Source organism: Capricornis sumatraensis, chromosome 2, assembly GCF_032405125.1.
Source record: "Capricornis sumatraensis isolate serow.1 chromosome 2, serow.2, whole genome shotgun sequence".
NCBI classification, from domain to species: domain Eukaryota; kingdom Metazoa; phylum Chordata; class Mammalia; order Artiodactyla; family Bovidae; genus Capricornis; species Capricornis sumatraensis.
This window is the reverse complement of record NC_091070.1, coordinates 67,077,685-67,192,575: the sequence shown is the minus strand read 5'-3', so window position 1 is coordinate 67,192,575 and position 114,891 is coordinate 67,077,685. Positions and strand designations below refer to the sequence as shown.

At 41.3% G+C, this 114,891-nt stretch overlaps 1 protein-coding gene across 2 annotated transcripts; it reads right to left on the bottom strand.

Moving 5' to 3' along the window:
- Positions 1–868: 868 nt before the first annotated feature.
- GPR176 (G protein-coupled receptor 176) lies at positions 869–114,432 on the bottom strand. Of its 2 annotated transcripts, XM_068966510.1 has the most exons (6): positions 114,266–114,432; positions 48,062–48,087; positions 35,337–35,348; positions 29,265–29,289; positions 6,649–6,840; positions 869–1,991 (listed from the first exon to the last, which is right to left on the bottom strand). In XM_068966510.1, exons 1-6 carry the CDS (start codon positions 114,430–114,432, stop codon positions 869–871), a joined length of 1,545 nt encoding a protein of 514 aa, XP_068822611.1. The 2 variants fall into 2 exon arrangements, with proteins under 2 accessions (XP_068822611.1, XP_068822608.1); XM_068966507.1 differs by lacking the exons at positions 29,265–29,289; positions 35,337–35,348; positions 48,062–48,087 and having other exon boundaries at positions 6,649–6,901; positions 114,261–114,432.
- Positions 114,433–114,891: the final 459 nt, after the last annotated feature.

The window sequence follows — 114,891 nt, the reverse complement described above, 5'->3', positions numbered from 1 at the left end:
AGGTGTTGCCTTGGCATTTCACAATGATGAATTCCTTCTGTTTTGTTCCTCCTTTATGCCCAAAATGAAGGGAGTCATACAAACAGACTGAAAATGAAACTGGCAACACCTGGGATCTGGAGTCTTCCTTGGAAGAGAACCAAACTGTCCCCACTCTTTTGGGCAGAATCACCTCTCCTAATCAGGTATTTTTAGTTTGACATTTCCAGAGGCCCCCATATATACTAACTTTGCCTTTTGAAATGATTTTTAATTCCAGAAGTTGGCACAAGATCATAATTTTCAATATCCTTTACCCCTGCTGATTGCTGCATAGAATCTTTCTCATGAGATCATCTGGGAAGATTAAAGCCTACAGAGTGTGGGTACTTCTCAGTCTTTCTTCTCCACTTCTTTCACATTTTAAAATCAGTCTAATAGGCATTTTCTTTATGGTCACATGGCTCCATAATTATCTTGGGCTTCTCTTAGAGTACTTGCTCCCTTTGGCACTCCATAGACACTCTCCTCTACGTGTACCCTCTGCAAGGCCCCAAAACTGAGATATCCTCAGAAAATGCCCACGAAGTTCCCACCCAAGACCCATTCCCCACTACCCAGCTTTTGTCTCCACAGTGAGGAACATGGACTTTACTAAGGACTTGGATCACTGAGATAAACATATAGATAGATAGATAGATATACACATCCTCAATAAAGAGGACATTCGATTTTATGTATAGATTTCCCTCTCATTCATAAGCACTTGGCCCACAGAGCAGGAGTCAACCCATGCTGAGTTGCAATGAGATCATACAAATCACAGGCCCAGTGAAAGAAGAGCAGGAATGTGGAAAGACCTGTGGCTTCCAAGGATTCACAAGCCATGCTAGGAATCCACCTTTGGGAAGATGCTCACTTTATTGTTTCTGCTCATCTTCCGCTCTACCCTGCCTACCTTGGGCATCTTTGTCTGGATCAGCTCTTCTGGGGTGTTACCCAAGGGAGGAAGCAGTCTCTTCTTGCTGTTTCGGGTCTCTGAGAGCCACTGGGGAGGCAACTCAAAAGGCCCAAAGCCAAACTGCAGGGAATACTTGTCGGGAAATGTCTCAGATTCCACAGACACTGCTGGTGCTACCTGGGAGATAGAGTCCACGGTGCCCGGGGGTGGTGCGGGAGCTGCAAACTGTGGCCCCAGCTCTGCCTCCAGGCAGGTGGGAAGTAGCTCCTTGGCCTGGAGAGCCCCTGAGCCTGGGTACTTGGCTTCGCTCTCTTCCTCATCCTCCGTGGGCTTGAAGATCTGCTGCTGCCCAATGTGGAACATCTCCAGGAGTTGGCTGCCTGAGCGCATGCTGGGCTCCAGGCTGGCATCAGCCATCCCACTCCCTGTGCCCACCACATTTCGGCGGCTGTAGCGGTGGTGCAGTTGGACCAAGGTCCCTACCAAGCACTTGCGGACAGATTTGTTCACAGTAAGAAAAAGCACAGGGTTCGCCAGCAGAGAGACTTTGGGCAGCCAAATGGCCGTGAGCAGCAAGAAGACAGAAGTGTCGGGGACATTAAGCACTGTCTGGTAGATGACCAGTGTGGCGTAGGGCACGCTGCATAAGATGAAGACCATCACCATGGACAGCAGCGTGGCATGCAGCTCAGCCTCCCGCTGGGAGGCATAGGGGATAGAGATGGTGTTCTGTGGGGTCCGCAGTGCTGCTATGATGACCTTCTTCTTCTGGCTGGCACTCAGGGCCCGGCGTATCAGTATTAAGAAGAAGAACACTACAGCCACTGGCACGATGACCGTGGTGATGTTGTAGACCAGAACGTAAACCAGGTGGCCCAAAGAGTTGCTCCAGACTTCCGTGCAGGTTGACATGGCGTAGATGTCGGCCACATTGGTCACTGCAAAAACAGGGACACTGGCCACCACTGCATGGGCCCAAATGTATATCACTAGTTCTCGGGACTTGGCATCAGATATTTTTCTCTCCAGCGGATAGAGGACTGAGTAGTACCTGCCAAATGCACAAGCAAAATTCATTTCACAGAAGAAGATACACTTTAAATTAGGGGAATTTATATTACTAAAAGTAGGAGAGAGGAAAGAAAGGGTCGAGTTCTTTCTTTCTGCCTAAGACAGAGGAGATCACTAGGGGAATTTGGAAGCTAGACCCTAAGTTTTGAGGACTTTGCCGTACAATTCATTGTTTGCTTTAAAATTATTGCCACCAGCACTAAATCCCAAAGAGTGCCCTCGATATAAAGGATATCTCCATCTGCTGTGAGGGCACTCTTTTTCAATTTAAGGGTAAAGGGTAGTTTGTAAATAATTTTACATGGGCTAGAGGAGCTTAAGGGCAATTTTCAAAGCTATGAAGAGAGAGAAATTTGCACACAAATCCAAAGCAAACTCATGCTGCAGTATATATGCATGGGTATCATTAGCATTTACAGCTGCTGGGGCAGAAGAACCCAATGTGAGGGACAGACTCTGACAAAGTCCTTCAAAATCAATTCCACTGAAAAAATTTTGTGGGCTCAGCAGCCATTTTTTACATGATAATCACTCAGGACCCCTAAGATCAATCAGTAGGTCTAAAACACCTGCACAGTTATATCTTTGTTAAAATCAGAGATTTTTTTCCTTCAAGCTTGACTTGATTATTCTATAACCACCTAATCAGAATTCCCAAAGCACCTTGTTTCAATATCACCTATGACTTGGGGAAACTGAGTAATTTGTTTTGTTTTGGGGTTGTTTTCTTTTTTTGAGTAATTTGTTAAACCCCTAGAACCACATCTGTCTTGAATGGGCAGTCAGTAGCCCAGTCCTCAGAGATAACAGCAAGTTTTCTCACCCTTAGCCCCCGTCTGTGCAGTCAGCTTACGCTGGAGTCGGCCTTCCAACCCTAATAACATGTATTCCCTCACGGGCCACCTGAGCCTGTGTGCTTTCCTGCCACTAGGATTTCTGAGCACCACCCTTGTGCTACATATTGTGCCAGGCACTGGGCTGCAAAGATGAAAGGGTACACAAGAATGTTTCTAAACTACATGGGGGAAAATGGCATGTAAGCAAACAACTGTAACTGAGGAGAAGATGGCCCTACTGGAGGCATGCACAGAGGAGGCAGGGGAAGGGGAGCACCTGGGAAAGTGTCAAGAGAAAGTGGTGCTGTGGTGGAGTCTGTCAGGGGACAAGCTGGGGAAGAGACGATGCAAACACACATGACCATGGATGACCAGAGATGGATGGAGCGCGGTAAAATGTATTCTAGACCGCTTTCTGGGAGGGGAAGAGAAGAGAAAGAAATGTGTAAGTTACGCACACTCTCAATTGTTTCTCTCTGAATATAGATAAACTTTTCTATTCATCATTTAACAAATCCAACATGATGGTCCCACACCCACACATGAATACATGTCCACTCTCTCTGATTCCCATTTGCTAAAAGACATGTAATGAACCCCAGTTTCATCTCTGATTCCATTATATGTCAGGAAATAGATGCAACACGAGCGCACAGGTTCACTATACATCATTTTGTTGGAGTGTACGTGTCTAGAGAATGATGCAGAAGTGCACATGGCCTCCCAATTAACTTGCTGACTTGGTGTCATGAAACCAATATCTGAGAAAGAAGTGAGGGAAAGGACTGTTCTCCCTTTGTCTTCATGTACACCACACTTATGCTTTTGAGTAATCACTAAATAATGAAATAGGGACTACCAACCTTCCTTTTCTACTAAAAGAACTTGCTTACCTTTTTTAAAAAATAGGAATTTGATATTAACAGATGTGCTAAGCCGTTTCAGTCATGCCTAATTTTTTGCGACCCTATGGACTGTAGCCTGCCAGGCTCCTCTGTCCATGGGATTCTCCAGGCAAGAATACTAGAGTTGGTTGCCATTTCAGGGGATCCTCCTGCCCCAGGGATCAAACCCAAGTCTTGTATGTCCCTGCACTGGTAGGCAGGTTCCTTACTACTAGCACTACCTGGGAAGCCCATTAATAGATGCACAATACTATATATAAAATAGATAAACAATACAAATAAAGACCTACTATACAGCACAGGGAACTATATTCAATATTTTGTAATAACCTAAAATGGAAAAGAATCTGGCAAGATTATATATATATATGAATCACTTTGTTGTACACCTGAAACATTGTAAATCAACTATAGTTCAATAAAAAAAATAAAGTAAAAGATACACTGGAAAAAAACTTTAAAATGATGGCAAAAATACAGTAGATTATATGGATTTCTTATTATTTATGTATTTTCTTGCCTAAAACCAGAGGCTCAAAAATAACCCACAGGGATTATTGTTCTAGGTGGAATAGCAATCTGTCCTGAATGATGTGTTTCCACTCTTGTTGCATCCTATTCTTAAAAAACCTTCAGGATTCATAGCAGCATTATTCACAAGATCCAAAAAGTGGCAACAACCCAAATGTCCCTTAACTAGTAAACAGATAAATAAACTGTGGTATATGCATGCAATGGAAAATTATTCAGCAATAAAAAGGAATGAAGTAAGTCGTTAAAGAGTAGGTCAAGGGGCTTCCCTCGTTGCTCAGTGGTAAAAATCTGCCTGCCAGTGCAGAAGGCATGGGTTCAATCCCTGTTCCGGAAAGATCCCACAGGCTGTGGAGCAACCAAGCTTGTGTGCCACAGCTACTGAGCCTATGCTCTACAGACCGGGAACTGCAACGAGAGAAGCCACAGCCATGAGGAGCCCACACACGGCAAGTGGCGAGCAGCCCCTGCGCTCCACAGCTAGAGAAAAGCCTGAACAGCAATGAAGACCCAACACAGCCAAAGATAAAGAAAACTGTTTTTAAGAGACAAGAGTAGATTGTAACAGTTCTCATCATCAGGAAAATGATATGTTTCTATATGAGATGATGGATGTTATCTCATTCTTTTAGAATTTTTTTTATGTGGACCATTTTTAAAGTCTTTATTGAGTTTGTTACAGTACCACCTCTGTTTTATGTTTTGACTTTTCAGCCATGAGGCATGTGGGATCTTAGCCCCCTGATTAGGGATCAGGACCCACACCCCCTACATTGGAAGGTGAAGTCTTAACCACTTGACCTGTCAGAGAAGTCTCCAGCTAAATTTTTAGTGAGCCATTTCACAATATGTGTAAGAAAATCCATTATGCCATATACCCTAAATTTATACAGTGCTGTAGTAAAGGGCCTGTTGAGTGATGACCCCCATGTAAAAGAAGGCAGACACACAACTCCGAACTGGTCCATGTCACTTGGTTTTGTCACCTGCCTCGTCTGCTCCTGTGGATGGTGAGTTTCTAAGGAGAAACTGTCGAAGAGCTACAGTGGCTATCTAGTGGTAAAAGGATTGCAGACAATTTATCTGAGAAAGAATGTGCCAAACAGAAGAGAAGACTAGAAAAAAAAAACAAACATATATATATCGGTGCAGCCTATCTAAACACAGGCCTCAAATGGTTCATTTAGTTCTTTTTACCCCTGAGGAAACTGAGGCTCAGAGAGGTTTGCCCAAAGCCACCAGCAAGGAAACAGCACAGGTAGGACTTAAAATCAGACTTCTGGCTCCAAGATCCCTCTTTTAAGTACAAAGTCAATGATTTCTGCTAGTATGCAGCAGGCTTTGTATGACTTTGTGTCCCGTCATGCAGCTGACACTGGGCAGCTAATGAAATCTGGGTTCCAAGTCAGATAGGGTGAAGTGACTCCAGAGATGGATTTTGCAGTCTATACCCTCAATAGGTCATTAAGGTTTAAGCATGTTTAAAATAGACAAAGAGTATTAAAATTCTAAATTCACCTAAAACATAGTTAAATTTATCACAGGATATAAAGTCAGAAGAATCAGCACATTTCACATAGCAACTTCTCCTTTTTGTAAATCTTGAAATCAAACATTCTTGTGGACACAAAATATTTTTCAATTCTTGTGTGCTTATTTAATTCTGTTCTCTAAAATGTATTATCATCTCAACTGTATTCATGAAATGCTAGCAACAACAACAACAACAACAACAAAGGCAGGAAGTTGTTGATTACTGAGATCTTTACACTTCACTGTGATAAATTTGATCAAATTATGTATAATAGCAATAGCTAGGATGTAAGATGTAAGATTTATTTCAAATGGACATCCATTAAAAAGTGATGGGAAGAGAAAGCAATCACCATCACAGTATAAAACCTTGGAAATAAATCCTCCAAAGGAATTTCTGGTGCTATCTGGACAGGTCCAACTGGACTGTCTAATCACTTGTTAAATAACTACTGAATTGTTTGTTCTCTTGTTCTTCCAGAAATGTTTTCATCCATCATCAAAAGGCCCTAATTGCAGAGTTAGCAATCTGATGAACAATCTACTGCAAACTGCAAAGCAAATATGGCCAATTCCAACCAGAATGAAACTATATCATGCCCCAGCTCTGCCCCAGAACCCTCATGATGTAGCCTCCTCAACACCACATCTTTTCTCAACAGCCCCATTTTTCGGGGCTGCTGGCTTTTGTGAGGCATCTGTTTCAGCAATTGATTCTCTTTCTCTTGACCACAAGCAATATTTGGAACATCAGCTATTCACCATTTGCTTCACAATGCTAATTTTTCAGTACACTTAAAAAAAAGCTACGCCCCCGGCTCCTTAATCTTACCTGTCCAAGGCAATGGCAGGGAAGCTGAGGATAGTCACAGAGCAGAAGACTTTGTGCAAAAACTTGACGACCCTGCAGAAGAGCATGGTGTAGATCCACCAGCAACAGTGAGGACTGGTGCTGAGGATGATGTCGAAGGGCACGCAGACCAGGCTGGCACAAATCCCCGAGCAGGCCAGGTTTTTAATGAACCTGTTGGTGACAGATTTGAACACGGTTGTGCAGCAAGTCGACCATAACACCATGAAGTTTCCTGGCCAGATAGGCAAAAATAAAAACAAAAGAATTTTTAGATAAAAAGAAAGAAGACAGAAAGGAAAGAAGGAGAATGCAGGTTAAAAAAAAAAAGATTGAAAAACCACATTTGGGAGTTCATTTCAAAGAACTTAAAGGCCATATTATATTATCAATTTATGTGAAATTATTAAATCACTTTCAGACATATCAAAAAGTCTAGAAGAATTTTTAGTGGTGAGTTTTGTGATTTAATTTCAGGCATAATAAGTATCATCATGATGATCCTGTCTCACCTGAGTATAAACAATTGGCTGCTGCTGCTGCTAAGTCGCTTCAGTCGTGTCTGACTCTGTGTGACCCCATGGACGGCAGCCCACCAGGCTCCCCCGTCCCTGGGATTCTCCAGGCAAGAACACCGGAGTGGGTTGCCATGTCCTTCTCCAATGCATGAAAGTGAAGAGTGAAAATGAAGTCGCTCAGTTGTGTCCAACTCTTAGCAACCCCATGGACTGCAGCCTACCAGGCTCCTCCACCCATGGGATTTTCCAGGCAAAAGTACTCGAGTGGGTCGCCATTGCCTTCTCCAAAACAATTGGCTAGGTATTGCTAAATCTCAGCCAGTCTACTCTGTTAAAGCTTGCAAATGACCTCCAGTAACCAAACTCTGACACAGAAACAGGTCAAAAGACACACACACGTGGCTTACAATTTTCTATTAGCCATGTTTTTTAAAACTAAAAAGAAGCAGGCAAAATTCTAGTAGAGTATTTTATTGACCCCAATCTATGCTAAACAATATCATCTCAACATGTCATTGCTACTTTAAAAAGTACTAATGAAATATTTCCATTCTTATTTTTGTATCACATCTTTGAAATTTGGCATGCATTTTTAAATTGAAATATAATTAATACATAACATTATATTCATTTTAGGTGTGCATGCTGTACATTTTATTTTACACTTAAACATATTTTCAGTTCACATTAGTCACATTTCAAATGCTCCATAGCCACACGCAGCTGGTGGCCACTGAAGAGGCCTGCACTGCTCTAGGTCTTTAGCATCTATAACATACTTGCCTCTCTCTAAGCATTCTCCTCCTGTGGCTTCCACAGGCCCACAGTCTCCTGTGTTTCTCCCACCCTCCCACCTCTCCCAGTTCCTAGAGGCTCCTAGTCTTCTTCACCAGGCCCTTTCCCATCTTCTCTCTGCAGCCTCTTACTAGGTTAAATTATCCATTGAGATGTCTTGCTTTTGAAACACTAATGACCCTCACATTCACGCCCCAGACTAGACCTCTCCTCTCAGTCTGTTCTGTCTAACCACTGTCCTCCAGAGCCTACACAATCTGGGACCAACCTGCCTAATCTCACACCATGCTGCCCCTGGCTTGCTGGGCACAGTCACACTGCTCTTTTTTTCTGTTCTTGAAGCACATCAAGGCTGATTCAGTCTCAGTACCTGAGTACAAGCTTTTATACTGCCCAGCAAGGTTCTTGTATGTCTGATTGATTCCTTTTAATCAGGTCTTAGTACAATTGCTGCCTCCTCAGAGAAGCCTTCTCTAACCATATTTTTATTTTAAACATTCACTGTTCCTCCCTCCACTATACTCTGTTATAACACTGTGGCCTTCTTAGCTTTCATAATTATTAATTTGTTTATTCATTTTCCCTTGATTTCATGAGGACAAAAAAAAAAAATGTCAATCTTGTTCACTATGATAATTCCACTGCCTAGTTCAATACCTAGCACAGAATAGGCGTTCAACATATATTTAGATGAATGAATTTGTAAAAGGACAAATAACCACTAAAAGTCCCTGCAATAAAATAACCCTTCTGTATTTGGAATATCACAAGAGGCTGTTCTAAGTCAGTAGTTCCCAAACCTTACTATGCATAAGGATTACTATATCAGACATCCTGTCTCACAGTTACAGGTATAGAATTGGAAACTTGCATTTGTAACAAGCTGGCCCCAGACTGAAGCTTCAGAACTAACTGCCATGTCTAGCCCTTATCCCCAGGGCCTCAAAGGGCCCACGTGCTCAGGTATACCAGGCAGCCTATTCTACTAGGGAGGCTTTCACCTGGTGAGAGAGCCCGGTCCACATGGCCAATCAGTCATGACCCAAGAATAATGCTGCCTCTTGAGTACAGGCACAGAGAATGCCCTCTAATGACCTGAGCTGGCAGCTCAGCCTCACACAGGAGAGCCATGGTGCCAGGGGAGGGGATAGCAGAGTTCAGGGCTGCAGCCAAAGTCACCCCAGGAGACGCCTCAGTGCCTCAGATGTTGACATAACTTTCTGTCAAGAGTCTCTCTTCAAATACAATATTCTACAGCTACTTCTTATTTGCCAGAAAAAAAAAAAAAAGGCACTGTGTTTAGGTAAGTAGGCCAGATGCTTCCAGGAAATTCTCTAACAAACTTTGGTTACATAAGTATGCTGCCTCAGTGAGATGAAATTTGCAGTGGGAATATATACACACGTGTTCAATACAAGAGCTGTTTATACTAATACCACTACCTCAGGCCCATCAAGCTCTGTCACCAAGGTTATAAGCGGAGCAATAATGATGTATTTGAAGCTCCATCTACATGGAGGTTTTTTTCCTGGCCTTTTCCCACTGAAACACAGAATAGGATCTTGCTGAAACATCTTTCCTCACTTAAGTTTTACAGACAGGACTTAAAATCTGCTAACAATCTAATAACAAAACTGTCCACTTAAAGAAATCTGACATGAAGAGAGTGTCATAATATCATCAGTTGTCAATACTGAGGCTGTCTCCAGTCCACCGGGGGACTTTCTATAAAGACATAAATGAAGACCCTTAGCATTCTCTTTTTCTCTATCACTATTAATCTTTGTCACTTCGTAGGTTACGCTGGAAAGCCTTTTTATAGGAAAAGGTCAGTTTTCATTCCAATCCCAAAGAAAGGCAATGCCAAAAAATATTCAAACTACTGCACAATTGCACTCATCTCACATGCGAGCAAAGTAGCGCTCAAAATTCTCCAAGTGAGGCTTCAACCATATGTGAACCAAGAACTTCCAGATGTTCAAGCTGGACTTAGGAAAGGCAAAGGAACCAGAGGTCAAATTGCCAACATCCACTGGATCATCGAAAAAGCCAGAAAGTTCCAGAAAAACATCTACTTTTGCTTTATTAACTACACCAAAGCCTTTGACTGTGTGGATCACAACAAACTATGGAAAATTCTTAAAGAGATGGGAATACCAGACCACCTTACCTGCCTCCTGAGAAATCTGTATGCAGATCAAGAAGCAACTGTGAGAATGGGACATGGAACTATGGACTGGTTCCAAATTGGGAAAGTACATCAAGGCTGTATATTGTCACCCTGCTTATTTAACTTATGTGCAGAATACATCATGCAAAATGCTGGGCTGGCTGAAGCACTAAAATCAAGATTGCTGGGAGAAATATTAATAACCTCAGATATGCAGATGAAGCCACCCTTATGGCAGAAAGTGAAGAAGAACTAAAGAGCCTCTTGATGAAAGTGAAAGAGGAGAGTGAAAAAGTTGGCTTAAAACTCAACATTTAGAAAACTAAGATCATGGCATCTGGTCCCATCACTTCATGGCCAATAGATGGGGAAACAATGGAAACAGTGAGAGACTTCATTTTCTTGGGCTCCAAAATCACTTCAGATGGTGACTGCAGCCATGAAATTATAAGACACTTGCTCCTGGGAAGAAAAGCTATGACCAACCTAGACAACATATTAAAAAGCAGAAACATTACTTTGCTAACAAACATCTGTCTAGTCAAAGGTATGGTTTTTCCAGTGTTCATGTATGGATGTGAGAGTTGGACTGTGAAGAAAGCCGAGCACAGAAGAATTGATGCTTTTGAACTGTGGTGTTGGAGAAGACTCTTGAGAGTCCCTTGGACTGCAAGGAGATCCAACCAGTCCATCCTAAAGGAGATTAGTCCTGGGTATTCATTGGAAGGACTGATGCTAAAGCTGAAACTCCAATACTTTGGCCACCTGATGCAAAGAATTGACTCTTTGAAAAAGCCCCTGATGCTGGGAAGGATTGAGGCAGGAGGAGAAGGGGACGACAGATGATGAGATGGTTGGATGGCATCACTGACTTAATGGACATGAGTTTGAGCAAGCTCTGGGAATTGGTGATGGACAGGGAAGCCTAGCATACTGCAGTCTATGGGGTCGCAAAGAGTCGGACATGACTGAGTGACTGAACTGAACTGAACTGAGGCTACGCTGAATAAAATATTTTATGTAACAAACAAGAAAATTCATTGTAAAGGAGAGAAGAGGGTGTGTGCCAGCGTCTCTCATGTACACAGTAAATTGTTTTGCAACTTAACTGAAACTAATCTCAGATATCATTTCCTTCATTTCTAACTCTCTTATCTTTCTCTCTCCCAATTATGAAAGGCACACTTTTTATTGTTTTCTTTTAATCACACATCTTATTAGTATGTCTACACTTATGAATGAGAAAACTTGTTTTCATCAAGTTACTATTGAAAAACCTGAGATGGCTGTAGTCACATTTTATCTTCACTTATTTACAAAACTTTAGGGCCATTCCCGTGTTCTTGCCTGGAGAATCCCAGGGACGGGGGAGCCTGGTGGGCTGCCGTCTATGGGGCCGCACAGAGTCAGACAAAACTGAAGCGACTTAGCAGCAGCAGCAGCAGGTAGCATCTGAAATCTAACCCCTTTTCCTATTAAGAACTACAGCTAAACCTCTACGTTTTGTTCCTTCTCTAAACTACTTCTCTCTCTCCTCACTTAAAAACTGATGCATTTGGCTCTAAGAACCTGAATTAGAAGAAAGGATCAGGTGAGGGACACCCATACTCAAGTTTGATTGGCCACACATTTTATAAAAAAGTGTGTGTGTGCACATGAGTACACACATACATGCACACAAATACATACACAACAACAAAGCAAGAAAATTACATATTTCATCATTTAATCTCCTGAGCACTTAGATTCCTCTTAGCTTTACAAGGTACTGCTGCTGCTGCTATGTCGCTTCAGTCGTGTCCAACTCTGTAAAACCCCATAGACGGCAGCGCACCAGGCTCCCCCGTCTCTGGGATTCTCCAGGCAAGAACACTGGAGTGGGTTGCCATTTCCTTCTCCAATGCAGGAAAGTGAAAAGTGAAAGTGAAGTCGCTCAATCATGTCTGACCCTCAGCAACCCCATGGACTGCAGCCTACCAGGCTCCTCCATCCATGGGATTTTCCAGGCAAGAGTACTGGAGTGGGGTGCCATTGCCTTCTGCATTACAAGGTACACCAAGGGATAATTCAATATTTATTTTAAACAGAATATTCAACCTTGAGATATATTTTTATTTTAGACATCTTGTGTTTTAAATCACCCAATCCCTTTTAGAGATGACTCAAGTTTCTGTATCCATTCTTTCTCCCTACACATTCACATTATATTTTCTAATGCTGGAGTCCATGACAACATTCAGTGCCAGGGTTGTGGGCACAGTACCAGTTAGTACACACTCATAACACACATAACCAAAAGGGAAATGAGAGGTAGAACATGATGGCATTGGTTCAAATCTACTCTCCCTGGGACTGCTATTACTCTGTCATTCCTCCTCATCTAAATTACAAATCAAGATTTCCCTTTACAAAGTGTAACTTGATATCAGACAATGCGTAAAATGACAAAAAACGAAAGTAAAAATTATCGACGCAGTGATAACTATCTGTAAACTTTAAAGTATTTATCTTTCCAAACTCCTGTTTAGATATACAGATATTTTTATTATGCCAGTTGGACCAACTATTTACATGGCTTTTTAGATCTTTTTCCATATCAACCATCTTTCTATGACAATAAATAAAAATAGATTGATATCATCATTTTAACAACTCCATAAAAGCAACAATGCTTCTGTCGTTATACACTAACACTAGTGTATTTTGTCTATTCCATACTGATGAGCTTTTTAAAGCTGCTTTCAATACATCTCTAGTATACAATGTTGAGTTCAACATCCTTATATATTTAAATTTGGAGGAATTTGACTGATTATTTACTGAAGATAAATTTCTAGAAACAATTTCCGGGTCAAAGAATTTGCACATTATATACATACATACATACATACATATATATATATATATATATATATATATATATATATATATATATATAATATATTGCAAAATGACCCTCCACAAAAGGCATATAAGAGCGTTGTTTCTACCACATGCTCATAAAAATTCTGTGGTCTCACTGAAATATTTGGAATTTTGCATGCTTCCTCAATCCTAAGATTCATGTTTTCCTTACTTCTAGAAAATTTTCATCCATGGCCTCTTTGAATTTTTGCCCTACCCGTTTTCTCCCTATTATCTTCTTCTGAAATTAACAGACTTACATTAAACTTCATTCTAGTCTCTTAACCTCTCCTTCATGTTCTCCACTTTCCATCAATTTATTGTCTTCTACAAACTGAAAGCTATTTCTCAGGTATTTCCATTTTATCAATTCTCATTTCATCTAGAAGTAGTAAAACTATCTTTCTTGTAGCTTATTGGGCATTAAACTTTTTGAAATTTATATTTGGGTCTACTGCAAACTGCCTACTCTTTATTTCTAGTGTCTAGTCATCTTACTATGGCTCTGTTCCTTCTTTAGTCTATAACCATGCTTTTAAAGTGCTAATAATTTTCTTTTAGATTATTATATTGTTTTTAGTTCTCAACATGTTCATTTTGCCATTTGTTTGCTATATTGGCTCTCTTTTTATGGCTTTCCTCACATGGTTTTTAATATTCAGTTATGAGCTCATAGTATATGGGGGTTGCTTTTCTGGGGCAGGCTATAGACCTGGTCATGGAAATGTTTCAAGTGGCTAGCCAAGCACACATTAGTATGTTGCTGCACTTTCATGTGCAAATCAAAGAAAAGGTAGTTGAAGGACCATTCTGAGAAAAGTTTAGTGTCGGGGGGAATTTTTAACCCTAGGGAGATGCAGGATACTTTAATGACTAAGAACACAAACCCTGAAGACTTCCTCTCGTATTCACATCCCAGTTCTACCTTTTACTATGTGATCATGGGTGAATCAACTTCCCTGTGCCTCAATTTCACTGTCTGTAAAGTGGACATGATAACAATGCCTATGACTCAGAGCCATTACAAGGATTAAATGAGCCCATACAAGTAACATATGTACAGCACTTAGAACAGCTTCTTATGCCTAATAACGTGCTATGTAAGGAGATGCGTCACTGTTACTCTTAGTTGCACAGCGGTTCCCAAGAAAGGTCTGACAGAGAGAGAAAGAGAGGCTGGGCCAGAGGAAAGAAACCTGGAGCAGTATAGAGAGACAATAGAAGAGCACAGCACCCTGGAGGGACTAATAAGCAATCAGATATGGGAGACAAGATAGGACTGACTGGCCTGCAGATTTCAAATGGAACACTAGGGTCCACCAAAGAAAAAAAATCCTTGGATGGTGCTGGCAAAATCACAGCAGACATCTCGTGGGTTCACAATACTTCCTGGGACTATGTGTTTGGGTATTTGTGTCAACTTTAGAGCTTTGTTCTCAGGTGTGCGGGACACACACTGCCTGTCTCTCCTCTTTACTGTCTTCTGGATTCAGTGACTTCACTAAGCCCCTGTCTCCCTGGCAGGGCGGGCAGGGGCCACTGCAAGACCTGCTCCCTCCTAGGCTGTCCAGCCTCCATTTGAATCACAAATGACAGGTCTCAGATCGAGGACATCTCTTCTCCAGATGCAGTCTTGCTCCTAGAATCCATCAAGTCTATTATAAGACATTTCAAACAGCCTACAGAAATCTTGCAGGAGCACACAGACATGATATATCTTAAGAAAGCCCCACAGTAAATTAAAAATCATAAAGGGTCAACGAAACTGAAAACAGAATCAATGATCTTGACATGGTTTCATAAAGAAAAATGAAAAATCTCAACGTAATGATGACTTCCTCATCATGCTTTCAATTCAACTATGTAAACAGTGGAAAACCATCAAGAGAGTATTTGTATCATTATGGGGAAAGTTTTTTAAATGCTATCTGGCCAATAATGATGGTACAAGTAATAAAACAATGATTATAACTATACTTCATTATTTGTTTAAAAACTTTTAAAAACAATAATTACCTACCATCTTCCCAATTAAGTGGACACTACTCATGTGCATTTAGACACACAGGTTGAGCAATTAAGAATTTTATCAGAATTTAAATTTTGGAAAAATTTTATTCAAAATTATTTGGGAAAAAAAAAAACTACAGTTGGCTGTTGAATAAGGCAGAGGTTGATCTGCACGTCACTTATAGTCAGCCCTCCATACCCACAGTTCCTCCACATCCGTGGATTCAACCAACTGCAGATTATGTAGCACTCTAGTAATTACCACTGAAAAATATCCACATTTAAGTGGACCCATGCAGTTGAAACCCATGTTGTTCAAGGGTCAACTGTATTCAGTTTCTTACCACTTTATTAGAAAGTAAAGGTGTCTCTGAATATCTAAGGGCATTGCTACATTTTATTTAGGTATGATTCAGATGTAGTTTCATTATGAAACTGATTTTTGCAATGAGTTAGTTTTAAAAGAATGTAGCATGTGGTGAGGGGAGGGATGCAAACTTCTCAACATCATATAACCCTTTAAGACCCCTGGCTGCTCCCAGAATTACTATTCAAAGTTGCAGCATCATGATAGAATGAAATTAGCCTAGATATCTAAAGGGCAAATCCATGTTTTTCTCTCAACCCTTTAACCTGCTGTCCAACCAAAACCCTCAAAGGGACCTCCTTTTCATTAGAAAGAGTGAGAGAGAGTGACGGTAAGACAAGATAGGAATAAACAATTCCTCAGAATAAAGAAGGCAAATGGTACCTGGAAAGTTAAAAAAAAAAAAAAAGACACTGTTAAGCTCTGTGAACCTGGAAACACAAACATTAAAATTGAGTTACAATGTTCACACTTCCAAAGGAAAGCTTAAATAGTTCACGAAAAGGATTCTAATTTATTCTGATTTTTAAAATATATCTCCATTTAACCTACATGGGTAAATTTTCCAGTACTGGCAAGGTGATAAGTAGCTAATGGTATTTTTAAGAATTATGGCTGCAGCAAGAACGTGGAAGAAACAAGCTTGTAGCCAGAGCTCTGTAACTGGTGGTTTTCAATACAATTTGCTCTTCTTCTGAGTCTAAAAGTTTGAGCCTCTCCCTCACTAATGAAGTGTCAATTTGCTATAACTTGTGATTAAACTCTCTGGTATCTGCCCAACTCTTTAAACTGATTATTATTAGCATGAGAAAACTGTTACTTTAATTATCATTAATTTGATTTCAGAAGTTGCTCTAAAATGATACAGAAGGTTCAAATTAAGCATAAATTGGATTAGCAGGAAGAAGCTATGAAATTAGTTTATTAGAATTCATGGTGAATTTTAAATAATTGCTTTGAATGAAAAGGCTCTTCAGTTCAGTTCTGTTCAGTCCCTCAGTCATGTCTGACTCTTTGCAACCCCATGGACTGCAGCATGCCAGGCTTCCCTGTACATCACCAACTCCCAGAGTTTATACAAACTCATGTCCATTAGATGTCCATTAGAATTAGATGTTTTTCTGGAACTCTCTTGCTTTTTCTATGACCCAGGGGATGTTGGCAATTTGATCTCTGGTTCCTCTGCCTTTTCTAAATCCAGCTTGAATATCTGGAGGTTCATGGTTCATGTATGGTTGAAGCCTGGCTTGGAGAATTTTGAGCATTACTTTGCTAGCATGTGAGATGAGTGCAATTGTGCAATAGTTTGAATATTCTTTGGCATTGCCTTTCTTTGGGATTGGAATGAAAACTGACCTTTTCCAGTCCTGTGGCCACTGCTGAGTGTTCCAGATTTGCTGGCATATTGAGTGCAGCACTTTCACAACATCATCTTTCAGGATTTGAAATAGCTCAATTGGAATTCCATCACCTCCACTAGCTTTGTTTGTAGTGATGCTTCCTAGAAACTCCATACAGTCAGCAAAAACAAGACCGGGACCTGACTGTGGCTCAGATCCTTATTGCCAAATTCAGACTTAAATTGAAGAAAGTAGGGAAAACCACTAGACCATTGAGGTATGACCTAAATCAAATCCCTCATGATTATACAGTGGAAGTAAGAAATAGATTCAAGGGATTAGACCTGATAGACAGAGTGCCTGAAGAACTATGGACAGAGGTTCGTGACATTGTATAGGAGGCAGGGATCAAGACCATCCCCAAGAAAAGGAAATGCAAAAAGGCAAAATGGTCCTGATGAGGCCTTAGAAATAGTTGAGAAAAGAAGAGAAGCAAAAGGCAAAGAAAAAAAGGAAAGATATACCCATTTGAATGCAGAGTTCCAAAGAATAGCAAGAAGAGATAAGAAATTCTTCCTCAGTGATCAATGCAAAGAAATAGAGGAAAACAATAGAATGAGAGAGACCAGAGATCTCTTCAAGGAAATTAGAGATACCAAGGGAACATTTCATGCAAAGATGGGCACAATAAAGGACAAAAATGGTATGGACCTAAAAGAAGCAGAAGATAGTAAGAAGAGGTGGTAAGAATACACAGAAGAACTATACAAAAAGGATCTTCATGACTCGGATAACCATGATGTTGTGATCACTCACCTAGACTCAGATGTCCTGGAATGAGAAGTCAAGTGGGTCTTAGGAAACATTAGCCTAGAGGGATTATTTCTCCAATAAAACAATGCAAGATTATGAAGCCTGAGAGGAACTTTATCTGGAAATTTTATTAACCCTCATGAGCACCAACAATGGTTTTATACCTAGATAAATACCCAGATAAATGAATGAATAAAAGCTTGAAGTTCTATATGTCTCTATCAGAATTTTTTTCTGTGTACTCAGTTTTATAGGTACATCTATTGATGGCAACTGCCTTTAATCAACAAGCTGAATGCTTACTATCTCCCCAAGCACACAGTGTCAGAGCAGTTTGAGGGAGACGCATTCAAGGATACATCACGCAATACGGTAATTAGTCTAGCAAACGTACACAGAATACTCATGCATTCTATTCTCCTACTCCCTCTCTTCCAGGACTACAATTGTGCGGTCTCAAAGGGAAAATTATGTTGGAAATATTTCCAAAGAACACAAGCGTAAGATAATTAGAGTGCTAAGAAAGGGAAGTGAGCCAAATCCTGCTTTAGTCCATGGGGACCCAGCATGACTGATAAGAAGTACAGGAGTGAGATTCTGGAAATGAGTCTCTTACTCCTCATGAACTGGCACAATCTATGACACTAATGCAGAGTTGAAAATTCCATCCTTTTTTCTTTAGCTAAGTTTGGAAGGAGAGGCAGGAGAAGGGGAAAGCCTGGAAGATGAGGAGCAAGAAATGACATTCTAAAATTCTCATAACAGATTTCAGACCACTTCCTCATTGCTGAGGAGGTTCCTTTTGCTCTAGAGTAGACTCTCCTTCACCGCTTTCTCCAGTTCCTTCAGGAAAGGAGGAGGCCAGCAGCAGAGGGGTGTTTGTAGAGTGAGGAGCTGGGACTGGGAGAGCCAGAGCAGTAGATGGTACAGAAGGTGGAGGCAGCCAGATCCAGTCCAGGGCCAGAGAAACATGGTCAAGGTAGGGAAGGTTCTGGAAGGAAGTGGTGGATCTGAAAGTCAGAGCAAGGTGGAGAATAGAACACACACAAGAGACAATGAAAAGATGAGTTACAGCACACAGCCCATCAAGGCCAACCAACATGAGAAAATGGGATAAATGGTCAGATAAAATACTAGGAATCAAGAGCTCTGTAGGAAGCGGGGAAGTGCCATGTGGGTAACAAAGGAGGAACTTAATAGTTGAGACAGCCTCAATCTGGACTCTGAACTTGGATACGACTCCTTGTGAGACAAGAACTGAACCAACAAGATGTATTTAGGTGCAGTGCAGGTGTAATATGATTTTGGAAATACTTCTAATGAATATGCAGGAATAAAACCTTTCCAAAAGCATATTCTTAACATTTCTCTTTGTCTCTTTTCCTCTTTTGTCTCCTTCAAGTAATATCAGAAGATGGAGAAAGAGAAGAGGACAAAATCTGAGAGCAAAATAATAAGGAGAATGATTTCAATTCTATTTATCTCCATGCCAAGTCCTGTTTTTATATGTGCATTTCCCAGTAACTATTTAAAGGAACCTAGGCCTTCTCTTCAGAGAAGGCGATGGCACCCCACTCCAGTATCTTGCCTGGAAAATCCCATGGATGCAGGAGCCTGGTGGGCTGCAGTCCATGGGGTCGCGAAGAGTCGGACACGACTGAGCGACTTCACTTTCACATTTCACTTTCATTCATTGGAGAAGGAAATGGTAACCCACTCCAGTGTTCTTGCCTAGAGAATCCCAGGGACGGGGGAGCCTGGTGGGCTGCAGTCTCGGGTCGCACAGAGTTGGACACGACTGAAGCGACTTAGCAGCAGCAGCAGCAGGCCTTCTCTTCCTGAATCTTTATTAGTCTCATTGCTGAAAACTGCCAAAAGGATTCTTTTCTCTGTATCATGTTCTAAGAATCCAGGATTCATGATTATGGTAATCACAGTGGTACAGATAAACAGAGAAGGAGAATTCTAATATTTTAGCATTTCATGAATAATCAGCTAGCTTCCAATTCCTGTTTTTTCCTCTCATATTAGTTGATTTGAATAATACTGAGTTATTTACCATGTAATTTTCCTGCTGGTTCAAAATAAAATCAGCATGAAATACTATTACCTTGTTTAAAGCACTAAAATCAATGAAGAGATGTGACCTCTTATTTTCCCACTCTAAAACAAAAGGCAGGGGGAAGAATTTTTTATCTTGTGAGACATTGATTTTCCACTTTCTGGGTTAGTAAATTACTGGCTTTCAGAGCGCAGTCAGTGTCACCGATTCAATGTGATTGAAGTAAATAAGATAAAATATAAAATCTGTTCACTTTCAATAATCCCCAGTTTCCATTAGTCTTGCTCCTAACATTTTTCTTATAAAGGTTTAAGCATGCAAACACCATGGATGAAGGCAGAACATTGGCTAGTAAGTATTAGCCAACAAAATTTAATATTACCCCAAGTAAGGAAATAAAAGCGAGCATATATACAATGTCCAGGGAAATAGTGACATGCTACATTTGTTTATTTAATTTTTTTTACCTCACCACGTAGCATGCAAGATCTTAGTTCCTCTACCAGGGATCAAACCCGTGCTGCCTGCACTGGGAGCACAGAGTCTTGACCACTGGACTGCCAGGGAAATTTCTACATTTTTAAATTGTCAGTTTTCCAATTAGAAGCTCTATAATTCTTTAGCAGGAATAAGAAGGTAATCCACAACACTAAACTGACTTTATATACTCACATGAATGGAAGGAACCTGGAAAAGTCATCTACACTTCTTTGCTTCCACACAAGACTGTGTAAGTCTTATGCAGAGAAAAGCTATTTTTGCTAACTGTTAAGACTTCTGGAAAAAGCAACACCTTCAGACTCCCTATGGTAATCAGCTTCCAAGATGGCCAGTGATCCCCACCTCCTGGTTTTCACAGCCCTCTGTAGGCTTCTCCTACAACTGAATAGGTAAATAATGGGACACAGCAAAATAATAGTGAGACTCCCAAGGTTAGGTCATAAAAGACATCATCACTCTTGTCTTAATCTCTTGAATCATGTGCCTTGGGAAAAACCAGAAGAGTCTGGCCACGCATCACAAGTTTGGCATTTCCCTCCTCTGCTGCTGCTGCTAAGTCGCTTCAGTCCTGTCCGACTCTGTGCGACCCCACAGACAGCAGCCCACTAGGCTCCTCTGTCCCTGAGATTCTCCAGGCAAGAATACTGGAGTGGGTTGCCATTTCCTTCTCCAATGAATGAAAGTGAAATGTGAAAGTGAAGTCGCTCAGTCATGCCAGACTCTTAGCGACCCCATGGACTGCAGCCTACTAGGCTCCTCCGTCCATGGGATTTTCCAGGCAAAAGTACTGGAGTGGGTTGCCATTGCCTTCTCCATTCCTTCCTCTACCCCTCAGCTGTTTCACAATGAAAACAGCTTCAGTTTATTTCTGAGTGTTTTTTTTTAAACTAGTACATGGTCACTGTTATAAATTCAAATGGTTCAGAAAAGTATAAGAAGAAAGAAAAATTACCTGGAATCCCACCATCTTATAAACATGATTAATATTCTGGTCATCATCTCTTAATATCTCTCTTTATGTGTATAAACATAGTTTTAAGTAAATGGTATATCACTTGTACATGCTGTCCTTTATGGATACCAGCATGATTTTCTCACTATATAATCATAAGTAAATATATATACTATATTTACAGGCATATATGACTATATCACAATTTATTATTTACCCTTTGTGCTCCAAATGGGCATTCACTTGGTTTATAGGTCTTGGCCATTATAAATAATATCACAATAAATATTGAACATATATGCTATTTTCTGGTGTTTTTTTTCTGTGACTTTGATTTCTCATTTCCACCAGCAATGTGTACAGAAACTTCCTCCAAAATTTTTGCCTGTGGCAGGTACCATCACTTGCCGGGAGCCAGTGTGAGGAATCCCGCCCGTGACAAGGTCATGAGGAAGGAAGCTGACATACGCAAGACGTGCTCAGACTTCAGGGACCCCTCTGGAAATTCCTAAGCATGTACCCCAACAAAAATCTGCCGGTTTTTGTGCTCTGCTTTTCCACTCTTCTGACATTTTCTGGAAAAAGTCAATTCAGGGCTTTAGTCTTCTGCATTTGAAAGAGTGTTTCAATCCAAAAACTGCTCTGATGGCTTTCTAGCCTGCCTGCAGGACTCGTACAGCTGCGCATGTGATTGTTTGAGGCCTCCTGACCGCAGGAGGCACAGGAAGCTTAAAACATCCTAGGAATGTAGGAGCTTCCGAGGAGTCAAAATCTTTAGAATAGGACTGATTAAAAGTTTCATTTGTTGAGTCAATGCTTGCTGCTAAATTTTCATATCCTTTTATTTTTAGATATAGTTGGTATATAGAAAAACAAGTAGTAGACCTTGTATTAGCAACATTAGATCTTTGAGTTAAGTACCTTCTTTGTTATAACCCACTGCACCTTTGTTCTATAGAGATGTAACTTTAATGCTTTAAGGAGATGCAGATTAAAGAAAAACACTTCAGGAGAAACAAAATTAACATTCACTAAGGAAGACAGCCAAAAAGTGTTAACAAGCCTCTTGGCCAGAAGATAATGTAAATCACCTGAGACCTTTTGTATACAAAATTATATACAGAAAGAGTCTGGGTTGCGAACGCTACATAATTTTGTGTTACCCATTGATCTCCGTGTTTTATCAAAAGTATAAAAGGCCTTCTGAACAATAAAGGATGGGACCAGCTTCTCGGACCAGCTTCTCAGACCAGTTTCTCGAACCAGTTTCACGAACTAGTCTCTCGGCCTGGTTTCTTGGGAATCTGGCTCCCCCCGTGTCTCTCTCTATCTTCTTCTCTCCCTTTCCCTCTCTCTGCTCTTTACTTTAATTTCAGGCTGAATCTCCACCTGGGGCGCGGAGGCTCGCCAGGTCTACTTACTTGCCCTGGCTGTTAAGACCCGCGTGAAAGGGAGCTTAAGGCGAGGCACCCTTAGATATTCAAGCGGGCGCCGGTGGCCCAACGTAGATGGTGCAAATTCCTTGTCTGGAATTTTATTGGTCTTCCGCGTAAACCAAGCTATTCAGCCCTCTTCCTCCACTACTACACTATAGTTTCTTAATCTAATCTTATATCAATCAATAAACAAGTCTTTCCATGCCAACGCCGTCCACCCTTCGAATTCCCTGGATCCACCGGGGCTGGACCCCGGCAATCACTTCTCATTGATCTTTGCTAATCAATGGCTGAGAAGTTATATAAAGACTCAGAAGGGGTAGTCCCTAAGAGCAGTGCCCTAGGCTTTGCGGATAAGACATCTTTGTAGGGCATATACTTTTCAGAATGGATCACTGTAACATTTCTGGAAACCCATCCAGCCAGTTTGGGATTGAACACTGCTCTAATCCACCGTAAGCTCAGTAACAGATCTACTTGAGTCAAGCAGGCCCTCCTACATCATGCTCTGTCTCCCAGATCATATACACTTCTTCTGTGGGGGTTAGCACCCACAAGAATGTTAGCATGCATTACACTTGGGTGCCTACTCCACTGCATGCCAGATGAGGAAGACAGAGTGTCAGGAGAGGAAAACAGAAAGAAATCGTGTGCACCAGAGGAAAGCTACAATCCGCAACAAGCCAGTCCCCAGAATTGTAGTATAACTCCAATGCAAAAAACATTCATTCTGAGAAAGTCAGAGTAGGATGAGAAATTAGGTAATTGGGGGTGCCAGCTAGAAGCAGAAATGGAAAATCACTTCTACAAAATTTTACTGGGAGGTGGGGCGGGGGGGACGGGTGTGCCTGAAGAAGTCATGGAAATCCTGCTTCCATTCCCCAGGCCTTGCCCTCAGCTTCCCTTTCATCTGGCTGTGCCTGAGTTATATCATTTTATGATCAGCTGAGGATCTCGGACTCCAGTAAGCATCCTCTGAGCTTGAAGACTGATCTAGAGGCAGAAAAGCCCATGACTGAGCCACCGGGAGCGTCATTCCAGATGGACTTGGTGGGCAGACCAGGAAGCTAGCTCAGTTGCCATCATAAAGGCTTTCCTTCCAGCCAATCAGTGTTTTCAGGCAGTCCTGGCACCTCGAACTAACCCTAGGGAGTATCAAATATTGAGAACTCACACAAAGGAAATCACTTGACTATAAGACCCAGCATCACCAAACCACCAGTAACCACCCTTAGATGAGTGCAGGACGCCTCATCTAAACAACAAACAAAACAAAAATACAAACCCAGTCATTAGCAGACAGGATTACCACCTCACTCAGCCTTGCCCATCAGAGGAGAAACACACAAACAAAAACTCAGCACAAATCTCACCCTATATGAAGTTTACACAAACCACTGGACCAACCTTAGGAGGGCAGAAACCAAAAGGAAGAAAGAATTCAACCTTGAAGCCTGGGAAAAGGAGACCTCAAACACAATAAGCTAAAAAAAATAATGAAAAGGCAGAGAAATACTATACAAATGAAGGAACAAATTGGAAACACAGAAGTCCAAATAAATGAAGAGGAAATAGGCAAACTAATTGAAAAAGAATTCAGAATAGTGATAGTAAAGATGATCAAAAACCTTGAAAAATTTACTATTCAGCAAAGGACATTGAGAGGGCGTACACTTCTGAAAAGTATCTACAGCTGAAATAAAGACAGGACCCAGGGATGCTTGAGAGCTAAAAAATATTTCCAGAAAGGGGGACCACACAGGAAGATGGACCTAGTTTTAGCAGGGAATGTGGGAAAAAGGCTCAGAAGCTGATGGGCTCTGGGAGTCCTTACCTCTTCATGTTCTCCTCTCTCTAAGCCCAACATGCTAGCCACTGGAAGGTCCTCCCATAGTGCAAGGGGCTCCTCCAGGATCTGCAGAGAGCAGGGTAGAGCAAGGCATGACCACTGCAGACCTGGGGCAAAGCCAGAACACCCATAACATCAGTGCACACACATGACCTGTTTCCTTTTTGTTCCTATAACCTTTCCAAATGGCATTTACACAAAATTCATCTTGTCAATGGTTTTTAAATCATACAGAACACATCAGCATCTATGATCAAAATCCATCATTCTCGTAAAAGCTGCTTCTTCAAAGCTCTTTTTGGAGAAACTGAAGCCAATGGAGGTCTAAAAGCAGCTGCAAATGTGCCAGAAAGGTCATCTCCAAGAAAGAACCTTGATTTACTGAAACAGTGTACCCCCAGGGAATAGCAAACGTGAGAATTCAAATAAAAAGGAGAAAACATTTCTTACCATTAATTAGCAAAAATAAAAATTTATAAGAGCAAGTATAAAAGAGTATGGGGATATGAACATCTTTATATGTTTTTGGCGGACAAGTAGATTGCTATAGTGATGGAAAGTAACCTAACAGTATCTACTAAGTGCATGTATCTTCAGCAGTCCTACTTTTGTGAAACTACTGTACAAACAAAACAATCAATATTTATTGATTCTTTCAGCTATATTTTATTCAGATATATTTGCTGAAGGATTGTTAACCATGATCCCCAAATTTGAAAACAATCTGAATGCCCATCATTAGGATAAACTGTGGCATGTCCCTATAGGAAGATACAGAAATATATAGAAAGATACATCTCAGGCTGTCAACAGTGATTACTTCAAGCAAAGTGGTATGCGGGGATGACATAATAAAAAAAAACTGGTAAAGAAACTGCCTGCCAATGCAGGAGATGCAAGAGACACAAGTTTGATCCCTGGGTTGGGAAGACCCCCTGGAGAAGGGGATGGCAACCCACTCCAATATTTTTGCCTGGAGAATCGCATGAAAAAAGGAGCCTGGCAGGCTGCAGTCCATAGGATTACAAAGAGTTGGACACAACTGAAGTGACTTAGCAAGCATACATACATAATACATGGGTGTAACAATTTGTTTCTAAACTAAAAAAAAAAAGTGAAATATGTTTAAATACACACACACAACTTTTATTTCTAGCCAGCTTTAGTATGATGCTGAAAATGTCAGCTTTAGAGGTTAATTTTTTTATTTCCAAAAGTCCATTGTTGAAATACAGATATTTCTCAAGTTGTTTGTTGGCCCTTACCACCTGGAAAGATGATGTTTTGCTCACTTTCCAGCAGTGACAGCAGCCCGGGGGAACTTCCTTACCTAGGACAGGTAGGAGCCTACGTGGGGAAGAAAGGGGCGAAGGTGCCCCACAGCTCCTGGCTGATGGGCCCACATCTTGCTGACCCTGAGGGAGAGACATTGAATGGAGAGGTTGATAAGCCTGGTGTTTCCCACTTTTGCTTGAGGCCAGTATGATGCTGCTCAGGCTCCCTTCCTGGTTCACTGGGGGTGAGCATCAGTATGGAGTTGGCCCCTGCCAGCTAAAAGGGCAGTCCACAGGGACCTCAAGGGAGTCACAGACTTAGCACTGGCTGAGACAACAGCAGTGATCAAAGGTGCCAGACATGGTTTCTTGTAATCAACTTGGGAAACAGGACAAGTAATCACAAAAGTGTGATTTTCCTCAGCTCCAATAAAATGGAAATGCCTGTCCTTGTTATAGAGAATCAGAAGAATCAATAAGGAGTTTGAGGAGACATCAACATGTCCTATGGGCATATAAACCACTGCTTTCACGCTGATGTGAACCTGAGGGCTGAGGCTCTTCAGCCTGGACAAGTACAGACAAAAATGCCCTCCTCCCACATTGCCTGCGGGCCTGTTGCTTCAGGCTGGAGTAACTAGAATGGAGGCAGAAGTGCAAATGTTGGAAAGAACGACTGCTCACCAACTTCAGCGAGCACTTACTGCCTAAGGCTTTACAAAGGTCATGTGCACTTTACAAGTACCCTTTGAGATTGGTTCTATTTAACCCACTCCAGTATTCTTGGGCTTGCTTGGTGGCTCAGAGGGTAAAGAATCCGCCTGCAGTGCAGGAGACCTAGGTTCGATCCCTGGGTTGGGAAGATCCCCTGGAGAAGGGAAAGGCTACCCACTCCAGTATTCTGGCCTGGAAAATCCCATGGACAGAGGAGCCTGGCAGGCTACAGTCCATGGGGTCACAAAGATTCGGACACATCTGAGCGACCTTCACTTTCATTTTCACAGATGAAGAAACTAAGGCACTAGCAGTTAAGTCATGGTTCAAGTTTATAGAAATAGGAAGTAGGGGAGCTGGAATTCAATCCCAAGCAGTCAGCTTGCAAAGTCTAGGATAAAACCACCACATCACATTGCCTTTGTAGGATGAAACAACACCTGAATGCAACCCTGGATACTGAGAACAAGGACCAAAGATGTGTTCTGGAAATGATCTTAACTCTGGTGGGATGGATCTTTGAAAAACCTTGGCTTGAATATGGAAGCCATGAGATGAGAAACAATGCCAAAGTTCCAGGTGAGGTGTAGATATAGAAAACAAGAAGTTTACAGCATTACCAATACTCTGGGGCAGAATCTATCAAAGCCCTGTAGAGTGAGGTTGCAGGTGCCTGCAGGGAAAGGTAACTCACTCTGGGGCGTCAGGGTGAGCTTAGGACACACTCAGAGGACTTGAGAATATAACCGCTTGATAGCCTCTGGTCAAAAATTAAAATAAGAAAAGCTACTTAAGCCAAACCTATATAGTGGAATTTGTTAGACTACTTTCCCTGTTGTATGTATTCACTTATTACTTTGAATTTATCAGCACTGTTCCTACCTCACCTGAAAACTTGGCCATCTGGCTTTACAGAGAGTTTAAACATCTCCCTCGAACAAAGTTGGCCCAGAGAGAAGTCCCCCTCTCTTCTCTTTGAGCAGGAACCACTCTGCTGCCCACTATATCAAACAACTCTAATCCTAAGCCAAGAGAAATGAAAACACAGGTCCACAGAAGAACTTGTAAACAAGTATTCATAGCAGCACCATTCATAATAGCCAAAAAGTTAAAACAACCCAAATATTAATCAACTGATAAAGATAATATATTATATCCACATAGGAGTATTATTCAGTCATAAATAGGAATGAGGTTCTGATACATGCTATAACATGCATGAACTCAAAAACATATACTAAGTGAAAAAGCCACTCACAAAATATGACATATTATTTGAGTCCATTTGTATGATACACCAGAATAGGCAAGTTCTTAGGGACAGAGAGTAGATTAGCAGTTGCCTAGGGCTAGAGGGCCTGGAGGAGGGCATGGGAGCCCACTCCTGTATTCTTGCCTGGAGAATCCCATGGACAGAGGAGCCTGGCGGGCTACAGTCCATAGAGTCACAGAGTCAGACACGACTGAAGCAACTTAGCACACAGGCACGCTCAGGGCTGGGGGGTAAGGAGGAAATGGGGACTGACTGCTAATGGGTTCACTTTTGGAGTGAAGAAAATGTTCGAAAACTGATTGTGGTGCTGGTCGTACAACTCTGTGAATATGCTAAAAACCCATTGACTTGTACACTCTAAAAAGGTGAACTATCCAGTTAAGTGAAGTTTATCTCAATAAGGCTGTTATTGAAAAAGATTAAAAAAAGTTTCAGTGAGTGCCTGAAGGTTTGGGGCACAGAAAAGAGAGAAGCCTTAATATGCATTTCATTACATTTCCCTTAGACATTGCTTTTAGTGACTATTACAGGGAATGTGGTCTCCTGAATCAGACAGAATATAAAGACAGCTGGTACAGAAGCATGTCTAGCATCTCACACAGGGTCCCCCATTTCATGCACCAGAGGAATTTGGCCTTGCTCCCCCAGTGGGGTGAGCCTCCTGCTCCCCAGGAAGCCACAGAACAGGGCAGCAAATAGACATACAATGTTTTGCTTTGAAGACATTCTCTCTCTTTTTCTCTGACTCACCCACTCACATGCACACACCAAAAACCCATTTTCTAATACTTCCCCCCAGTGTTACAGTACCTCCTCTGTCTCTCTGTTTTCTTCTTTCATAGTTCAGCAAACAGCTTACTCATTTCAGAAGAGCAAGTTTGTTGCAACCCACTAATAATAAATCACAGGCATAATTAGAACCACAAGCCTAGCATAGCTAGTTCTCTTAGTGAAAAAGTCTGGTTATGAATATTTTTCATAAAATTAAAGAATAACTGCTTAAGAGTTCTAAATCCACTGATGGGCAAAAAGCTATACAATTAAGGTAAAAACAAAAATCTTACATTCCACAAAGATTTATTACAAGAAAGAAGTCAATCAATCATTCTGCTTTTTTAGAGATTTGAACAAGAGAAAACAGGAATTGATTGCATCAGAGAAACTTTTTTAAAAATAAAAAAGGAATATTTTGTCCTTAAGGATGATTAAGCCCTTTAATAAACTTCCTGGAAAGGCTATGAAATCTCCTTCCCTTAAGGGTCGTATCATTGTTATCACTTGAGATCAGATTTGGCTAAACATGAAATAGTAGCTTAAGCAAGGCGAAAAAAAAAGTGTTTGTCTCATCTAAGAATCTGGCGACTGTTCAGGGCTGCTTACAGTGGCTCTGCTCAACAAAATTCTCAACATCTTTCCAGCTCACCATTCCATCATCCCAAATAGGGAACCCCCATCCTCATAGTACAAGGGGACAACTAAAGCTCATGAAACACAGCAGTATTTCAGGCAGCAGGGTGAGAGAAGGGATGAGCTGGGAGAAGGGCAGCATGTGTCAACTGTTCTTAAGAAAAATTCCAGGAATCTATCATGTGATGTTTTGCATTGGTTACAGGACCACACTGGTTGCCATGGAGCCTGTCTTTATCTAAGCAGCCATGTGTCCACGCTCACTGGCTTCAGTCATGTCTGACTCTTTGTGACCCGATGGGCTATAACCCGCCAGACTCCTCTGTCCATGGGATTCTCGAGGCAAGAATACTGGAGTGGGTTGCCAGTCCCTCCTCCAAGAGATCTTCCCGACCCCAGGATTGAACCTACTTCTCCTGTATTACAGGCGAATTCTTTACCCACTGAGCAACCTGGGAAGCCCCTAAGCAGCCATGTGCCCACCTAAAAATCAGGGTTTCTATTATGATGGAAAGAGCAGGAAAAGCTACTGGAGACCATCCCACAGTCTCTGCCACTGTCTTCAATGCTCATTTCTTTTACTTGGACAGACACTTCAAAGGCATTTCTTTTTACAAAAAGTGCACAGAAGCTGAAAGACAAAGAGAAAGGAGTTTTTCACACTTTGGGTACTCAGAGATATTTGAGTACCTCCCTATTATCCACAATTTGGGACAAATTTTTACCTTTGTTCTGCTTTAGGTTTGAGAAAGGATGCAATTATCCTAACCCCAAATAGCCAGAATATTATCAAGTACAGGATAAATAATCAATAAATAAAACTATAAATTAAATAAATAAGAAAAAAGATGAATAAGCCCCCCCCCAAAAAAATCCTTATTGTCAAGCTCTTGCACTTAATGCATCACCTGAGGCAGTCCACATGTGATATCAAACAATCACTTAAATGGGCTACACTGCTGAATCTGGTAGATTCCACCTAAACTCCTACAGCAGAACCAGCTCTTGGAGAGGATATTTTTACCTGCAGTAACTCATATAGTCCAAACTATCAGACTCCAGTACAGTGGAGAACAGTGGACAGTTCATGACCTCCATAGATTTCAGATGAATAAACTCTGGTTTAAATTATGCTGCTTTAAATAATGTATAAAGTGCTTTTTATATATAATAAATAATCATAAATACAGATATATAATTATTTTTCAGATTTTATTAATAAAATTACTAATAACAATAATAAGGATGTAATAAATACTTGATCCTAGAGACAAATACAGATTTTCTTTTTGAAAAGTGAAAATTGGAATATTTCTTGCCGTATTAATAAACAAGAATGACATAGTCATCCAGGATTCCAGCACTCCAATGTGAGTTCCTGAGCCAAAGGGCACTCAATGGGCTTCCCAGGTGGCTCAGTGGGTAAAGAATCTGCCTACAGTGCAGGAAATACAGGCAGAGGCTGCTTCAATCCCAGTCAGGAAGATCCCCTGGAGCAGGGCAGGCAACCCACTCCAATATTCTTGTCTGAAGAATCCCAGGGACAGAGAAGCCTGGAGGGCTACAGTCCAGAGGGTTACAAAGAGTCAGACACTACTGAAGTGGCTGAGCATACACTCAAGGGCACTTAGGAAGGGGTCAAAAACTGCTATCTAACAGCCATCAGGACTGCAGCTACTCCCTATTGTAAGCCCCAGGGGAGCTCAGGATGTGAAAAAACACAGAATGCTGATTTAGGATAGCTGAGACGCATATGCAAGGAATGATTTCAGTGAGCCCAGACTATTGCATCCTCCTATACATAAAAAAGCACTAAATTCATTAGCTTGAGATATCTGGTTCTCTTTAATTAACAATAATCTTTTGATGTTCAGACTACCTGCCCTTATTGCAAAACTTCTTTATTACCTGGCTCCTCCCCTCACCTCCTTACAGCAGTTCTCTCAGGGTTACTTGACATGCTGTCTCCAGGGCTTGAAGTCCTAAAAATTCCCACTGAATAAAATATAATTCTTAACTTTCAAGTTGTGACTATTTTTTAAGTGAAAGACAGGTGAAGGACAGGGAAACCTGATGTGCTCCAGTTCATGGGGTTGCAGAGTCAGACATAACTGAGCAACTGAATAACAACAGCATATTTTAAGTTGACAAAAGTACACAATTTTTTTTGTGTGTGTGTATAATTTTTTGTATACACACACACAAAAAAAGTATATACATAATGATTTATGTATACAAAAAATTGTATACATAAAAAAGTATACAATAACAGAAGTATACAATTAAGTTGACAAAAGTAATTTAAAAATTAATTTAAACAATGATATACCGTCTAGTCAAGGCTATGGTTTTTCCAGTGGTGATGTATCGATGTGAGTTGGACTGTGAAGAGGGTTGAGCGCTGAAGAATTGATGCTTTTAAACTGTGGTGCTGGAGAAGACTCTTGAGAGTCCCTTGGACTGCAAGGAGATCCAACCAGTCCAGCCTAAAGGAGATCAGTCCTGGGTGTTCATTTGAAGGACTGATGTTGAAGCTGAAACTCCAATACTTTGGCCCCCTGATGGAAAGAATTGACTCATTGGAAAAGCCCCTGATGCTGGGAAAGATTGAGGGCAGGAGGAGAGGGGACGACAGAGGATGAGATGGTTGGATGGCATCAGTGGCTCAATGGACATGGGTTTGGGTGGACTCTGGGAGTTGGTGATGGACAAGGAGGGCTGGCGTGCTGCGGTTCATGGGGTCGCAAAGAGTCAGACACGACTGAGCGACTGAACTGAACTGAACTGAACATGATACCTAGACAGTCATTGTGGAATTATTTTTATATAAGAAGACTGTCATTTCATTTCCTACTAAAGCCAATTAAAACAAATATCTGTGGAGTTATCCTAATTGCCTAGGCTAATTATGACAATGTATGCATGTGTGCATACTCAGCCACTTTAGTTGTGTCTGACCCTTTGCGACCCTATGGACTGGGCCTGCCAGGCTCCTCTGTCCATGGGATTCTCAAGAATACTGGAGTGGGTTGCCATGCCCTTCTCCAGGGGATCTTCCTGATTGCCAGATCAATCAGGCAGGCATCTGCCTGTGTCTCCTCGGTCTCCTGAACTACAGGTGGACCCTTAATCCACTGAACCACCTGGGAAGCCCATGACAATGTATACATGTCTGTCATTCTGTGCTGAAAGGGTGATAATCACAGCCATCAGTTCCCCACAGATTACAATGCCTCCACAACATTTTAAGCTCTCCATGTTATCTCTTTCTTTGCTATGTGTAAATCTGCACTGTCATCATCTGAATGAAATGTGGTACTCCTAACTCACCATGTAATATAGAATCTTGAACCACTGTGTATCAGGAGACTCTAGTCCCATAGCCCTTTCCCAACCCCCTTTGTACAAGAAAGAGAAATTCAGAGACTTTATAAGAAACTTTAGCCAGTGCTTTGAACACAGGGATATAAAAAGAGACAAATTTCTGGGAGTTTGGGAGAAGGAGATAATCTCAGCTTAGCAGAAAGAATAGAGAAGATGCAATTTAAATGAAGAAGACACAAGAAGACAATGTAGAATCAGAACCTGATGGTTGAAATGGAAAAGGAAATCAGTGTGACTGATACCCTGATGTCACAGGGCATTCAGACTTTGAAGAACATGTGTGAAATGTGCCATTTGAATCTGAAGAGGGTTGGTGCCCTGGAAGTAGCACAAACCAGCACAAAATGGCCTCACTTGTATATATGTATAAGGGAAATTATAAACAAAAAAAATTATACTTCTAAATCATTATTCTTATTATCCTTAGTTTAGTCCATCATTAGAATAACCTAGGCATTAAATACAAATGAAAACTACAGTGAGGTACTACTTCACACTAGCCAGAATGTCCATCTTCAAAAAATCTACAAACAATAAATGCTAGAGAGGGTGTAGAGAAAAGGGAACCCTCTTACACTGTTGGTGGGAATGTAAATTGATATAGTCACAATGGAGAACAATAGAAGGTTGCTTCAAAAAAACTAAAAATAGAACTATCATGTGACCCAACAATCCCACTCCTGGAGATTTATCCAGTTCAGTTCAGTTCAGTCCCTCAGCCATGTCTGACTTTGCGACCCCATGGACTGCAGCACACCAGGCTTCCCTGTCCTTCACCAACTCCCGGAGTTTACTCAAACTCATGTCCATTTAGTCGGTGTGTTGCAGGCACACGTTCCGGGAAACAAACTCACTCAGACGGACAATGCAGATAGTGGAGTGCAGTTTATTACACTGGCGGGCCCAAGGCAGAGTCTCCTCTTAGCCTAGGACCCCAACCAGTTTTTGTGGAAACTTTATATATCTTAAGTGGACGTGCCCAAACCACCTCCCTAAATTCCCCGAAACTAGTCTGAACAAAGGAAAAGAAAGATACAATCAAAGTTAACCCGTGATTCATATGCCTTAAGCCTAGGTAGTTAACAGTGGACAATTATCAATAGGCCTGTGGTCATACCCCAATAAGCATAATAGAATGTATGATTCTATTTGGTTACACAGATAATTAGGGTATTGCCAGGGTCCAGCCCTGGTGGATCCAGGGTAATTTGAAGGGGAGACGGAATCAGCGTCCTAGGAAAAAGCTATTTAATTAGAAATACAAAGAGAGATTAGAAAGGAATAGTGTAGTAGGAAAATTAGTGGAGGAAAAAGAGGCTGAATAACTTGGTTTACGTGGGATACCAATAAAGCTTCGAGACAAGAAGCTTGCACCACCTACGTAGGCCATCAATGCCCACTTGAATAGTGGAGGGTGTCCCTCCTTGGGCTCCCTCTCACGTGGATCTTAAAAGCCAGGGCAAAATTAGCAGGCTTGGCAAGCACCCATGCTCCAGATGGGAATTCAGCCAGAGAAACGGAGAACAAAAATGAAACGACACGAGGGAATCAGTCTTTCTAGAAACTGATCCATTTTCTTTATTTTTAGGTTTGCTTATATATTTTTTGTTATACATAGGGATGAATTCAGAGTCACGTGGGGTCAGCAGACCTGACCCTTGTCAAAATCAGGTGCTTCATATAAAATTATACAAAGGTCTTAGGGGTTTTACATCATCTTCTGGCCATGGGGCCTCCTGACATTTTATGGCCCTTTCTGATAATGGTCAGTCAACCAGAAAACTTATTTTTTCCAGAGGTGATTTTTTTCTTAAAGTAGACGCCACCCTCCAAATAAAGTTGCATTCCTATAGGGTGAGGGTGTAGTGGGTTACAATCAAGAAAGGAATTTACTTAGCCTAAGGTTTAACATGATTAATCTTAAAGGTTAATACTTATTTTTCCTATATGCTAGTTATATTCATTATAAGGGCAGGGAATATGGAGATTTAGCAGCAAATATTGGCTCAACAAATGAAAAACCCTTCACCAATACAATTTTTAATCAACCCACTAATACTATACTAATAATTTTGTAACTTCTCAAAAGAATCTGTATATAGAAAGTTTAAAGCATCTCGTGCCTCTCACGGTTGGGAGGCTGTAAACAATCACATGCGGCTGGACGAACCTGCTCAGGCAGGCTAGAGAACCTCAGAGGAGTTTGTAAGTTGAAACACTCTTGTCACGCCCAGGAATTTTTATTAACTTGGAGCTGTAAGTTAACTCCTTCTCCAAAAGAGGTGGTGGGGAGTCAGCCCCCCATAAAGTCAGAGGTATAGGTGAGAGCATAAAACAGTAAAGTAGGCACTCTGATTTGGGGGTAGATGCTCGGGAACAGGGGGTCTACTGAGACTCGATCTCACCTTTGCGTAATGCCGAGCCTCCTTCCTCATGACCTTTGCCACGGCGGAGTTCCCCACGCTGGCTCCCAGCAGGGTATTCTTTTAGGCAATGGAGGGGATCTTCCTTCCGGGGGCTCGTTTTCCAGTTGGTATGTAGTTTCCATCGATACTGGACATATAGCTCAAAGTCCACAGTCTGGCCCAAGATGGAGTCCTGCTTTCAAGATAGAGCCTGTTCTGTTTTCTCCTTCAGATGATGCCATCCAACTATCTCATCCTCTGTCGTCCCCTTCTCCTCCTGCCCTCAATCTTTCCCAGCATCAGGGGCTTTTCCAATGAGTCAGCTTTTCGCATCAGGTGGCCAAACTATCGGAGTTTCAGCTTCAACATCAGTCCTTCCAATGAACACCCAGAACTGATCTCCTTTAGGCTGGACTGGTTGGATCTCCTTGCAGTCCAAGGGACTCTCAAGAGTCTTCTCCAACACCACAGTTCAAAAGCATCAATTATTGGGCACCCAGCTTTCTTCCTAGTCCGGCTCTCAAATCCATACATGACTACTGTATGGATTTGACTATGGTCCAGTCAAACCATAGCCTTGTCTAGACAGACCTTTGTTGGCAAAGTAATGTCTCTGCTTTTTAATATGCTAAGTTGGTCATAACTTTCCTTCCAAGGAGTAAGTGTCTTTTAATTTCATGGCTGCAATCGCCATCTGCAGTGATTTTGGAGCCCAAAAAAATAAAGTCTGCCACTGTTTCCACTGTTTTCCCATCTATTTGCCCATAGAAAAATGTAATTCCAAAAGATACATGCACTCCAATCTTCATTTCAGCATTATTTACAATATCCAAGACATGGAAACAACCTAAACGTCCATCAACAGAGGAATGGATAAAGAAGATATGGTATGTATATGCAACGGAATATTGTGTGTATTCAGTTGCTCAGTTGTGTCTGACTCTTTGCTACCCTATGGACTATAGCCCACCAGGCTCCTCTGCTCATGATATTTACCAGACAAGAACACTAGAGTGTATTGCCATTTCCTACTCCAGGGGATATTCCCAACTCAGGAACTGAACCCATGTCTCTTGTGTCTCCTGCATTGGGAGGAAGATTCTTTACCACTAGTGCTTCCCAGGTGGAATATTACTCAACCATAAAAATGGACAAAATTGTGCCATCTGCAGAGATACGCCTGGACCTGGAGACTTTCATACAGAGTGAAGTAAGTCAGAAAGAGAAAAATAAATTTCATATATTAACACATATATGTAGAATCTAGAATATGGTACAGACGAACCTATTTGCAAAGCAAATAGGAGACACAGACACAGAGAACACATGTATGGACACTAAGAGGGGAAGAGGGTTGGGATAAATTGGGAGATTGGGATTGACATACGTATGTGCATGCATGTAGGCCTAGTTCACTTCAGTGTATCTGACTCTTTAAACCCTCTGGACTATAGCCCGCCAGACTCCTCTGTTCATGGAATTCTCCAAACAAGAATACTGGAGTGGTTTGTCATGCCCTCCTCCAGGGGATCTTCCCAACCCAAGGATTGAACTCACATCTCCTGCGGCTCCTGCACGGCAGGCAGATTCTTTACTGCTGAGCCACCAGGTAAGCCCTGACATATATATACTACTTATATATAAGGTGGATAACTAACAAGAACCTACTATATAGCACAGGAGGAGAAAAAAGAAGATACAATCTGTTTGTAAGACATATATAAGTTAACCTTAAAAACAGATTCCAATATATATTAGGTACAGACAAATACTGCTTGATTCCACTTATACGAGGTACCTAGAATAGTCAAATTCGTATAGCCAGAAAGTACACTGGTAGATGTCAGGGGCCAAGGAGTGGTGGTGGAGGGGAATAAAGAGTTAGTGTTTAATGGGGACAGAGTTTCAGTTTAGGAGGGTAAAAAATTGAGGAGATGGATGATGGTGAGAGTCATAAAACAATGTGAATGTATTTAGTGTCACTGAACTGTATAGTTAAATATGGTTAAAAAGGTATGTTCTATATTATGTGACTTTTACCATAATAAAAAAAAAATTTTTTAAGAGATTTACTATCTAGCCACTCCCACCCCACATACCACCACCACCATGATAGTTGCCATCAACTGAAGCAGAACTCCAGGTCAGCCCCAGTGACAGTGAATCAAACAGCCACTCTCAGAAATATATTTTGCGAGTTAGCCTACATCTGGTGTTTGAACTTACCAGTTGATTGACAAAGCAATAACACACTCTGCTTGTGCAAACGATTATTATATAAGCATAGCTCTGCTGGAGGAGGGGAAAAAAGCCAAATTCCCAGCTAAGATGTCATCAGGATTCAAAATGCAATAAATCTCTTTCTAGAGTAGGTATGATTTTTAAAATACCACACATCCGATGGCAGCAGATGCAGTTAACAAGGAAGAAAATGCTGACTTCAACAACAACAAAAAATAGTTTAAAGATCTGGGAATTTAGCTCAGTTTCAGAACACAGGGTAGCAAGTACTCTTTTTCTATGTGATTTTGACTCACTTCCCTCATTTAATTTTCCCTTCAGCTCCAGGGGAGGCCTGTAAAGCTGAGAGCAAAAGCTATTAAACTGCTATGAAGATATTACTCGGTCACTTTCCACTCAAGTTCTCTTTCCACTGCTGAAAGTAGAAAGAATAGTTAATAAAGTGTCAGAGGGATTACTACCATTGCTCATCAAGTTTTACCCAAACCTTAATGCCACACAATTAACAGAATGATAATATATAATAAAGCCCTGCAAAATCCCCAGTATTTTTTTCATGGCCCTTCCAACAAGGAGTAAAATCAAGGGCAGATTTCCCCAATATCCTCTGGACATAATCTAAATAGTACAGAACAACAGAAAAGTGGTCCTCTAATGTCAGGACTCGTGAATATGACATGGGGTGCTTATAAAAATGTAGTTTTCTGCTGCTTTCCCCAAACCTGCTGATTCACAGTCTATGGCATTGGGTCAAGGAATCTGTATTTAATAAGCCCCTACATGATCTTGAAAAGGTAATTTCATATCACACTTTGGAAAACACTGCTATAGAAAGTACATTTCACCTCAACCCACATCACATGCCTGGCAATTTAGCTTTTCACCTATCCCAGTATCCAAATCACAACTAGACAGTGTTAATGGTTCTACCAGAGACACAGGTCAGATGGAAGTGGGGGGAGGGAGAATGGTGAGTAATGAACAGAGATCAAGAAATCTTCTTTGAAACTGGTCTTAGTCACCCAATAGGAGCCCCTCCACATCACCAACCTCTGACTGATGGAAAATAAAAGATTAGGAGAGAATTTGGAGCAAGAACCAATAGGACACATAGATCTTGGCCCAGGAAGTACCCATCTTTTCCCTTGGTTTGCTGCCTTAAGGAGAACATATATTCAGGTCACTTCAGTTCAGTCGCTGAGTCATGTCCGACTCTTCGCAGCACACCAGGCCTCCCTATCCATCACCAACTCCCGGAGGTCACTCAGACTCACGTCCATCGAGTCAGTGATGCCATCTAGCCATCTCATCCTCTGTTGTCCCCTTCTCCTCCTGCCCCTAATCCCTCCCAGCATCAGAGTCTTTTCCAATGAGTCAACCCTTCGGATTAGGTGGCCAAAGTACTGGAGTTTCAGCTTTAGCATCATTCCTTCCAAAGAAATCCCAGGGCTGATCTCCTTCAGAATGGACTGGTTGGATCTCCTTGCAGTCCAAGGGACTCTCAAGAGTCTTCTCCAACACCACAGTTCAAAAGCATCAATTCTTCAGGGCTCAGCCCTCTTCACAGTCCAACTCTCACATCCATACATGACCACAGGAAAAACCATAGCCTTGACTAGACGGACCTTAGTCGGCAAAGTAATGTCTCTGCTTTTGAATATGCTATTTAGGTTGGTCATAACTTTTCTTCCAAGGAGTAAGCATCTTTTAATTTCATGGCTGCAATCACCATCTGCAGTGATTTTGGAGCCCCAAAAAATAAAGTCTGACACTGTTTCCACTGTTTCCCTATCTATTTCCCATGAAGTGATGGGACCTGATGCCATGATCTTCGTTTTCTGAATGTTGAGCTTTAAGCCAACTTTTCCACTCTCCTCTTTCACTTTCATCAAGAGCCTTTTTAGTTCTTCTTCACTTTCTGCCATAAGGGTGGTGTCATCTGCATATCTTACGTTATTGATATTTCCCCCAGCAATCTTGATTCCAGCTTGTGTTTCTTCCAGTCTAGCGTTTCTCATGATGTACTCTGCATAGAAGTTAAATAAGCAGGGTGACAATATACAGCCTTGACGTCCTCCTTTTCCTATTTGAAATCAGTCTGTTGTTCCATGTCCAGTTCTAACTGTTGCTTCCTGACCTGCATACAGATTTCTCAAGAGGCAGGTCAGGTGGTCTGGTAGTCCCATCTCTCTCAGAATTTTCCACAGTTTATCATGATCCACACAGTCAAAGGCTTTGGCATAGTCAATAAAGCAGAAATAGATGTTTTTCTGGAACTCTCTTGCTTTTTCCATGATCCAGCAGATGCTGGCAATTTGATCTCTGGTTCCTCTGCCTCTTCTAAAACCAGCTTGAACATCAGGAAGTTCACGGTTCACATACTGTTGAAGCCTGGCTTGGAGAATTTTGAGCATTACTTTACTAGCATGTGAGTTAAGTGCAATTGTGCGGTAGTTTGAGCATTCTTTGGCATTGCCTTTCTTTGGGATTGGAATGAAAACTGACCTTTTCCAGTCCTGTGGCCACTGCTGAGTTTTCCAAATTTGCTGGCATATTGAGTGCAGCAGCACTTTCACAGTGTCATCTTTCAGGATTTGAAATAGCTCCACTGGAATTCCATCACCTCCACTAGCTTTGTTCGTAGTGATGCTTTCTAAGGCCCACTTGACTTCACATTCCAAGATGTCTGGCTCTAGATGAGTGATCACACCATCATGATTATCTGGGTCATGAAGATCTTTTTTGTACAGTTCTTCTGTGTATTCTTGCCACGTCTTCTTAATATCTTCTGCTTCTGTTAGGTCCAGACCATTTCTGTCCTTTATCAAGCCCATCTTTGCATGAAATGTTCCCTTGGTATCTCTAGACCTAAACTGTACAAGGCTTTGAAAAATTGAACTGGACAGCCCAGCAATGATCTCAAACCACTCCAATGCCCTCTCAACCTGTTCCCTCCGCAGATCCAACCATAAAACGTGCTGAGATAACTCTCAGACTCTCTTAGGGTGACCGCCCATCCTAGTTTTCTCAGAACAAAGGGATTTTGTGAGATGCAGGACTTCCACTGATGAAACTAAGAGAATTCAAGGCAAACTGAGATGAACTATCTGACTTCAGTAATAAACAGGGGTCACAACTTGTCACCAGTCATGCTGACTGGCTCCTACTAGACACAGATAACCTCTCCATCCTCACCTGGTTTGGAACTACTTTAAACATTCCCCAAGGTCTAGTCCTCAAATCATGTGAGTCACCAGCACCAGGGAGCAACTCCACCAGGATCTCAGACAGAAGGAGGCAGAGTCCGGTAGAATTCTACTTGAGAGGCCATTTCTAGACTAGGCCTATGATTTTTCCAGTAGTCATGTACAGATGTGAGAGTTGGACCATAAAGAAGGCTGAGCACCAAAGAACTGATACTTCCAAATTGTGGTGCTGGTGAAGACTGTTGAGAGTCCCTTGGATAACAAGGCGATCAAATCAGTCAATCCTAAAGAAAACCAACCCTGAATATTCACTGGAAGGACTGAGGCTGAAGATGAAGCTCCAATAATTTGGCCACCTGATGCAAAGAGCCAACTCATTGGAAAAGACCCTGATGCTGGGAAAAATTGATGGCAGAAGGAGAAGAGGGCATCAGAAGATGAGATGGTTGGATGGCATCACTGACTCAATGGATATGAGTTTCAGCAAACTCCAGGAAATAGTATAGCACAGGGAAGTCTGGCATGCTGCAGTTCATGGGGTCACAAAGAGTTGCATACAACTGAGGAACTAAACAACACCCAAAAGTTCTGGTTCAAAAGTAGAAACCTCATAACTCTGAAGTCTTACCAGAGCACTCAGAGAGATTAAGTCATATTTAGTCCTTGCTCTCATATCCAGAATCTGCATGGAGTCTCAGCATCCAGAATCTTCAGCAGAAACCCAGTAATTACAAGTAAGAAAGTTTCCCATTCACCAGACTTTAAATTTACTTTTCCTACTAGATAAGACCTAAGTTAGAGAAAAACTAACAAGTTAACAAAAGATAAATTTCAGACAGTACCTAGTAGTGATAAAGTAAAGAAGGGAGGTACTTACTAGATAATCTTCAGTGATTTCAACCTTGGCTACAACCAGGAACCCCCTGAATGCTCTGGAAACTGATACCTGGGCCACCCGCAGAGGTCTGGATTTAATCAGTCTGTGATGAATTCACCTGGGCTTAGAGATGTTCTTTAACATTACCCTGCTGTTTCCAACATGCAGCCAAAATAGAAAACCCCTGCTTAAAGTTGAAATGGAGGGTCTCTCTGAGAAAGAGACCTGCGCATGGAGACCTTAATGAACAGGAGGGAGCTGAGGAAAGAACACTTGAGAAAGTGCAAGGCTTTTGAGCAGGAATGATAGAAACAATGCAAGCCCTAGGAGGCAGGAGCTTTGTGCCTAGACACTATGCCCACCCAGTGCCTGGAATATTAAAAAAAAAGGCTTCACGTATATTTGTTGAGAAAATTAATTTTAAAAAGGCCAAAATGCCTGAAGTGAAGTGACCAACATGGAGGGAGGCATATGGCAGAGGAAGGAAAAGCAGGCACAGCAGGATTGTGTCCTTCTGAGGGTCATAGGGGAGCTGCTATTGTGTGTACAGTGGAAGACAATGGAGGATTTAAACAGGAAAGTGATGTGGATTACTTTTTTTTTTAAGATCATTCTGGACTTCTACTTCTGGGAAGATGAAACAGATGTACTTTTCCTTATTCTTCCCACCGAGTACAATTTAAAACCTTGGACATGATATGGAAAAAAAGAGAAGAAGACTATGGGAGAGAAGTCAGAAGTTTGGGACCCAGGAACCAATAAGGTGATGAATTCTCTGGGTTTTCATTGTGCCTTCTGTTTCTCAGAGCTGAACGTGTCAGTAAACTGGAAACACCAATGGACCAAGATAAAAACAAAACAATCAAAAAGCCTGCTCCATTCTAGCAAAAGACTAGAAAAGGGGCAGCCTAACAAGATGGAAAACTTTTAGACAATTACTATCCTGGTGGCTCAAAAGGTAAATAATCTGCCTACAATGTGGAAGATCCAGGTTCCATCCCTAGGTTGGGAGGATCCTCTGGAGAAGGGCATGGCAACCCACTCCAGTATTCCTGTTTGGTGAATTCTATGGACCGAGGAGCCCGGTGGGCTCCAGTCCATGGGGTTGCAGAGAGTCAGACACAACTGAGTGACTAACACTTTCACTTTCCAGCCAAATAGCACAGAAAACACTGTCACTCCAGCCATATGTGCCAAGAGAGGCCAAGTGAGGAGCCCAGACTTCCAGCCTTGCCAGGTTGTAAGGGGACCCCATCACCCCCACTAGAATGGTGTCAGAGAAAGCAGAGGAGAGAGTAGGAGCTTTCACCACTGAGCAGTGGTGATCAGGCCAATAAGGTCTATGAAGGCCATAAGGAGGACAGTGACGTGATGCTTCTGCCCTCACACCCAGGGAGGAATCGGCAGGAGCCCAGTAGGGAGCCAGAGCTAAAAACCTACTCAGCTTCCTTGTTGTGCATCAGTGGGACAGAAAGGGGAACCTGGGCCTCTATCCTCATTTTACACTAACAAAGCAGTACTCTTACTTCCCCCGTCATAGTGGAATCAGAGAGCACCAACTAAAATAGGAGGGTAAATAAGATCCTCAACCTCATGACATAATTCCAAAAATGCCCAGGTTTCAACTGAAAAATCGATCATCATGTCAAGAACCATGAAAATCTCAAACTAAATGAAAAAAGATAATCAACAGATGCTAATACCAAAATGACATATGTTACAATTATTTAACAAGCATTTTAAAGCAAAGGCAGGAGGAGTAGGGGATGACAGAGGATGAGGTGGTTGGATGGCATCACCGACTCAAAGGATATGAGTTTGAGCAAGCTCTGGAAGCTTTTGATGGACAGGGAGGCCTGGCATGCTGCAGTCCATGGGGTCACAAAGAGTCGTACACAACCAAGTGACTGGACTGAACTGATGATATATATGTATATAAAATCATCCTGTCAACTGTGGGGAGGATGAACAGTAAAAAAACAGGGGTAGTGAGGGAGAGACCAGTTAGGAGAACATGAAATCACCCAGGTAAGAGATGACTGTCCTACAACTACCACAGTGGGAAGTGAAGCAGAGAAGTGGGTAGATTGGGGATGCACTGTGCAGGTATAAGCAGCAGCATTTGCTGACAGGTTATCTGCAGAGAGTGAAAGAAAGAGAAAAGTGAAAAGTGACTGCGAGGTTCCTTACCTGAACAACTAACTAGATAATGATGCCATTAACTGAAGTGAGGAACAGTCTGTTCTCCACAAATATTTGGGATTTAAGGTTATTGTTCAGTTAGCTTATCCTCTTCTTGAACAACAGTCACAATTTGGATGTCAGTTGTTGCCCCTGCACATTTAGAGCTGCCAAAGTTCCACACAGGTGACGTTGCTTTCAAGAAAAGCAATAAAGAAAACATAAGCCTGAAACGACCAGAAGCAAGGAAGTACTGCTGAGTCAGAAACCCCTGTTTCCACCATTTCTTCAAGAATTGGAATATCAAGAGTAAGAGAAAGCAGGACTTTGTTGCTTACTCTGAATTTGTAAATCAACTATTTCAGGTGAGTTTGCTACTGAAAAAATTTTCCCATTCAAACTGATGTTCTAGTTGAGGGGTTTTCTTCCTGATGCAATTAAAGATAATTGGAGGCGCCTAACCCAAAAAACAGATGACCATACAGCATCACAGAACTTATCCCCTCTGAGGTACAAGTTGAAGGCCCAGGTTCACTCTTCCTCTAAGGCGGTGCTGGATTCTCAACCATAAACATCAACTCTTATTTTCCTTAGGAACACAAGTCAGTGGGCTGCAGCCTCTGGTTGTCATAGCAACTGAAATTTCACACATGAAATGTTTTGCTCAGAACATAGACTTAGCGTAGCACTTTTTTTTTTTTGAGCATGTATTTTATTTTAGCACATGAAGGATTTTGTGCCATTTTCAGTCATTTCTTCCATCTCAAACATATTCTTTTCTAAAATGCCACAGTGACTGAAGACTAAGACCAAAAAAGGATTGCCAGATTTCTCTCTTAATTAGACTTTTGACTGTAATTGCTCCCTTGGTTGCTATCTACCCTTGAACAATCTCCTTTTGGTATTGTGGTTCCAAGGTAACATAAGGCCACATAATCAGATTCAGCCCACCAGGCCACCATAATCTACTGATACATTCTGAAAGAAAGGACCTACTTATTCCTTTATATCATGCTGTCCTTACTCTTTTGGTCTATTATTTCCTGCTAGCCCAAAAAAGAAAAAAGAATGATGCACTGGCTCAACTTTAATATTATGGGAAATAGGGAAAAGAATTCTGAAGGCAATGGTTTCTTGTTCAAGAACAGTTTCCCAGTGGCCCCAGAGCACATATAAAGCACACGTATTAATACTACCACTCCCAACTAGAGAAGGAAATGGCAACCTACTCCAGTTTTCTTGCCTGGGAAATCCCATGGACAGAGGAGCCTGGGGGCTACAGTCCACAGGGTTGCAAAGAGTCACACAAGACTTAGCAACTAAACAACCCCAACTTTCAACATAGCAAACACTAAAAAACTGCCACAGTTCTCTTTGCCTCAGAGCCCAGTACAAGACCTCAGAATCTTTCTCAACACTGCACTACATGCAGCTGCTACCAATCAACTGGAGATGTAGGAATGCTGAAACCTATGTGCTATCTGGGACTAGAATCTTACCCAATGTTTCAATAATCAAGTACAGCACACTGTTTGACTATAGCAGTCAAAAAATAATCCTAAAATTTTTTAAAACAAGCTTAAAACTAGTCTGTTACTTGCTGGGTCACTCACTTGCAAAGTCAGTCAGTTGTCAACTATCAAACATATTCTTTGATTTACCTTGAGACTCCCATCTTTGCTCTATGGGTTATTTAGAAATGTGTTAGCTAATGCAAACAAGATCATAGGGGAATCCCAGAGAGCCTGTTAGCTTTTCCTGCTGCCCAGAGATTGTGTCCTTAACTCTAAGTAGCTATGCTACAAGTAAGTACATAACAGGAGAGTTAGATGGCCTCTTTGAAACACACACACAGGGTCAAGTACTCCCAATGTGGTGTGTTTTCCTACAGATTTCATCCTCTTTGTGATCTGTAATTTTGGAATGTCTGTTAGGAAATGACTTAATTTGCCATCATTTTCTAGTCATTGGCTACACCTCCTGTAGTTGGTTAAAGCTGGGCAATAAAGAAGAAAGATCATAAGATCTGAGTACTCAGAATGCAGGCTGGCCCTAGCATGGATGAGCGAAGCCAATTTCAACCTGCATGCTCACAGGGATTTTAGGATGATGGTCCACCGTATCAGGAGAACCCTCACTGACTCTGCTCTTTTGTATATATTTACATTGCATGCATGCATGCTAAGTTGCTTCAGTCGTGGCCAACTCTGAGACCCTATGGACTGTAGCCTGCCAGCCTCCTCTGTCCATGGGATTCTCCAGGGAAGAATACTGGAGTGGGTTGCCATGCCCTCCTCATGTATTTACATTACCCAATGCTAAAGGCCCACCTGAAAATGAAACATAAATTCTGTTCTTAATTATTACAATGCTTTGGAATGTCCAGAAACTGGCTCCATTTAGAAAGCAGGAACCAGGTGGACCAACTAAGGAATTAGCATCAGTTAAGTAACTGAAGAAGAGAACCTCTGAGATAGTCCTGATTGTGAACATTCTGTTCATCATGGCCTCAATAAATCTCTGAAATGTCCCAGAATTTCAGTGTTTCAGTGAACTATGACAGACTGAAGTCAATAACCTCTAGATGGAAAGCCTCCAAATATTCTCCTTATGTAAGAAAAAAAAAAATTCACACAATTGTAAGAGCTTGCAAAGCTTATCAACTATGATGTAATGTAGTTCACTTCAGTTGCTCAGTCATGTCTGACTCATTGAGACCCCATGGACCTCAGGCTTCCCTGTCCTTCACCGTCTCCTGGAGCTTGCTGAAACTCATGTCCATCGAGTCGGTGATGCCATCCAACCATCTCATCCTCGAGTCGGTGATGCCATCCAACCATCTCATCCTCTGTCGTCCCCTTCTCCTCCTGCCTTCAATCTTTCCCAGCATCAGCGTCTTTTCCAATGAGTCAGCTCTTCTCATCAGGTGGTCAAAGTATTGGAGTTTCAGCTTTAGTAGCAGTCCTTCCAATGAATATTCAGGGTTGATTTCCTTTAGGATTGATATATTAGTCATGGCAGCAAATATTTTCAGGAATTATTAATATATAGTATAAGTTATTTTACCTATAGTATGAAAAGTGTTTGAATAATTATAAAACTGTACTTTAGTATCAACATGACTAAGAAACTGTATCTTTATCAAGGCTTTGAAAAAGAAATCATGTTTTAAAGATGTGACAATCCCCATTTAACATTCTACACCCTTTATGAGTGGGATAAACCGTGCCACAGCAGGAAACCTGAGATCAGTTCCCATCACAGAAACATCAGTTATCAGTCAGCTGGAGAGCTTTTAGTATTTCAATTCAAATTTTTTTCATATAAAATGTTGAGTCGTGTTTCACGAAAGAAGCAGTGACTTGATGTCAAATCTTAACAAGATGCCTGTTCCAGACCTTCATACTCAGTGGTGAACTATCAACCCAAACCCTGTGCATTTTACCATGTTTACTCAAGTACCCTTGGGGGTTTGAGATGGGGCCCTTGGGCATGCTCCCTCTGTTCCAAGCAACTGTTTAGGACTCTTCTCCCTTGGGGCCCTTTAGGAACTTCCATTCCAGTGGCAGTTCTATGGAATGAATGTTTGTGACCCTACCAAAATTGACATGTTGAAACCTAATCCCTATTGTGATGGTAACTGAAGGTGGAGCAGTTTGGAGGATGATTAGGTTAATAGGATGAAGTGAAGTGAAAGTCACTCCATCATGTCTGAATCTTTGCAACCTTGGACTGTAGCCTGCCAAGCTCCTCTGTCCATGGAATTCTCCAGGCAAGCATACTTGAGTGGGTAGCCATTCCCTTCTCCAGGGGATCTTCCCAACCCAGGTCTCCCGAATTGCAGGCAGATTTTTACCATCTGAGTCACCAGGGAGGCCCACATGAACGGGATTAGGGCCCTTATAGAAGAGACTAGGAGAGCTACCTGGGCCCTTCAACCCTGTGCGAACACAGGAAGAAGATGTCCATCTGTGAACCAGGAAGTGGGCTCTGAGCAGACACCACATCTGCCAGTCCTTCCTAGCCTCCAGAACTGTAAGAAATACATTTCTGTTGTTTAGAAATTCAGTGGTAAAGCATCTGCCTGCAGTGCAGGAGACCTGGCTTTGATCCCTGGGTCAGGAAGATACCCTGGAGAAAGGAATGGCAGCCCACTCCAGTATTCTTGCCTGGAGAATTCCATGGATAGAGGAGCCTAGCAGGCTATAGTCCATGGAATCACAAAGAGTCAAACACGATTGAGCAACTAACACTTTCACTTTTTTCACATCTATGGTATTCTGTTATAGTGGCCTGCTGCTGCTGCTGCTAAGTCGCTTCAGTCGTGTCCAACTCTGTGTGACCCCATAGACAGCAGCCCACCAGGCTCCCCCATCCCTGGGATTATCCAGGCAAGAACACTGGAGTGGGTTGCCATTTCCTTTTCCAATGCGTGAAAGTGAAGTCGCTCAGTCGTGTCCGACTCTTTGAAACCCCATGCACTGCAGCCCACCTAAACAGACTAAAAGAGGCTATTTGCTTGACTTCTGATCCTTTCGGTTAGTCTGCCCTTGGAGTGAGAATTTATTTCTCCTGGTTTGACCTTCAGTGTCTGCACTGTCCTTGTCCCCAGGCTCCAGCATATGTTGTCCCTAGTTCTTCGGCTAATACATCCTCATTCTTAGAAGCAGAGTAGCTAACCTACTCCAAACACACACATACTATTTGAAACTAAACCAATTTCCAAATTTCCATACTGTTTTCTCTGTTTGGTTAGGAAGTTTTGTTCCAAATTGTTTGAACATAAATTTTCATCAGCACAATCTAAAACTAGAGCTCAAAATAATAAAAATAAAAATTCAGAAATGGTCAAAATGTCATGTTTTATGAGTCATTTCACTAAAATGTAAAAAGCTTTCCTATAGAAACAAAAGGCAAGAACTTTTAAACATGATATTCTACCTGATGAAATAAGAAAAGCAGCCTCACTGATGAGTTTGCTGGCATGTGATCTGGTTCATATAAATAAATTTTTTAAAAAACAGAGCTGAAATTCATACACATTTTAAGATTCTTTCCAAAAGTCAGTGGCTCACTACAATTAGTTGCAAGTCACATATCTGCAACAATATTCTATAAATAACATATCTGATGCTCAACTAGATGTAGCAGCTCATGTTAGAAAATCATTCACACTTGTTTATGTTTATTCAATTCAAATGAAGGATCTGAAATCATTTAGTGGTCATCAAATGAGAAATGATGTCTTGCCATATTTTAATAAGATTTCTGATATCTATGTCTACTCTTGAAATAATATGAATAAAGTCTCAACTGCCAAAATGTATTTTTAACCATTGAAAATGTTGCTACTATGTTTAAATTTCCAACAATCCCTGGAAAATTTAAGCCAAAACTTGATCAAATGAAGAGATACTACTTGATCTTACCTAACACTGTTCAACATTATAAAGATATCAACTACCTCACATTAACATATAATTTTAACATGAATCCAGTAATGAAAACCAGTAAGTTTATTTTACTCTGGAATTTGATACATCGATTTTAAATTTCATATGAAAAAAATGATCAATCCAAAAAAATTAGGAAAACTGAAAAAGAAGATAAATTTGGAGGAAATAGTTCTATTGCTTTAACAACCCAAGAAGCTTCTTTGATTAAGTAGAACAGATGGGGAAAAAACAGAACAGAATAGAAAAAATACACAAATTACATTTGGAAATTTGGATTATGATAAAGATGGCAACACAACTCACTGAGCAAAAAATGAAGAGAGTTTATAATAATAGGGCTGTGTCAATTAGATAACATTTAGAAAAAAAAATCATTTTAGTTCCACACTTCATAACATACACTAGAATAATTCTAAATGGATCAGATTTAAATGGAAAAAATGAAAGCATGCAAGTACTAGAAGAAAAGATAGTGAGTTCTTTTATAATCTAGAAGTAGGAAACAGGGCAGCAGGCTCAAGCTGGGGTTCAGGCTCCAGATTTTGAGGATGAGAATGAAGCAGAGAAAGATACCTCAAAGACAGCACATGCCCAGACATGGAGGTATGGAAATGCATGAACTTCAGGAAACTGCTGATAATGAGCGTGGCAAGGGGGTGGGCCATATGTGAAAGGAGCTGAGGAGTTTGAACTTCACTCTGAGGCTATGGAAGGCCATGGAAGGATTTCATACAGCTGAGTGAAATAAGCAGATATAGATTTTAGAACAATCAGAGGAGAAGATGATGGCACCCCACTCCAGTACTCTTGCCTGGAAAATCCCATGGATGGAGGAGCCTGGTAGGCTGCAGTCCATGGGGTCGCTAAGAGTCGGACACGACTGAGCGACTAAGCGACTTCACTTTCCACTTTCATGCATTGGAGAAGGAAATGGCAACCCACTCCAGTGTTCTTGCCTGGAGAACCCCAGGGACAGGGGAGCCTGGTGGGCTGCCATCTCTGGGGTCACATAGAGTCGGACACGACTGAAGCAACTTAGCAGCAGCAGCAGCAGAGGAGAGTGAGACAGACAGGAGGCACAGAAACATAGTTGGCAGCAGAGGAAGAAAAGATTATAGAGGAGTGAGCATGAGTCAGACAGACAGAGGGTCAGGATAGAGTGGAGGCAGGGCTGAGGCGGAGGGAGAAGCCTGAAGTGTCCTGACCACCCTTTACAATGAGTGACGAGAACTGTAGCATCTTTGCTCAAGTAGTTCTGGAATAAGAGACAACCTGGGTACCTGGGAAACAAGACTTTATATAAGCTTTGAAGTCTCTTCCAGTCTTAACTGGATTCTACCTATTTGCTCAGGCTGATCCAACCAAGATGGAGGTCATGATGCCACCCTCAGCGTCAATAAATGACATCTCACTAGAAAAGTGGGTTGGGGCTGTAAGGACCTTTCACCATCACCTAGAAACTGCTAGGGGAGAAAGGAAGCAAACATGAATTAATTAAGGTTTATGCTGGCCCAAGAAGAAAGCAGAAGTCAGAAGATACAAACAGAAAATAAGTCTAGGAGCATGAGCAGCCATCCACCAACTGATTTCTTCCGACTCTTGGAGTCTTTATTACTTTTTTGACAAACCTGGCAGTTGGTTCAGAGTAAGTAATCGGTAAGGTGATCAGAGCACAGTCTGCAGGAAAACACAGGATTTACTCAGCAAAACCAATCTGTAAATCTGGCTAAGAATAGACCCCAGTGCCAACTGTGGATTTAGAGGAGCTTCTAAACAAAAGCAATGCAGCAGGCAGAGTCAGAGGATTTTAACAAAACATACAGTGAGACACAAAATAGGAACTAACAACTTGAGCACTTCTTCACCAGGACATGCACATTTAAGTATCACCTAAATCAAATCCCTTACGATTATACAGTGGAAGTGACAAATAGATTCAAGGGATAGATCTGATAGACAGAGTGCCTGAAGAACTATGGACAGATGTTCGTGACATTGTACAGGAGGCAGGGATCAAGACCATCCCCAAGAAAAAGAAATGCAAAAAGGCAAAATGGTTCTCTGAAGAGGCCTTACAAATAACTGTGAAAAGAAGAGAAGTGAAAAGCAAAGGAGAAAAGCAAAGATATACCCATCTGAATGCAGAGTTCCAAAGAATAGCAAGGCGAGATAAGAAAGCTTTCCTCAGTGATCAGTGCAAAGAAATAGAGGAAAACAATAGAATGGGAAAGGCTAGAAATCTCTTCAAGAAAATTAGAGAAACCAACGGAACATTTCATGTAAAGATAGGCACAATAAAGGACAGAAATGGTAGGGACCTAACAGAAAAAAAAGATATTAAAAAGAGGTGGCAAGAATATATTGAAGAACTGTACAAAAAAGATCTTCATGACCCAGATAATCACAATGGTGTGATCACTCACCTAGAGCCAGACATCCTGGAATGTGAAGTCAAGTGGGCCTTAGGAAGCATCACTACGAACAAAGCTAGAGGAGGTGATGGAATTTCAGTTGACCTATTTGAAATCCTGAAAGATGATGCTGTGAAAGTGCTGGACTCAATATGCCAGCGAATTTGGAAAACTCAGCAGTGGCCACAGGACTTGAAAAGGTCAGTTTTCATTCCAATCCCAAAGAAAGGCAATGCCAAAGAATGCTCAAACAACTGTGCAATTGCACTCATCTCACACGCTAGCAAAGTAATGCTCAAAATTCTTCAAGCCAGGCTTCAGCAGTACATGAACCATGAACTTCCAGATGTTCAAGCTGGTTTTAAAAAAGGCAGAGGAACTAGAGATCAAATTGCCAACATCCCCTGGATCATCAAAAAAGCAAGAGAGTTCCAGAAAAACATCTATTTCTGCTTTATTGACTATACCAAAGCCTTTGACCATGTGGGTCACAATAAACTGTGAAAAATTCTGAAAAAGATGGGAATAGCAGATCACCTTACCTCCCTCCTGAGAAATCTGTATGCAGGTCAAGAAGCAATAGTTAGAATTGGACATGGAACAACAGATTGGTTCCAAATCAGGAAAGGAGTACATCAAGGCTGTATATTGTCACCCTGCTTATTTACTTTATATGCAGAGTACACCATGAGAAATGCTGGTCTGGATGAAGCACAAGCTGGAATCAAGATTGCCAGGAGAAATATCAATAACCTTAGATATGCAGATGATACCACACTTATGGCAGAAAGTGAAAAAGAACTAAAGAGCCTCATGATGAAAGTGAAAGAGGAGATTGACAAAGATGGCTTAAAACTCAACATTCAGAAAACTAAGATAATGGCATCTGGTCCTATCTCTTCATGGCAAATTGATGGAGAAACAATGGAAACAGTGACAGACTTTATTTTGGGGCACTCCAAAATCACTGCAGATGGTGATTTCAGCCATGAAATTAAAAGAAGCTTGCTCCTTGGAAGAAAAGTTATGATTAATCCAAACAGAGTATTAAAAAGCAGAAACATTACTTTGCCAACAAAGGTCTGTCTAGTCAAAGCTATGGTTTTTCCAGTGGTCATGTATGGATGTGAGAGTTGGACTATAAAGAAAGCTGAGCACAGAAGAATTGATGCTTTTGAACTGTGGTGTTGGAGAAGACTGTTGAGAGTCCCTTGGACTGCAAGTAGATCCAACCAGTCCAGCCTAAAGGAAATCAGTCCTGAATATTCATTGGAAGGACTACTGCTAAAGCTGAAACTCCAATACTTTGGCCACCTGAGGCAAAGAATTGACTCATTGGAAAAGCCCCTGATGCTGGGAAATTTTGAAGGTGGAAGGAGAAGGGGACGACAGAGGATGAGATGGTTGGATGGCATCACCGACTCAATGTACACGGGTCTGAGTAAGCTTCGGGAGTAGGTGATGGACAGGGAAGCCTGGCATCCTGCAGTCCATGTGGTCACAGACAGCTGGACGTGACTGAGCAACTAAACTGAACTCAACTGAAAGTGCCATGGACTGAATGTTTGTGTCCCCCCCCCCAAATTCATGTGTTGAACTTCTAATGGCTATGTGGTGCTATTAAGAGGTGGGGCCTTTGGGAGGAATTAGGTTTAGATCAGATCATGAGGGTGGCTTCCCAGGTGGTGTAGTGCTTAAGAATCCACCTGCCAATACAGGAGACACAGGAGACATGGGTTCAATCCTTGGGTTGGGAAGATCCCCTGAAGAAAGAAATGGCAACCCACTGCAGTATTGTTCATGGAAAATACCATGGACACAGGAGCCTGGAGGGCTACAGTCCATAGGATCTCAAAAAGTTTAACACTACTCAGCACACACACACACACACACACACACACACACACACACACACGGGTAGGACCCTCATGATGGGATTAGTGCTCTTATAAGAAGAAGAGAAAGAGGTCTGTTTGCATGTGCACACATTGAGGAAAGGCCATGTGAGCACACAGCAGGAAAGTGGCCGTCTGCAAGCCAGGAAGAAGGTCTTCACAGAGAACTGCTGGCAGGCACCTTGATCTTGGAATTCTCAGTCTCCATAACTGGAAAGTATTTGTTGTTTAAGACACCCAGTATGTGGCATTTTGTTATTACAAACAAAAGGTGACAAAGTAAGCATCTTATGTAGAGCAGTCAAAGAGGTCACCCCAAGACAGAGCAATGCTTTATGCTTACAGTCAGTTTTAAAAACTACTTTTCCAAAATGCTTGCTGTGCTTTTATGGGCTCTCAAGACAGAGGCTTTATTAGGACACATATCTTTAATTAAGTGCTGATATGAGTCCATTAATCATGTGATTACAATTACAGGTGGGACTAGACCAAAACTTCAGTAATGAGTTTGATCATTCACTTCCTGAACAATGTTTGTGCCTACAGGAAGGAGCAAAGGGGCCAGCCCAGAGTCTCTCCCTCTTTGGACACTTGACCTTCACCTGAGTGACCTGTCTTCAGCAAGGTAGCAGGTTCAGTTTCATAACAGGGTCTGACTACAGAGAAGAAGGAATGGGCTTGCTACTGAAATAAGTGTTTCTCAAGTCAGCACCTTAGCCCTATAGAATGTTCTCTGAGACATTTATGATTCCAAAAACACTGTTCATACACTCCCCTCTTCATTTCATTCAAGTAGCAGCACTCCCCTTCACATCATACATGTTTGTTTTTGCAAGTTAAAGGGTAGAGAACCCTTTGGTGAGCTTTCTGTTTTGCATTTTTAGGGCCTATAATTTTAATTTACTTAGGATTCTGTTATGGGTATTTCAAAAATTCTTAGGCTTGGTGAAATTAAATAAAAGTACTCAATACCTTTTCCTCCATAAATCTGTTTAAAGGGTAAGTAGAGATTCTTAGATCCGGAGCCCCCGGCACTCAGCAGGAGAAGCCATGGGAGGCTGGCAGGTCTCTTGGCTCCCAGAGGTCCAACCTTGAGCCACCAACCCTCCAGATGGAGGCTACTTATCACAAGCTATTTACAGAGCGAGTCTGCACAGCCAAACTGTACTTCTCAGTGGCTTCTTTCCTCTCTTCTCTCCTCCCCTATAAGCCCTCCTTGCTTTCATTTTCTTTTTTAAAAATATTTATTTGTTTGTTTATTTGGCTGTGCCAGGTCTTAGTGGCAGCATGCAGGATCTCTTAGTTGCAGATGTAGGACCTAGTTACCTGACCTAGGGAAAAAATTAAAATTTCTAATTTATTTATTTTTAATTGAAGGATAATTGCTTTACAGTACTGTGTTGATTTCTGCCAAACATCAACATGAATCAGCCATAGGTATACATATGTCCCCTCCCTCCTGAACCTCCCTCTGACCTCCTACCCCATCCTACCCCTCTAGGTTGTTACAGAACCCAGGTTTGAGTTCCCTGAGTCATACAGCAAATTCCCACTGGCTGTGGTAATGCATGTTTCCATGTTACTCTCTCGACGAGTTCTTGTTCAAAGGCTAACTGCCTCCCAGCAATAGCACAATATTAATCCTTCACCCCAATCACATTTTATTCTTAGAGATATGCCCCATCAACTCTTCCAGCTTTGTCTCCAATTAATCTCACTACATTCAGTGAAAAAGAAATGTAGACATCATAGCTGTCTCATTAACAAATATGTGGGGTGGTGACATATCTAGAATTTTATGGAATTAATAGCGGGTGTGTTGGTATCTTAGGACTGCTATAACAAATCACCACAAATTGAGTGGCTTACAACAATATGAATTATTTTCTCACAGTTTGGAGGTCAGAGGTCCAAAATCAGTTTCCCTGGGCTAGAGTTAAGGGGATGGGTCCTGCAGAAGCTTGAGGTGAGGATCTGGGGCCCTGCCTTTCCAGCTTCTGGAGGCTGCCTTTGTTCCATGGCTCATGACCCGTACCTCTGATCCCTCCAACCACCTGCTTGTCACATCTCCTCTGTCGTTAAACCTCCCTCTGCCTTTCTACATTGTGATTACACACTTAAATCCCACTCAGATGATCTCAGATAATCTCATCTTAAAATCCTAAACTTAATCACATCTGCCTAACACAACACTATAAAGCAACTATGTCTGCTCAGTTGCTCACTCATGTCCAACACTTTTCAACCCCGTGGACTATAACTATAGCCCATCAGGCTGCTCTTTCCACAGGATTTTTTCAGGCAAGAGTATCAGAGTGGCTTGCCATTTCCTCCTCCAGCGGATCTTCAACTATACTCCCCCCAAAAAAATAATTCAAAAAGAAAAAAATTTCACATCTGGAAAATCCCTTCTATTATATTAGGCAGTAGTCATAGGCTCCAAGGATTAGGAGGTGGATATTTTGAGGGGTCATTATTCAGTGTAGCACAGAGGACTTAAGAAACTCCATCCATTTTTGTTCCTTACAAGCGAGCCAGTGAAAGGGAGTGACCTCATTCGGGGATAACCATGAATCTGCTCTCTTTGGGAGAAAATGGTAAATTCTAGTACTTTATCAATAGCGTATAATCTGTAACATCTTACAACTTATCATGTGTCCTAACACCATCATTAGAAAACTAATAAAATGGAGAATTGGTGTGGTAGGAAGAACTCTAAAATGACCCCCACTCCCCACCTTGGTATATGGACCTTATATTATCTTCTGCCCTTGAGTATGGGTGGCACCTGTGAATGAGGAAATGTCAGTCTCTTGATTGCATTATATGATACATGAGACTTCATCACAGCTAACTAGATTGAGATTCTCCAGACAACCTTGAAGAAGCAACTTGCTGTTTTGAAAGGGCCAAGTCACTATGACCTGAGAGTGACCCCCAGTAATATCAACAAGAAAATGGCTCTGAGCACTGTCCTAGAACTGCAAGAAGATAAAATTTTCCAATAACCTGAATGGGTTTGGATGAGGACTGCCACTTCAGAGGAGATCACAGCTGCAGTTGAACATCTTGATTTCAGCCTGTGAGACTCTGAGCAGAGGACCCTAATAACCTGTGCCCAGACTCCTGACTCAGAGAAAAACTGAGATAAAATAATTGTGCTGTTTTAAGCCACTATTTGCCTGCCAATACAGGAGATGCAGGTTCAATCCTTGGGTCAAGAAGATCCTCTGGAGGAGGAAACAGCAACTCACCCCAGTGTTCTTGCCTGAAAAATCCTATGGACAGAGGTGCCTGGAGGGTTACAGTCCATGGGGTCACAAAGAGTTGGACATGACTGAGTGATTGAACATACACACAAGCCACTAAGTTTGTGGCTATCTGTTATGTAGTAATGGAAAATTAATACAGTTGGCAAATATGAAATTTGAACAGGGAGTTACATGGATAGACTTTGGGTGGGTCAACGAGCTATCTGAAATCACATTAAAATTTTAGAGGGTTCATACACGTGTATTTAAGGAATGGATCCACAACTTCCATTAGATTCTCAACAAACCAGTGACCCATACAAATGGAGAACAGTAAATTACGGATCAAGTGGAGCAGTCAAAAAATACTTTTTTGAGATATTTCTTTTGAGATCTCCATCCAGCATGTATCAGAGAGTAGAGAGATTCTATAAAGAAAAAGTGGAGACTAATAAACCATTCTTTGTTAATATCCTTCCATCTCTTACCACACAAAATGAAAGTGGAGAGTGGAGACGCAGGAGTATATTTCATTACAAAGTATTTCTGTAGAAAGACATGTATAATCTCCCTCCCTCAAGGCAGGTCTCATGGGCTTTAAAGTACCTAGCAGTACCCAGTAGAGTGAAAAAGTTGCCTTAAAACTCAACATTCAGAAAACTAAAATCATGGCATCTGGTTCCATCAGTTCAGTTCAGTTCAGTTCAGTTCAGTCGCTCAGTCGTGTCTGACTCTGCGACCCCATGAATCGCAGCACGCCAGGCCTCCCTGTCCATCACCAACTCCCGAAGTTCACTCAGACTCACATCCATCAAGTCCGTGATGCCATCCAGCCATCTCATCCTCTGTCGTCCCCTTCTCCTCCTGCCCCCAACCCCTCCCAGCATCAGAGTCTTTTCCAATGAGTCAACTCTTCACATGAGGTGGCCAAAGTACTGGAGTTTCAGCTTCAGCATCATTCCTTCCAAAGGAATTCCAGGGCTGATCTCCTTCAGAATGGATTGGTTGGATCTCCTTGCAGTTCAAGGGACTCTCAAGAGTCTTCTCCAACAGCACAGTTCAAAAGCATCAATTCTTCGGCACTCAGCCCTCTTCACAGTCCAATTCTCACATCCATACATGACCACAGGAAAAACCATAGCCTTGACTAGACAGACCTTAGTCGCCAAAGTAATGTCTCTGCTTTTGAATATGCTGTCTAGGTTGGTTATAACTTTTCTCCCAAGGAGTAAGCATCTTTTAATTTCATGGCTACAATCACCATCTGCAGTGATTTTGGAGCCCCAAAAAATAAAGTCTGACACTGTTTCTACTGTTTCCCCATCTATTTCCCATGAAGTGATGGGACCGGCAAATAGATGAGGAAACAGTGGAAACAGTGGCTGACTGTATTTTTCTGGGCTCCAAAATCATTGCAGATGGTGATTGCAGCCATGAAATTAAAAGATGTTTACTCCTTGGAAGGAAAGTTATGACCAACCTAGACAGCATATTCAAAAGCAGAGACATTACTTTGTCCACAAAGATCCATCTAGTCAAGGCTATGGTTTTTCCAGTGGTCATGTATGGATGTGAGAGTTGGACTATGAAGAAAACTGAGCGCCGAAGAATTGATGCTTTTGAACTGTGGTGTTGGAGAAGACTCTTGAGAGTCCCTTGGACTGCAAGGAGATCCAACCAGTCCAGCCTAAAAGAGATCAGTCCTGGGTGTTCATTGGAAGAACTGATGTTGAAGCTGAAACTCCAATACTTTGGCCCCCTGATGCAAAGAGCTGACTCATTGGAAAAGCCCCTGATGCTGGGAAAGATTGAGGTCAGGAGGAGAAGGGGACAACAGAGGATGAGATAGTTGGATGGCATCAGTGACTCAATGGACATGGGTTTGGGTGGACTCCAGGAGTTGGTGATGGACAGGGAGGCCTGGCGTGCTGCAGTTCATGGGGTCGCAAAGAGTCAGACACGACTGACCAACTCAACTCAACTGAATCCAGTACATGCTAAAGTTGCTGTTATTTTGTTATTCCAAAACCAACACCACATCTGTTGGTGGCAGGCATAGTTGATTCCCTTTTGTTAGGGAAGGTTGCTTTCTTTCTAACTGTCCAAGTTGTTGGGTTTTTTTTAAATTACTAAATATAAGAGGTGCTATCTTATTTTTTGAGCACAGTAAAAGTAAAAGCAACCATTTCTGAAAACATCTTAGATTATTAATGACAATAAGCATGTCAATGTCTATTTGTTTATTTAACTACAAAGGTATCATAATTTGGTAAGATTTGGTTTCAGAGGAATATTTGTCTTTGCAGAATTCACACTAGTTGCACAAACAGTGACATTTAAAAGGCATCCCTGGATAAATGCATATGTTTGTATACAAGAAGAGTTGACTCATTCATAAATACTGAGATTTTCAATGCTATGTTTGTAGATGGTGATAATGGTTTAGTTGCTAAGTTGTGTCCAACTTTTTGACTCCATGGACTGTAGCCCACCAGGCTCCTCTGTCCACGGGATTTCCCAGGCAAGAATACTAGAGTGGACTGCCATTTCCTTCTCCAGGGAATCTTCCCAACACAGGGACTGAACCCAGGTCCCCTGCATTGGATGCTGTCTCCTGCATTGCAGGTGGATTCATTAACAACAGTACTACCAGGGAAGCCCCAAGATAGTAGAGTATTAGAAAGATCACTAGACTGACAGTCAAGAACCAGACACCCATCCAATCTGCCACTCTAAGAGCTTGGTCAAATCTTTGAGATTGGTTTTAGGAAGTTGCTCAAATCCTTTTTTTCTTCACATATAAAATGGGGATTATAATGCCAATCCTCTTTACCTAATGGGTCTGTCAAAAAATGAAATAAAATATGTGAAAATGTTTTGAAAACTGCAAAATATGATAAACATTTAAAATAGCTTCATTATCATTTTGCTTAACTCAAAGAAGTTTCTCATATGCACACATATGCTCATCAGCTGTCATCAACTGATTTATCTGGTGTGTACTTTTTGCAGATATATGAATCTATTCTAAATTCCTCCCTAAATTTGCTGTTTTTAAAAGAAGAATAATATTGGGCAGTATTATTTTAAAAACTGCTTCAACATTCATACACCTGTAACCCCTTTCAAGGTACTGCTGCTGCTGCTAAGTCGCTTCAGTCGTGTCCGACTCTGTGCGACCCCATAGACGGCAGCCTACCAGGCTCCCCCGTCCCTGGGATTCTCCAGGCAAGAATACTGGAGTGGGTTGCCATTTCCTTCTCCAATGCATGAAAGTGAGAAGTGAAAGTGAAGTCGCTCAGTCATGTCCAACTCTTCCTGACCCCATGGACTGCAGCATTCCAGGCTCCTCCGTCCATGGGATTTTCCAGGCAAGAATACTGGAGTGGGGTGCCATCGCCTTCTCTGTTCAAGGTCCTAGTAACATGCACTTAAATTTGATGTTAAACAAACGAAATAAGTAACAGATGCAATACCCATTAAGGGGAAATTTCAGGAATCTCTTTTCCTTTGCACTTGGGAAATCTCATTGCTAGCATCCAAGTGTACACAGGGAATTCAGGCCCAATAAGACTGGATTTCCCATACCTTCTCTCTCATCCTCTAGAATCCTAGATCTGTATAGGCTGCAATTCTCAAACTGGTCTCCTCTACCAGTTTGCATATTCCAATATAGGACATATAATATTAACGGTTTTTGTTGTTGTTGTTTAGTTGCTAAGTTGTGTCGGACTCTTTTGCAGCCCCATGCACTGTAGCCAGTAAGGCTCCTCTGTCCATGGGATTTCCCAGGCAAGAATACTGGAGTGCACTGCCATTTCCTTCTCCATGGGAGCTTCTCAACCCAGGGACTGAAGCCATGTCTCCTGAATTGGGAGGAGGATTCTTTATCACTGAGCCACCAGGGAAGCTCATTAACAATTTTAGGTTTATATTAAAGATTTTTATACTTTAATTACTATTGCTGTTATTAGGGGATGCCCTATTCAATACCTCATGGAAACTAACATTTTTCTTAGCTTATATTCTGGTGGGAAATTTTCACAAAGGCCAAGTAGGTGATCCAAGAATACATGGTCTACAATATCTTTTGTTCCTTCAAAGTGGTCTTGGAATCAAAGGGGAAAAAATGGTTGCTTATTCAACTTACAAATAGTGTCACCTCTCCATTTCCAGAGCTTGGCTGCTTTATCTATTTTATCCTATTTTTCTTAATAATTCAATTAAAAGTCTCTCTCTCTCTCTCTCTCTCACACACACACACACACACACACACACAAACCCAACCAATTACTGAGTCTAGCAGCTCTGAAAACATCTAACAGAAATCCATGTTGGTCCCCAGTGTTTTTTATATTCTCTCTTCTTTCAGTCTTTGGGTTGTTGTCTCATTAGCCTTGGGGAGATCTTTTTTAACAAAGTTACTGCTGCCAGGAAACATAAGAACCAGATGGAGAACAAAAGCTACGAGCAGAATACGTTCATCTCCCCTCAGAATCCACACAGATATGTTCAAGTAAACACCCCTGAACACATAACCCTCTATAATCACATTCACTCAGACCCATCCACACCCAAATGCAGGCTGTAAACACAACAGATGCCCCATCAAATCCGAGCAAATGCTGTTCTAGACATCATTGCCCTTTATCCAGCGAGTATCCACTTCTGGGACTTCCCTGGCAGCTCAGTGGTTAAGACTTCAAGCTTCCACTGCAGGGGTCACAGGATTGATCCCTGGTTGGGGAACTAAGATTGCACATGCTGTGCAGCCAAAAATAAAACAGCATCCACTTCTGAACTAGTAACAGGTATATTAAACCCAGGTCTCCTGGTTCCTGACCCCCTGCTTTTTTTTACTATAGATGCAGTATTTCCTGATAGGAGTGTTCTAAAAACTGAGGCATATGCCTGTGACATTCAGGAAGGACTGTGCATTTTCCTTCACCACAAATATTTCTTGCCATTCGTTATGAAACCAATTTAAAGCTCTTTGGAAAATAAAGCTCATCGTTATACCAAAGAAGAAAAAGAGACCAAAAAAAAAAAAAAAGAACAGAATGAAGGTGAGGGAGGGCTGGCTGGCTGAAGGTCTATCCTTTGCAGTCAGGTGAATGGAACACTCAAGAAACCCCTACGTGTTTAGGCTCTGAGGACACAGTCCTTCCTGAATGTCACAGGCAAAGTAAAATGAGAGTAGGCAGTACCTGACTTGCATGTGTGTCTATGCCTGGAAGGTGGGGATTACAGTGAAAGGTCAATGAGTGCTATAATGGTTTCAAAAACACCACATCTAGCAGAAGAACACCAAAGGACAGATGGGATCAACATACCATTCCATAGATTATCTGGTTTACCCCTTCACTTTAAATATGAAGACACTAAAACGGTAAGTAATTTGCCCAAGACCATAAACAAGGTCAGAGGAAGAGCTCGGACTAAAACCCAGTTTTTATCTGTCCAGTGCTGAATGTCGACCAAGTATGGACATTCTTGGTTAGCTAACCAAGAATTCTTAGCCCAGCTAACCTCATTCTGTGATGTTGGAAGAATGTGGTAACAGGAGCTAAACATTCCTGACTAGAACTAGTCAGTGGTCATCAGCTGACTTTTAGATGCCTGTGGAACACCTAAAGCAACTTTATCCCAAAGATCTACTGAAATGTTAAGGCCAGTGAATTCTTCCACACTTGACATCCTTGTCATATATCCAAAATTGTACTCCGTTTTGTACTCGCATCACCACATTGCTCAGGGGTGCCTCTCTCTACCCTGGCTCTCCTCTGCTCCTTCTCTTACCTCTCACTGTACCCTCTGGATCTTTTATTCCAAGATTAAGACCAACACTTGACATGATCAAGTGCCTGCTTCACAGACTATTCCCTGTAGCCTTGGGCCTTAACTGAAATCCAAGCGCCCTGCTTCCCCACTGGGTACTACTATTGACTCTCCTATGCACTCCACCTCAGGGCTGGGCATTGGATCATCAGATTCCTCACTCCCCATTCCACATCTAGAACACTGTCCTTCCATATTCTTGTAAACCATGGGTCCTTTATGGCTCATGTCCTCTGACTATATTTCCCTCTGCTTCCTCTTCATTTCTGTAATCTGCAGTTCTAGGTTGTTCATTACTTGCTGAAGATTTTAGTGCCTAACTCATAGCCTCTGTCGTCTCCAGGCCTTACCATTATCTAGAATAATTTCAAAGTCCCATGTAAGTGACCAGACCCACAATTTCTGTACCTGTCAACTCCAGTGAACTTCTCTTTCCTTCACTCACTCACATAGCGAATACCCTCAAAACCTTGTTATTGCTGAACTTCTCTGGCTAGGAAAACTAACATTGACCACAATGGATTAAAATGAAAGTGAAGTTGCTCAGTTATGTCCGACTCTTTGCGACCCCATGGACTGTAGCCTACCAGGCTCCTCTGTCCATGGAATTTTCCAGTCAAGATTCCTGGAGTGGGTTACCATTTCCTTCTCCAGTGGATCTTCCTGACCCAGGGATCGAACCCAGGTCCCCTCATTGCAGGCAGACATTTTACCACCTGAGCCCAGGTGGCTTAAGGGAGAAGCTTACTCTCCCTCCACTTTTCCCACTTTCACTTATTCCTTGAACCACAGTAATCTACGCCCACCACTCTTTTGAAACTATTCTGTCTCAAGGTCATCATGCGTTCCTCCTTGTCAATCAAATAGACATCACCTAGTCTTTCTCAACTGGGTTTGATGCCATTTGTCATTCTCCTCTGGAAACTCTCTGCTCCCTTCGTTTCTGGGACACTTCATAACCATGGTCCTCCTCCCACTTCTGTGACCATCCCGTCACCATCTCCTTCACAGGATTCCTTTTAACTTGCTTTTTAAAATGCCTCCCCGATATCCTCTCCTTAGGTGAACTCATCCACACTCTCGTGGTTTGGTCATCTACTATGATGACTTCTACATTTTTACCCTCAAGCTTTAGATTCTTCTAACTCACTAGGTATTCCACAGGGACCTCAAACTCTTCTTGTACCAAACTTGAAATCTTTTCCCTTCACACCCTACTTTATCCCACCTGCTTCTCCCCTTGAACTCAATCTCTCTCTTTATTAATAGCACCACCACAAATATCCTATCTAGAAAACTAATCAACACCTTCAACTCTGCCTTAACCCAACCTTCACCCCCACATCTACTCAATCATCAAGACTTGACAATCTTATCTCCTATAATTTTTTTTTATTGAAGGATAATTGCTTTACAGAATTTTGTTGTTTTCTGTCAAACCTCAACCTGAATCAGTCATAGGTATACATATATTCCCTCTATTTTGAACTTCCCTCCCAGTTCCCTCCCCATCCCACCCCTTTAGGTTGATACAGAACCCCTGTTTGACTTTCTTAGCCACACAGCAAATTCCCATTGGCTATCTATTTTACATAGATAATGTAAAAGATAAGGTAATGTAAGTTTCTAAGTTACTCTCTCCATACATCTCACCCTCTCCTCCCCTCTCCCCATGGCCACAAGTCTATTCTCTATGCCTGTTTCTCCACTGCTGCCCTGGAAGTAAATTCTTCAGTACCATTTTTCTAGATTCTGTATACATGTGTTAGAATACGATATTTATCTTTCTCTTTCTGACTCACTTCACTCTGTATAATAGATTCTAGGTTCATCCACCTCATTAGAACTGACTCAAAGGTGTTCCTTTTTATTGCTGAGTAATATTCCATTGTGTATATGTACCACAACTTCTTTATCCTTTCATCTGTCAGTGGACATCTAGGTTGCTTCCATGTTCTAGCTATTGTAAATAGTGCTGCAATGAATAATGGGATACATGTGTCTTTTTCAATTTTCCTCAGGGTATACGCCTATGAGTGGGATTTCTGGGTCATATGCTGGTTTTATTCCTAGTTTTTTAAGGAATCTCCATACCATCTTCCATAGTGGCTGTAACAATTTACATTCCCACCAACAGTGCAAGAGCATTCCCTTTTCTCCACACCCTCTCCAGCATTTATTGTTCGTAGACTTTTTGATGATGGCCATTCTGACCAGTGTGAGGTGGTATCTAATTGCCGTTTTGATTTGCATTTCTCTAATAATGAGTGATGTTGAGCAGCTTTTCATGTTGTTTGTTAGCCATCTGTAGGTCTTCTTTGGAGAAATGTCTGTTTAGGTCTTTTTCCCACTTTTTTATTGGGTTGCTTGTTTTTCTGGTATTGAGTTGTATGAACTGCTTGTATATTTTGGAAATTAATCCTTTGTCAGTTGTTTCACTTGCTATTATTTTCTCCCATTCTGAAGGCTGCCTTTTCACCTTGCTTAGAGTTTCCTTTGCTGTGCAGAAGCTTTTAAGTTTAATCAGGTCCCACTTGTTTACTTTTGTCTTTATTTCCATTACTCTAGGAGGTTGGTCATAGAGGATCTTGCTTTGATTTATGTCATTGAGTGTTCTGCCTATGTTTTCCTCTAGGAGTTTTATAGTTTCTGGTCTTACAGTTGGGTCTTTAATCCATTTTGAGTTTATCTTTGTGTATGGTGTTAGGAAGTGTTCTAATTTCATTCTTTTACATGTAGCTGTCCAGTTTTTTCAGCACCATCTATTGAAGAGGCTGTGTTTGCCCCATTATATATTCTTGCCTCCTTTGTCAAATATAAGGTACCCATAGGTGCATGGGTTTATTTCTGGGCTTTCTTTTTCCATTGGTTTATGTTTATGTTTTTGTGCCAGTACCATAGTGTCTTGATGACTGTAGCTTTGTAGTATAATCTGAAGTCAGGAAGGTTGATTCCTCCAGCTCCATTCTTCTTTCTCAAGACTGCTTTGGCTATTTGGGGTCTTTTGCATTTCCATACGAATTATGAAATTTTTTGTTCTAGTTCTGTGAAAAATGTCATTGGTAATTGGATAGGGATTGCATTGAATCTGTAGATTACATTTGGTAGTATAGTTATTTTCACAGTATTGATTCTTCCTACCCAGGAATATGGAATGTCTTTCCATCTGTTTATGTCATCTTTGATTTCTTTCATTAGTGTCTTATAATTTTCTCTGTACAGGTCTTTTGTCTTCTTAGGTAAGTTTATTCCTAGATATTGTTTTGCTGCAATGGTGAATGGGATTGATTCCTTAATTTCTCTTTCTGATTTTTCATTGTTACTACATAGAAATGCAAGTGATTTCTGTGTATTGATTTTGTATCCTGCAACTTTGCTAAATTCACTGATTCAGTTCAGTTCAGTTCAGTTCAGTCACTCAGTCATGTCTGACTCTTTGCAACCCCATGAACCACAGCATGCCAGGCCTCCCGGTCCATTACCAACTCCCAGAGTCCACCCAAACCCATATCCATCGAGTTGGTGATGCCATCCAACCATCTCATCCTCTGTCATTCCCTTCTCCTCCTGCCCTCAATCTTTCCCAGCATCAGGGTCTTTTCCAATGATTCAGCTCTTTGCATCAGGTGACAAAAGTATTGGAATTTTAGCTTCAACATCAGTCCCTCCAATGAACACCTAGGACTGATCTCCTTTAGGATTGACTGGTTGGATCTCCCTGCAGTCCACGGGACTCTCAAGAGTCTCCTCCAACACCACAGTTCAAAAGCATCAGTTCTTCGGTGCTCAGCTTTCTTTTTAGTCCAACTCTCACATCCATACATGACCACTGGAAAAACCATAGCTTTGACTAAATGGATCTTTGTTGGCAAAGTAATGACTCTGCTTTTTAACATACTGTCTTAAGTTGGTCATAACTTTCTTTACAAGGAGTAAGCATCTTTTAATTTCATGGCTGCAGTCACCATCTGCAGTGATTTTGGAACCCACAAAAATAAAGTCAGCCACTGTTTCCAATGTTTCCCCATCTATTTGTCATGAAGTGATAGGACTGGATGCCATGATCTTCATTTTCTGAATGTTGAGCTTTAAGCCAATTTTTTCACTCTCCTCTTTCACATTCATCAAGAAGCTCTTTAGTTCTTTACTTACCAAGAGAAGACTCTACATGTGGAGATCACCAGATGGTCGACACCGAAACCAGATTGATTATATTCTTTGCAGCCAAAGATGGAGAAGCTCTATACAGTCAGCAAAAACAAGACTGGGACCTGACTGTGGCTTGGATCATGAACTCCTTATTGCCAAATTCAGACTGAAATTGAAGAAAATGGAGAAAACCACTAGACCATTCAGGTGTGACCTAAATCAAATCCCTTATGATTATACAGTGGAAGTGAGAAATAGATTTAAGGGACTAGATAGATCTGATAGACAGAGCGCCTGATGAACTATGGATGGAGGTTCATGACATTGTACAGGAGACAGGAGTCAAGACCATCCCCAAGAAAAATAAATGCAAAAAAGCAAAATGGCTGTCTGAGGAGGCCTTACAAATAGCTGTGAAAAGAAGGGAAGCAAAAAGCAAAGGAGAAAAGGAGAGATATACCCATCTGAATGCAGAGTTCCAAAGAATAGCAAGGAGAGAGAAGAAAGTCTTCCTCAATGATCAATGCAAAGATATAGAGGAAAACAATAGAATGGGAAAGACTAAAGATCTCTTCAAGAAAATTAGAGATACCAAGGGAACATTTCATACAAAGATTCACTGATTAGCTCTAGCAATTTTCTGATACTATCTTTTGAGTTTTCTATGTACAGTATCATGTCATCTGCAAACAGTGAGAACTTTACTTCTTTTTTTCTGATCTGGATTCTTTTTCTTTCTTTTTCTTCTCTGATTGTTGTAACTAAGACTTCCAGAATTATGTTGAATAATAGTGGGGACTTTGGCCAGATTCATCAAGAAAAAAAGAGAGAAGAATCAAATCAACAAATTAGAAATGAAAAAGAGGTTACAACAGACAATGAAGAAATAGAAAGACTATTATGAACAACTACATGGCAATAAAATGGATAACCTGGACGAAATGGACAGATTCTTTAAAAAGTTCAATCTTCCAAGACTGAACCAGGAAGAAATAGAAATTATGAATAACCCAATTACAAGAACTGAAATTGAAGCTGTCATCAAAAATCTCCCAAAAAACAAAAACCCAAGACCAGATGGCTTCACAGGAGAATTCTATCAAACATTTAGAGAAGAGCTAATGCCTTTCCTTGTAAAACTCTTTCAAAAAATTGCAGAGGAAGGAATACTTCCAAACTCATTCTATGAGGCCACCATCACCCTGATACCAAAACCAGACAAAGACAACACACAAAAAAGAAAACTACACACCAATATCACTGATGAGCATAGACCCAAAAATCCACAACAAAATTTTAGCAAACAGAATTCAGCAACCCATCAAAGAGCTCAGACACCATGATCAAGTTGGATTTATTCCAGGGATGCAAGGATTCTTCAATATATGCAAATCAATCAATGTGATATACCATATTAACAAACTGAAAGATAAAAACCATATTATAATCTCAATAGATGCAGAAAATGCCTGACAAAATTCAGCACCCATTTATGATTAAAACTCTTCCAAAAATGGGCATATCAGGAACCTACCTCAACATAGTAAAGTCCATATATGATAAGCCTACAATAAACATTATTCTCACTGGTGAAAAACTGAAAGCATTTCCCCTAAGATCAGGAACAAGACAAGGGTATCCTATGTTTCTTAATATATCACCAGTTCTTCATCCCTATTGCCATGCCTTGGTCTAAGTCCTCATCATATCTTAACCAGAATTCAACAACACCCTCTAATTGGTTTTACTGCTTCTAAACCTGTCTCCATCAAATCTATCCTTAATACAACTAACAGAGTAATCTGACTAAAATATAAACCTGGCCTTGTCCTGCCCTATTGAAAACCACACTGTGGCTCCCTGGAAAACACCATGATGCTGGGAAAGATTGAAGGCAGGAGGAGAAGGGGATGACAGAATATGAGATGGTTGGATGGCATCACTGACTTGATGGACATGAGTTTGAGCAAGATCTGGGAGTTGGTGATGGACAGGGAAGTCTGGCATGCTGCAGTCCATGGGGTCGCAAAGAGTTGGACATGACTAAGCAACTGAACTCAGGCTTCCTGAGGCTCAAAGAATAATTTCTAAGCTTCCTCACAGTCAGGTTCAGCCTTGTGAGATCCAGTTGCTGCTCACTCTGAGTAGAACAGTAGAGACCTAGTAGACAGTGCCGAAATCAAGAGGAAATGGGAACAATATATGGAAGAAATATACAAAAAAAGATCTTAATGAACTGGATTGCTGTGATGGTGTAGTCAGTCACCCAGAGCCAGATATTCTGGAGTGTGAAGTCAAGTGGCCCTTAGGAAGCACTGCTGTTAACAAAGCTAGTGGGTGTGATGGAATTCCAGTAGAGCTATTCAAAACCCTAAAGGATGATGCCATCAAGGTGTTCCATTCAACATATCAGCATATCTAGAAGATCCAGCAGTGGACACAGGACTGAAAAGGTCAATCCTCATCCCAATTTTGAAGAAAGGTAGTACTAAAAATGTTTTAAACATCAGACAATTGCACTCATCTCCAATGTTAGTAAGGTCATACTTAAAATCTTGCATGCTAGGCTTCAACATTATGCAAACCAAGAACTTCCAGATGTCCAAGCTGGGTTTAGAAAAAGGAAGAGGAACCAGAGATAAAATTGTCAACATTCACTGGATCATAGAGAAATCAAGGTAATTCCAGAAAAACATCTACCTCCATTTCATCAACTATGCTAAAGCCTTTGACTCTGTGAATCATAACAAACTGTGGAAAGCTCTTAAAGAGATGGGAATACCAACCCATCTTACCTGTCTCCTGGGAAATCTGTATGCGGGTCAAGAAGCAACAGTTAGAACTCAGAATGGAACAACTGATTGGTTCAAGACTGAGAAAGGAGTATAACAAGGCTGTCTACTGTCATCCTGTTTAACTTATATGCTGAGCACATAATGAGAAATGCCAGGCTGGATGAGTCACAAGCTGGAATCAACATAGGCAAGAGAAACATCAACAACTTCAGATATGCAGATGGTACCACTCTAATGGCAGAAAGGGAAGAACTAAAGAACCTCTTGATGAGGGTGAAAGAGGAGAGTGAAGGAGCCAACTTAAAACTGAATATTAAAAAAAACTAAGATCATGGCATCAAGCCCCATTCAGTTCAGGTCAATTCAGTCACTCAGTCATGTCTGACTCTTTGAGACCCCATGGACTGCAGCACGCCAGGCCTCCCTGTCCATCACCAACTCCCTGAGTTTACTCAAACTCATGTCCATTGAGTCGGTGATACCATCCAACCATCTCATCCTCTGTCGCCCCCTTTTCCTCCTGCCTTCAATTTTGCCAGCATCAGGGTCTTTTCAAATGAGTCAGTTCTTTACATCAGGTGGCCAAAGTATTAGAGTTTCAGTATCAGTCCTTCCAATGACTATTCAGGACTGAATTCCTTTAGGATGGACTGGTTGGATCTCCTTGCAGTCCAAGGGACTCTCAACAGTCTTCTCCAACACCACAGTTCAAAAGCATCAGTTCTTTGGTGCTCAGCTTTCTTTATAGTCCAACTCTCACATCCATACATGACTACTGGAAAACCCATAGCTTTGACTAGACGGACCTTTGTTGACAAAGTTATGTCTCTGCTTTTGAATATGCTGTCTAGGTTGGTCATAACTCTTCTTCCAAGGAGCAAGCATCTTTTAATTTCATGGCTGCAGTCACCATATGCAGTGATTTTGGAATCCCCAAAAATAAAGTTTGTCACTGTTTACACTGTTTCCCCATCTATTTGCTATGATCTTAGTTTTCTGAATGTAGAATTTTAAGCCAATTTTTTCACTCTCCTCTTTTACTTTCATCAAGAGGCTCTTTAGTTCTTCACTTTTGCCATAAGGGTGGTGTCATCTGCATATCTGAGGTTATTGATATTTCTCCCAGCAATCTTGATATGGAGAACAGTGTGGAGATTCCTTAAAAAACTGGAAATAGAACTGCTATATGATCCAGCAATCCCACTGCTGGGCATACACACTGAGGAATTGAAAGAGACACATGGGATTGCTGGGTCATACGGCAGTTCTATTTCCAGTTTTTTAAGGAATCTCCACACTGTTCCCCATAGTGGCTGTACTAGTTTTCATTTCCACCAACAGTGTAACAGAGTTCCCTTTTCTCCACATCCTCTCCAGCATTTGTTTTTTGTAGACTTTTTGATGGCAGCCATTCTGACCGGTGTGAGATGGGATTGCATTTCTCTGATAATGAGTGATGTTGAGCATCTTTGCATGTGTTTATTAGCCATCTGTATGTCTTCTTTGGAAAAATGTCTGTTTAGTTCTTTGGCCCACTTTTTGATTGTGTTGGTTATTTTTCTGGCATTGAACTGCATGAGCTGCTTGTATATTTTGGAGATTAATTCTTTGTCTGTTGTTTCATTTGCTATTATTTTCTCCCATTCTGAAGGCTGCCTTTTCACCTTGCTTACAGTGTCCTTTGTTATGCAAAAGCTCTTAAGCTTAGTTAGGTCCCATTTGTTTATTTTTGTTTGTATCTCCATTACTCTGGGAGTGGGTCATAGAGGATCTTGCTGTGATTTAAGTCAGAGTGTCCTGCCTATGTTTCCCTCTAAGAGTTTAATAGTTTCTGGTCTTATATTTAGATCTTTAATCTATTTTGAGTTTATTTTTGTGTATGGTGTTAGAAAGTGTTCTAGTTTTATTCTTTGGCAGATGGTTGACCAGTTTTCCCAGCACCACTTGTTAAAAATATAGTCTTTTCTCCATTGTATATTTTTGCCTTCTTTGTCAAAGAAAAGGTGTTCATAGCTGCATGGATTTATCTCTGGGCTTTCTATTTTGTTCTATTGATCTATATTTCTGTCTTTGTGCCAGTACCACACTGATGCTGGGAAAGACTGAGGGAAGAAGGAGAAGAGGGCATCAGAAGATGAGATGGCTGGATGGCATCACCAATGCAATGGACATGAACTTGGGCAAACTTCGGGAGATGGTGAGGGACAGGGAGGCCTGGTGTGCTGCAGTCCATGGCGTCACAAAGAGTCTGGCACAACTGGGCAGCTGAACAACAACAGTACATATTTGAGGGAGAAGCACTTTAAAACTCTTGCTTCTGTCTCTCACCAAAAAAACTCATCAATAAAAGGCATTTTTCATTGGAAAAGGTACCTTAGGATCAACAGTGATGGAATAACCCAGCTATGTTTCCAGGGAGAGAGGAAAGTGCTACACAAATAAAATAAGCTTTATCTTTATGCAAAACACCCACCGCTTTATTCACTACAATGGATAACACACAACAATATGCCTCCTGATCTTAACCTGGGGGTGTAGGAAATAGTTTAAAACATGAGTATAATCAAATGACAGCCACTGTGCATTTGTCTTCTCAGCATGCTCTGCAAGAAAATGGACAGAGAGTCCTAGATTGGTTGTTCCTGCCAGAAGTGCTCTGTCCAGAGCACTGATGCCACCTTTTGAACCAAGGGATGAGGCTAAAGCATTCCTGTTCTACACAGATAGCATCAGGAAGAAGCAGCTCCGTGGTTTCAGGTGGCAAATGTCAGCAGTACAGTTGGTCTTTTGATTTTCCCGATCCTCTCATTCAGGAATACAACATGTTTATTTTGAATATTGAGAACAAACTATAAAGGTTCTTTGAGAAGACTGAAGGGCAAGTTTGAGGAAGATGTTCTTGCAGACTTACAGATTTATCATCTGATGAAACACTGACTACTCTTCATGTGAAAAATCACACTATCATTTCTGGACACAAGTTCAATTTGAATCATCCAATTTCTTAAACTGACAGAGTTATCATATGCTTGCTGCCACTCCTGACAAAAATTATGAAGTATTTTCTATTTTAGTAAAATAAGGAGAAAGAAAAAAATCACTGGGTATGAAATCGATCATCTTGCTAAACATTAGGTATTAAATTGCAAATAATAGCTTTCACTTGTATAAGGGAAGCATTTACTATTAATTTTTCAAGCTTTTCTGCCAACTTAATAGACATTTATTACCAATCTGCTGATAAACATGGGATTTTTTAATTGTTGCTCTTTTTTCTTTTTTTTATTTGAAAGGGATTTCTTTTTTTTAATTGAAATACAGTTGATGTACAATATTATATGTTACAGGTGTATAAAATAGTGGTTCACAATTTTTAAAGATTATACTGTTTTAGTTATTATAAAATATTGTTTATATTCCCTGTGTTGTACAATATACCCCCATAGCATATCTGTTTTCTACAGGACAGTTTGTACTTTTTAATCCCCTACTCTGCCTTGCCCCTCCTCCCTTTGCTCTCCCCACTGGCAACCTCTAGTTTGTTCTTTAAATCTGTGAGCCTGTATCTCTTTTGTTATGTACCTGTTGGTCATCTGAATGTCCTCTTTAGAAAATGTCTCTTCAGGTCTTCTGATCATTTTTTAATGGTCAAGGGGACTTATATGCTAGGTAGAAATCAGAAAAGGCCTAGGCTAAAGACAAAGGCATGTCCCAGCTTGACTTGTCCCTTATCACCATTAAAAAAAAAAAAAAAAAGATATTTCCAGAGCTCCATCCAGTAAACTTCCACTTACTAACTGGCCAGACGCACCCCTATCTGCAAAGGAATCTGGAAGGTACTTCTATCTAGGCACTCTGTTACCCTAAACAAAATCAGAATCTTTTAAGAAAGGAATAAATAATAAGAGGATAGACACTGAATGGGGAACAAGCTGTGACAGCCACATGATAAAGAACACTGGGTTTTGCAGGTTTAACAGGTCAAAAGTCATTGACTCAGACCTTTACTAACTACAGAGGATTTTCCCCCTAAGAAATAGTTCTTGATCATTTTCTATCAAACTTACCGTGCATGACTGATTTATGTTACCCTGCTCTCTGAAAAAGATTGACCAGACTCTAGAAAACATCATGTTAGTAACCAAGATTCACTGGCTCATCAGCACTACCTGAGGGAACTAAGCCAAACTCTCTAGCTTTGCTTTGCTTGTTGAATGTTTATTCTTGCTGATTCCACCTTCAGATGTGTCTGTGCCCCTCTGTAAAGCCAGAATGGTCTCCAAAGTAAGTCAGGTAAAGAAGCAGGAATGTGAAATACAAAACAAAAGAAAGCTTCCCCCACTTTCGTGCTCCAAGCAGCCTCTCCTGCCCATTTTCCGAATCACCCATCAGTCTCCAAAGTAAATTAGAGACAAGGCTTCCAATTCATTAACTATGGCACAACTATCAGCAGACTTGGTAATCACAACATACTTGCCCTCCTAGGCACTGAAGACAGTCCCCTGGCCCATATAATCAGCCAAGCACTGTTCCTCCCTTCCAGAAAGCCAGTGCTCAGTGATGCAGAACAAGACACGGAGAGAAAGACACAATTTGTCCAAATCTTAGAATAAATCTATAATTCAACACAATGTCCCTGCTTTCACAGGGGAATGCTAAATAATGTATCTTTAGAAATGGGAATCTTGGATGTGTCTGCCAAGAACTGTGAGACTCAGCAGAGAACTTGTTAGGAACACTTCCCTCTTGCTGGGAAGCAGCCCAAGGAAGGGAAGAACACTCACCTAGAAGAGGCGAGACCTGGGCCTACTACACCCCTGCACACCCAGATAAGTCACCTCCTCTCCCCCAACCTTGATTTTCACATCTATAAAATGATGGCGTCAGACACAACTAAAGATATCTGTGCTGTTTCGCCTCAGCAGCAGGCCAAAGGGTCAGAGGCATCAAAGTGTGGGACTGAATGATTTTTAAAATATTACTGATTTGAAAGAAGCAACACTTGGTACATGAATACTAAAATGTCAGAGAACAGGTAAAGGGCACAAAATGTATTTACTCACACTGATTTCCTTTTTGTCAACCATCATGCAAATGTGCATAATATGATAATAGCAGAATTAAATTTTAGCAGCTAAAAACAAAATAATTGATTATGTTCACCTTCAGCTGTAATGGTTAATTGACCTGGGCCTGTTAGCATCAGTGTGTCACATAATAGCGATCTTTGGGAAGGGGACTTGTCCCTACTGGCCTAACAAATGGTGTGGGTATTCTAGTTTAAACAGTAAAATAAGGCTCCAACCCTTTCCTAGGCTTACCTGCAGGGACAGGTAAGCAGCTTTTGTTCCAATGGGATTCAGGTTGGACCCCCAGGGAAACTCTGAGGCTATTTCCTAACAGTCTCTGAGTCTAAACCAGTGGTTGTCAAATTTTAGTGTACCCATGAATCACCTGAGATAAAAATGCAGATTTCTAAAGCCCACTCTAGAGACGCTGGTTCAGTAGGTTTGGGACACATCACCACAGGAATGGGTATTTTAGAGATGTACCAGAAGGCAACTGTGATATAGGTAATCCAAAACCCATAGCTGAAGACACACACTCTACATGGGTACTCAGTCAAGTCCAACTTTGTGACCTCATGCACTGTATCCCACCAGGCTCCTCTGTCCATGGGATTTCCCAGGTAAGAATACTGGAGTGGGTTGCCATTTCCTCCTCCAGGGGATATTCCTGACCCAGGGATCGAACCCTCATCTCCTGAGTCTCTTGCTTTCCAGGCAGATTCTTTTACTGCTGAGTCATCCAGGAAGACACATTGGTCCTTCCAAAATAGTTGAAAGGGGCCCTTGTACTAGAAAAGGGCCTGAGTTTCCTTTGTTTGGCTAAAAATCTCATAGTCAAGCATTACATTCCAAGCCAGCATGAAGAACCTTGCTTCTAAAGAAGATGGAGATGGCCTGGGCATGAATGAGCAATGCATATTCCAGATGAACAGAAATGAACGGTCTACAATCTACATTCGCTGGAATGATGACACTGAGTAAGGCAGCAGTATCATTAGACACTATGTATGAATGAATCATTCATTTGACAGGTGAAAAGCAGCATGGGCAGAGGTCCTGGAGAGCCCTGCAACCCAAGCAGGACTTACAAAGCATCAGACAGTTAATTTCCAGCAAAGTTTGTTGCTGGAAATTAACTGTTTCTGCTTTTGCTTATCTATAGCTTTTGAGTTTCCTAACGACCTACCTTCCTAGACAAAAATTTCACTTGATTTGAGGTTCTTCACCAAGAATCCTAACTTCTCTTCCAAAGAAGCATGTATTGTTATCCTTCTCCCTGAGCTCTGCCAGTAGCTTCTCCAATGCCTTTCTTACCCTTCTTGAAGATGTAGACCTTTGCAATTCTTTGATAAGATTTCAGTTGCCAGAATCTTGTCCACTTTATAAGCTTCCAGCTCATTAACTTTTAATGAGGGAGACTAATGGCTTGCAATTAAGTCACCTCCTCTGGATTAGTTAGGGAACTAAAACTCCAAGCAAGACCCTTATCTTCTCTGCCATTGTAATTCCCACCCCTTGTGGCAACTGCTAATGCTTCACATGTTGCAAGGTTTGGGATCTCTGCCACTTCAAGGTAGGGACAATTCAGAAAGCAATGCTACCTTCTCCCTCACAATCCCTGCTTTAAGCCCAGGAAAAATTAAATGAGCCCATTCTATTTTCCTCACTGAATAAAGTGTTATGGGACCTTGACTCAAATTGTCCCCAAATATGAGAATGCTAGCATCTCAAAAACTTGAAATTGGAAATTTCTGAAACCTCTTGCTGGGATATAAATGCCACAAAGGCAGTGACTTCAGTTTGTTCATTCTTACACCCCTAGTACCTAGAGCAGTGCACGACATACAGCAGGTGGACAAATAACACTAGGAAGGGCCACACTCAGCATCGCCACAGACCTTCCATGGCTGGACCTAAGGCACATCCCCTCAGTCCTGTATTTACAGTGGCAAGCAGGAACCTGCTCCCAGCTCAAGAGAGCTAAACATACATATCTCTTCCCAGCTCCACTTCAGCGAGGTCACATCGGTAGCTTGAAATTCACGGTGGGAATATCTACACCATCAAAACTGGCAAACACATCAAATCAAGGCTTTTTTCCAAGAGAAAGCTAATTGTTTAACATTTACCAACATACCACTGTCCTTAAGACCTACAACATCTCTTTTCGGTGAATACAAAGGCTGGAAAAAATGAAGTTCAGTTTTTGGCAGCTCCAATCTAGAAAACAAAGCAGTATTATGTAAAAGAATCTCTTATTTACTTTTTAAAAGAATCAATTCACCCCAGTCCATGATTCGGGTTCCCTGCACAACTCTATACAAGAAACTGCAATGAAATCTGAATGGGCTCCACTGTGAGGATGTTTCCCATCTGCAGGTTATAGTTAATAAGAGGTAACTGAGCAAAGACAAAAACCTGATAACAAGGATGAAGGAGAGCCTGGGGAGATGAGCCTCAGACCCGGGCCACTAAGAGCCTAGGGAGCCGCCAAATGTAAAGCTCTTCTGAGCTGGGCAGTATGGAATCATAGACAATGATTTTAACTATAAATTACACTTTCTATTGTATTTTCAAACATGTTTATAGCATTTACTATGTGACAAGCAATAGTCAATTTGCTTAGCAAATGTTTACTCATTATTTTAGCTGCAAGTACCATACAAGTGTCCAAACTAAAGAAACCTTTTACCCTTTGGCTCACAAAAAAGCAGAAACACAAATCTGCTCATCACCCACTTAATGACTCTGGACTTGGTGAGAAAACTGAAGCTGAGGTCCACCTGACTATGGATGAGCTGGACTTGACTAGATCTGCTTAGGGGACACAGACTAAATATAGCACCATGGTATATGTCTTCTGTGGAGTTTAGTGGAAAAAGACAGAAGCCAAGGAGAAGGAACCAGTCAGTGTTGCCAGAGGCCTTCTCCTTTTTGAAAAGGTAGAAGACTAGATTAGGAAGCCTTTTAAATCTTTTCCAGCTATGTAACAATGATGATAATAAAGACAAACTATAAAGCTGGTCCTATTTGCCTGTTCAGATATTACACCGCAATATGAAATCATCTCTCAGACCCAGAACAGTATTGACAATAACAAAATCTCCTTAAAGAGTAAATGATATGCCAGGAGAATCTGCTTATGCTATTTTTGAGCCTAAATGGACTAGAACCCCAGAATGAGACTAAAATACAATACTGATACTCTAAATAGAAATTTTAAATCAAAGAGAAAACAATAGTCTACCTGAATAATTTAAGCTATCAAGATGGACCCATTCTCAAACTAGAATTTTGGAAATCAGATATGAGGATTCATTATTTCCTGATTCATTTATTTTCAGTTCAGTTCAGCCGCTCAGTCATGTCCGACTCTTTGCGACCCCACGAACTGCAGCACGTCAGGCCTCCCTGTCCATAAACGATTTCTGGAATCCACCCAAACCCATGTCCATTGAGTCGGTGATGCCATCCAACTATCTCATCCTCTGTCGTCCCCTTCTCCTCCTGCCCTCAATCTTTCCCACCATCAGGGTCTTTTCCAATGAGTCAGCTCTTCGCATAAGGTGGCCAGAGTATTGGAGTTTCAGCTTCAACATCAGTCCTTCCAATGAACACCCAGGACTGATCTCCTTTAGGATGGACTGGTTGGATCTCCTTGCAGTCCAAGGGACTCTCAAGAGTCTTCTCCAACACCACAGTTCAAAAGCATCAATTCTTCGGCGCTCAGCCTTCTTCACAGTCCAACTCTCACATCCATACATGACCACTGGAAAAACCATAGCCTTGACTAGATGGACCTTTGTTGGCAAAGTAATGTCTCTGCTTTTTAATATGCTGTCTAGGTTGGTCATAACTTTCCTTCCAAGGAGTAAGCATCTTTTAATTTCATGGCTGCAATCAACATCTGCAGTGATTTTGGAGCACAGAAAAAAAAAGTCAGCCACCATTTCCGCTGTTTCCCCGTCTATTTGCCATGAAGTGATGGGACCGGATGCCATGATCTTCGTTTTCTGAATGTTGAGTTTTAAGCCAACTTTTTCACTCTCCTCTTTCACTTTCATCAAGAGGCTCTTTAGTTCCTCTTCACTTTCTGCCATAAGGGTGGTGTCATCTGCATAACTGAGGCTATTGATATTTCTCCTGGCAATCTTGATTCCAGCTTGTGCTTCCTCCAGCTCAGTGTTTCTCATGATGTACTCTGCATATAAGTTAAACAAGCAGGGTGACAATATACAGCCTTGATGTACTCCTTTTCCTATTTAGAATCAGTGTGTTGTTCCATGTCCAGTTCTAACTGTTGCTTCCTGACCTGCATATAGGTTTCTCAAGAGGCAGGTCAGGTGGTCTGGTATTCCCATCTCTTTCAGAATTTTCCACAGTTTATTGTGATCCACACAGTCAAAGGCTTTGGCATAGTCAATAAAGCAGAAATTGATGTTTTTCTGGAACTCTTGCTTTTTCCATGATCCAGCAAATGTTGGCAAATTTGATCTCTGGTTCCTCTGCCTATTCTAAAACCAGCTTGAACATCTGGAAGTTCATGGTTCACGTACTGCTAAAGCCTGGCTTGGAGAATTTTAAGCATTACTTTAGCGTGTGAGATGAGTGCAATTGTGTGGTTGTTTGAGCATTCTTTGGCATTGCCTTTCTTTGGGATTGGAACGAAAATTGACCTTTCCCAGTCCTGCGGCCACTGCTGAGTTTTCCAAATTTGCTGGCATATTAAGTGCAGCACTTTCACAGCATCATCTTGCAGGATTTCAAATAGCTCAAGTGGAATTCCATCACCTCCACTAGCTTTGTTCGTAGTGATGCTTCTTAAGGCCCACTTGACTTCACATTCCAGGATGTCTGGCTCTAGGTGAGTGATCACACCATCATGATTATCTGGGTCATGAAGATCTTTTTTGTACATTTCTTCTGTGTATTTTTGCCACCTCTTCTTAATATCTTCTGCTTCTGTTAGGTTCATATCATTTCTGTCCTTTATTGAGCCCATCTTTGCATGAAATGTTCCCTTGGTATCTCTAATTTTCTTGACGAGATCTCTAGTCTTTCCCATTCTATCGTTTTCCTCTATTTCTTTGCATTGATCATTGAGGAAGACTTTCTTCTCTCTCCTTGCTATTCTTTGGAACTCTGCATTCAGATGGGTATATCTCTCCTTTTCTCCTTTGCTTTTTGCTTCCCTTCTTTTCACAGCTATTTGTAAGGCCTCCTCAGACAGCCATTTTGCTTTTTAGCATTTCTTTTTCTTGGGGATGGTCTTGATTCCTGTCTCCTGTACAATGTCATGAACCTCCATCCATAGTTCATCAGGCACTCTGTCTATCAGATCTAGTCCCTTAAATCTATTTCTCACTTCCACTGTATAATCATAAGGGATTTGATTTAGGTCATACCTGAATGGTCTAGTGGTTTTCTCCACTTTCTTCAATTTCAGTCTGAATTTGGCAATAAGGAGTTCATGATCCAAGCCACAGTCAGGTCCTGGTCTTGTTTTTGCTGACTGTATAGAGTTTCTCCATCTTTGGCTGCAAAGAATATAATCAATCTGATTTCGGTGTCGACCATCATTTATTATAATTACCATTTTATGACATCTTTTAAAGTGACTCACGGCTCTCAAATTATATTAACTTACACTGACAACTTGGGGTTTCAAGAACATTGATTCCCCTCTCTTGCTTTTCCCACTAGCCAACACACATAACTGAAATGCATATTAAATTCACATAGTTGTGAACTACAAGCTTTGACATTATATTAAAACCAAGATAGATATAGAAGCCAGTTGTGCCAATCTTTCAATGGACTGCAACAATTTTCTGTTTGTTTTTTAACTCAAAAGAAATATTTCAAATATACCCAATACTGTCTTTCCCCTCAACCTTCCACCTTCACACACATTTTCAAAGGCAGTTTCCAAAAAAGAGCACTGGGATAGACTTTCACACAACAAATTCTCTATCACAACAAAGACATACAATTCAGTTAGAGTTTATTTTCTTTTTTAAACAACAGATAATTGTGGTGGTTAAGCACTTACTGATTTGGTACGGTGGAATTAAAGAAATCTCAACTAAAACTGGAGTGAGAATAGGCCTGTAGGGGGAGCTCTCACGCCTCACGGAGATAGTCAACTGCTCGGAAAAGGAGATGTACACCTACATCTGTAACAGAAAGGTGATGCCTACTTTACTATCCAGGCTTCCCTACTACCCTACTTCCCTTCCCAGGTGGCTCAGCGGTAAAAAAAAAAAAAAAAAAAACACCTGCGTGCCAATGCAGGAGACACCGGTTCAATTCCTGGGTCAGGAAGATCTGGAGAAAGAAACTGGCAACCCACTCCAGTATTCCTGCCTGGGAAATCCCATTGGCAGAGAAGCCAAGTGGGCTTCAGTATACGGGGTTGAAAAGAATCCAACTCAACTTAGAGTCTAAACAACAATAACTTTACTATCCAGCAGGAAGAAACACAAGCTGGAATCAAGATTGCTGGGAGAAATATCAATAACCTCAGATAAGTAGATGACACCACCATTATGGCAGAAAGATGAACTAAAAAGCCTCTTGATGAAAGTGAAAGTGGGGAGTGAAAAAGTTGGCTTAAAGCTCAACATTCAGAAAACGAAGATCATGGCATCTGGTCCCATCACTTCATGGGAAATAGATGGGGAAACAGTGGAAACAGTGTCAGACTTTATTTTTTTGGGCTCCAAAATCACTGCAGATGGTGACTGCAGCCATGAAATTAAAAGACGCTTACTCCTTAGAAGGAAAGTTATGACCAACCTAGATAGCATATTCAAAAGCAGAGACATTACTTTGCCAACAAAGGTCTGTCTAGTCAAGGCTATGGTTTTCCCAGTGGACATGTATGGATGTGAGAGTGGGACTGTGAAGAAAGCCGAGCACAGAAGAATTGATGCTTTTGAACTGTGGTGTTGGAGAAGACTCTTGAGAGTCCCTTGGACTGCAAGGAGATCCAACCAGTCCATTCTGAAGGAGATCAGCCCTGGGATTTCTTTGGAGGGAATGATGCTAAAGCTGAAACTCCAGTACTTTGGCCACCTCATGTGAAGAGTTGACTCATTGGAAAAGACTCTGATGCTGGGAGGGATTGGGGGCAGGAGGAGAAGGGGACGACTGAGGATGAGATGGCTGGATGGCATCACTGACTTGATGGATGTGTGTCTGAGTGAACTCCGGGAGTTGGTGATGGACAGGGAGGCCTGGCGTGCTGCGGTTCATGGGGTCGCAGAGTCGGACACAACTAAGCGACTGAACTGAACTGAACTGAGGACGAAGAAAATCCTGCCTCCCACCTCCCACACACACAGACACTCTGATTGGAGACGGTGGCAATCCAACCAACGAACTGGTTGATTCTTCTATGGGGAGACTCTCCATACTTTGGACTCACAGCTTCCTCCAGTGGACTCTTTGGCTATTACAGCCCCTGCCCTGTTCCCTCCTCTTCCCTATAATAGCAAGTTCCCCTGCCTTGTCTCTGGATTTGCCTATAGTATTCCATAGTTCACATATCCTAAGTTGCAATTCCTCTGGCTGTTCTTAAATAAGCTTGCTTTTACTGGTAGAATATCTGGCTGTTATATTACAGAAACTGACAGTATGGACAATAGTGATATTAAACCAACCTAGATAGTATATTCAAAAGCAGAGACATTACTTTGCCGACTAAGGTCCGTCTAGTCAAGGCTATGGTTTTTCCTGTGGTCATGTATGGATGTGAGAGTGGGACTGTGAAGAAGGCTGAGCGCCGAAGAATTGATGCTTTTGAACTGTGGTGTTGGAGAAGACTCTTGAGAGTCCCTTGGACTGCAAGGAGATCCAACCAGTCCATTCTGAAGGAGATCAGCCCTGGGTGTTCTTTGGAGGGAATGATGCTAAAGCTGAAACTCCAGTACTTTGGCCACCTCCTGCGAAGAGTTGACTCATTGGAAAAGACTCTGATGCTGGGAGGGATTGGGGGCAGGAGGAGAAGGGGACGACAGAGGATGAGATGGCTGGATGGCATCACCGACTCGATGGACATGAGTGTGAGTGAACTGTGGGAGCTGGTGATGGACAAGGAGGCCTGGCGTGCTGCAATTCATGGGGTCGCAAAGAGTCGGACACGACTGAGCGACTGAACTGAACTGATCTGAAAGCAAAGACTAGAAACACTGACAATATTTGCGTATTTGCTTGTCATCTCGCTAGTGCTCTGCAGATATTAGCATATAACCTCCCAGCATTATGATACAGATAAATAAGAAAACTGGTGCTCCGCATAATTGTTTATCCTTTACTCTGCTTTCAGTTATCAAGAACTTCAAAAGCAAATATTAAAAATGTACAAATAAAACTCCATAACACCCTTTCTAGGAAATCACCCCACTAAGAAAAAAACTTGGACAAATACCTTTTTTTAATTAAAAGATACTCATCACAGCACTACTCTTCATGGTTTCAAAAAAGAAACATCTTCCATGTCCAAAAATATAAGCATGGTTAAATGATTAAATACCTGAATACCACACAAATGTATGAAATGCTGCTTTTAACAAATGTTTAATGATATAAGAAAATGCTCATGAATATTTACGCTTCTCTTCTTCACAACTTTTTGTGTTTTCTAAATTCTCTACTATTTTACAATGAGACGAACATTACCTTAAAAATAATAACAGTTAGCACAAGGACAAAATGCTAACAAATGCCAGAACCAGAACACCCAGAACTATCTAATTCTAGAGCCCTTTGGCCCATTACCCAACACTGATCCTATCTAAAGTGTTAGTCACTCAGTCACGTCTGACTCTTTGCAGACTCATGGACTGTACCCTGCCGGGTTCCTTTGTCCATGGAATTCTCCAGGCAAGAATACTGGAGTGGGTAGCCATTTCCTTCTCCAGGGCATCTTCCTGACCCAGGAATCGAACCCAGGTCTCCTGCATTGCAGGCAGATTCTTTACCACCTTAGCCACAAGTCCTATTTTTATCCCAAGAACATTATCCTCAAAAAAGGAGTAAGTTTGGCATGACCTACTTTTTCACAAAATAGACGATTATGACTGAGCTTTCATAATTCAAAATATTGCTTCTAGTTCTGGTTGTTTTTTTCCTTAGTTTTCTGATGCAACATACCAGAGGCAGAGTTCAGTGTGAATAAATGTTATTATACCAAAAGGCAACATAAACCAAGTGAGTCATTTGCCCAGAGATAGACTGGCTAGGAAACCAGTGCAAAGAATGTAGACCAGAGTTCCCACTCCAGGCATTTCGGCTGGAAAGTAATTCATCAACAGTTCCATATCCCTGGTGAAAAGGAAATTATATCAGCAGATGCTCTGTCCTTAATGAAGCTGACCATCCCTATTCTCTCTTGCACGTCTTCCTCTAGGATTCTTTAGGACTCTAGGACAGAACATGATCCAGCAGGCAGAAAACTACACCACCAAGTGTGTTAGTGTGTTAGTCGCTCAGCTGTGTCTGACTCTGCGACCCCATCAACTGCAACCTGTCAGGCTCCTCTGCCCATAGAATCCTCCAGGCAAGAGTACTGGAGTCGGTTGCCATTTCCTTCTTCAGGGGATCTTCCAACCCAGGAATCGAACCTTGGTCTCCTGCATTGCAGGCAGATTCTTTACCATCTGAACCACCAGAGAAGCCGAATACACTACCACAAACAGTTCCTTAATAAAAACCCTTCATTTAATTTCAAATAGTTCACATATTTTATATTCGCTCCACACACATTTATAGAATACGTATTGCGTACAAAGGATTAATATTTATCTCTGAAACACACACATTAAGACCATTTTGCAAATAAGGTTTTAAGTCTATTCACCCTTCAACTTCCACCTTTCCCCATCCCTTCTCATATCTGCAAGTGCCATGACAATAATGCATCTGATAGCAAATTGCATTTGTTGCCTGCGAGACCATGACCATAGTTATGGAAAACATTTTAAAATTTTACTAAAAAATTGTATCTGGTCATAGCCTCGTTTGTTTTGGACTTAATTTAATTTATTTCAAGTTCAGAGCATCTAGAGCTTGAATAATCAGCTAATAATCCATCCTCAGTGTCTGCATCTTTTCAGGCAGCTTTCCATCTCTATTCCCTGTTATTGTCAAGAAACCCCAATTCATTCCGTGATTTGCATGAGGCTACTCTAAGCCAGCAAGAGACTCTGTCACTCTGCTCCAAAGGGTGGCCATTGTAAGATGTTGTCAAAGTTCTGAATTATCATCTGAAAACCTTACCATTCATCACTGTCTCTGTGGACCACATTAGTGACAATATTTTAATCTGATAAAATATTTTTATTCTATTGCTTCATTCCTATAAAGTTATAATGTCAATATGGTCTTAATGGTCTTAATGTGTGTGTTTCAGAGATAAATCTTAATCCTCTGTACACAATAGGTATTCTGTAAATGTGTGTGGAGCAAATATAAAATATGTGAACTATTTGACATTATAACGTCAATAAATATTACATAGGTCAGGTAGACTAATTCACACAATGAAAACTAATTTAAAATATTCTTTTTCCTCTTCATTTATAGTTAAGTCTTCCTTTTTAAAAAAGATTATTGTGATTTTACCAAGTGACTTGCTATCCTTAAAATCTTTCAGTTAGAATGATCACCATCATGGCAAGATAACACCTCCTTACACCAGTTCCACAGTTGCAGGTCAGAATGGAAACATACAAGTACCTCTCTTTTCAATCATTCTTGAATTATGTAAACAATAACTATAAACAGAGATGTGAGGTTATGTTTCTAAGAGGAGACAGAGAGTGAAAGGAATATCTGAGGAATGAGAGCAGTTAGCCAAGGAAGAGCTTTTATGGATAAAGGAACAATATTGGAGAAGGAAATGGCAACCCACTCCAGTATTCTTGCCTGGAGAATCCCAGGGACGGGGGAGCCGGTGGGCTGCCATCTCTGGGGTCGCACAGAGTCGGACACGACTGAAGCGACTTAGCAGCAGCAGCAGCAGCAGATTAGGTGAGGAGACTGGGAAGAAGATAATGTGCCCTGGGAACCATGTGTGGTTTGGAATTCCTGGAGTGGAAGAGGTGAGCTGGAGGGGGAAACAGGAGCCAGGTTGCCGAATGTCACTACAAGGAAACAGAGGGAATAGGAGGCCAGAGAAAGGTTCCAGATAGGAGTGTGACAGGATCAGAGTCGGTAACTGAAGGATACTCACGACAGGTGAAAATGGAAGTGTAAGACATGTTCTCCCAAGAAGCCTAACCGTGAGCAGAAGAGGAAAGACACTGAAGGGGGAGAAACGCAAAGGGGTTGGCAAAAGAGCCAGGTGGAGTAAGAGACATTAAAGGTAAAGGAATGAGACAGATGACTGTTGGAGGATATGGATACTAATGAGCTTGTAAGTATTGAAATATGAACTTGAAAGCTTTACTCACCAGAGACCTCCTTCCTGTTCTAATGGAACATTCAAATCTAGATTTCTCATCCAGAAGGCCAAGTCTTCTGGTTTCGAGCTACACAGAGTGTAGTCTGAGGACCAAGAGCATCAACAGCATCTAGAAGCTTGTTAGAAATGCAGAATCTCAGGCTCCACCCCAGACCTCCAGAATCAGAACCTCTATTGTAACAAGATCACTGGTAGATTCACTTACACACTGAAGTTTGAGAAGCACAACTATAGACTAACTCTGGAGACCTTTAAGGAATTATGAAGAATAGGAAAGGAACCAGAAGACTAGAGACAGGAAAAAGAGGAGAAAAAAATACAGCAAAATTCATACTGGTCAACCTGACACTAATATGAATTAGTGACAGGATGACCAGAAGTAATCACTAGGGGCCAGCATGGATACACTAAGTATAAATCCTGCCCCAGAGAACAGATTTATGGTAGCCAAAAGTGGGTGGGTTGGGGGGAGTGATGGAGTGGGAGGTTGGGGTTAGCAGATGTAAGCTAATATATATGGAATGGACAAACAACAAGGTCCTACTGTGTATCACAGGGGACTCTACTCAATATCCTGTGATAAACTATCACGATGGAAAAAAAAAAGAATGTATAAAACTGAGTCACTGCTATAAAGCAGAAATTAACACAGAATTGTGAATCAACTATTACTTCAATTTGAAAAAAGAATAAATCATGCCAGTTTCTCTTTATTTTCTATCAGCAAGCCCAGGAGATAAAACAGACATATCTGGTTTTCAACAAAGCATCTGATAAAATGTCTCAAAATACATTGCATTTGTTGCCTGCGAGACCATGACCATAGTTATGGAAAACATTTTAAAATTTTATTAAAAAATTTTATCTGGTCATAGCCTCGTTTGTTTTGGACTTATACATATGGATTGGGTACTAGTTCTATTCAATCCATTCATAATTGGTTTAATAATTATTTCAAAAGGGTTTTAACTAGTAAACTAAAAGTAGACTAGATTTTACCAGATCTCTAATGACAAGACTTCCAACCTTCTCTCCCTAACCATTCAACGCTTTTTAAAATTTTGATAATTTAGGAGACACCAAAGATACACTTCCCTGGTAGCTCAGTGGTAAAGAATCCACCTGCAATGCAGGAGATGCAGGATTGATCCCTAGGTCAGGAAGATCCCCTGGAGAAGGAAATGGCAACCCATTCCAGCATTCTTTCCTGGGAAATCCCAAGGACAGAGGGGCCTGGCAGGCTACAGTCCATGGGCTCATGAAGAGTCGAACACAACTTAGCAACTCAACAACAACAACCAAAGATACACAGCTGGTTATCACTTAAAGCAAAAATGTTACTTGGCATCATCAAGATCCACTCCCCTTCCCCACAAAATTAACAGGTTGATACAAAGAATTAAAACATCTTAGTTATATTTAGATGAATTTAAACGATGATGAAACTAACCTGGGCTCCTAAACAATAAAGACAGGATAATGAAAAAGAAGCATAACAGCAGCGAAATAAAGGCTTGGGAGTTTGAGAGATGCTAAATTCAATGAGACATTAACATGAAGTCAACAGGATATGAGTTCAGTTCAACCCACCTGCCAAACTCCCTATACAAGACTCATGTAAGATTAAAAGAGGGCAGCAAAAAAATAAATAAATGAATAAAAATAAAAGAGAGCAGCAGAGATTTAAATTAGCTTTTGCATTCTGTAACTTGAGAGAGTAAACAAGGATCCCATAATAAAAATTAAAGATGCCTGATATTAACAATAAGAAGTCTCAATAAGGAGACCCAATTGAAGTGTGCTTTAGAGATGCCCACACACTCCCTTGTTGTTCATATTCTAACAAGAGATTGGCATGCTAATTCAGTCATAATTCTCCCCAAACTCAAATAGCCCTTAATTGGTCCTTCTGATCACCTACTTGCCCTCTCTGTTCTCCTTTGTGCCAAACTTAACATGACCCTTGACTATATTATGTGTGTTCCCCTAACTACACTGCTTGTGGCTTTTTTATAAAGACTTAATTTCCCAGTCTGGGATCGTTGCTGCATACATATTGGATATTTAGAGGGCACATTTAGGCTTAAAGCATCTTAGGGATACTGTTGGCCTGGGAAATCCAGACTAGTGACAGATGGGTGGAACTTCAAGGCTTTAATTACTGAAGTATTAAGAAGCCCCAGAAGAAGGTGGAGCCCAGCATGAATGAAAGGAATGAAGGCAAAAGAAGCCAAAAATACTAGGGATAGCATGTGACATGTACTCATAAGATGATGCGTATTGTCTAAAATTTTATTTCAATCTCAGTTTTGTGAGTAAAAAATAAACTCTGCATAGTACAAATGGAAGAATGATTTCGTGTTTTCCAATTTAGGTAACTTCAGACAGTTCTATCATGTTTCTAACTGCTAACTATTCCAGCTGAAATTCCATATGGAGATATGAGGTTGCAAGACAGAGAAGGAACACCTGAAAATAAGATGAAGTACTCACATTACCCTACCACTACTTTTATAAAGGATATACCTCAAAAGGCAACCAACCTCCTATCTTTTGAATAAATAATTTAGTTATAATTTATAGGATATGGGCTGAGATGGAGATAGTTAGCAGAGGCAGAATTAGGAAATTAATCTCACTCATAAAATTTTGAGGTAAGTTTCATTATCTAAGTCAGATTTGAGAAGGGGTCCTGCTTATTGAAACCATATCTATCTTTTCCATATTACCTTCAGATATTAAGTAACACTAGCTATTAAAAGAGGGGTAGAACTGGTGCCAATAACCTCAAACTTAAATTCCTACTTCCTCCCCATCCCAATCACTCTTTGCAAGAATGAGTTGACTAAAAGCGATTTCCCAGGTGGCTCAGACAGTAAAGCATCTGCCTACAATGTGGGAGATCTGGGTTCAATCCCTGGGTCAAGAAGATCTCTGGGAGAAGGAAATGGCAACCCACTCCAGTATGCTTGCCTGGAAAATCCCATGGATGGAGGAGCCTGGTGGGAGAGTCCATGGGGTCGCAAAGAGTTGGACATGACTAAGCGACTTCTTTCTTTAACTTAATGCTACTACTCTTATAGGAGGAAAAAAACACATCTTCCAATGACCCAGACACTTAAGTAATCAGTCTTTCCTTTCACTCCCCTAACATCTACCCTCACTGCTTGGCTCCTGGGGCTATAACTTGGGAGTTAGCCTGCATGATGCCCACCTAAGAAGACACTAAGAAGTTGGCTGGGCATCCCTCAGATGAATGTTAAAGTGTGAAGCACCTGCATCAAAATCACATAGAGCATTCATTAAAAATATGGGCTGCAAGATCCCAGGCCAGGGGTCTTGGAGCCTATGGTGGCTCAGTAGTAAAGAACCTGCCTGCCAATGATCTGCCTGCCAATGCAGGAGACACGGGTTTGATCCCAGGTCCAGGAAGATCCCACATGCCATGTGGCAACTAAGCTCATGCACCACAACTACTGAGCCTATGCCACAACTACCAAAGCCCGCATGCTCTAGAGCCAATGAGAAGCCCACCTACCCCATGAAGAGTAGCCCCTGCTTGCCACAGCTAGAGAAAGCTCATGTGAAGCAACAAAGACCCACCACAGTCAAAAATAAATAAATAAATAAAGTTATATTAAAAAAAGACCCCAGGTCAAACCCACAAAATAGAATTTCTGATAGTGGAACTCAGGAACCTGCACTTTTTAACGAGCTATTTTTATGCACACTACGTTTAAGAATCTCTGCCTCTCAATGACAGTCACAAAGAGAGACGAAGTGATTTACCATGTCAACCCATCATTCAACAGTAGGGCCAGGCTAGAATCCACCATTCCTCAGCACCTGGTGTGAACTTCACCAGCTAGAGCCCAAGGGCTTGGTACCAAATAGAAAAAATGATTTGGCGCTCTACAGAGAAAAGTCCCATCCAATCTTAACAATAATGGCATCCCACAGAGAAATAGCCATCTAGTCCTTAATCCTGCCTTTCACGTGGCAGAGGCAGAAAGCTTCATTTTAGGGCTTCTGATAATTTGTAGAATTGCCACTGCTAAAGATTCACAGCCTTGGGAGAAGGCCATGGAAACAACAGGACAAACACAAAAGGTGCTATTTTCATCAATCAGTGAGAGGGTCTGGAAACCAAAATTTGATTATTTTGTCTCAGCTTGAGTCTCACTTGAACTTTATGTTCCTGGAAATTACATTCACACCCAGGTTGACTTCAGAGAGTTATTCTTTCTTTTCCATTTAGCAGCATTTGGAAGTGCTTTTTGTCCTAAGACACTGCACAGGAAGCCCCCACAAAAACAAGCTATAATTAAACGTGTAAATGAGCACACACAGGGATGCTCAGGGAGCCAGGGAATAAACATCACAAACCCTCTACCATGAGGCAGAGGTATCCTCATACATTCTTACTCAGAAAATACAAAGTCATTCTTAATATAAGACACTCTCAACTACTTTATTCAGAACAAGTAATAAATTACTTAATTTGAAATTTTGTCTGCAGAAGGCATAATGACCTTAAATTATCACATTCAATATTATTTTAGCCTTCTTATAAAGGTCATCTGATGAAATATCAGTTATTTTAATAGGAGGTAACAGTATCATTCATGTTTCATGGACATGTGAACTCACAACTGCAAGTTTTATCAGCTCTCATTAAAAAGCCACACATGATAATGTCATAGAGTTTGTGAATGGCAACCAGACAAATATGGAGACCAAAAAATGTCCTAAAGGAATCAGAATGCTTACTTGTGGCTTAGGTTGAAATTTCAGTGTAAGTTTTAAAAAAATAAAATAAAAGCAGTGTCTCTCTTACCCAGCTTGGAAGTGATGATGGGCCCTAAAAACTGTATAAAACATGAAAGTGTAGTCGCGCGGTATTGTCCAACTCTTTGAAACCCCATGAACTGTAGCCTGCCAGGCTCCTCTATCCACAGACTTCTCCAGGCAAGAATACTGGAGTGGATTTCCATTCCCTTCTCCAGAGGATCTTCCCAACCCAGGGATTGAACCCAGGTCTCCCACATTGCAGGCAGATTCTTTCCTGTCTGAGCCACCAGGGAAACCAAAGAAAAACTCTATAAGTGGCCCTAAAATGCTTTCTTCAAAAGCAGTTGCTGATATGAAAGAGATATGTATAAAATTTAAACAAAATCGCTTCATCAATTTTAAATAGGAAAAAAAGGCTGGATGAAGCAAAAGCAGGAATCAAGATTTCTGGGAGAAATATCAATAACCTCAGATATGCAGATGATACCACCCAAATGGCAGAAAGCAGGGAGGAACTAACGAACCTCTTGATGAAAGTGAAAGGGGAGAGTGAAAAAGCTAGCTTAAAACTCGGCATTCAAAAAATGAAGATCATGGCATCTGGTCCCATCAGTTCAGTTCAGTTCAGTCACTCAGTCACGTCCGACACTTTGCGACCCCATGGACTGCAGGACGCCAGGCCTCCCTGTCCGTCACCAACTCCCGGAGTTTACTCAAACTCATGTCCATTGAGTCAGTGATGCCATACAACCATCTCATCCTCTGCCGTCCCCTTCTGCTCCCACCCTCAATAGTTCCCAGCATCAGGGTCTTTTCAAATGAGTCAGTACTTCACATCAAGTGGCCAAAGTATTGGAACTTCAGCTTCAGCATCAGTCCTTCCAATGAATATTCAAGACTGATTTCCTTTAGGATGGACTGGTCTTCTCCAATACCACAGCTCAAAAGCATTAATTCTTCAGCACTCATCTTTCTTTATAGGCCAGCTCTCACATCCATACATGACTACTGGAAAAACCATAGCTTTGACTAGACGGATTTTGTTGGCAAAGTAATGTCTCTGCTTTTTAATATGCTATCTAGGTTGGTCATAACTTTTCTTCCAAGGAGTAAGAGTTTTTTAATTTCATGGCCACAGGCACCATCAGCAGTGATTTTGGAGACCCCCCAAAAAAAGTCTGTCACTGTTTCCAATGTTTCCCCATCTATTCCCATGAAGTGATGAGACCAGATACCATGATCTCTTAGTTTTCTGAATGTTGAACTTTAAGCCAATTTTTTTCACTCTCCTCTTTCACTTTCAACAAGAGGCTCTTTAGTTCTTCTTCACTTTCTGCCATAAGGGTGGTGTCATCTGCATATCTGAGGTTATTGATGTTTCTCCCAGCAATCTTGGTTCCAGCTTGTGCTTCATCCAGCCCAGTATTTCACATGATGTACGCTGCATATAAGTTAAATAAGCAGGATGACCATATACAGCCTTGATGTACTCCTGTCCCTATTTGGAACCAGTCAATCCTAAAGGAAATCAATCTTGGATATTCGTTGGAAGGACTGATGCTGAAGCTGAAGCTCCAATACTTTGGCCACCTGATGCAAAAAACTGACTCATCTGAAAGGACCCTGATGCTGGGAAAGACTGAAGGCAGGAGGAGAAGGGAACTACAGAAGATGAGATGGTTGGATGGCATCACTGACTCGATGCACCTGAGTTTGAGCAAGCTCAGTTGATGATGGGCAGGGAAGCCTAGCATGCTGCAGTCCATGGGGTCACAGGGAGTCAGACACAACTGAACTGACTAACTTACCAAGGCATCAAGACACATTACAGTATATCAAAGTAAGGAACTCAGATCAAAAACACATTTTTCAAAGTCATGTCCAAATGGTCTTAACACTTGATTCCTCACCCACCTGGAAGAATAGATGGAGAGCTGTGCCCACCACTGAGTCCCACCCACCCAGATGAGAAGGGAGGGGCTGCCCATCTCTCCCCTCAAGCCTAGAAAGAAGCTTCAACAAGCCCATGCAGACAGCTTGGTGTGTGAACCCTTACAACTGAAGTTCACAGTGAATAGTGACTGGTTCCCATCTGAGAAACCTACAGGGCAAGACATGGGTTGACAGGCTGCTTAAAGAAGAGGATAAAGTGGGCAGGCTGCACTCCCAGAATTTTGGGGGCCAAGAATTCATGTGTGTTCCCTTGGATGAGATGTGGGCTATGGTTTAAAAGCAATTGCATGGGGTCAGGTCATGACTTCTCCAAGAGGGTCACCTGGAGGGACAAACAGTCCTCAGCAATAAGAAGCTGGAGCCCCAGCAGCATTCACAGAAGCTGAGGACAGAGTGGGCTACCAAACAAGAATAGAAGAAGACATCACCACCATCAAGGGATAGGTGATAGTCCAGAAAGCATGACATGAATTACAACAGGATGAGTCTTTCTGGTCTTTTCTGTCCCTCCCACATTTCCTCCCTCCACCCCTATACTATCAGGCACAACTTCGGCTTCAATCCAAAAAGTCAAGAAATGTTGGCCAGAGCTCAAGATAGGGAAGGAAGCCAACCACACACCTTTACCCAACTTCAAGCTTCTCCCAGGCAACAGACCTGGACTAGGGGTTGTGGGGAAGGGAGAAGTTTTCATTTTCAATCAAGTTTGGTGTTTTGCCTCTTTCATCAGACTTGCACACACTATGTACTAAACTGGGAGTGTTTTAAGACTTAAGAATAACCAGAAAAGTTGCAGAGTTGCTCATGCTTTCATTTAAGAAGTCATAGAAATGGAATTGAAATTAAAAGGAAAAAAACACTGAAATATACAATTAGGATGAATCTTTGGGGAATTATATTAAGTGAAGAAACCATTCCCAAAAGGTTCCACACAATGTTATCCTATTTATAAAATCATCTTGAAATGACAAAATTATAGAAACTGAGGTCATATTAGTGGTTGCAGAGTAGGGAAGGGTAGGAGCAAGAGGAAAGTGGATGTGGTTACAAAGGGGCAACAAGAGGCTTAAAACAACAGAAATTTATTGTCTCCCAGTTATGGAAGCTAGAAGTCTGATATCAAGGTGTTGGCAGGGCCATGTTCCCTCTGAAACCTGTACAGGGATCCTTCCTTGTCTATTCCTAGCTTCTGGTGGCTTGCCAGAAATCTTTGGTGTTCCTTGGCTTACAGTTGCATAGCTCAATCTCTGTCTTTACTTCTTTCTCTGTTCCCCTGGGTTCTGTCTTCACTTAGACTTCTTATAAATGTTGGATCAAAGGCCCACCCGACTCCAGTATGACCTCACTGAAAGTAATTACATCTAAAATAACCTCACTGCCACATAAGGCCACATCCTGAGGTACTAGGGGTCAGGACTTCTACATATCTGGCGGGGGTGGGGGGGCGGGGCGGGAAGTAGGGATACACAACCTCTAATACTTGGCTAAGGTAAAAATATTGGGTTTTTTTTTCATATCTTATTCACATCCCCATTCCCACCACAGAGCTTCCCAGATAAGACAGGGAGAAGGATAAACAGATAGTGGTTCCCTAAAAATTGACAGAAACTCCAGGGCACCACTCTGATCTCACATAGCTAGGAGCCACCTGTCTCAGTATAGACCACCTGTAGCTCCATGATGACAACACCGCCTCTTAGCCACTCTCCCACAGGGAGCATCCTCTCCCTAGGCTGTTTCAGCACTTTTATTTTATCTAGGATCTAAAAGCCTGTAAAAGCTATAGTGACATCCTCTTACACATTATGCTGCCAGGTTCAAAATGCTGCCTGTCTTACTTCTCAGGCTCCCTCTAAATTAAATCAGGCTATAATTTCTGTCCTTGTGGATTTCCTATCAAGGGACCTGCTGTGCCTCATGATATCTGGTTTTTATGAGCACCACTCCAGGCTACTGGATATGACTGTATCTTGAGTCCTGGCTGTGGGCAAAATTCACAGTCAGAATGCTCCTAAGCCTCATGCAAATCAGGATAGTGGCTATTTAATTAATTGTTCTGTTTAGTTGCCCCCAAGCATCTCATTCAATAAATACTTACTGAGCATCAACTATATGCCAGACACTGTTCCAGATGCTGGGGACACAGTGGTACATTAAACAATCTCTCTGTCCATGCGATTCTGCATCCCAGTGGAGAGAGACAGAATGCTACACAAACAAGACAATTTCAGGGATTGTAACTGCTATAGAGGAAATAAACAGGATGATGTGATAAAAGTGGAGAGGGGACATTTGAGCTGCAATTTAAAGGATGAACACAAGTCAGCCACAGGATGTGTCTAGGGAAGAACATTCCAAAGCAAAGAGAACAGCAAGGACAATGGCCTTTACAAGTATTGAACTTGACATGTTAAATTGACAGGTGGTTCAGAAACTTATGTGGGACATCTATGCTTTGCTCCTTTCTGCCACTTGCTGCATACCTTCTGCCTCTGTATGGCCTTTTTAAAAATTTTTATTCTGTATTGAAGCATAGTTGATTAACAATGCTGTGTTAGTTTCAGCAAAGTGATTCGGTTATACATATACACGTATATATTCTTTTTCAAATTATTTTCCCATTTAGCTTTTTACAGAATATTGAGTGGAGTTCCTTGTGATATACAGTAGGTCCTTGTTAGTTATGTATTTTAAATATAGTAGTGTGTATATGTCAATCCCAAATTCCCAGTGTATATCTCCCACATCCTTCCCCCTCAACTATGAAAAGATACTCAACATCACTAATTATTAGAAAAATGCAAACCAAAACTACAAAGTGATATCGCTTCACATCTGTCAGAATAGCCATCATCAAAAAATCTGCAAACAATAAGTGCTGGAAAGAGCATGGACAAAAGGAAACCCTCCTACACTGTTGGCAGGAATGTAAATTGGTACAGCTACTACAGAGAACAGGATGGAGTTCCTTAAAAAACTAAAAATAGAGCTACCATGTGATCCTGCAATCCCAGTCCTGGGCACATAGTTGGAGAAAAACATAGTTTGAAAGGATGCATGCACCCCAACGTTCACTGCAGTTCTATTTACAGTAGCCAAGACATAGAAGCAACCTAAATGTCCATCGACAGATGAATGGATAAAGAAGATGTGGTACATATAAGCAAAGGAGTATTCAGTTCAGTTCAGGCGCTCAGTCATGTCCAACTCTGCAGCCCCATGAACCGCAGCACACCAGGCCTCCCTGTCCATCACCAACTCCCGGAGTTCACCCAAACCCATGTCCATTGAGTCAGTGATGCCATCCAACTATCTCATCCTCTGTCTTCCCCTTCTCCTCCTGCCCTCAATCCTTCCCACCATCAGGGTCTTTTCCAATGAGTCAGCTCTTCCCATCAGATGGCCAAACTAGTGGAGTTTCAGCTTTAACATCAGTCCTTCCAATGAACACCCAGGACTGATCTCCTTTAGGATGGACTAGCTGGATCTCCTTGCAGTCCAAGAGACTCTCAAGAGTCTTCTCCAACACCACAGTTCAAAAGCATCAATTCTTCGGTGCTCAGCTTTCTTCACAGTCCAACTCTCATAGCCATACATGACCACTGGAAAAACCATAGCCTTGACTAGACGTTGGCAAAGTAAAATCTCTGCTTTTAAATATGCTATCTAGGTTGGTCATAACTTTCCTTCCAAGGAGCAAGCATCTTTTAATTTCATGGCTGCAATCACCATCTGCAGTGATTTTGAGCCTAGAAAAATAAAGTCTGACACTGTTTCCACTGTTTCCCCATCTATTTCCCATGAAGTGATGGGACTGGATGCCATGATCTTAGTTTTCTGAATGTTGAGCTTTAAGCCAATTTTTTCACTCTCCTCTTTCACTTTCATCAAGAGGCTCTTTAGTTCTTCTTCACTTTCTGCCATAAGGGTGGTGTCATCTGCATATCTGAGGTTATTGATATTTCTCCTGGCAATCTTGATTCCAGCTTTGCTTCAGCCAGCCCAGCATTTCTCATGGTGTATTCTGCATACAAGTTAAATAAGCAGGGTGACAATATACAGCCTTGATGTACTCCTTTTCCTATTTGGAACCAGTCTGTTGTTCCATGTCCAGTTCTAACTGTTCCTTCCTGACTTGCATACAGGTTTCTCAAGAGGCAGGTCAGGTGGTCTGGTATTCCTACCTCTTTCAGAATTTTCCACAGTTTATTGTGATCCACACAGTCAAAGGCTTTGGCATAGTCAATAAAGCAGAAATTGATGTTTTTCTGGAACTCTCTTGCTTTTTCCATGATCCAGTGGATGTTGGCAATTTGATCTCTGGTTCCTCTGCCTTTTCTAAAACCAGCTTGAACATCTGGAAGTTCACGGTACACACGTATTGCTGAAGCCTGGCTTGGAGACTTTTACGCATTACTTTAACCAGCGTGTGAGATGAGTGCAATTGTGCGGTAGTTTGAGCATTCTTTGGCATTGCCTTTCTTTGGGATTGGAATGAAAACTGACCTTTTCCAGTCCTGTGGCCACTGCTGAGTTTTCCAAATTTGCTGACATAGTGAGTGCAGCACTTTCAAAGCATCATCTTCAGGATTTGAAATAGCTCAAGTGGAATTCCATCACCTCCACTAGGTTTGTTCGTAGTGAAGCTTCCTAAGGCCCACTTGACTTCACATTCCAGGATGTCTGGCTCTAGGTGAGTGTGAGTGATCACACCATCACGATTATCTGGGTCGTGAAGATCTTTTTTGTACAGTTCTTCTGTGTATTCTTGCCACTTTTCTTAGTATCTTCTGCTTCTGTTAAGTCCATACCATTTCTGTCCTTTATTGAGCCCATCTTTGCATGAAATATTCACTTGGTATCTCTAATTTTCTTGAAGAGATCTCTAAGTCTTCCCCATTCTATTGTTTTCCTCTATTTCTTTGCACTGATTGCTGAGGGAGGCTTTCTTATCTCTCCTTGCTATTCTTTGGAACTCTGCATTCAAATGGGTATATCTTTCCTTTTCTCTTTTGCTTTTCACTTTTCTTCTTTTCAGAGCTATTTGTAAGGCCTCCTCAGACAGCCATTTCGCTTTTTTGCATTTCTTTTACTCAACCATTAAAAAGAATGAGATAATGCCATTTGTGGCAACATGGGTGGACCTGGAAATTATCATACTAAATGAAGTAAGACAGAGAAAGACAAATATATAATATAGTTTATATAGAGAGTCTTAAAAAATGGTACAAATGAGTTTATTTACAAAACAGAAACAGACTCACAGACTTAGAAAATGAACTTATGTATTATCTGTTTAGCTTGACAATGCCCACATGGATCTGGCCCAGGTTCTTCCCTGCACTTAAATGCCTGGACTTTGTGCTGACAAACCTCCCACTGTCCCACCCATGCCCTGGGCTTGGATCAATGGAGGGCATTCATTTCACCCCTTACAGACGTGATCTGCTTCAACAGTCGTGAGAGCTGGACACTGGCCACGGTGAAATTTAAAGCAGAAAACCTGGAGCAGCTCATTTCCCCAACCATATACCTGTCAAGTATCCAGGACCCCAACTACATGCCACAGCTAACTGTGGTGAGAGTGGTGTTTCCCAGGACTCAGCCATGGCCTTGCCCTCTGACCTCCCCAGAAGCTCTGTAAACACTCAGGAAGCAGAAGCCAGTTTATGACCCAGAACCTGGTGAGCTCATCATCTCCTGGGAGGTTCCATCTAACAATGGCAATTTTTCCCTCTTCTAACACAGATTTTTTTTTTCCTAGCTTCTAAATTTTTATATTAGGAATTAAATTTTTATGTTAATTAACTATTAACAGCTGTTTATGTGTAAGTAACTTGATTTTTTAAAACAATGTTTAACTGAGAGAGAAAAAGCAACAGAAGCTCTGTGCTGATTCAGAACCAACATCACTGTATTTCCTGGTCCAGTAGAATCTCCTCTGGGCTTCTGCCCCTGTACACGCACAGGCAGCTTTCAGCCTCTTTTACATTCCTGGGCTTATTTTCCACTCCTGACCTCTGACACTGCTAGACTTAGAGTCACCCTCAGTGTATGTGAGCATCTCTCCAGCTGCCAGCCCGTCTCTGGCGCTTATGCAACTCAGGGCTCTGGGTCTCAGCTACTCTTCTTTCCTGGGCATCAGATGTTCATGGCATCAGGCCCTACCTGGCTGTGAGAATATGCTCACATGCATGTCACTCCCCCTCCGAATTTGTTTACACAAATGCAGGATATTAATGGTGATGGCAATACTATATAAATCAAGCAGGATGTTTCTGTCATGCATGACAAGAAGCCAACTCAGACGCTGATGCAAAAAAGGGAGATGCTGGGTGTTTGGGGTTCATGTAGTTGGAGGACACAATTTCTCTAGGGACTCATACAGTATCACCAGGATAGCTTTTATGTCACCCTTCTCCTTCCTTTCACCCTTACCTCTACCCTCATTCTCTACGGATCAGCTTGCTTTATCTCTGCTCAGCATTCCCTTTGGAAAAGAGGAGTTCTCTACACCTATGGCATTGACCAAGCTTAGATCCCATGACCCATTCCTGGACTAATCACTGAAGACAGGGAAATAGGATCCCAGGACCAGCAAGGCCTGGGTCACGTGCCCTCTACTGTCCCCCAGATTGCATGGAGTCAAGCGGAGTACTGTGAGGGGCTATCATATAAGGAACCACACAAAGTAGAAAGTGGTAGATACTACAGTTTGGTTCACTAAATATTCATTTCATAATCTTCCAACCATCTGCTACCCTCTGCAACAAAGGCTGGAAAGCTAAAAATACTACTTTTTCAGACAGCCTTGCAGTTAGAGCACAGGCTTATATCCAAGTTCTGGCCAGCAGATGTTCCCAAGAAAAGCAGACATGATTAACGTGAGGTGGTGACTGGTACAGTCATCAGATTTTCTCGTAAGTACAGGAGAATGACAGATGCCTTTGGTCCTTCACGGCCAGCTATGTCGTAGGGTTCTAGAGTCTAATCTCTACATCACTGATGGTATACAACGACAGCTTCATTTCTGCTAGAACTAGTGGTATGCTGTGCATATTTCCTGATGAGGTCCCAGCCCTGTACCATTCAGGCTTGGTTCCCTGAATCCCATAAATTTTGTAAGCAATTTAATATCCTGAAGGAAATTTATTTCCTCATCATCAACAGGCTAGTTTCATGTAGAAGAAAAACTAACACCTTGTGCTGTTGCTTTATGCAAAAATGTGCATATTATATAACTTAGTCAGGAGTAAATAAATATATGTCTGCTCTCTGAGTCCCACCACTCCGCCAAAATAAAGACAATAAAAAGATCCAGGATCACACTATATAGCTCTGGTCCCCAAAATAACTGAAATTGTGAATCTTTCCTGTAAATTACCAACTAAACAACAACTTTATTGTTTTGCAACTTTATTGACTTTTACAGTGGCCTCTTTTCCTTTCACCCTCACCTCTACCCTCATTCTCTATGGATCAGCTTGCTTTATCTCTGTTCAGCAGTCCCTTTGGAAAAGAGGGGTTCTCTACACCAGTGGCATTGACCAAGCCTAGATCCCATGACCCATTCCTGGACTAATCACTGAAGACCGGGAAATCGGATCCCAGGAAGACATGACACACATATGACATATCTGAAGATATGACATAATCTTTGAGGTTACAACACTCATGTGGGGTAACTGTGAGCAGAGTAACTGCAAACACGGTAATCTTGTGGTGGTTGTTTAGTCGCTAAGTCGTGTCTGATGTTCCTGCGACCCCACGGACCGTACCTCGCCAAGCTCCTCTCCACGGGATTTCCCAGGCAAGAATACTGGAGTGGGTTGCCATTTCCTTCTCCAGGGATCTTCCTGACCCAGGGATCGAACCTGCATCTCCTGCATTGGTGGGTAGATTCTTTACCACTGAGCCACCAGGGAAGCCCAATCTTGTGGTTGTTTTTTTAAAAATAATGGTTTGCTGTGTATTTCATTTGGGAACCTGGTCCTTCAAAAACCTGAACTCCCTTGCAATCCACCTTTGTAAATAAAATGTTTTTCCTTCTAGAATGCCTTTATGGCTGTGTCTTCTTTTGACAATAACCTCTGTTATTTGCAGTTAAGAGCCCTCATAAATACTGGAAGGGAAGTTCACCAGTGGGTGCTCATGCGTTGTTAAGGGAGAGCAGTACTGTTAGAGGGAGAGGATGAGTTGAGACAATGAAAACAGAAAACTGTCCCTACATTGTTTCATAATTCATATTATGATTGGAATAATGTGGTATTGTTGTAAACTACAAAATCCAGTGTACACGTAAGGCTAAAGCAGTATTCTTGATTGCCAGTTACCATTTGGCAGGTAAGTCAAGGGCACCTACATTGTATGGGTAGCATCCATCTCCCATTAGCTAAACCCTGCTTGTCTTCTGAAGACCCTTTAAGAAGTTCCTAAACTGCCCATGTATAATGTGACCATCCTATCTATGGCAATTAACATTGCACACGGAGTCATCCATCCATTAATAGATATCGACTAAGCGTCAACTGACAAAAACATGATCACAGGCCAGCATCAACCAGCACCAGCAGGACACAGACAGGGAGGAAGGTTATTCTGGACACCTGATTCAATGTGTCCATCAGCGCTATGGGGAAGCCAGGGTACTGGGCTAGGAAGAGGCACAAGGGGAGATTCATGTTATCTGTAACATTTTAATCAACAGAAAACAAGTATGACAAAATGTTACCATTTGTTATTTCTGAATAGTGGGCTTATAATTTGTTGATACTTTTCTGTATTTTTAAAACTTCTCAAAGGAGAAAAAAGTGAGGCAGTCAGAAAGAGAAAGTGTATATACGTTTCATGCTTTGCCTCTATCTCTGTAATTTTGCTCCTCAGGAGAAACTTTCATCAGAAAAAATATTAATTAAAAAAAAATACTGAATTCTGCAATTGATGTTAAACCATTGTTAGAAATTTATTTTAAGTGGGAAGGTGCCTAGATATCAGTGGTTAAGATTAAACTGGAAGTTTTTCAGAGTGTCTCAGATTTGGTGAAGCAAATATGCAGTGCAGGCCAAAAAAACAAATGTTTCCCAACATTCTTCAGAATCAAGTGTGGCCACCAACTGAAATATTGCTTAAGGCCATTTGAAGGCATTTCCCTGGAAATTGCTTGTAAATGCAAAAGCAAAAAGAAAACAACAAAATTCCTGAGTGTTTTTGTTTCTAGAGGCCTCCTGAAAGAAATCCTTTGTGTGCGTGTGAGTGTGAATGTGTGTACATACTGTGGGGAAGGAGATGTTAATTGACAGGGTTCAGGGCTACACTTTTGGCTTACTGAATCTTGGCCATGCCTTACAGTGTGTTAAAGGAAGCTTTATTTACACTTATTTTCCTTTTGTCAGTAATGCTTTATAATACCCTAGCTTCCTGGTAGAATTTTAGGAGAATTAAGCTAACACAAATCAAGACCGCATAATTAAGTCCTGTAATACATTAATTGACCTAAGTCTAGGAAAAGGAGTTGGCTAGGAGATAGTCAGTTATACAATAGGTATAGCACTGGTGGTGGTGGTTTAGTCACTAAGCCGTGTCCAACTTTTGTGACCCCATGGACTGTAACCCGTCAGGCTCCTCTGTCCAAGGGGTTCCCCGGGCAAGAATACTGGAGTGGGTTGCCATTTCCTTCTCCAGAGGATCTTCCTGACCCAGGGATTGGACCCCAGTCTCCTGCACTGCAGGCAGTTTCTTTACTGACTGAGCAACAAGAGAAGCTATACTAGGTATAGCGCTAGTTACACTATAATGGCTAAAGTTGGGTTTAAAACTATTTTGGCTAAAAATCCCAAGTGTGCCCCCAACCTCCATCCTATCAACCCTCAAAGTTGTAGGTTCTCTGCATCTGACCTAGGAGCTACATTCTCAGACACCTAGGAACTATGGGATTAGAAGGAAAGAGAAATTTTAATGTTTTATGAGTGTAAAGTAACTAGAACACAACTTTTACTCATTCATCCATTCAATAAAAACTTATTGAAGTCCCAATGGCTCAGTGGCAAATAATCTGCTTGCAATGCAAGAGACACGAATTCCATCCCCAGGTCAAGAAGATCCCCTGTAGAAGGAAATGGTAACCCACTCCAGTACTCTTGCCTGGGAAATCCCATGGACAGAGGAGCCTGGTGACTACAGTCCATGGGGTCACAGAGGAGTCAGACATGACTTAGCAACTAAACACACAACATATATACTCTTAATGTTCTTTAGACTAGATTCCTAAACCTTCTTAAGCTCTATTTCCTCATCCACTTTTTTATTTTCCCTATTCTGAGCTAATGCCATCACCCCATTTTATGGTAGCATATCTCCTAAAATCAAATCTAGCAATCATTCCACCTTCTATTTTAATATGTTTTGCCTATTCTCCAACTAAGACACTTGCTCCTTGGAAGAAAAGCTATGACAAACGTAGACAGCATATTAAAAAGCAGAGACATTACTTTGCCAACAAAGAACTCTATGGTTTTTTCAGCAGTCATATATGGATGTGAGAGGTAGACCATAAAGAACACTGAGCACTGAAGAATTGATGCTTTTGAACTATGGTGTTGGAGAAGACTCTTGAGAGTCCCTTGGACTGCAAGATCAAATCAGTCAATCCTAAAGGAAATCAATCCTGAACATTCATTGGAGGGACTGACGCTGAGGCTGAAGCTCCAATATTTTGGCCACCTGATCCGAAGAGCTGACTCATTGGAAAAGACCCTGATGCTTGGAAAGACTGGAGGCAGGAAGAAAAGGGGACAACAGAGGATGAGATGGTTGGATGGCATCGCTGACTCAATGGATATGAGTTTAAGCAAGCTCTGGAGATGGTGAAGGACAGGGAAGCCTGGCGTGCTGCAGTCCATGGGTTCACAAAGAGTCAGACATGACTTGAGTGACTGAACAATACAACAATTCTCCAGCTTCCAATTCTGGCTTCATGGCAGAACTTAGAACACTGCTACAAACACCTAGAAGTGTTGGATAAAACAGAAGAGATCTTTAAATTCATTGCAAACCTTAGAAGAAATAAAAGGGAAATCCCCAGTTGCCTAAAACAGAGACAAAAGGGCTTGTACTGAGGGGCAGTTTTCAGATCAGGAAATAGGCTCTAACAGTTAAGTTTGGGTTTCTACAGATACACACAAGCTGAATGAGGCTGGATACTCCTTGAAGCAGGTAGTTGGAATGAAATCCGTACATGAAGCCAGAATCCTCCAAGAGCGGCCACCTCAGTGAGAGAGAGAGTGAAAAACTGTGTCCTCTACCTCAAAGAGATGACAAAGAAATGAACCTTTTCCTGCAGTTGAGGTCTTGGGCTAGTGATGGCCCTATGATACCTGGCAGAAACAAATGTGAAAATGAAGGTCACTTGTACAGCCAAGACCTCACAGAATCCTTCAGAAAAAGGAGATGGACTCACAATTAAAAACTTACAAGCATTCAAGGAAATGATCCACCACAAGAAAGAATCAGCAGACACAATAAACATCCCAAGATAACAATCTGAAACAATACATCTGAAATTATACAAGAGGGAAATAAAACCAAGAAAAAGAGAGCAAGACACTAGTATAAACTGATACCTTCCTGCTCCTTTACACGCCAGGTATGTGCTTACACCCTCAACTTTTCTAAATGCCCTACATGCAATCACAGTCTTGCCTATATGATGATGTCACTAGAAGTTCCAAAAAGATCCACTCCATCCATTTCTTCTCAACATATGTCACTACATGAAATACTCAATGTAGTCATCCTTTTTGCTTAAGATAGTGATTTTTTTAAAAGTACTCTTAAGGTCAATATAGTAATGTAATAATATCTGTAAACATCGACGTCTTAAGTGGTTTATTTAGCACGCCACCATGAGAGAAAGGAATTCAGTTCCCTTTAAGTTTGAAAGAAGGAAGACAAGTAAGCAATTCAGAACAAGGTCACTGGGCATCCAAAAGGAAAAGAAGAAAACAAGAGGTGTCTGAAAGAGATGGAGTGAATATGAGAACATAAAAACTCTGAAAACAGGTGTTGATTTTTCAAAGACAGTTTTCTTTTCACTTTTGCCTAGGGTAAATCCTTACTTTTTAGGTTTCACCTTGAGTTACTCATGCCTTTCAGCCTAGTCAGAAACTCCTCTCAGATTTTATACTTTATTGTTAACAAAGATTTTCCACCCAGCCAATCTGGAAGTTCCTTGACAATAAAACAGTTTTCACAACAGCTTCCAGTCACAACCAATCTAAATGACTTATTCAGAGTAATGACATGTAGAGAAACTCTTGAGCAAACTCGATGGAAGAGATAATTTCAGAGACTTGGGACACCCCAGAGAAAAACAAAGCCATATCTGTTTGTTCTTATTTTGAGACAAATTTTCTCCCTTTCTACAAAATTGCAATAAAGTAAAAGGATATTTCTTGCAGAACCATGAATATTTGGAGTTGAGACACTAGATCAAAAATAATAATAATTAAAGGTGAAATTTTCAGACAATAAATGTTAGTTGCTTTGTCTACCAGCATTAAAACATTCTGTGCTGTGCTGTGCTAAGTCACTTAAGTCATGTCTGACTCTGTGCAACCCTATGAACTGTGCCCCGCCAGTCTCCTCTGTCCATGGGATTTTTCCAGGCCAGAATACTTGTGTGTGTTGTCATGCCCTTCTGCAGGGGATCTTCCAAACCCAGGGATCAAACCCACGTCTCTTATGTCTCCTGCATTGGCAGGCAGGTTCTTTTACAACTACCACCACCTAGGAAGCCCTACTATACCTTAACTCTCAACATACACAGGCATACCCCCCAAAATACTGTGGGTTCAGTTCTAGACCAATGCAAACAAGGGAATACTGCAGTAAAGCGAATCACATGAATTTTTAGTTTCCTAGTGGATGTGGAAGTTATCTTTATACTATACTGTAAGTCTATTAAATGTGCAATAGCATGTATAAAAGCACAATGTACATACTTCAATTAAAAAATACTTTATTGCCATATTTCAAATTTTTTAATCTATATAATTTACTCCAAACTTTTTTTAAAATGTCTACAAACTTTATAGGTCACACTACTTTAATACTACTACTTATACCTACTGTTATTTATAAAATAAAGTGTCTACAAGAGAAAATCTATTTAATAGATGTTCAGATATACCAAAAAAAAAAAAACTTTATTGTTAAAAAATGCTAACCATCATCTGAATCTTCAACAAGCCATAATATTTTTGCTGGAGGGCTCTTGCCTCCATGTTGATGGCTGCTGACTGATCAGGGTGGTGGCTGCTGAAGGTTGAGGTGGCTTTGGCAATTTCTAAAAATAAGACAATGAAGTTTGCCTCATTGACTTTTCCTTTCACGAATGAGTTCTCTGTAGCATGCAATACTGTTTGATAGGATTTTACCCACAGGAGAACTTCTTTAGAAGTTGCAGTCAATCCTCTCAAACCATGCCACTGCTTTATCAACTATATTTATGTCATGTTCTAACTCCTTTACTATCATTTCAGCAGTCTTCACAGCATCTTTACCAGGAGTAGATTTCATCTCAAGAAAACTACTTTCCCTGCTCATTCATAAGATGTAAGTTCTCATCTGTTCAAGTTTTATCATAAGATTGCAGCAATTCAGTCACACCTTCAGGCTCCATTTCTAATTCTTAGCTCTCTAGCTGTTTCTACCACATCTGCAATTACTTCCTCCACTGAAGTCTTGACCGCTTCAAAGTCATCCATGAGGCTTGGAATCAACTCCTTCTAAACCTCTGTTGTTGTTGATATTTTGACCTTGTCTCATGAATCACAAGTGTTCTTAATGGTGTCTAGAATGGTGTATCCTTTCCAGGTCTTCAATTTACTTCACCCAGATCTATCAAAGGAATCATTATCCTGACAGCTATAACCTTACAAAATATATTTCTTAAAGACTAAGACCTGAAAGTCTAAAGTACATCTTGATATACGGGCTGCAGAAGGGGTATTGTGTTAGCAAGCATGAAAACAACATGAGTCTCATTGCACATCTTCATCAGAGCTCTTGGGTGACTAGGTGCCCAAGAGCTCATTGTTAATGAGCAGTAATATTTTAAAAGGAACCTTTTCCTCTGAGCAGTAGCTCTCAACAGTAAGCTTAAAATATTCAGTAAACCATGTAAATAGATGTGCAGTGATTTAGGCTTTGGGTTCCATTTACAGAGCACAGGCAGAGTAGATCTGGAATAATTCTCTAGGATTTTCAGAACGGTATCAGCTTCAACTTCAAGTCACCAGTTACATTAAACCCTAATAAGAGTCAGCCTATTTGAAGCTTGAAGCCCGGCACTGACTTCTCCTTTCTAGTTATGAAAGTCCTAGATGGCATCTTCTTCTAATACAAAGTTGTTTTGTCTACACTGAAAATCTATAGTTTAGTGTAGCCACTTTTATTCATTATCTTAGCTAGATCTTCTGGATAACTTACTGCAGTTTCTATATTAGCACTTGTTGGTGCACCTTGTACTTTTATGTTATGGAGACAGCTTCTTTCCTTAAACCTCGTGAATCAACCTCTGCTAGCTTCAAACTTTTCTTCTGAAGCTACCTTACCTCTCTCAGCCTTTACAAAATTGAATAAAGTTAGGGCTTTGCTCTGGATTAGGCTTTGGCTTAAGAGAATGTTGTGGCTGGTTTGATCTCCTACCCAAACCACTAAACTTTATCCATATCAGCAATAAGGCTGTTTTACTTTCTTACTATTTATGTATTCACTGGAGTAACATTTTTAATTTCCTTCAAAAATTTTTCTTTGCATTTACAACTTGGCTAACTGTTTAGCACAAGAAGCCTTACTTTCACCCTATTTTAGCTATCAGCATGCCTTCCTCACTAACCTTAATCATTCTAGCTTTTGATGTAAAGTGCTGCTGCTGCTGCTGGTGCTGCTAAGTTGCTTTAGTCTTGTCCGACTCTGTGTGACCCCACAGACGGCAGCCCACCAAGCTCCCCTGTCCCTGGGATTCTCCAGTCAAGAACCCTGGAGTGGGTTGCCATTTCCTTCTCCAATGCCTGAAAGGAAAAGTGAAAGTGAAGTCGCTCAGTCGTGTCTGACTCTTAGCGCCCCATGGACTGCAGCCTACCAGGCTCCTCCATCCATAGGATTTTCCAGGCAAGAGTACTGGAGTGGGGTGCTACTGCCTTCTCCGATGTAAAGTGAGATACATGCAATTCTTCCTTTCACTTGAACACTTAGAGGCCAGTGCAGGATTATTAACTGGCTTAATTTCAATACTATTGTGTCTCAGAGAATACAAAGATGAAAGAAGAAGGAAACAGGAATGGTTATGCAGTACAGTAGATAGCTAGGGCTCAGGGTATTTAGAGGAAATGAGAAGCAACTACTATGGATATGTGATTTCTTTGTGGAGGGTATTAAAAGGTTTCCTGAAATTCAATAGTGGTGATGGCTGCATAATTCCATGAATATACTAAAAACCACTGAACTGTATACTATAATTGGGTGAAATGTATAGTACATGAATTTTAATTTTAACAAAGTTTTTTTACATTTTCACAGTAGAATTTCCAGAAGAATTGGTAAATTCAAGGCCTAGAAAGGGACAAAAAAAGGATTATCAAAAGCATTTCATTCAGATGGAAGCCAGACTGCTTTCCTGTATATTATAGATAACATTATAAAAGAATGGGGTGGTGAAACGCATATAGCATATGGAAATCAAAGGCAACATGATGCAGCTTGAGTCAGTATATTATGAGTTCATCTACCCAGGCTGATAACTATTGACCTCACCACTTCAAACTCCTTAGGTCAATTCAGGACACCTTATTCTTGACGTAGTCTACTAGGTTCCTAGACATACCAAAAACAGAAAAAAAGCAGGTATAATAAGGCTGATGATATCACATTATTACTGGCTATAATTATGGTAAAGATAGTTATCATGATATATATATTTATATCATGGAAAGAACATTTTATGCAAAGATGGGCAGAATAAAGGACAGAAACGGTATGGACCTAACAGAAGCAGAAGATATTAAGAAGAGGTGGCAAGAATAGGCAGAACTATACAGAAAAGATCTTAATGACTCAGATAACCACAATGATGTGGTCACTCACCTAGAATAAGACATCTTGGAGTGCGAAGTCAAGTGGGCCTTAGGGAGCATCACTACAAACAAAGCTAGTGGAAGTGATGGAATTCCAGCTGAGCTATTTCAAATCCTCAAAGATGATGCTGTGAAAGTGCTGCACTCAATATGCTAGCATATCTGGAAATCTCAGCAGTGGCCACAGGACTGGAAAAGGTCAGTTTTCATTCCAATCCCAAAGAAAGGCAATGGGAAGGAATGTTCAAACTACCACGCAATTGCACTTATTTCACGCACTAGCAAAGTAATGCTCAAAATTCTCCAGCCAAGGCTTCAACAGTATGTGAATCAAGAACTTCCAGATGTTCAAGATGGATTCAGAAAAAGCAGAAGAACCAGAGATCAAATTGCCAACATCCACTGGATCATAGAAAAAGCAAGAGAGTTTCAGAAAAACATCTACTTCTGCTTTATTGACTATGCCAAAGACTTTGACAGTGTGGATCACAACAAACTGTGGAAAATTCTTCAAGAGATGGGAATTCCAGACCACTTTACCTGCCTCCTGAGAAATCTGTATGTAGATCAAGAAGCAACAGTTAGAACCAGACATAGAATAATGGACTGGTTCCAAATTGCAAAAGGAGTACATCAAGGATATATACTGTCACTGTGCTTATTTAACTTACATGCTGAGTACATCATGAGAAATGCCAATCTGGATGAAGCTCAGACTGGAATCAAGACTGCTGGAGAAATATCAATAACCTCAGATATGCAGATGACACCACCTTAATAGCAGAAAATGAAGAGTAACTAAAGAGCCTCTTGATGAAAGTGAAAGAACAGAGTGAAAAAGTTGGCTTAAAACTCAACATTCAAATAACTTAATCATGGCACCCAGTCCCATCACTCCATGGCAAATAGATGGGGAAACAATGAAAACAGTGACAAACTTTATTTTGGGGGGCTCCAAAACCACTTCAGACAGTGACTGCAGCCATGAAATTAAAAGATGGCTCCTTCGAAAAAAAAGCTATGACCAACCTAGACAGCATATTAAAAAGCAGAGACATTACTTTGCCAACAAAGGTCCATCTAGTCAAAGCTATAGCTTTTCCAGCAGTCATGTATGGATGTGAGAATTGGACCATAAAGAAGGCTAAGTGCTGAAGGATTGATGCTTTTAAACTGTGGGGTTGGAGAAGACTCTTGAAAGTCCCTTGGACTGCAAGGAAATCAAACCAGTCAATCCTAAAGGAAATCAGTCCTGAATATAAATTGGAAGGACTGATACTGAAGCTGAAGCTCCAATACTTTGGCCACCTGATGCAAAAAACTGACTCATTAGAAAACACCCTGATGCTGAGAAAGATTGAAGGCAGGAAGAGAAGGGGATGACAGAAAACAAGATGATTGGATGGCACCACCAACTCAATGGAAATGAGTTTGAGCAAGCTCTGGAGATGGTGAAGGACAGGGAAGCCTGGCATGCTGCAGTTCATGGAGTTGCCAAGAGCTGGACACAACTGAGCAACTGAACAACGATAATATATTTATTATATCATAGTATCATATATATTATCATATTTACTATCATATATAGCGTGTGTGTGTGTGTGTGTGTGCATGATCAGTTGTGTCTGACTCTTGGTGGCCTCATGGACTGTGGATCGCCAGGTTCCTCCATCCAGGGAATTTTCCAGGCAAGAATACTGGAGTAGGTTGCCATTTCCTACTCCAAGAGACCTTCCTGACCTAGGGATTGAACCCATGTCTCTTGCATCTCCAGCACTGGCAAGCGAACTCTTTACCACTGAGTCACCAGGGAAGCCATATATGTATATATATATGTATGTATTACGTATATATACAGACTGTTAATATTACATTGTTATTGGCTAGAATCATGGCCAATATACTATATTGTATATAATTATGAAAAACCATCCTTGTATGTATGCCTTATGAACACAAACTAGCAGTAACATTGTTTCCCTCAAAAATTTAACTAAGGAGCTCCAAGAACTATCCAGCTATTAACTGGTTAATTTCAACTAGTATCAAAAGCACAAATATATTTCTCTGTCAAACGAGTGCCATGAACACTGCTGGTACTCAATATAATTTTGTTGAATGATTACAGACAATCATGAACAAAAATAGTGTTCCTCCATATCATCTGTCAAATCAATTCAACATATACTTTCCCTCCCTCTTTCCTTTGAAATTATTACTTCAATGACCATCTCAAGAAATCACACAACAGACAACTTGAACCTTTATTTGAGGTCATCAACTTCACATAGGTATAGTTTGTTTACAGTAGACTATTGCTAAGGAAAAGGGAGATAGGTTAAAATTAAGAAGAGTACATATGGTGTTTTGGCAAGAGGACGGCAGGCTGATTTCTCTATTTTAAAATAAATTTCAGGGTAGGATACACACTTTTTGGCTATTGTCTACAGTGCTAATTTTCTTTAAATAAGAGCAAATTCATTTATAAAAATCTAAATGCCTCCAATGATGATAATAACAGGTAAGAGGCAATCTGTCCAGTAGCAGCTGAGAGGTAATACACTAGGTCACAGCCACTGACCTTTTTCAAGACAAAGCACCAGAATGGGTCCAGCTCTCCAGGTCCTTGGACTGTGAATCCAAAGAGAATAAGGGAAAAGAAAAAGATCAACTCTGAGGAGTTAGATCCAAGACATTTATTGGAAATGATGGTTCCAATTCTTTTTTAGTCTTTGATTTCACATTGTTCACTACTAATGCTATATATTTATCAAAGGGCAATCTAAACTATTTGACTCTCTTTCAACATCTACAGTATATCTGAAGATATCCCAAGATGTTGCACAAAAAGGCTGAGAGACACTAACTCACATAAACCTTCAAAAGGCATTATTTGAATAATATTATATACAATTCTCGAGTTCATTTTCAACACAGCAAATAATGTTCTCTGAGCGACTTCACTTTTACTTTTCACTTTCATGCGTTGGAGAAGGAAATGGCAACCCACTCCAGTGTTCTTGCCTGGAGAATCCCAGGGACGGGGGAGCCTGGTGGGCTGCTGTCTATGGGGTCGCACAGAGTTGGACACGACTGAAGCAACTTAGCAGCAGCAGCAGCAGCAGAGTTGAAATATTATAGCTATTCCTTGATGTTATTTTTCCCTCATACAAAGCACTAAAACAGTTTTCAAAAGAACCTGCAAGATGTCAACAGTACAAAGAAATTTTCACATATAGCAGGTATCTGGAAATCCCAACAAAAAATCTATGTTGACAATATGGGAATTTACTCAAAGGGAAAAATTCATTCTCCCATGTTTAGAGACAGGGGAAACAAGCAGATTAAATCAGTGTCATATGCTATTCCAGATACTATTCACTCTTCTGCTTTACTTTTTATCCTAGATTCTTCTGGGATAATTTTTCTCTCTTTTGGGGCTTCATGAAACTAAGCTTCCCAAGTTTACTTGCCATGCAACTGACTACACATGGCTCTGGAACTTAAGCTCTGAGAGCCTCAACTGGCATTTACCAGGATTTAATGACATAGACATGTTTGTATGGGTCAAATCCTCAGAGAACAATGAACCAATAATACCAGTAACAAGTGCACAAGGCAATTCTATGTAGCTAATCTTTTATGAAAACCAGAAATGCCTTTCATGTTTGCATAAGTTCTCTGACTTTTGATTTCTAGAAATTTAACTATATTTATACTTCTTATAAAAAATAAAAAGAAGAAAATGGAATTCTCTCCTAGAAGGGCTTAAGTCATGTGTAAGGGGGAATCCTGACTAGGTCAAGTCAAGTATAACCAAAGATCAGGAGCAAAATCAGTCTTCTCTTTGAAGATATCCATAAAAGCAGTTTTTGCATGTCAATTAAAGCGCTGTGTGGAAAAAGTTCAATTAAGGGCATATTTACCTAGGAACTCCTGAATCCAATGCAAGTTACCAGAACTGAAAGTACATGGGAAGCAAAGCATTAGTTAACTGTGCATTGTTTGTTTTGTCCTTTATAGACATGCTCTGTTTCCTATTTCAATAGTACTGAAGTTTTCAGACTCAACCTATGAGAAAATTTCTCTAGGCACCATCTTTCTTCAGGGTTAAAGCTACCAATGAAAAAAGCAAAACATTCCCTCCTCTCTCTCTCTTATATATATATATATATATATGCAGAATAAATGCAGAAATAAAAATGCAGCCACTTCTACTGCCTCCCCAATAATAATCTACTCTTTAAGTAAGTGTGGCAATATTAGAATTTAACTCTCAAAAATCTGTAGTGCATTGTGCTTGATACCCAGTTGGTGTTCAGTGTTTACTGTTTGCTAAGTGAATACTAAAAATATTTGGGACACAAGCTTTTGCTTTGTTATTATGCATATATATTCCACTCATAAAAACACATAACATACACACATAAATCTACATATAGCCCATTAGTGTCACCTCCTGAAAATGTCCTCATGACAAAAAGTGAAAGATAAATATGCTAGAATGGGACAGGATGATGACAATTACAGAAGTTACATAAGGAGATTATAAACAATTCTGCCATAGTCTGTTTTTTTATTTACTATAGTGTGTTATTCTTTCTTTTTCTTTTAAATTGGGATATAGTTGATGTTTCATGGTCTTTTTGATGTCAATTATCTTGGTTTCCATGGAAATTCACAAGTGTCTACAAAAAAGTAATCTATTCCTACTTTGAAACTTTAAGACTGCTCTTGGCCATAATATTACACATAATTACAAACAATCTTTTCACAACGTTTAAATGCCATTATCAGAGAATTTGTATTTGAAAGGAAGCCACATATTTACAAGTAATACGCAACATGAACAACAAATCTCAACAAAAATGAATATTCATTGTATCATTTATCATTCAAAGAGTAGCTACCAGAAGTTCAGGTAATTCTCACATTAGTGCACTAATATTTTTACTAACCACTCATTTTATTTCGTTGGTCTTTTCCTCCCCCAACAAGTATTCCTAAATTTGTTGTGTGTAGTGTTTTGTGTTTTTTCTCCTGTCTTTATCCTGTACTTTAAAAACAAACAAACAAAAAAAAAACCTAGGGAGAAAAGTATATCGGGATTTATTTCGTTTCGGGGTTTAAAAATATCTGAAGGCAACACAGAGCTTAACTCCACAAGGTTGTTTACCAGAGGTTGGTGTTCCGAAGAAGCAACCCATTTTTTCAAAAGCGCGCAAAATAGGGTTCTTGGGGGAAAATACAAAAATGTATACAAAGAATAGATAGGAGCGCAAAACACATCAGTCATCAGCAACAAAACTGAAGCTTTGTGGTTCTGTATTTGTCAACAAGAGGTCGGGGCCAGCGCCCAGCCATGGTACTCAGGATGTTAAGTACGATGGGCACAACCCAGTGACCATCCCAAAGCGGTCCTCAAAGAGCCGCCTGGAGAGGTTGACCTCCGCCGGGGCCAGGCAATTGCTCCTCCACTCGGGACCAAACCCTACCGGAACTCCTGTTTCCAGCTTGGGCGCTGCAGTCGACCATCCCTGCTTAACTTCCCTTCAGTTACCCTGGCATTCTTAAACCTCCTTCAACTATCTGCACTTTTTCCAGGCACCCCGAAACCCAAGGAGGCTCCAGCGACGCCCGATCCCGGCTCTCCGTGCCTGAGCTCTCGGGGAAGCCCACCCGGGAGGCGCCCCAGCGGGCGGCTTACCGAGCAGCGAGCCTATGAAGATGACGACCTGAACGGTGGTGGTGAACTGGCGGTACAGCTGCGCCTCGCCAAACTCCCCGAGCGCGCTGCGGTTGGCGCCCGCCGCCTCGGCGCTGGACGCGTTGCGCGGCTCGCTGGCATTTCGGGAAATCCAGCTACCGTTATGCCCCATGGCAAGGCTGGGGCTCCCGCTCAGTCGTCGCCCGGCCGTGCGCTCGTCTTGGACCCCGGCGCCACCTTCTCCAGCCCCGGGCGCGGAGGAACGCGCGGGTGCCTGGTGGAGTCCTGGAGAACCCCGGGCAGCCGCGGGTCCCCTCAGGTCTCCACATCGCCAGCCCCGGCTCCTGGGAGGCGGGGAGCTGAGAGGGCGAGGCTTCGCCCCATGCCCGCTCCCTCCCGGGCCCCCGTCAGCAGCCACATGAAGGCGGCACGGTCAGAGCCCGCCAAGCGTCGTCCGTCCCTCTTGGGTGGTCAGCTCCGCCAAGACCACTTAGCAGAGAGGGAAACACAGGAGGTTTCTGATAGTCAAGGAGGGCGCTCTTTGCTCCCGCCGCCCTCTTCAACCTCAGCTCCTACCACCGAAGGTCCTCTCGAGTCTCCTCAGACTGGCAGACTCAGGCCCTCTCCTCAG

Excerpts from the sequence above, each read along its gene's own strand:
- GPR176 (XM_068966507.1), bottom strand. The coding sequence starts at position 114,432 with ATGGGGCATAACGGTAGCTGGATTTCCCGAAATGCCAGCGAGCCGCGC. Across the intron at positions 6,902-114,260 it reads CTTCATAGGCTCGCTGCTCG|GAAACTTCATGGTGTTATGG; the intron begins GTAAGCCGCCCG and ends CTATCTGGCCAG. Across the intron at positions 1,992-6,648 it reads CCTGCCATTGCCTTGGACAG|GTACTACTCAGTCCTCTATC; the intron begins GTAAGATTAAGG and ends TGCATTTGGCAG.